At 35.6% G+C, this 129,381-nt stretch overlaps 2 protein-coding genes across 2 annotated transcripts; one reads left to right on the forward strand and one right to left on the reverse strand.

The window, feature by feature from the left end:
- Positions 1-7,701: 7,701 nt before the first annotated feature.
- PCNA (Proliferating cell nuclear antigen) lies at positions 7,702-44,178 on the reverse strand. Its single transcript, XM_089089701.1, has 7 exons — positions 44,105-44,178; positions 29,233-29,372; positions 23,796-23,902; positions 21,981-22,146; positions 19,736-19,880; positions 17,231-17,370; positions 7,702-7,932 (listed from the first exon to the last, which is right to left on the reverse strand). Exons 2-7 carry the CDS (start codon positions 29,344-29,346, stop codon positions 7,822-7,824), a joined length of 783 nt encoding a protein of 260 aa, XP_088945827.1. The 5' UTR covers positions 29,347-29,372; positions 44,105-44,178; the 3' UTR covers positions 7,702-7,821.
- Positions 44,179-44,306: 128 nt separating this feature from the next.
- Positions 44,307-112,675, forward strand: ppan (Brix domain-containing protein peter pan). Its single transcript, XM_089089700.1, has 7 exons — positions 44,307-44,455; positions 60,763-60,927; positions 68,684-68,806; positions 94,991-95,194; positions 102,595-103,062; positions 107,153-107,330; positions 112,422-112,675. The coding sequence occupies exons 1-7, from the start codon at positions 44,438-44,440 to the stop codon at positions 112,655-112,657; spliced, it is 1,392 nt and encodes a 463-aa protein (XP_088945826.1). The 5' UTR covers positions 44,307-44,437; the 3' UTR covers positions 112,658-112,675.
- The last annotated feature ends 16,706 nt before the right edge of the window (positions 112,676-129,381 follow it).

A 129,381-nucleotide genomic window follows, 5' to 3' on the forward strand; every position in this document is an offset into this window, starting at 1 on the left:
CCTCAGTTTCTCTGCAAACTTCTCTGCAAAGTATATACTGTGTAATGTGCCGCCTTTCGAATTACCCCAGCCTGCCTCGCCTAGGCTGTCATTTGGGTGACTTTGGTGTTTACTTTTGGACTTTTGCCTTTTATCATTGATATTCGATAGCCATGCTATTCGATTTCATTAGAATTTGTTTCCTTTGCGATATCAATTAAGGAAATTTTTTTCTATAATAAAAGCAGTTGCCTTAATTTTCCTCGGCTACTTCTCATTGATAAAGAGGAACTTATCAATGTTTTTTTTCTTCTTTTTTTCGTGATAGGTAGAAAAGCCCTTTTGAAAAGTGAACGAGCCTTGCTTAAATCCACAATACTTCAGTGGTTACGATTGATAGAAAAAAGATCAGCTAGTGGCACTGGCACCCCCATTAACTTCTAACAGTTCACCAATGCATTGTAACAAGCTGCCTCACGACTATTAGAAGCGTCTATTCTAAAAGCATGACACAACCCCCTATTCGTAAGACAACGTATCAACAATTTCAATAAAGTACGAAATAAAATCGACTGTCCAATTTCTCTGTTTATCGAACAGAAACAGCTCATTCAGCACCAATCAAGTCAGGAATTGAATTCATCCATCATCTTTAGCAGAAAGAATGTGGTCAGGGAACAAACACAGATGCAGATTAATCAATAGATTGAACTGTTGACAGATAAACGTTTTGAATTATAAGATAAAGCCTTGAATATCACGGAAGAAACATTAAATCTTGATTAGTAGCTAATAGTGGTGGAATTCCTAATTGTTATGTTTAAGTAAATTCTGTTGTATTTCGTTATGTAGGAAGAAAAGCCAAATCTTGATTTTCGGTATCCAGTTATGCAATCCCTAATTGTCATATTTAAGTGAATTTATATAAATACCATACCATTCACACTTTCAGGAAAATACGAGAATCGACATGTTTACAAACACCCATCAGGGCTGCAATATTAACGCATTTGTACAACCTTGCGTCAAATTATGTATAGCCTCAGTGTGTCGTACATTTTATTCTTTGCTTCAGACAAGTATTAGTAAAATTAGATCATAAACGTAATCGAAAGTCAAGAATCTTGTTTTAATTTGTTCTGCTTTTAAGTAATATTTTACCGTGAAAACATTCTTCAATATAATTCGCGGCAAGATCGTATGAATGGGGGGGGGATTAGGGGGTTTGACCCCCCTCAAAATGTTTCTCCGACTCTTAAAATACTTAGCAAAAATGCAAATAAACAAATTTTTGATACGTTTTCAAAAAAATTTACCCCGCCCCCCCGTCCGAACAAAAATCTCGTATATGGCTCTGATTCGCAGTCTGCGCTACAGTTATCCGAATATTCCATTTTAAAAGTAAAATATCTCTGTTTAAAGTTTATTACAATGACTCCAAGATACCAAAATTAGCTTTATTTTAAAATTGACATTAAGTAAAAGAAAAAAGCTCGAATTCTAATCAGAAAATCATAGAATTTCTTTTAGTTTATTACACCTTTTTCGTCGTACTACATCCTGTGTTTTATCTTTTTTTCTAATGGGGCTCCTACAGCCAAATTGGCATTATGTCTGGCGTCACTAGATCCTTTCTGTGTCTACTTGTAACTTTTTTCTCTCTGCTCTATTATTCTCACCATAATAGTCCCAGCCAAGTAAATAGTGCCTACACAGTTGTTACAGAGTACATCTTCGAGAGGTATATTATTTTAAGAAAATAAATGTAGTGTTTTTCTTTTAGTCATCATACTGAAATTTACACTTTTAAAAGTCAGAAGCAAAAAACACAGCGCCAAACCCAAATCACCTGCCATTTGACTGGGCTGATAATCATAACCCAACGCGCCTGAGTGGGCGCCACACCATAGCCGCCGGGTTTTTACATCTGCTCTCAGCTATTATGTGTAATACCAACCACTATAGTGACTATAATCATGGTAATAATAGTAATAAATCCTTGGTTTAATGCTCCTCCATGACGCGCTAATAGGAAGCCGAGACTCGTAAATTGAGCCCGTTACCACACTGCTGTGTAATCAAGTTAGAAGTGTAATAACATGGCACGCACATAGCATTTACTTTAACGACTATCAAAGCAGTGATCAATTCTGTCAGCGGCTGAAGTAACCTATAATTTAAAACCGGGTTTTGGCAATAACTCCTCAAAGAAAAACGCAGCGTTCATATTAATGAGAGACTTCCCATCCGTCCCAACGTAAATATGAAATGAAAGATGAATTACTTGACTGGCATAATGGATTGCCTATTTTTGTCTAGCTGTGTTTTTCGAAAGTGAAAATGGCTTGTAATGCTTATTGACCTAATGGATTTATAAATCAATCTCAGTTTATTAAGACAACTAGTTGTTCAGTTTATTAAGAAAACTAAGCTAGATGGGTTTTTACCCAGCCTCCTGATCCCCTTAACCAGCTGGCACCCCCTGGGGGTGGTAATTTGAAAACAAAAACACGCAGCGCTTCAGTATCGTACGAAAGTAAATCGAAGATTGGTAGAATTTGGTGTTTTAAACGGGGATGGGGGTCAGAAAAACCCCTACCCCTCCCTTCGTACGCAGCCCTGATGCCAGGCTTTTAACTTCTTCTTTATAGTTTTGACACTGATAGCAATAATATTAGATCGATACAAGGCAGGTGTTTTCTCGGATGTTTTATGAGCATGGGGCTTCATCCGGGATTTTGTTGCGAGGACGGAGAGGTCAATCCAGTTTTGGAGAAATGTTTTAGCTAAGAAAAGGCTATTTCAACTATTAATCAAAAATTCTGTATTTTTATTGGGGATCGGAAAGTCTGAGAGCTATTTAATTTGTACACTTGAGGGGGTTGTGGGTCAGGCCTACGACCCCCCCCCCCCAGACAGGTCTTGACAGATTATGAAATATATGTAGTAACAATAAGTTACTAGAAAAAAGGTTTTCTGTCCCCAAACCTATATTTTATTTCTTTAAAATGTGTAACAGCGTTTAATTTTGACATAAATACATTCTAAAACCACACTGGCTATACACGACGCATGACTAACTAGAAAAACAAATGAATAGTATAAAATGAAATTAAATAGTCAAGAAGTCTTCGGTGCTAAAAAAAAGGAGAAAGACTAAGCTTTTGAAATAAACCCGAACAAAGCAGAAGAAAATGACTTCTATTTGTCATTTTCGCTTCTTTTCTGTCCACAGGCTGATATTACCCTCGTTTTCTCGGTTATTTGAGTTGACTGTTCATTTTCTTCTTGTTTGTCATACGTTAACTTTGAAAAAAAAACAATAAGATTCTAAACATAAACACAGGGACATAACTAGGGAGAGACAAGAGGAGCCAACTACCCCAGACGCTGGTTCGTCCGGGGCAAATCAATCCGATTTTGTTTTACAGTTATCGGGGGGTAAATAAAAAAGTTTGAGGTTTTTTCTGCTCTCCTGAAAATTTACAATTATGAAGATACGACCTTTTATTAACCAACTGACGACTTGTTATTTGTAGGAATAGATACAAGTTAGGATTTGAAAAAAAGTTGACTGACCTGCAAAGGTTTGATCGCCAGAGATTGATAGTTTCAGATTGAACAATCATAAGTGCCGAAATGTGTTGGGCAAGCGATGAGAGTCAAGAAGATTTTTCCCAAGAAGTGTTAGATCTCTGACATTTGCAGTCCAGACAATAGCAGGCTTAAAGGTTTGAAATTTCGATGAAACACTGGTTTTTAAAATTTAGAAGCGTACTAGCGCGTCGACCAAGAAAAAGCCAGTGGTCTAACTTTCTAGCGGAAGTCTTCTCGACTGTAGCTATATTCCCAATACATTCCAATCACATCTGGAAACTTCCATGTAGAAAGTGGATAAGGCTCAGAAGCTGTGTATACCTCTGATAATCCCTCTACTGTGTCCGTTTGGCCCAAGCTTCCTCTCCCATAAGGTTCAAGTGGATCTGAGCACTTTCACACCCAAATCGGAGAAGACACGAATACCATTAACATTTGTATTCTCATGTCCTATCGACCCTTGGTACTTCCTAACTTTCTGCTGGGAAATTTTTAGGGGGAGTCCTTGTTTTTATGGGTACATGGGCCATGTCTCATCTCAGCGAGCTTATCCGTCAAACTCTGCTTTCTTAGTCTAGTGAATGGCACTTGCACAGCTGGTTGCAATTTCAGTCCCATGGAGCAACTCAAGCAAACAGTAGACCCCAAATGACAAATCTATTTTGCTCTTAATGATATAGTTCTTAATCTATTTTGAACAATCTATTTTGCTGTTAATGATATAGCTTTTTTCCGAAAGTTTCTAGCCATTCTTGAGCTAGTTATATACTGTGCAGCATCAATTCTTTTCGAACACAAACTTATAGGCATAGCTTCTTCCAAGACAAACTTGGGACAAATGCCTTGGGTTTACAATATTGATTGAAAAAAAAAAACAACCATAAAAAATCAAATTTATGTTAATATTAAAATTTAAGAGGGATTGAGGCTAATATTTCAGAAATCCCAGTGACCAGTCACAAACACGTATCTCTTCTTTCTTTTAAGCTGAGAAACATCATAGTAAACCTGATCTGATTATTCACTTACTAACAAAACAAGATATATCCTTAGCAGTTGAAGCAACAATCTTCAGTAAAATTACTAGCCAGCAGAAGTGCAATGTCTTTAAATACACTTTTTGGGCCCTGAAGAGCAAGTGAAGGAGTCAGTAGGCATCATTCCTTAAGAGAAAACTTCGCTTAGAACTGACATAAAATTGCTAACAAAATAAGACTAAGTTAAGTATATGCAGATGTCTGGTCGTGCAAAATCAATATGCATTCTCCATAAGCTTCAAGTTGTGAGCAATTGCCTATATGGATAATTTTGGCAAACACTATGTTGCACAAGAATAAATTCAAAACAGTTGATTCCCAGATGTCACCTACTGACAGAGCAGGACTACTGACCAGATATGTCGTAAGCAGCTCGAAACCCTATATTTGCACTAAAGGTGTCCTGATTTTGCACGGCCGATAAAGATTCAACCAAATATTCGTTACCTAGTTCGAGTTCTTTAGAAAAACCTTTTGCACTAAGCATACTCTAATTAGGTACTTTTAAATACCAAGATCTAGCTAAACTAACATGATTATGCGTCAACAAGTTTCTGCCTAGAAAAAGCCTCGCCTGTAATCTACTGTTCCTGCAAGTTTTGCATTCTTTAAACAGTAAATTTGAAGGAAAAATCACAAAATTTATATTATATACAATAACTATAAAAAAACTAATAAAAAGGCCTTTCGTTGATATCAATGTGGCATATTTTCGTTAATTTTAATACAAAAAAAAGGAAAACATATAATCACACCCTGATGTGTAGAATCGCTTGTCGATATTTTATGTGTAAACGTGAAAAGAAAACCAGTAGCTCTACTTACAAGGTGGGACAACAGAGGAAGAGAATTCACCACTAGAGATTTGCAGTTATTTATGCTTTTTTTCTGAAGAAAACGGGAAAATACATGAGCCTAGCCATGGGCGTACATAGCTTCTTCTGTAGGGGGGGGGGGCAGCTGATTCTGTGACGAAAGGTGGGGGGCTGAAACTATATTGGCAGTTCACAAAACCTTACATCGTCAGCAAGTTCTATCATACCTATGAAATCTTTATAATAAGTAATCACCAAAAATCATAAATCATCAATAAGCTTCAGCATTAATCAATCTTCAAGAGCTAAATCTTTCCAAGATATTATGGATAATTACTTCTTGTTTGACTTTTAATCTGTCATTCCAACTTTTTCAACCATCTACCTTTTACCAACTGCTTTTTTAACCATCTACCTTTTTTCAACCATATCTAGTGTAAATTCAAAGTTCTAGGGGGGCATCTTCCCCCCTTCCGTACGCCCATGAGCCTAGTCGTCTCCTAGTCGAAAGGCGTTTCACTTGACCGTAAACACAATCACATCCCTTTTTTTTGTCTCAAGTGTTTAAATAGTTGCCACCTGAACAACGGAGCCACACATATCCGGGAATGGACTTTATTCCGCTCCGAAGTGCGAATTAAGGTATTCGTTTCTAATCCGTTGTTTTTCCAATTCTTTGTTTATTAATCAAGTCTATGTGCAGCGATTTGTATGAACCAATTCTACTGTAAAGTACTTATAACAGTCACTCAAATGTAACTTGGAGGTTTTCCCCTAGTGATTAATGCTCCACTAGTTTTAACCGCTTGCCACCACTCTGTAAACCTCTGCTGTCACCACTCTGTAAACCTCTTTTTAGTTCTTTCTGTATGCCCTTTTATAATTGGCAGATGTAATGGTTTACGTAAATTCCAAAGATAGACAATAAATGTTGGTACATGGTCTTTATTAATAACGTGAGAATACACATAGAGAAAATAAGGTAGCACAAGAACAACTAGCTACGACGAAGGCGAACGATGGACTGCCTTTAGAAATGAACCAAGAATATAACTTTCCTGGAACGGAAGTTCCAGGCCTGGGAACGACGCCTTTCCCACGACTAGCTTTAGTCCCAAGAGCCCCCTCCTGGACCGCTATCGTTGACACATAACTGCCCAACTAACTAAGAAATGAGATACCCAGAAAAGCTTCTCGAATTGATGTTAAATACTTTACACTACATAAGTGCACCTTACCATGATACAGAGTAAATAAATAATCAGAAACGACAACATCACTTGAAAGCACTTGCGCTTTGTTGTTTCGAAGTACCTAGTAATTGCTAAAGGAAACACACTTCAGTTGCAACTTTGAGATTTAGTGTTGAACAAATTTTTGATCTTAACTGGACAAACTGCTTTTTATTTACGATAGTGGGTTCCGGAACAGTTTTTCGTAAGGCAGCATTTCTTTCTCTTCGATTAGTTAAAAAGAACCCTTTCCTAAATTTATCACTGAAGTTAGTGATATGCTTATTCAGCTTTTGCGGCAATTGCTTTTTTTGCTGAATATATTTTTTCTGATGCACCTTGGTATTGTTTTGACAAACATAAGCATTTCCATAAATCATACCATACACGTATGCCTAAAGTTTAACGCGAAAATGACAAAATTTTAGGAGAGACCAAACTTTGTCCATATTAATAAACCACCTGTCTAAGACATTCTTCAACTTCGAATTTTTTAAAAAGATAAATTTTAAATCTCATTAGTTTTATGTTGATGTACCCTTGCTGTAGATCTGTTTTTATATTTATATTTACATATATATATATATATATATATATATATAGTACATATACACTCAATAATCTATAGAAACTAAAAAACAATGGGAATAACAACGAACGTTTTTTTTGTTAGTAAAAATAAGGTATGCCTGTGTTACGGCAAGAAAGAAAGAAAAAAGACGGAAGATAATTCTGTTTTCTTTCCACAGTTTTTGTATCTGTTTTTTAATGTTTAATTAAATGTTTAATTTTTAACTAAAAGTTTTTTAATCCCCCTGTTCACCTTTTCTGTTTTTGCTAAAAAAGAGAAACATTGCTGACCCCTACTCACATGTGTGTCAGCCTTTAGCGGCCTTTACGCTTCGACTTGTCGGTAGTAGCATTCAGGGCAAACGGAAACAGACAATTTTATCAATTTGGTTTACCTACAACAGGTATAGTTGCCCCTCCAAAGCCAGTCGGTAGAAACATGCCTAGTAAATACATACATAGTAAACAAAATTATGATATTAGCCGATTTTACTGAAAGAATGTATAAAAATCAATTGAGATTGGCAATGAATCATCCCATTAATATTTTCTTTAAAAATAAAGGCACGTATTATGGGGAATGATTCCCATTTAACTTTCTTCGTCTTCAATCTTAGGCGCCAAGTAGTAACGAACAAAGCCCAGTTCAGGAACCTTGTACTCAACAACTAAAGGAACGTCAGGTGACATGCTCAACGAAACCTGAAAAAATAAATAGGCATTAGAAGAAAATGTAGAGTTCCGAAGTTTGTCATTTGCATAGAATAAGAAAAACACTCATTAGACCGACTGAAGACTGAACAAGACATAAGATGTGCTTTTGCTAATCAAATCGTCAACCCGTGAATCATGAACTGAAGCACAAGAATTAAAAAGCATAGACAAACATTGGCAATTTTCATGAAAGAAAATGAAGATAACAGCGTATTATTGAGCTACGCCAATTTTTGCCACAAAGGCTTTCCCAGGGAAAGCACAAGGCTTTCCATATAATAACATAAAGACTAAACATAGTAATCAGTAGTTACGACTATGAGTTCCACTGTCAACTTTAATGGCCAATTTCGAAATATTTTCAGACACCCCAAGACGGTAATTTGAAAGTTGAGCATCCTGTCTTTTTCCAACAACACACTCGAAAGCAATGCCTTACTTTATATAATTCTTTAGCGTCCGTAACACTCATCAGTTAATATCTAATCTGAAAACTATAACATAATGCTACAGAACAGTCAGCAGAGACATCTACAATCGCACCGGCGACAACTCAGTCGGTTTTGGATGTTCATAAGGGAACTTGCTTTTTTTTTGTATAAAAGTAAACGACTATATCTCTTTAACAAGGCCGTATCCAGGGGGAGGGAGGTGGGGGGTTACCAGGTTTGGACCTCCCCTCCTAAATGTTTGTTTGACTCGTAAAAACGTAACAAAGATGGACATAAACAAACTTTGTATGAGTTTTTTTTTATGTAACCCCCCCCCCCAAAAAAAAAAAAATTAGTAACCCCCCCCCCCCCGAAAAAAATCCTGGATGCGCTTCTGCTCATTAAATATAAAGATTGCTTGCAGCCAGAAGGAGGTTTTCATTGACAAGTGAGGAGCTTTATGCATAGACTGGTTAGTTTACCCTGCTTTGTCTCAGAACTCGGAGACCGAATTGAGACTTTCACAAAAATTAGTCCTTTTTTGCTGTGCATGGGAGTGGGAGGTGGTGGGTTAGTCGACTTGCTATAAAACAGAGTTCGGTAAAAAAGTTATTATTTCTTACAGGAACATTAAAAATTCAATCTAAACTTTTCATATTTAACAACCTTGGCCAAATTATTTATATAACCGACAACTATGTATGTGAAATTGGACTTGGCCAATTTTGGTGCATAGACTTGCAACTACAATGCATAGCTTTGAAGGGAATTCATAAGCTTTTGCTATTTGAGGCATCTGATAAAATACAGGACAAGGAGCCGACCTTCTACGGAAAATGGATTTTTTTTTTACCATTATTAATCTTGATTTCAGTGCGACAGCTACTTGCAGCAAAAGAAGTAGTTTCCCTTGTAGTGTAGATTCATTAGGACCCCGACTTTTTATGTTTAAAAGCAGAATAAGATACTTAGAATCTAAAATAATTTACGTCCCATTTGACACAATATTGAAATAGATATCAAGGTGGCAACACGGGGACTGAATCTAGTTCTCTATTCACAAATCCTCGCAGGATCAAACTTTTTGTATTTTCAAACATCAAGAAGCAGAATAATAATAATAATAAGCGTTTCTAGATAAAGAGCTAGATATAGATTTCAAAATTTCATTTTGAAATAAAAAGAAAAAAGAAGGAGTCACAAGGTTTCATGTACCTCCTGGCATAATAATTAATGAAATATCACATTACCCTGCTAACAAAGAGACTAAACTGAATTCCACTAGCGAATTTCACTAGAAGTACAAAGAGTTATTCCCAAAAGTGTAGAGTCCTTCAATATATTATTTTTAAATGCTAACAACCGAAACACAAAAAAAACTTTTTTGGACTAAAAAAGCCACATTTTCTCGAATTCACTACTCTGCACTTTGTATATTTTGGTCATCCAAAAGGGACAAATGTTCTATCTGACCATCCCACCCCACCCAATCTTAGTTACGGGCCCCGCGTTGTCTAAAGACCTATTTTTCATTAGGATTATCCCTGAATCCCCTCAGTAGAATTTGCATTGATTGTTACGTTTAAAAACAACACTATAAGAAACACAAATGTGGTAAACCGGGGATTAAATCCACTTCTAAAGATATAAATTGATAACACCATAAAAAAACAACAACTTAAAATCCAAAGTCGTCTACTGTTTCCCCCGTGACACTGCATTAATAGAAATATTAGCCAAACTTGATTCAATGGGCTACCACAACAGTGTTTTTGATGAGGTGTGGAATCCATTGATATGTCAGTTTTGGTTCCATTGCAACTGAACTCCCGTGCAACTGAACTACTGTACTTACATTGGGTAAAACACAAGTCAGAATCCTTTCATGTTCAAACTCGTTGGAATGGTTTGCTTTTTAAAGTCATGATATGAATGACTGTCAAGATGATTAATAAAAAAGCTTGATAAAAAGCTTGAAAAAAGATTAATAAAAAGTTTTGTTGTCACAAAAACAGAGAAAATCGGACGTCACAAACTCTTAAAGTCAGATGCATTTCTTTTTTTTATGTCTGTCAATGGGGGGGGGGGGTCTCTTTCTCCCTGTCACTGTCTAGGCATTTACCCCCCTTTTTTATCCCATGGAAAAATCCTCCCCTGGAAAATACCCCGTCGCGGAAAATATGATTTCAAAATTTGAGTATTTTATTTGAGTTCTGTTATTTTTTAGTTTAGTTGAGAAGTGCTAAGGAAAGTGGAAAAGAGGAATTTATGTGTAAGTCTTCCCCCCCTCCCTCCGTGCAATAATGTTCTTCTCATGGACAATTCTACAGACCCCCCCCCCTTTTCAAAAAACTCCCACGCAAAAAATGTCCGTATGATTGTTTTGTAGCTAGGGAGAGAGGGAGATGTCTCAAAGGGTGCATTTTAATGCCAAAACATCTCAGCTCTCATTGAATCTTCGGATAAATACAGAATTAGCTCTAATGGAGAGACGAGGAGGATGGAGGTAGAAATTGTTTTATAATCCCCAGGCAGTTCTAGTCTTTTTTTATAAGTCGAAAGTGATTGGATACTGGCCAACCACAAGAAGTATTTTTTGGGGGAATATGTTTCACGGGGAGGTATTTTCCAGGGGGGGGGGGTATTTTCCACGAGGTTGTATTTCCCGGAGGTGTTTTCCCGGGGTGGGGGACTGGTTGACCTCCAATCACTTTTGACTTTTAAAAAGAGCCTTAAAGCTTCCAATTACCAATCGGATAATAAAACGAGGTTAATAAACGTGATAAAAAAAAAAAAAAAAAAAAAAAAAAAAAAAAAAAAAAAAAAAGGCTCATTCGATTGGAAATTGAAATTCCAAGTTCAATTTTGAAGAACCGAAGGTAATCAGAATGACAATCAGCCTCTCCTTCTTAACCGCCATTTCCCCCTAAAATACATCCGATCAAAATTAAAAAAAACAAATTTTTTTAGAAATTGTTTAAGGTTAAATAACCATACCTCTGGGGTTAACAATCCCACTAGCAGCTCCCAGAGCAAGGGTTGTAAGTTTAGCTAGTTACTCAATGTTAACACATAAGGTTTTTATGGAAAAGATTTTTTTATGACCTTGGGGGGGGGGCACATTTGATTCGAAAGTTCCAGTACTCTTTTTAAGAGTTAAAAGTGATCGAAGGGCTTCCACCCCCACCATTTTTTCCCCAAATACATCCGATCAATAGTTTTGAGATGAACATTTTATTCAAAACAGTCCAAAGGTTAAATAACTATGCCTCCAGGGCTCACAACCTCTAGCCCCTGGTGCAAGGGCTGTAAGTTATGCAAGTTGCCTATTGTTAACATACAAGGTGTTTTTTATCAAGAAAAGAGGGCAACATATAAATAAAAAAAGCATGGAGCATTAAGGTCAAACCTTAGAGAAATTTCAAGAAGAATACCAAACACAATCAAAAAACTTTTTTTCTTTATTAGTTGTGAAAAGGAAATACCAGCAATTTCTACAATGGCTGATGGTATCAGCTGTCACATCGTTCGGAAAATGTTTAGGAGCATCTTCAACTAAATCAAGAGGTGCTTTGTACATCCAGTTTTACAAGACGAAGTGACTGCAATGTGTCGAGAATAGCTGAGGGTATAAAACCGGAGGGTACGAAGTTTAAACTTTCAGGACATGTTGAAAAAAAGACTGGAGTGCAATCTCCTCAGAGACATCTGATCAAAATTCGTTATCTAGATTCACAAAGGTCAAATATTTTCAACATATGTTTTTTACTTAACATCGAGAAAGGTCTAATTCATCTGAAAAAAAAGAGAAAAATAAATCACCTTAAATGGTTTTTGACATCGGATCTTTTTATACTTATTTTTTTTTTTTTTTTTTTAAATAAAGCAAAGCTTTTTTTATGAATGATCTCGACAGGCGTTTATATCACGACTTTAAGAAACAAACAATTCCAACAAGGTTGAACATGTGAAAATTCTAACTTGTATTTTACCCAATGATACTGCCTCATAATTTATAATATTGAAAAACCGAGTTCAGTGGTTCAGTTAAATGGGGTTGAGTTGCATGGGGGTTTAGTTACACGAAGGTATAGTTAAAGGGCGTTCAGTTGCCCGGTGGTTCAATTATACAGGGGTTCAGTTGCACGCATACCGTCAGTTTCAAATTCGGGCATAATTTAAATTCAAAATTTTGTAAACTTTACCCCGTAAACAGTCATTATTTATAAAGATTGAGATAGTGAAAGTTTTTCCTGGGTCGAAAATCAAGCGGCCCTACATCACCAATAATGGCGCCTTCAGAAGACTGCCGATGTAACTCAACACATTTAACTTAACTCTCGTTCAACTCAACTTCATTTAACTTAACTCACAAGCAACACAACCCCCATGAAATTCTAGTTTCATCTAATTCAACCTCTGCAACCTAGATTTAATGGGGGTTGAGTAGCACGCACAAGCTTTGGAAGCTCAAGGCTGCTCACGGTTAAGCAAGTTATTTCCGAACTTTATCTAAGTTACACAGAACTGGTAGCCTTCCATTTCAGCACTGCACTGGCTTGCAAATACGTATCTTTTTTTTAGCCAGCCCCCCCCCCCCCACACACACACTGCTACGCTTTTTCTTAGTAAAGATCTTGATCAGGTCTGTAAAAAAAAAAATAAGTTAATACTAACAAGCAGAATAATGAACTAGGAGTCCATAATATATAATGTCCTCTCTTGAAATAACAAAGCGGTAAACACGGATTAAACCTGCTTTTACATTCACAAGTTTATAGCAAAAAAAAAAAAAAAAAAAAAAAAAAAAAAAAAAAAAAAAAAACATATTTGTTTCATTGCACTGAAGGCGTAAAGTTATATACTCTTCAATGCGAAAAGGTGAAATGATAAACTAATAATCTAAATTAATATGCTTCCCTCTTGAAACAACATTGAAAAAAATAAAATACAAAAATATCAAGGTTGTAACACGGGAACAAAATTGGAGCCGATGGACAACATCCATTGGAACAACAATGTGTTTTTCGATGACGTGATGAATCCATCGTTATATCACTTTAAAATACTAACAAGCAGAATAAAGGCCATAACGTGGAATCCGCTATATTACATGTCCTTGACAAACCATTGAAAGAAATATTCACGTGGTAACGTAGGGAGTAAACGCAATGCAAAGAATAGCATTTGATAGTACAAAAAAAGTTTTTGTACAGTGTAGGATCCATTTTTAAACCTGCTTCCAAACATTGACAACAAAAATTGAAAATACAGGATTCAAGTTATTGGCGCAATGTTGGAAGAAATGTCAAGGAAGCAACAAGGGGACCAACCCTTGTCATATGTTTGGCAGATAAAATAATTTTTGGGGGGATATAATTTCATGCAATTAGTGCAGAAACCGAAAGAAAATATTCTCTAACAACTAAGAGGAGTTAAACTCCATTTTTGTACGCCCTGCTTAATATTATGTTGAAATAAACCGGTTTACAGAACAACCTAATCTGAAAGGTAATATTTGGAAATGGTAAAATCTACTATGTCGATTACAAATTGTAGCTCAAACTGTGCTCAATTCACTGAATTTTTTTCTTCTTAACTCTTATTCTGAAACAGAAATGAGGCTTTATTTACCACACGTTTTTCATTAATGATACTTCAGATTTTTTTTTGGCATTGCTTATGCTTCAGGCATTACAAGGGCGAGAACGACAATTAAATCGCCACTTCAGCTGTTTAAGGGATGCGAAAAAGTGGCAATACTAATGAGGATGCTCGAGGACGGCAACTGAAATCGCCACTTCAGCTGTTTAAGGGGTGCGAAAAAGTGGCAATACTAATGAGGATGCTCGAGGACGACACCTGAAATCGCCACTTCAGCTGTTTAAGGGGTGCGAAAAAGTGGCAATACTAATGAGGATGCTGCCAAGTCCTAAAAGTGGTCTATAAATTCTACAATTCAAATGTCAGAAATTATTATTTCAATTTTAGCTTTCCATTTTTGTACATTACTCACAGCAAAGCAGTTGTAATTAGAACGGAATACATAAACCTTTGCTATTTGAGGGATCTGATAGAATACAACACAAGGAGTACACCTCCGACGGAAAATGGATTTTTTTTTACCATTATTAATTTTGATTTCAGTGCGACAGCTACTTCCAGCAAAAGAAGTAGTTTCCCTTGTAGTGTAGGATTCATTAGGGTCCCGACTTTTTGTTAAAAAGCAGAATAAGATACTTGAGAATCCAAATTAATGTACGTCCCACTTGACACAACATTGAAATATATATCCATGCGGTAACACGGGGACAGAAATTATTTCTCTATTCACAATTCCCTAGCACTATACACGCTTTCATCATTTCAGTATACCTCGTAGAATCAAAATTTTTTGTTAATACAATAACGCAATGCACGCTATTTCAATTTGTTTACCTGAACAAAATAAATTTTATATCTACAAAAGGTGCAGCTTCAATTTTTTTTTAAGACTAAGACGCAAGAACTAACGTGTCAAATTAGAACACGAGAAGCAATGGTGATACTGTCATTGTGAATTTTCATTTCGACCAGCCGACAAACTATAGAGATGAAAGTCTTGAAACAAATTTTGCACTAGCATGCAAAAAAGTCAGGTAAAGTCAGGTCAGATGTCAATAGAATTAGAGCCCTGCACCTCCATTCACTTTTGTTAGGGGACCCTAACTGTGACTTGACAAAAAGTATAATCCACGTACGGCTCTGCTTCTTGGCCTAGTTCCAAATCAAAGTACTCTTATACCTAAGTCTGCTGATTTTACATATAAACACCCCTTAGGATCAGTGTCTAAGCCTGAACATGCCCTTGTTTCCAGTAGTGCAGTAAGTGTAACCAGAGTTAATGATTTTATTGTGTCTCATCGTCTTTGGGTATTGTGGTTCCATTTAACCCTGCGCAGTTACCTCAAGAATCTAGACGGTGTACTATAGTAGAATGGAATAAGGTTGGTATATCCCAGTACCAGTATTACATCGATAATCTTCTTGCAAAGATGAAAATACAACTTGAGTTGGCCTAGAATTCCGTTTAACCTTCAATCGACAAAATTCGTCACAAGCTAAATATATATATGTGTCACTTATTTTGCACGCCTTATTGTAAGCGGAAAAGCAGTTCGTCCCTCGCACCTAAGCACGAGTTGGCTCCCAAGTGAAGGGCTGGTCCCAGAATTCCTTTTTTTAGGCTTATAATAATGCCAAATTTTGGTTAGGTATCTGAATAGAGTGCGATCGTCCCAAAACTGGTGTTGCATATCAGATCCGCTTATCCACCAAACGCTGTTTCTCAAAAGAGCTGGAGAAACATAGAGCTACTATTTGCTCCAATTTTTCTGATGAGATATGTAATAACCCAAGACTTCTATGGAAGAAACTAACATAAACAAAGAGAAAATCACAACCAGTCATCTCACACCCCCTCCTCCTTTAATTATGGGAACAACCTTTTTTGAGTTTTCAAAATCTGACTCATTTACAGAAAAACACTTTCAAAGTCACACTTGAACAGATACCTTCGAAAGAGGCCACATCAAAGTTTACAGTATCTGCTTAAAATGTAATCCGTAAAATTAAGAAGCCTCTCTGAAGAGTTTGTGCAAAAGACCTCCTACTTGGAACCCCATCCCTTTTTTCCCACCTTGCTCCACTATTTCGAATGGTGTTCTCAACGGGAATATTTCCTTCTTCGTTTTTAACTGGCCACCTCACTCCTTTCCCTAAGCAGAAAACAACTTAAGCAAATACCGATCATTTGCAAAGTTTTTGAACAACTGATAATGCCTGATAAATTTTATATGCCTCCACACCAATTTGGGTTGCAGAAAGAAATAGGATACGCTCTGGTACTGACGGCACTGTCATCAGTCTTGGTTGATGCTGATAAGTCAGGAGTTACTTGTTCTAGGGAGCCATATCAGTTGTGCTTTTGATTCGATAATTCACGCGCATATTCCCATTGAAACTTACAAACACGGAGTCAGTACTTGAGTTATTCGTACTTCGTATGAAATGTATACTCGCCTAATCGTCATAATCAAATTGCGTGACGGAATGATTACAGAGATTCTCAATAGCTTCATCCTGGACGCACAGTTCCCTCTTGTGAGTAGAAAGTATATATGGTCTCTTATTGCGTATACGGACGATGTCTTTAAACACAGCCATGCGATACTGGCGTTTGAGAATTTTTTTCTATTTTGAGTCGAGAATATTCAAAGGTAAATCACAAGTTTAACGCACAAAAGTCCAACGTCTTGTTATTCAGCTAGGGTCTAGTTTCCGAAAGATTTAGAGGTGATCTGATGGAGTATCGGTTGCTCCTAAACCGGAAATGGAATATTTAGGCATCCCAATCGGTGACTCTTAAAGCAACTAGAAAGCTCCTTCCCCATCATTTACAGCGCCGGGTGTCCAGTGCCTACGGCAGGAAAGCATCTAATAAACTTCGGTTTAATCGCCAGATACTAACTAAACTGTATAAAGCGCATCTGCACTTCCAAGTTTTCTGTACCTTGCCCCTTTTGTGCGTACCTTCTCGGCAACGGAAACAAAACAACTCTGGCGAATATACTACAAACCTTGGAAAGTAATTCTTTGACCACTAGGAGATATGGTATTATAGACCCTAACGCTGCATCAGCTTATGCATTGAAGTTGATAATAAACAAATCAACGGACATCCGTGGTGTTATGTTTTGAATTTTGGTTTCGTTTCATTTGTGATTTTCCATCTTCTCTTTTATTTCTATATTATACTCCGTTTGTCATTGTATTTACAACAGGTCATACATAAATTCAATTCAATATAAACATACCTGACTTGAGAGAGGAGTTGCTTTAGTGAATGAATTTAAGTAGCGACAAGCAAAAGTCAGAGTCACTGGTTCGTTCATTTCGATGATAACTGCTTCTTCTTCCTTGTCAACGTTTTTGTTTTGAGCCAGCTTAATGTTACCTAAAGAAGGGAAGAAATGACCGCTTCAATTTAAATACCTGAATAGAGCAATATTTTAATGTGCAAAGGTATAAAGCTTTATTTTTCTTCTTTCTTTTTCAGATATAAAACAGAATATACTGTAGGAATAAAAACCTAAGAAATATATTGTAAATTTGAAACTCAATCATAAAAGAAAAAGATAGAACATAAGAACAAGATATCTCAAAGCTTCTCTAAACTCAAAATTCTGTAAGCGCTGTATTCATCTACCGCTTCCTATTTGAAAATATTGCAGGGATATTTTGGTAGAATACTTAAAGGCAAAACGTTCACTTATTTAGAAATATGAGACAATGAATCAAATTATATTTAATCATTATTAACAAGAAATACATTCACTCTTGGGAGTATTGAATTTATAAGAGGTGCGACCTAACGTGAGTGAATGAATAATACTTATTTGCAGTTGCTGAAATTTCAACTTATCTAGTTACTTTTGACCAAGCTAAAAATCCTTCAGACATAAGTAAACGACGAACGGGTCTTCAACGGAGAAAGGGAGGTAAAATTAAAAAGTGCATATTTAGACCGTGGGTTTTCCTGTATGGCGAAGGAGGAGAAGTAGATGTAGGTACGAGTACAAGGATAAAACATATTATGTTTTCATAAAATGAATTTTTTTATCTGACCCAAGTGATAGAGAAAACTGGCTCCAGCCATGCAAATCCACACTTGGCATTATTACTAAGGATAATAAAGCCACCAACCAAGGCGCTTTTCAATAATAGAGTTAATGATGCTGAGTCAATCATCTTCTACTTCTTCATACTTCATGGTCTCGGCCTGTCAGCATTATTAACTGCTCAACAGCTGAAACGTCGTCTTTAGTCAAGTCCTCGCCTCACTACAACTAATGTCTGAAAAACTTCATTCTGAATTTATTGCCAAAAAGTGCTAAGTCGTATTTTTCAAAATCAAGCGAAGGCCTCGGAAATAGCAGGATAATACCTACTGACAACATTGCTTAAATCCATATCCCTATTACATTCTCCGCAGAGAGCCAATAATCCAAATCTATTGCTGGCTCACACCGAACGTAAAGCTGACCTTGCCTAGATATCCGTTGTTTCGAATAGAAAAAATCCTACAACTGCCAATCATCTCCTTTTGAATCTTTTCAACTTGGTATATAAGGAGTATTGCTGATTTCATTATCTCTGTAGGAAAAAAAGTATATGTTGACAGTTGCATTGTCCTGGAAGATATTTACAAGTATGGACGAATCAATATTTTGAAATGGTTTACCATCTTACTAACAATGTACGCTATCTGGTTTATTTGCTTTTATTTATGCTTTGCTTTCTGTTTTGTATGTCAATCTTTCAAATAAATAAATTTATAAGATGGCGTTGTATACTTGCAATTAAATAGCGAAATTAACTAAACGTTGGGTTTAAAACCGGCCCACCAAATCTGATTATTTTCACGGTTTATCCTCGGCTATTTTCAACAATTCTGAATATAAACGCCTGTTATTTCCCGGTCTGATACATTACCCCCCCCCGCCCTCCGCTAAAAAAAACATTTATACGGTTTCGGCACAAAAATGAGGAAACAAACAACAAAAACTGCTTTACTGTTTTTTGCCGGAGGACAAAATATCGATTATGTCCCCACCCCCATGGACCCCTGATTCTTACCTTATAAAGGGCATTGTAGATTTCATTATCTCTGTAGAAAAACAAGCATCTGTTAACAATTGCACTGTACTCAAAGATATTTACAAGTACAGGTAAGTCAATGTTTTGCTCCAGTTTACCATATTACTGGCGATGTGAGTTGTGCGTTTTATTTGCTATACTTTGTGCTCCGTCTTTCTGTTTTGTAGGCCAATCTTTCAAATAAATAAATAAATAAACACATTATATAGCACTGCGTATTTGCAATTAAATCCTGAAATTAACTAAACGTTGGGTTTAAGCCCAGCCCACCTAAATCTGAATATTTTCCGATTTGTCCACGACGATTCTCAGCAATTTCGTATCTACGCGCCTGTTATTTTCCGATTTGATAAATTCGCCCCCCCCCTCCATACAAAAAATCAAAAACAATTATACGGTTTCGGCATAAAAATGAACAAACAACAAAAGGAATTTACCTCTTCTTTAGTAAATCTACAAAATCAATATGTGCAAAATATTTTGAATTCACATACGAAATTGTTTTTCCAACCTAAAAGGTTAAGTCAGAAAGCGAGTTAGAAACACACAGTATCTACTTGTATTCTTCTCAGTATGTACTTTCACCATCTCAATTGAAAAAAAGGAGTTATTTGCCCGTTTGTTTTTTGCTAACTGAATAAAAAAAAAGGAGAACAGCTTACCAGTTCCAATATCACCAGAGGCAGAGAATTTTACACCTTCTTTTGTGCAGCAAATAACTACTGATTCGCCAAACTGACTCAGATCACGAACAATTCTTGCGAATTCACCAGCTGGCATTTTAACTATACAGGCGTAGTCAGTTTCCTGGACACGAGAAAATGAATATTAGAGCTGCCTTTAAATTAAGCAGTTTCAAGCATTTAAATTAGATGTACACTAAACTCCCATAGAAAGTTGGATTTGATAAGAAAATTCAGGGAAAATGACTTTTACAAATATAAATAAAAATTGTGCCCAATTACAACAAAACTTCAAACAGCCAAAAGTTTTGCAGGTGTTTTGTCCTCAAGCTACATAACACGGTCATGAAGTCATAGTAGTAGTGGCATGGATGATGATCTTCAAAGGCGGTTAGCTACAAGCAATATGTTCCCCTTTCCATAACAGCCCCTAAATACATTAGAAAAGGATTAAATCAACTTTCTAAATATGAAAAAAATTAAATCCCCCCGAGAGTTTCTCGGCTTTCGTGAGCTGAAGTTGGACCTAAACTGCAATGACGTCAATTATTCACAAAATTCTAGGGGGAGAAGAGGAAATGTATTTTCTACATCAAGGGGAGGGTAAATAGTCGTTTTACAAAGAAAATATAAAAAAGACATTGTGCCCCCCTCCTAGATTTGAAGTCACTGCTAAACAGAACAAAAAATTGAACGAGAAGAAAAAAGGAATGATGATTGTTAAGGACAATGCACTTAAAGCCAAAGTTAAATTAAAGCTGGTATAAGATATTATTTTCGTTTTTAGTATTTACATAAATTCTAAATTGTGATATTGGTAAAAATGAATAGCAATTATCTGTTTTGATTCGTATAGGACTCTTTCAGAAATAGCAAAACTGCACTAGAGTTCTCCCTTTATGCTTTCTATGACAGGAAAATAAAATTGCTGATGCAATTGCAATAATTCGAGAGAGGCGATATGATACTAGATGACCTTCATGGCTCGGAGGACATTTTTTTTGTGTAAAAATTCCCATTTTCTAAGTGAACTAATTTTCAAGGAGAGAAAGAGAAACTTAAAATTTATTTGAGAAAAAAGAAAACCTTTGATACAAACTGGAACAATAAATCCTACCAGCTCAGTTTATAACGATGAAGCATGAATGTCAACCTGACAAACACATTCATCTGATATTCAACCTGACAAATGTGTTGGATTAACACATCTGAAAATTGATTCAAAATGAACTTTTTAGAGACCAATCTGATCTACTACTTTTTACGTCATAGTCCCAAAGGACTTTACTGACTTTAGATTTTTAATCCAAAAGGACTTTACTGACTTTAGATTTTTAACCACAGAGGTATTCCCTAGGAATAAAAATTGAAACAAAATAATAACAAAAAGATTTTTGCCCGTCAAACACTAAACCAAATGGGCCGAATCCAAATCTTACTTTTCAAACTTCTGCAGCTATTTGTTTTATATATTTGTTCCGTTTGGCTAAGAACTGTTCAAAAACCGTGAATCCGCTAGTTAATACACTTTAAGACAACTTCTTCTATGTTTTGTAAGTTTAGTTTGCTTATCCAGCGTACCGATACAGTATTCGATGAAAAACATACCATTTCTATAAACAATAGGAATACAAACAAGCTAAGTAAATATTCAATCAATATAAGAATAAATGAAAAAGAAAGGTGCATATAGAGCGGTTCACATAATGACCAACAAATAAAGTGAATATACCACTTTCATCCCAGGGCATCATTGGCGTTATATAATCATTTATCAAATTTTACTATTGATTCAACCCTGTTGTAAGTTCCATGTTCACATAAAATCCCTTTTTTAGGCTCTTTCGGAACATAATAATCGTATTGGCCGCAAATTCAATTTTAAGCCCTTTACGATAATACCTCACAGATGATACCCTTTTCTCTTATTTTCGATACGGCGTATATACCTCTGTTAGTGTCACTCTTGTTAGGACTGGTTTACCCGTAAATTGAATCGACGGTAACAAAATCAAGAATCAATAAACGAATGGGAAATGTATAATATAGGCTATATATTTAGGTAAGATTAGAAAGATTTAGTTAGGTTATGTTAGAATTGAATTTGCAACAGAAACGATTATTATATTCGAAAAGAGCCTAAAAAGTAGTATGTTCACTTTTGTAGATCATTTATGAGAACTGCTCAATATTTACCAAAAAGATAAAAAAAAGGAAAACTTACAGGTATACCAAGATGTTCCTGATCCAAATTCATTAGTTTCATTTCGTAGTCAGAGACTTTGTCTTGTGAAGGAGCTTCAAAGGTGAATGTTACTGTATCAGCACTATCTTGAGCTTTCATTGTGATTATATCATCGCTTGATGAGCACTTGAGGATTTTGGACATACTAAAAATAAAAAAACAAGAAGACAACACGGTGTTTCTTTATTAGTCTATTGATAGTACACAGAGACTCTAATTTCAAATTCAAATTTTATGCCCTATTGTCAATGAAAGTATTAATTTCACGATTAACATTGCTGATTGATAACCAGTGACGCTATCATATTACTGCCAAAAGTATTTTTTGGCACCATTTCAAATTTTTTTTTAAGATGATCATTTAGCAGCAATTGCTTATCTACTTTTTAAAATCTTCAGTTTTATTATTGTCTTTCATCTGTTCATTGCATAATAGAAGGTGAAAACATATTTTCAAAGTTTTGTTTTTACTGACACATATCATTTCCTTTGACATTCTGTTTTGTTAATCTCATTGTTACCAAAACTACTGAGCCAAAAACTGACAAAGTCGACTGCTTGATTCTAATCATTTGACTGAATTCGATTCCAAACTAGTAAATTTAAGTGTAAATATAAAACTAAATTTTCAACATAGTTGAAATTCAAAACCCCAATTTTATGCTGCACTAAAGAGAGAAGAAATTCTTGCGAATTAAATTTCATTTTTAGCTTCTCTTGACGACAAAATTCTATAATTGAGTTTTTTTATTCTCCTGCCATTTAAATAGGGTTACTGTATACTCAATTTTTGATGTGAGCACTTTTATTGATCCAAGACTCCTTTCATCAAATCCTTCCTGTATTTTTCAGAAGGACATTCTAAATAGAAGGTATTACCAAATTTCGCCTTTTCTATTCTAACAAAACCCACTATAACGACCGTACGTGGTAACTTATTGCAGGAGAATTGGGCCAATGTTTCCAGTAGCAAGAGGTTCATTGCACAAAAATTATTTTGCAAATATAAAAATCAAAGGTTATCTGCGAATTTGGGTAAAATCACCTTGCTTTTACTATACAGTCCCTTTTTTTTAGAGCTATCAAGTTCAGTAACGATTTAGCATTTTAGGCATTTGCCCAATGAATTGTTTTCATTGCTTCTGACAAAATCAGGCTAGCAGATTTTTTTTTGAAAATGGAAGTGGTGATGACAGTGGTGGATCCCAAGAAGTGGGGAAGGTCTCTCTTCCTGGCCTGTGTGCTGTTTTCCCTTGCATTTATAAAAATGGATTGGTAAAAAAAAAGTAATCAAGTCCCCCCCCTAATTCAATTCTTATATTCCCACTGAATTAGGAAGCAATCTCTTGAATACAGGAAACAATTCAGACATTCATTTGGGAGGAAGGGTGCAACTACGAAGCATGAAGGCCCCTAAGCATGAAAATTGTACAAATAATATAAGAAAATCCTATCAAATATCTACATTTCAGGAGGTGGGGGCATGGACCACCAATCCCCTCCCTGCATACTTGCCTGCTTTGAAGGCTTGATTGGTTAAATTTTAGATTAACATCCATAGAATTACGACACACAAGGTTTCTAAATTACAAAAGCGAAATGAGCCATTCAGATGTAGGTTTGAACAAGCCAGTAAAAAATAAAATAAAATGCAATGATGTCTATGGTTAGACTGCACCTGAAAGGTAGTATATAAATACATTGAAAAGTAAATAAGTGATACATCTGTATGTTAATCTAAGAAAAAGAACTAAACTTATAGCTGTGGGTGACTCAATTTTCATCACTATTTACCTTGTCAAGTTCATTCCAAGAGATAGATTTCTATCACATCTGTATTTGTCAAATCCTTCTGCTTTCAGGTTTAACGATACAAGACTTACATGTGAATTATCCATAGCCTGAAATTGAAACTCTTTTAGATCAAAGCAATAAACGAAAAGATTACAAAAAAAAAACAGATACTTCAGCACTTGAACAGGATTTAAATAGGAATAAAAAACTATTAACATCCCTGATATTCCAGTAGCCTAAAAATAAACAACAAGTCTAGTATTTGTGTTAAGTTTTTATAATTAAATTTGGGATTTTGGTTTGTCATTCTAGATGACATTGTTTTTTTTCTCATATCAAAGGTTCTCTCAGGCTTGATGCCTGGGCCCATAGAAATTCAAATTTTCTCAAATTGCTGGGCGCTTCTTATTCAAATTACCAATACATTTTCTTATATGATTGCCCTCCATACAGAAAAACCACATACGCGTGCCTGTGTGTATCCTCTCCTCTCCTAACTGTAATGCTCGATTTTTTTTTATGAGAATAGGCTCTAACTGCAAAAAAAAAAAAAAAACAACCACAAATTGGCTTAGAGTTAGACTCAAATAATGGGCACCGCCTTGCGGTGACTTCAACCAAACAAAGAAACAATGGCTTGCTAATACCCTGGGTATGTCACAAGTGGTCAAGATACCCACCCATGTGACCGGGATTACCCTTGACCTTATTCTTACAAACCTTGCTCCATATTACAAAGACGTGTCTTCGAACGGGCCATTGGGCAAATCGGACCATCACACTCTGCTGATGAAGGCAAAAAGTGAAATCAGGAAGCTTAAGAAAATAAAAGTACTCCGGAGACCTATCACGAAGTCTGCTATTAATACGTACGGAATGTGGGTCGGTACTCACTGCTTCAGCGAAGTATACAACGAAAGCGATGTCAACAGGAAAGCAGAAATATTTCAGTCCCTACTCTATGAGAAATACTTAGAAGTTTTCCCGGAAAAGCAATTTGTCGTGAGCGAATCTGACAAGCCCTGGATCACTCCAAAAATAAAACAGCTGATTCGCAAAAAAACCACTGTAAGGCAGTCAAGTGGTGACGCAACGTCGTTACGATTATTAAGAAACAAAATCGTTAGCCTTTGTCGCGAGGCAAGAAAGTCCTTCGGAAAATCCCTTTTGGACCCTGAAATGTAAAAGGATCCCCGTAAATGGCACCGTCTAGTGAGGCAGATTGCTGGAAAAACAGTATCATCCAGTATCCGTATTCTGAACGATGATGGGTCACTCGTGAGTGCAAATGACGTCAACAATTACTTTACTGACATTTGTACATCCTTTCCTGCCCCAACTAACACTGAAATAGAGAATCTACTGTCAATATGCCCTGACGAAGGTGAAATCGAAATAGTTGAGTATCAAGTTTTCAATGAGCTGAACAAGTTGTGTCCATCCAGTAGCTCTTTTCCTGAAGAGCTACCTATAAGGTTAATACGAGAGTTCTCTCTTTTCCTCGCCAAGCCACTTGGACACATCATCAGCGAATGTTTCGCCCAGTCAACTTTCCCGTCGTGCTGGAAACGCGCATTTGTGCGTGTTATACCGAAGACTAAAACACCCAAATCTTACAACGAGTTACGACCGATATCAATCACATCTACCTTTGCAAAAGTCACCGAGTCATTCATCCTGCGTGAATTGCTCAAGCAAACGCGGGAAAACATAGACCGTTACCAGTATGGCGGCCTCAAAGGTTGCAATACCTCGATATACCTCGTGCGCCTAGTTGACATTATCTTTAAGTGGCTTGACAAGGGCAGTACCTTCATCGACCTAGCTCTCGCCAATTTCAGGAAGGCATTTGACCTGATTTGTCATCTTACGGCAGCAAAAAATATGCGAGCAATGGGCGCACAGAAGCGGTCTCTTGCATTAGTGATGAGCTTCCTTCAGGACAGAACGCAGTGTGTATTTCCATTGTTTGAAGGTGACTTGATCTCATACTGGTCTAAACTTACCTGTGGAGCCCCTCAGGGTTCAAGACTTGCTGGTTTCATATTTATCTCCCTCATCAACTTCCTCCTTCAGAATTTCGAAGAGCGACTCAAATTCGTCAACGATTTATCATTTGTCCTCAAATACCTCGTGAGAGAAGGTGTAATCGAACGTCAGTTCAGCGAGACCCTTCTGGCATCCTTCTCTGAGGACTGTGAACGTTACAAGTTGACACTGAATGCAGATAAATCAACGATCCTCAGGTTTTGCCCCTTAAAACGTGATCTGGAATTCCCGCAAGTCCCTTTCCCTATTGTTCCATCTGCAAAAATCCTCGGAGTCACATTATCGATGGACTGCACATTCACCGAACACGTGGAGAAGGTTATTAAGGCTGGCAATGCATCACTTCAGACCCTAGTCCTGATGCGCAGGTTTGGCTGCGACACTCAAAGCCTAAAAAATGCCTATATTACGTATGTGAGACCTCTACTCGAATATGCCGTCGCTGTCTGGGGACCTTTTGTCCAGAGCATCCACTACCTTTGCGATGACCTTGAATCTTTGCAGAAACGAGCTGTTAACATAATCGTTGGTAACAGAAGTGACGACTACAACAAACTCTTGCAAGAACTGAACCTTGAATCTCTCAGCGACAGACGATTATCACTGATCATGTCTCTCGGCAAGTCACTGCTTTCTTCGCCCCATCACAGACTGATCCTCCCACCTGATGCTCCTGTTAACCAAAGAACCAGATCCCAGTCGAAGCTACAACCCCCTGTCTGCAGGACCAACCGCTACAAAAACACGTTTGTCCCCTTTTTCGTTGAAGCATACAACAAGACTTAGTGTTATTTGAATTCACGTGTTAGTGTTTTTATAGTGTTCTTTGTATTTTTTTTTTTTCTTCTCATATTGTTGTAAAGACGACATAAATTAGCCATGGCTACGCTGTTCGATCTTAATAAACCTATGTCTATGTCTATGTCATAGGGATATAAAGGGCACATAACACAGCAACTTTCTAATTTAGCAAAAAGCCACACTTCTCTGCTATCTTTATCCCTAAGCGTATGCTCCAAGGAGGAGGAGGGGATCAAACACTAGTGCAAAGCCTAAACAAAACACTAGTTTAGAACTGTAAACTACTATGTCAAATACCCTCTAAGTAAAGATAGATCTTACCACAGTGACTGATACTGACATTAGCAGAAATTACCAATTTAGCTCGAGAGTTTCTACCCAACCTAAAAATGTTGCCCTTGTATTGGCTACATTTTGCGACCAGGAAATCACGAAAATAAGTGATTTTTTGCTTCTAATATCTGACCCGCAAATGGCATGATATCCCCAAACCCAAGTTGTAAGAAATGTGGAAGTAAGTGCGTTTTGTCCTATCAAGGGTAAATTTTCGTCTGTCATAAATATGAGAACACTCCACATAGTCTGCATATTATTATTTGGCATTATCATGATAGGTTTCTGTCTTATATCTGTATCTCTTTTTCTTCTCCTTTCTTTTATAATTATGTTTTTAAGCATAAAATCCTTTGTTGATTGTTAATGTTGTTTCTACCATAAATTTAAATGAATTCAAATATCTGATATTTAGTGGACCTTTTGCATTTAGTCATTTTCCAAGAGTTGGCGTTCTGACTAGAATAAGTGATTATTTAGCAACTTTAAATGATAACATTTTCGTGGGTGGAAGCTTCATTTCTAAATGCTTCAGTGATGTTATGATGTCAAGATTAGATCTTTTCCCTCTCATTTGCTCAATTAAATCTTTGGAAAAAGACGATCTAAGAAGTCGTGAAGAAATGAAATTAAGAGAGTCTAAACATTAAAATATGAGAAAATTTTAAGAATAGGTGATTTCAAAATAAAAAGGAGAAAGTTTCAGTTACTTTTGATAAGTTCTTGAATGTCCATTCACCCCAAGAAGCTTGGGTGCCCAAGGAATAAGGTATACTCTCAACAAGAGCTTCTATGCACAATTACTATTTCAAGAAATTAAGAAAAAAAATGAGTAACATGAAATCTACTTGGAAAATTATTTATGATACATTGAAATGTCAAAGAAGAAATTGAAAGATTGATGATATTATGAGTAGAAACAAGTGGCTTAAGCAAAGCATATTGCAGGTGAATGTTGTGCTATTAAAAAATCTACTATTCTAATTATGCTCAAACTACTGTTCTAGTTATGAACAAACCTTTATTGGTTAAAGAGGATTTGCACACACAATGTAAATCAACCATGCTCGCTATCAGAAATTTAAAAAAACTGTTAGGCCAATTAGAAGTAGCTCTACCAGGATGAATCTTTGGGCTTTTAAAGCTATTGCATTTTACTAATTGCAGTACATTTTATTTGTTATTAATCACAGAAAAAGGCCAGTTTCCAGGTGCTCTGAAGGAGGAAAGAGCCATATCCCGACCAAAGAGTAGAAATTAGCAAAATGACTAATTGGAGGCCAATATGTCTAAAAGACTTTTGACATCATAGATTTTTAATTGCTGTCAAGTAAACTTAGTGTTCTGTGCAGTAAGGGTAATTGTCTTCTGTGGTTTAAATCATTATTCAGAGGAAGGATGGTTATAAAACAAAGTGCTGAATCCAAAGTAAACTGTTAAGTCCCACAGGGATGTTTCAGGACTGTGATTATCCATCTTGTTGACGCTTTAAGATTTTTTCTATCCGAGGCAAGAATTGCAATGCTAGCAGACAAACACAGCAATAACAATAGCAGAAGCAAGCCTAAATGATCTAATAACTCACGCAACTGATGCTCAGCAGGATTTGAATAGATTTACGTATTTTACATTGTGAATTCATGTATCTAATTAAACAAGCAATACTTGTATATATGTATATAAATAATTTTTTTCTTGAAAATGGCACAATAATTTTTTCTCAAAAAATTGGCATAAAACATCTAGATAGGTGTTGACTTTGAAAAAATACACCCCCCCCCCGCATGGGGGGGGGGGCTACAAAGTTACAATTGAAGAAAATATTTTGCTCCTAATACTCATTAACTGCCCCTAGAAAATAACTCTTTTGTTTTTGTTTTGATCTTTGTTATGTGTTCATAGTTTTTTCTTTTTCTTTCTTTTATTTTCATAATACTCCATTGCGTTTTGTTGTTTAACTGTATGATTGGAAATAAATATTCATTCATTCATGTATATTGTTTTAATAAATGTCCTCTCCATATTTTCTTGTCTTGTGATTCACATTCTGTTGGTATCTTGTCATATAAATTGTCTTTGTTATTTTTGTTTGTCCTGTTATATTTTTTATTTTACTTTGCTTAATTATTATGTTGTTTTACCTCTCTTTAGTGTTCATTTTCTCTCACGCATTGATTAGTAATATTGTATGGAGACGTTCCTGTAATACAAATTTTTGAAGTAATAAATAAATAACAAATAAGGGTAGCCTTACCTGCAAAGAAATGCCGGAGTCTGAGCAATCCCACACTGCTTCATTAACTAAATCTTTAATTGCATCAAGAATTTTTTTCAATAGAGCACCTTGTGTAAGTCTTGCTTCAAACATTTTTTGTTTGCACTATGTCTTCTTGACTAGAAAAAGAATGAAGAATTAGTAGGACAAAAGCATAAATATATTGGAACAGGAGTTTGAAACAGCAGCAACTCCCAAATAACTTGAATTTGTCTATTTCCTTGATATAGCATGAGTTTATGATTCTACTCTCTGTAAAGAAACAAGCTAGTAAAATAAAAGTAGTACCTTTAGGTTCCTTATTTTAAGCTCTTTTGAAACATCATGGTCACTTTTCTTTTCTAGCAATGCATGTAACCCACTGATGGTCCCAGATATAGCCCTTGGAATATACAAAAGCCAAAAGAAAATACTGAAATAATGAAATTCTTACTTAATAACATTCACAATATTCGTATTTATCAGTTTATGATGTTTCCATCTATTATTATCCGCTATTTTAATCATTTCAAATAGTATTTCAGTAAATAATGAACTTAATCAGAGAAAAAGATAAGATTCCAGACTACATAAAAACCAACTGCATTCTTTGACTCTAGACAAGCTACCCATCAGACAATGCATCAAGAGAAAAAAAAAAAAAAAAAACCAACAACAACAACAACAAAAGAAATATCTTTCACAGGCCTGCAAATACAAAAACTGAAATGAATATTTATACATTTTCTGATGTAAAAAAAAACTCAATGACAAACTTGATAAAATAAAAAAAAAACTCAAAAGATTTCATCACATCAATTGTCCAGAAAAAATTCCAGGTTTTTTCCTCCTCTGCTAACAGGGCACTGGAACATGATAGAAAGCTGTTTAATTTCTCAATTTAAGGCCTGCTCATTTAGTGCCTATCCACCTCATTTTTGTAAAAGCCACTCTTGGAAGTAACTACCAGGTGCGCAAAAAGTTCCAAAGCTTCCAGTGACGGAACTGGAAAATTCCAAAAGCTGCAATCACTTTAGCAGCACAACTTGTTTGTGTGTGTTCCTGGTTCTTCATTTCATCACAGTTGGTTTGATTTATGAGTACTCAAGTTTAAACAAGAGTGATGCTAGTAACTTAAAGTAAACATGGCAATTTTTATGAGATTTAGACATTGTCTATTCAATTAGATCATGACGAACAAATCCCTGTGGATTACATAACTTTAACAAAATGGAATGACAATTAAATAGTAAGTTTTTAACCAATATTTCAACCATTTTCTATAGCAAAAATAAAACAAAAGGGTGTCATCTTTAAAGGTCCATTTAATTTCCAAGTGAAATGACAATTATATTTAAAAACAGCATAGAACAGGACAACAAGTGATATCTTCACCTAATACATAGCTCAGTAATGAAAATAACTCCCAATTTAACATGAGATCCCCCCACCATGCATAGGTAACATTCTTTGATTTTATAACGGTCGTGTAAAATATACATTTTTTAATATAGGCCAATTTTCCTTTTTGAACTTAAATCCCTTATAATTTTTGACTTTTAAAAATAAATAGATTAGCAAATTAAAACAAAATTAAAATTCAGAATCCAGCTGTCAAAGAATCCTCTTCAATCAATGGTCAATATTCAACTGAACAAAACACATTCAAATAAAATTCTTTACCATAACTCATCTTATAGTGTTTGATGAAATGGTATGATCTTAGCTTTAACTAACATTAATAAAAAAACTTTTTCCACAAAATGAGTTTTTCAAAGAAAATTAAAGAATTCCATTAAGACAAAAATGGGCGAAATCCGAATAAAATACTGTACCAAACGTGAAACTACCACAAATCAGGGTCAAAAAATGAAAGAAACCCAAAACGAACAGGATTTACAATAAACAACCGAGTAAAACTCAAAACAAGCAGAAATTAACATGAGTAGGGTTCAAAACCGCTATGCCTTCCCAAGGCCAGAAAATAATTTGCACTTTACTGAAAAAAATATAAATATTTTACTTTTATAACTTTAGTAAATCAAATAATATTACTATTTTGATTAATAAATATCAGTACATGTATATTAAACTGACAATGCATATTCATATTTATTTATTTTTGGTAAAGTGCATATTATGTTCTGGCCTTGGGAAGGCATAGGGGTTTTGAGCCCTACTCATCTTAGTTTCTGTTTGTTTTGAGTTTGACTCTGTTATTTATTGTAATTTCTGTTCGTTTTGGGTTTCATTTAATTATTGATGCTGATTTGTGATAGTTTCACACTTGGTGCATTTTGATTTAATCTGAAGGCAACATTTAGTTTTGAAACATAATGCGCAAATGGGAGGGTGGGCGAGAGAGGGGGATTAGTTGCCCTCCAATCACTTTCAACTATTAAAAAGAGCACTAAACCTTTCTATTTTCAATCCAATGAGCCTTTTTCAAAGTTTCGACAACAACTAATTTGATACAAAGTGCCCTGGTCTAAGAAAAAATAATACATTGTACCCATATCACCTTTTACTATAAAAATGTCAAGCCTTCCAATCACTTCCAACTATTAAAAAGGGCACTAGCCCTTTCAATTTCCAAACGAATGAGCCCTTTTTGAGTTCCTATGTCAATGCTTTCTATAAACACCTTATACAGCCCTCGGGCATAAATTACAACCCTTGCCCTGTGGGGGGGGGGTGGTTGTCATCCTCTAAGGCCTAATTTCCAGAACTTTCAACTACGTTGAACAAAATGGCTATCTCAAAATTTTGTTTGGATGTGTTTGGGGAAATGGTGGGCATGAGAGGGGCATTAGTTGCTCTTCAAACACTTTCAACTATTAAAAAAGGCATTAGTCCTTTCAATTTCCCAAACACGTCCAATCAATATTTTAAGATAGCCATTTTGTTCAACATAGTTAAAAGTTTTAGAAATTAGGTCTTTGAGATGATAACCTCCTCAGAGCCCTCAGGACAAGGGTTGTAAAATATGCCCTGGGGGCATATAATGTTTTTTAGATAGCAATGTTGTAGAAACTTCAAAAAGGGCTCATTCAATTGGAAACTAGAATGGCTTGTGCCCTTTTTAATACTCAAAAGTGATTGGAGGATAACTAACACCCCTCTCACACCCACCATTTCCCCAAACACATCCAATCAATATTTTGAGATAGCTGTTTTGTTCAAAGTAGTTAAAAAGTCTGGTAATTATGTTTTTGAGGATGACACTCCCCCTACAGCCCTCAGGACAAGGGTTTTAAGTTATGCCTTGGGGGCATATAAGGTTTTTTTTTATAGAAAGTGTTGTAATAAAAACTTCAAAAAGGGCTCGTTTGATTAGAAATTGAAAGAGCTAATGCTCTTTTTAATAGTTGAAAGTGATTGGAGGGCAAGTAGCCCCATCTCACGCGCACCATTTTGTTCAACATAGTTGAAAGTTCTATAAATTAGGTCTTTGAGGATGACACTCCCCCCAGAGCCCTCAGGGCAAGGGTTGTAAGTTTTGCCCTAGAACAATGCTTTCTATAAAAACCTTATATGCAACCAGGGCATAACTTATAACCCTTGCCCTGAGGGCTGTGAGGGGTTGTCATCCTCAAAGACCTAATTTCCAGAACTTTCAACTACATTGAACAAAATTGCTATATAAAATTTTGATTGGATGTGTTTGGGGAAATGGTGGGTGTGAGAGGGGGGTTTGTTGCCCTCCAATCACTTACGACTATTAAAAAGAGCACTAGCCCTTTCAATTTCCAAACGAATCAGCCCTTTTTGAAGTTTCTATGACAACACTTTCTATCAAAAACCTTATATGCCTTCAGGGTATAATTTACAACCCTTGCCCTGTGTTTGTCCTCAAAGACATAATTTCTGGACCTTTCAACTACGTTGAACAAAATGGCTATCTCAAAACTTTGATTGGATGTGTTTGGGGAAATTATGGATGTGAAAGAGGGGTTAATTGCCCTCCAATCCCTTTTGACTATTAAAAAGGGCATAGGCCTTTCTAATTTCCAATCGAATAAGCCGTTTTTGAAGTTTCTACAACATCACTATCTACAAAAACCTTATATGCCCCCAGGGTAAAACTTACAACCCTTGCCCTGAGGCTCTGAGGAGGTTATCATCCCCAAAGACCTAATTTCTAAAACTTTAGCTGCCCTCAAATAACTTTCAACTATTAAAAAGGGCACTAGCCCTTTGAATTTCCAATCAAATGAGCCTTTTTTAAAGTTTATATGAAAAAGTTTTCAATAAAAACCTTATATGCCCCCAGGGCATAACTTACAACCCTTACCCAGAGGACTGTGGGGGAGGTGGAGGGGGAGTGTCATCCTTAAAGATATAAGTTTTGGACCTTTCAACTACTTTGAACAAAATGGTTATCTCCAAATTTTGATTGGATGTGTCTGGATAAATTGTGGGCACGGAAGGGGTGTTAGTTGCCTTCCTATCACTTTCAGCAATTAAAAAGGGCACTAGCCATTTCAATTTCCAATCAAATGAGCCCTTTTCGAAGATTCTACAACATTGCTTTCTATAAAAACCTTATATGCCCAAAGGGCATAACTTAAAACCTTTGCCCTGAGGGCTGTGGAGGGGGTGGGGGGTGGTTGTCATCCACAAAGACCTAATTTCCAGAAATTTCAACTACGCTGAACAAAATGGCTATCTCAAAATTTTGATTGGATTTGTTTGGGGAAAAGATGGGTGTGAGTGGGGAGTTATTTTCCCTCCTCCAATCCCTTTCAACTATTAAAAAGGGCAGTTCCAATCAAATGAGCCCTTTTTGAAGTTTCTACAACAAAGCTTTCTATAAAAACCTTTTATACCCCCAGGGCATAACTTACAACCCTTGCCCTGAGGGCTGTGGGAAGTGTCCTCCTCAAAAACACAATTTCTATCTGGAAATCAACTATGCTGAACAAAATGGTTATCTCAAAATTTGGATTGGATGTGTTTGGGGAAATGGTGGGCATGGAAGGGGAGTTAGTTGCCTTCCAATCACTTTTGAATACTAAAAAGGGCACTAGCCATTCCAATTTGTAGTTGAATGAGCCCTTTTCAAAGTTTCTATGGCAACTCCTTTGATACAAAGTGCCCTGGTGCAGAAAAAATGATAGTAATAATTTGATACAAAGTCTCCCAAAAATGTTTGGGGGAATGGTGGGCGTGAGAGGGAAGTTAGTTGCCTTCCAATTACTTTCAACTATTAAAAAGGGCACTAGCCTTTTGAATTTTCAATTGAATGAGCCCTTTTTCAAGTTTTTACAACAATGCTTTCTATAAAAACCTTATATATCCCCAGGGCATAACTTACAACACTTGCCCTGAAGACTGTGGAGGGATTGTCCAGGTCAAAGATATAACTTCCAGACCTTTCAACTGCAATGAAAAAAATGGCTATCTCAAAATTTTGACTAGATCTGTTCGGGGAAATAGTGGGTGTGGAAGGGGTGTTAAGGGAAACTTCGAAAAGGGCTCATTTAAATGGAAATTGGAATGGCTAGTGCCCTTTTTAGTATTTGAAAGCGATTGGAAGGCAACTAACACCACTTCCACACCCACCATTTCCCCAAACACATCCAATCAACATTTTTTGAGATAGCCATTTTGTTCAACATAGTTGATTTCCAGATCGAAATTATGTTTTTGAGAACACTCCCCCCACAGCCTTCAGGGCAAGGGTTTTAAGTTATGCCCTGGTGGCATATAAGGTTTTTTTTATAGAGAGCACTGTTGTAGAAACTTTAAAAAGGGCTCATTTGATTGGAAATTGAAATGACTAGTGCCCTTTTTAATTGTCAAAAGTGATAGGAAGGTGACTAACACCCCTTCCATGCCCACCATTTATCCAGACACATCCAATCAAAATTTGGAGATAGCCATTTTGTTCAAAGTAGTTGAAAGGTCCAGAAATTATATCTTTATGGATTACACTCCCCCCAGAGTCCTCAGGATAGGGGTTGTAAGTTATGCCCTAGGGGTATATAAGGTTTTTATTGAAAGCTTTTTGTAGAAACTTGAAAAAGGGCACATTTGATTGGAAATTCAAAGGGCTAGTGCCCATTTTAATAGTCAAAAGTGATTTGAGGGCAGCTCACCCCCGTCTCTTGCCAACCTTTTCCACAAAAACATCCAATCAAAATTTTGAGATAGCCATTTTGCTCAACTTAAAAGTTAAAAGTTTTAGAAATTAGGTCTTAGAGGATGATAACCTCCTCAAGGCAAGGGTTGTAAGTTTTGCCATGAGGACATATAAGGTTTTTATAGATAGCAATATTGTAGAAACTTCAAAAAGGGCTTATTCAATTGGAAATTAGAAGGACTTGTGCCCTTTTTAACAGTCAAAAGTGATTGGAGGGCAAGTAACCCCCCTTTTATGCCCACCATTTCCCAGAACATATCCAATCAAAGTTTTGAGATAGCCATTTTGTTCAATGTAGTTGAAAGGTCCAGAAATTAGGTCTTTGAGGATGACACTGCCCCCACAGCCCTCAGAGCAAGGGTGGTAAGTTTTGCCCTGGGGGCATATAAGATTTTTGTAGAAAGCACTGTTGTAGAAACTTTAAAAAGCACTTATTCAGTTGGAAATTGAAAGGGCTAGGGCCCTTTTTAATAGTCAAAAGTGATTTGAGGGCAAGTAACCCCTTTCTCATGCCCACAATTTCCTGAACACATCCAATCCAAAATTTTGAGAATTTTTTTTTGAATTTTAAGCCATTTAGAAAATCTAGGCTATTTGCATATTTTTAAAACCTTATAGATCAAGAATGAGGCAAGTTGTGAAGCCAAAAACAATTTTTTTGTGCTTTATTTAAGCAGAAGATCTATTTTACAAGGTTTCACTTTTATAACACACTGAATTTTAGGTAAATTAGCATGTGGCACTATAATTTAGCTAGGATGAAAGTGAAAATATCATTAGATACCTTTTTTATGCTCTTTCATAATTCAAAGATGCTTCTGTTGCAAATTGCATCTTGAGCCCTTAAAGGGGCCCCAAAAGTATTTCATTTTTGTAACCAAACAAAGAAGTTATCAAAACTATTTAAGTTACTGAAAAGTTATTAAAAACATATCACTAGTTTATAAATAGACTGTTCAAGAATAACATATTCAAAAAATACTTATTTATAACAATTCAAACCTCATTTATTGGGCAGCTCAAATATAAACCATTTTCCTAATGTTTCAAGTTTTTCAAATGCCACTGACAAAAACAGCACTGAACTTTGCAATTTGACACTTTACCAACAATAATTCAGGATATATATTTGCACATTGGGGGGGGTGGGGTGGGTAAATTTCATGATAACTTTGCAGTTGGCCATTTAATTTAGATAGGATGAAAGTGAAAAAATCATTTATTTTTTTTGCTGTTTTTTTTTGCATTTGAATTTTATTCATATAAAATTTTGCTTTAATAATACAAAGACTTTTAAAGGTTGGTGCCCTCGAGAAGGAGAGGGAGTGGAGATAGGTAGCCTACTTCAAAAATGCCTTCCTGGGACATACTTTAATCTGTAGATCTATCCCTGAAAGTTTCATTTTTCTAACCTAATGCTTTTCCAAGATAGCAAAAAGTAACTTGTCTAGAATTTCACCCTGCCACTGTAGGTAGCAGTAAATTTTTAGTAAATCATATTATTGACTTGCAACTAAAGTAAACATACCACTTGATGCCTTTTTTATGCTTTTTCCAAACATAATAATCATTTTTGTTGGAAATGAATTTTACCCCCACCCCTATATATACCAATTCAGGGTATATATTTGCATATTAAGGGGGTGGGGGTAATTTTTAAACTTACTAAACTTAAACTTTTAAACTTAATGTGCAAATATATATCCTGAACTGGTATATAGCTTATAGGGGTGGGGTAAAAATGTTTATTATATTTGGAAAGAGCATAAAAAATGGCATCAAATGGTATGTTTTTACTTTATTTGAAAGTCAGTAATATGATTTGCAAAAAATTTAGCCTAGCCTACCTAGGCAGCTAGGCTATAAATTTACCCTTTATTCTATGATTCTTGCATCATTATACAGGCTAGCCTAAATTTACCTGGGATTCCAGATAATGATAGGGTAAATATACTTAAGAGGTTTCCTTGCTCCTTACCCATCATTTGTCAAAACCATTGGATTTAGGCCTAAGTGCAGGCCGCCAATAGAGCTTCAAATTGTCATTGGATGTTCAAATGTACAACCATAACACCACTATTTTAAATCCATTTCTTTTTTGTGTCAAAAGATTACTTTATTAGTGTGAGGAGAAACAAACTAGATATTTTGGCCTCTTAAATTGCCCTAAATGCATTTGAGGTTTTGATATTAGGAATTTCAGAAACTCATATTCAACGGGTAGGATATATAAAATTAAGTGATATAGACTTTGTTTACACAGGCAGGAAGAATGGGCTACATAGCCAGGGAGTAAAACTTACGATGAGTAAAGAAGATACCGGCTCTTGCTTAGACTGGGAAGGTATTTACAATTGTATACTAATTGTTCATTTTATGACTAGAAAGTTCAGGGTATCAGTTATAGTAGTATACACCCCTGTAGAACCAATTGACAGAGATACTTGTGACTCAGATGAATTTTACTTACAGTTACAGCAGCAAATAGACAGGGTCCCAGGTAGAAATATGATGTTTTTACTGGGAGATTTTAACACCCAAGTTGGTAGAAATAGGGATAGATGTTATCCCAGCCTAGGCAAATTTGGCGTAGAAAAAGAAAACAGTAATGGATACAGACTTTTGCAATTTTGTAGGTATAGCAATCTAGTTATAACCAATACAGTGTTTGGTCATAAAATGGCTCATAAGTTAATATGGCATTCATGTGATGGTAAGACAGCAAACCATATTAATTATATTATAGTAAACCGAAGACTGGCAAGATCAATACAAGATACTAGGGTATATAGGAGTGCTGTTATTGACGTTAAAAGTAAAGACCACCATTTAGTAGTGTCTAGGGTTAATTTAACGCTGAAGTTTCGGAAGGGTAACTACCTCCCGGGAAGTTATGATGTTGGTAGACTCCAGGATGAGAATTTGAGAGAAACTTTCCATGAACAGTTGAATACTAAACTTGAGAGTTTAAAATTTGATAATGTGGAAGATGGTTGGAATAATTTTAGAAAAATAATTTGTGAAGTTGCTGAAGGTGTAGTAGAGAAGAAAGCTAGAACTTCTTCTATTTCACAGCAGGTGGGCTTTTCAGTAAAACTATTTAGCCCTTTTCCTTTTGCTTCACTCTGTGGGCTACAGAGCTATTGGCTTGATTGCCTCTTATTTATTAGATATTTTCAGATATCTTTCAGTAGATCTTTCAACTCAAGGAGTTCAAATACAAGATGATAGATGCAGATTTCTATGCTCTGTGTGCAGGTATAGTTGGCTAGGCTCTTGGCTGATAGTGAGATTTTGTGGCGTTTGAAGCATTTTAACAGTTTACAAAGCAAGGTATGTTGTGCAGACGTCAGCATATTACATTCAAATAGGCAATGGTCAATTGTTTCATTATTCATATTACAATACCTGCAAAGAGAGGACATGGGGAACTGAACCACTTGAATTAGGAAACTGGTACAAGAATGCAAGAAAGTTTAGTCCATTTGTTCCAGAACAAATTCTATGATAAATTTTAGAAAAATACTTATTGGGAAAGGGGGAAAGGATTATTCTTATTAAATGTAACATCAGATAGTCTTCATCGGTAAATATTCCTAATGGGGATTGGTCTACCACATGGCTGGTCGATATTTATTGCATTTTTTGCTATTTCATCGATCTAATGATTACCACTTATACTAGAGTGGCTAGGAATATACTGAAAATAAGTTCTTATGCCAGTTGAAGCAAGATTATCTATAATACTAAGACAATGATAAGTGTCAATGTCCAACTTATACTGAGGAACTGAGGCCAGCAACTCAAGGCTTGATAAAGAGTTGGAATAGACTATAATATTTTTTTAATTAGCAATCAAAGGTTGGTTTTCCATAAGGTGTTCTAATGCCATGATTATGGCATTTAACTCAGCAGACATTATAGATACATTATTATAATCTTACCCCCATTGAAATTTTCAGGTGAGGAAGGAAAGCACCACTTGCTACCTTCTCATTCATTTTTGACCCATCAACAAATATTTGGAAGTGGTTTTTATAAGTAATTGTATTAATTTCAGCAAATTTTTTTCTGGACAAAAGCAATGGGGGTTAAATCTTTATTCCGCTTTGAGAATTCATTATTTATTATGGGACTTGACCAATTCCATGGGGGGATTGGGGGAAAGTGGGTGCAATAGACTTTGCTGGTATGGGGAACTTCTTCTGAATATTGGCATACTCATCTGCAATGCCTCTATACATGGCTGGATTTCTTAACCAATTCTGTAATGTGTGTGAGCTATTTCATTCAATTTTTGTAAGATGTTTTAAAGCTACATCTCTGCCTTATTGTTATTAATCCACTCGCCATAACCAGAAATTTGGTGCTTGTTGGTTTCCTAAGACAAATAAGAGACTATTTTATCATTTTGTATTGTTTCAATTTTTTGCATCTGGGTCTTTGCAAATGCACCATAGACGATGAGCCCATAGTCAATATGGGTATTATATGTGATTTATAAAACTGAAGTAAGGTTTTCTCCTTAGAGCCCCAGGGTGTGGAAAGAAGTCTTTTTAGTAAACTTGTTTTTCTATAGCATTTTTTTATTGTGTTTGAAATATGGAGGTGGAAATTAAGTATTTGGTTGAGCATGAGACCTAGCTAATTAATATGATTATCTTCTGGAATAGTTGTTCCATTTAGAACTCCAGCAAAGAATATTAGTGAAAAAGCTTTGTGTTTAATAGAAAGGAGAAAGGACTTGTACAAGAATTATCTGAGGGATAGATTGTATGAAAACAAAAGGAATGTAAAGAAAGCAGAGAAAGCATTAAAATATGGACTAAGGAGGTGAGAAGTGGAGGCCATTGATAAAATTGCCAAGGATCTGGAAGATGCATCTAGACGGCATAATAGTAAAATATTGTACTGGCATGTTAACAAATTGAGAGGGAGTCGTCAATCCAGACTTGTCCCAGTTAAAGGTAGGAATGGGGCTGCAATTAGCAATAAGGAAAAAACTAAAGAGAGATGGGCCATGAGAATTTGCTTAACCAAGATAGAGTTGCAGAAAAAAATATAGAGGAAAATGAAAAAGTTTGTGATACCTTGGATGTGAAGGAAGATGTTTTGTGAGGAGGAATTATCAACAGAACTAAAAGGATTAAAGAATAATAAGGCCCCAGGTGCTGATAGGGTTGCAAATGAGTTTCTTAAATATGGTGGCTCTGAGGTTAAAATCAGTTACTGAAGATTATGAATATGATTTTTGAAAAAGGGGAAGTACCTAATGATTTTAGGAAAACCTTAATCAAGCCACTTTATAAGAAAGGTGATAAGAGTGAGTGTGGTAATTACTGAGGCAGTACTCTGGTCTCTGTAGGTAACAAATTACTAAATAACATGAAACTTTTCAGACAGAGAAATGCCGTAGACACAATTCTTAGAGAAGAACAGTGCAGTTTCAGAAAAGATAGAGGATGTGGCAACAAAATTTTCACTCTTATGTTAATAATTGAGAAGTGCCTGAGTTTTCAAACACCTTTGGTCCTCAGTTTTATAGATTATGAGCAAGCATTTGATTCTGCTGATAGAAAAATTTAGTAGAGGTTTTATCCAGGTATGGTATACCAGACAAATACATTAAAGTGATTAGTGCTATGTCAAAGAATAACACTGCTGTGGTTAAGGTAGGAAATGAGGTTAGCAGCTGGTTTTGTATTAAATCAGAAGTTAAGCAGGATTGTGTTCTATCCCCCTTTGTATGGATTATTTTGATGGACTTTGTCTTAAGGAGCACAGGAAAGGCAATGGGAGACCATGGAATCAAATGGAGAGGAAAAAGTCTCCTGCACTTGGATTACACTGATGATTTAAGCATCCTAGATGAAAGTGTGAACAAAATGAATGAAGTTTTAGAGGTTTTGTGAGTTCAGGGTGCTAGAATTGGTTTAAAAATTAATGTTAGGAAGACTAAGTTACTAAGGCTAGGAATAAGTGAAGATGGAAAGGCGACATGGGTTAATGAAAAGATTGATCAGGTGGGCAGCCTCACTTGGTAAAGTTCTACCAGATCATATTATTGAGTTAGGATAAAAGTGAATTCACCATTCAATGCCTTTTTTATGCTGATTACAAATATAATAATCATTTCTAATGGAAATGAATTTCAGCCCCCCCCCCCTATATATGCCAATTCAGGGTTAGGTATATATAGGGGGGGGGGGCTGAAATTCATTTCTGATAGAAATTATTATTATATTCGTTATAAGCATAAAAAAGGCATCGAATGGTGTATTCACTTTATTTCTAACTCAATAATATGATTTGGTAGAACTTTACCCTTCACTTACCTTGGTAGTATTATTAGTAAAGATGGTGGGAGCAGTGAAGATGTTAAATATAGAATAGCCAAGGCTCAGGGTGTTTTTTCAAAGTTAAAAAAAAGTCTGGAAGAATAGGAAGATGGGAAGGTGCCCAATGGATATTCTTAAAAAAATTACATTCTATAGAATGTAAAAATAATATCCAACTACTCTTAGTATCAAGATAAAATATCATGCTAGACAGATAATAACATTTTTAAGACTCTTACACCTTTACCTACCTAACTGAATATTTGACTGCCTATGTAATATACAGAATGTCTACCTAGTTGGATATAATGTTGCTCAGTGTTTCTGATATGTATCCAACTAGGCAGATAAGAAGATTCTTTAAACAGTTTGGGTTTAATATACAACTAGCCAGGTAAAGTGATTCTCTAAGGCAGAGAGAATAGCCTATCAACCTAGTTGGATAATAGTGTTGCTTAGTAATTCTGATATATATCCAACTAGGCAGATAAGAAGATTTTCTAAGCAGTTTGGGGTTTAAATCCAACTATTCTGAGATATTCTTTCTCGAAAGCAGAGAGAATATCTAAATAGTTGGATAATTATGTAGCTTAGTGTTTCTGATATATATCCAACTAAGTAGATAAGAAGATTCTCTAAGCAGTGTTGGGTTTATATCAAACTAGCCTGATAAATTGATTCTCTAAAGCAGAGAATATCTTCATAGTTGGATAATAATGGTTCTTAATATTTCTGATATATATCCAACTAGGTAGATAAGAAGATCTTCAAAGCAATTTGGGGTTAATATCAAACTAGTCAAATAAATTGTTTCTCGTGGGCAGAGAGAATATCTACCTAGTTGGATAACAATGTTTCTTAGTGTTTCTGATATATATTCTACTAGGCAGATAAGAAGATTCTCTAAGCAGTTTGGGGTTTATATCCAACTAGCCAGATAAATTGTTTCTCTTAAGCAGAGAATATCTACCTAGCTGGATAATAATGTTGCTTAGTGTTTCTGATATATATGCAACTAGGCAGATAAGAAAATTCTCTAAGCAGTTTTGAGTTAACATCTAACTAGCCAGATAATTCATTTCTCTTAGGTCTAGCATGAACATCTAACTAGGTGGATAATACCAAGTCTTAACACTCCTGATATATATCCAACTAGGAAGATAAGTAAATTCCATTAGGCTATGCACTTTTAGGATAATATCCAACTAGCCAGATAAATTGTTTCTCTTAGGCACAGCAAGAATATCTAACTAGGTGGATAAGGTTGAGTCTTAGATCTTCTGATATATATTTAAATAGGCAGGAAGTTACTTAGCTAGCTAGTATGATTAATATCAGAAGGGCTAGGACAAAGTGTTATCCACCAAGTTAGATGTTCATGCTATGTCTAAGAGAAAAAATTGTCTGACTAGTTGGATATTATCACTAGTTTCCATGAAGAATTTACTTATCTATCTAGTTAGCTATATGTCAGAAGTATCAAGTTAAAGTATTATCCACCTGGTTAGAGATACTCAGTTGGCTCTTATACTTTATTGTATTTGGCTAGCAATATAAAACTATTTTTCTTTTAAATTTTAATTATTTACCTAGTTGGATAATTTCTTATTTGCTTAAAAGGATTTTTCAGATAGCTAACTAGTTGGATAATTTTGGCAATAACTAAGTATGGTTGGATATTATTTTTACATTCTATAGAATAGAAATTTTTAGATATTATCCACTGGGTATACTCCCCTAGGAAGATAAGTCTGCAAACCAAGATTAGAATAGGCTATTAGAAGCTACAGTGATGACAGTGGTCAAATATGGCCCGGAAGCATGGATGCTCCTAAAAGAAGATGAAGATTTGCTAATGTTTTCCAGAGAAATTGCTTAAGGATTGTTCTGGGTAGGCTACCCAGCTGACTGACTCTATTTTAAATAGCCTAATAGGCTGTACAAAAAATGTGGTTCAATACTGCTATAGGGCTATAATGAAAGAAAGGTTGAGGTGGCTAGGGCATGTTGTGTGGATGAAGGATGACAGATTGCTGAAATTTGTTCTTTTTGGCCAACCATCTAGGGCTAAACAGAAAGCAGGTTGTCCCCATCTGAGGTGGGACAATGTCATAAATAAAGATTTAAAGGAAATGGGAACTTTGAGGGCGGGTATAAAAAGGGAGGCTTTGAATAGATTGGGGTGGAGGAAGAGGGTGCATAGCTATGTTGGCCTCAGGCGGCTTGGTGAGTTGCCAATAGGCCTAGTAGATGCATGATTAGCCAAACCCTTTATTTCCTCGTTCTTTAAACGACTAGCAAGCCTAATTTCTATAGGATACCTTATTATTTAAACTAAAACATAGTCGAGGGCCTTTGTAATCAATAAGGCTAAAAACACGATTTTTACCTTCAATAAGTAAGAGAAATTTGGCGGCACTTTTATATGTACTGATGAAAATGAGATCCGGGCTTGCCGCTTTAAATTGAATTTTAAATGTAAAATGAAAGCCTTCTTGACTGAAAATTATAACAAAGGTTTAAGTAATTTCTAAGCTAAAATGGATAAACGAAAATAGAATATACCATCTAAGGTGATTTATTAATAATACAAAAGCAAAGTAACTGATGAAGAGCACGAGGCCTTGAACAAAATTCATGAAAGTTATTCCATTTGCGTTTAATATGCCGTCCGTTTCAAAAAGAAGATCACGTGTTATTGCTACAAGACCTAGCCACCACTATGGGAAAGAAGAAAAATGTAAGTTCGTGCTATCTTATTTGGAAAAATTTTATTTTCAATTACTTAGGTAGTTAAAAGGTGAACACATCACTAGATGTATCTTTTTTTGCTCTTTCCTAATATAGCCTACACTGGCCTAGTTACTTCTATGGGCACCAGCAGGGGGGGGGGTCATGCCCCCCCCCCCTCAAAATTTGGGACAGTCAATATATACCAAATCATATTATTAAGTTTCAAATAAAGTGAATACACCATTTGATGCCTTTTTTTATGCTGATTACGAATATAATAAGCATTTCTATCGGAAATGAATTTCAGCCCCCCCCCCCTAGCCTATATAGGCTAGACCTAACCTAACCCAGAATTGGCATATATAGGGGGGGGGGGTTGAAATTCATTTCCAATAGAAATGCTTAGGGTAAGACACCCAGTAGTCGGCCACCTGCCTATTCTTGGACAGAATCTTTTATACTATTTTAATAACCAATTTACAATGAGCTGTTTGTATGTCCAAGTTTAGGCAGAATTGTCACTTGTTAGTAAATTCAAAAATAGGAGGCGCTGTACGAGTGAAACTATTTGAATTAGTAACCTACTTGTTCAGAAATTTTTTGATACAAAAATTAAGTTTCTAGGTGGTATAATACAGTAATTAGAGTAGTTTAAATGTCAAAAAGTTTTCAAAGTGATTAAAGTGTGCAACTACTGGGTGTCTTACCCTATTATATTCGTAATCAGCATAAAAATGGCAACAAATGGTGTATTCACTTTAGTCCTAACTCAATAATATGATTTGGTATATATTGACCTTTGGGACTATAAATTAATTATAAGGAAGCCAAAAGAAGAAAAGCAGAGTACCGCATGGTAAAAATGTGTGTTAACCCATTATTGACTGCCTGTCAATAGATTTTGACCCTAGGCTATAACTAAAGTGTAAGAGCCTTACTATTGATAACATTCAATCAAAGAATCAGCTTTTTATGGTGATCCTAAATATGTATTTTTTTTATTAGTAGGCTAATTAGTACTGTTATTAGCCTAGAACACAAGAAAGTTCATATAATTAAAGAAAACACAAGCAAAACAACTTAATAACACAATTGAGCCTGTCCAGGAGGAGAGTGACCTTGGCGTCATCATTGAATCCCAGTTGAAATTCAGCTCCCACTCACAGAAAATCTCAGCCAATGCTAGTAGAGCCCTAGGCATCATCAAACACAGCATCACCAGTAGGAGTAAACACGTAACCACCAAACTCTACAAAGGATTAGTAAGACCTAGACTAGAGGTGGGGACAATACTGGCCACCCCTCGATTCAAAAAGGACAAGGCAGTTCTTGAGCAAATCCAACAAAGGGCCACTAAGATGATTGCCTGCATGGAAAACAAGACATACAGTGAATGGCTGAAGGAACTCAACCTCCCCTCCTTAGTATACAGACGGAAACGTGGAGACATGATCCAGGCGCACAAACTCCTCTCAACCAATTGAGAAAATGAGATCCTGGAGATTGACACCTCCCACAAAACACAAGGACACCCTAGATAAATCCGCAAACATCACCCTACAACTGGAGCAAGATGCAATTTCTTCTCGAATCGGATCGAGAACCTCTGGAATAACCTCAAGGAGGACACTGTTGCTGCTGAATCAACAGATGCTTTCAAATGCCATCTGGATGCTGAGTGGAAAGATACACCGTGGAATTTTGACTGGGAAGCACCAGAATCTTCCACCAGAACTTAACCAACTACAACAGTCATTACAAGGAGTGATTCAACAGGATCAAAAGTCCTTATTTCACTCCAAGCCGTGATTTAAGGTAATTTAAGGTCATAAGGGCCAATTTTGGCAAAAATGTGCCATCAACATTTGCTTGCTCTGCCAGAGTACCCATGAGCTGATATATGAAGCCACTATAATCAGAAATGTTTCCCCTGAATAGAAGGCTGAGAATTTTTGTATTTTCCCCCTGAACAGACACATTTTTTGTGTTTTATTATCATTTATTTATTTTTCCAGGAGTAACTGTGTTAATCTAGTTGTTGCTTTGAAAGGATTTAATTTTTTATAGTTGAAGCATAAAGATGTCAAGTATGAAGCATAAAGAAGTGTGAATATATGAAGTATAAGTATAAAGTGTAAAGATGAAGTATAAAGATGTCAAATATATTGGTTTTTGGTATTCAAAATTAAATTCAATTTTCGTATTTTTGCATTATCTGAGCCTTTTGGCTTAATTACTATTGAGAAGGCAATGATAAAACCCGTTTTTGACATGATAACTGCTGTAGACTAGGCAATGATAATGTGGTTTGCATTGCATATAAGATATTAAACTGTGGTTTTTTGGATTTTAGATGGGAGAAAAAGGTACCTAGGTTACGTTAGGTTACATTTTTAATGTATGTAATGCTTTACCCCCACCCCTAATGTGCAAATATATAGCCCAAATTTGTTTCTAAACTATTATATATTCATCCTATTTCATTTTATTTTGTTAGCATAACCAAACTTGCTTTTTAGGGAGGCCCGGATAATGTGAAAGTATCTAAATTTTTATTTTATTTTCTTAATCTCAGTTTTAATGTTTTTTAGTTAATCTTAGTTAAAATTAATAAATTTTTTTTTTTTTTTCTTAATCTTAGTTTTAATGTTTTACTTTGAACAAACTACTTTGATAATGTGTTACTTTTTATAAACAATTGAGTCTAAAGGCATTAAATATTTTGGTGTTTGATAACCAAATTCAAAACTGTCAATATTGTTAAAAACTATCTATAAAAATATCCAAAAATTAGTTTTAATCTTGCTCCTTACTTTTAGTTGAAAAAACTTGTTTTTTTTAATAATGTCAGGATACCTGGCTCCCTCCACAGAAAAATCCCCCTTCCCCACAGTGTAAAACTCCCCACAAAATTCACCAAGTGTAAAATTTCCCCTGAAAAGATCACCCCTCCTGGAAACTTTCCTCTCTATGGAAAATTCTCTCCATTTAAAATCCTCCCAGCAGAAAATTCCTCCCCACCAAAAAAATGTATGCATATTCCCAATAACAAATATAGCAATGGGTAAATTTTATAAATTAAAAACCTTTCCCCAGGGGCTAAAGGGGTCATTTTATCTCTAAAGACATAGTTATTGGGCCTTTCAACTATGCTGAAGAAAAAAGCTATCTCAAAATTTTGATTGGACAATTTTGGAAAAAGGTGGCATGGGAGGGGGCCTAGTTGCCCTCCAATTATTTTTGTCACTTAAAAAGGGAACTAGATTTTTTTTATTTCCATTAGAATGAACCATCTCTCAACAGTCTAGGCCAAGGCTGTACCCAGAGGGGGGTTTGAACCCCTCCCCCACAAAAAATGTTTGTCTGACTTGTAAAAAAGTAACAAAATCGGATACAAACAAATTTTGTATTGGTATGTGTTTTTTGAGTTTTTTTTAAATTTAAACACCCCCCCCCCCCCCCCCCCAAAAAAAATGAAATTTTTTTTGAATAAAACCCCCTCTGCAAAAAAATCCTGGGTATGGCCTTGGTCTAGGCCCTCTGGGTCAAAACTATCACCCCTGGGAAAAAAGCAAATAAATAAACACACACCTGTGATCTTTCTTCTGGAAAAAATTTCACATTTTTGCAGATATGAGCTTGAAACCTCTACAGTAGGGTTCTTTGATATGCTGAATCTTATGGTGTGATTTTCATTAAGATTCTACGACTTCAAGAGGGTCTTTCCCCCTTTTTTGAAAATCAGACAAATTTTCCCAGGCTTGTAGCTTTTGATGGGTAACATTAAACTTAATGAAACTTAGGCTATATATTTGGAATTAACACAAAAAGCTAATTCTTTTGATATATCAATTGGTATCAAAATTTAGAGTTTTGGTTACTATTGAGCTGGGTTGCTCCATATTTACAGTTCATTATCACAAACTGTTTGATTTCTCATCAAAATCCAAACAGAGATCATTGAAATATTAATTGTTTTTTCTGTGTTACCAAAAGTACGGTATTCATAAAACTTTACAGTTTTATAAAATGTAATTAAACAAATGGAAAAGGGTTTTCAACTAAAGTAAGGAGCAAGTTTAAAACTTAAAGCAAATATAAATTGCTTTGTATATAAGGGGAACTGCCCCCTTCTCGACGCCTTGCTCATTAAACAAATGTATTTTTAGTAATTTGAAAAATCTTATCTTTCCAATTGTAAATTATCTTTAAAATTTGGGGAAAAAGCCAAACTTCACAGTAAACAGTAAGGACCTAAGGAGGAGACAGCCTGCTTTGTATAAAGAATTATCTTTTCCAGTTGGTTTCAAATCTGTTTCTTGCTTTCAGTTGAAAAGCTCTTTTTCTATTTAACTTCTGATTGTTTTCCAAATTATACCCAGGCCTAGCCAAGATATAATTTGAGGTACCTGTCCCTTAAATCCTTGGTTAATTGCTTCTAAAATGTGTAAATCAATAATTGTATGTGTATTAGTACTGTCCTATGTTTAAATTTTCAATTTCAATTTTAGATAAAATTTGAATATATGTAAAAAATTGGTGATGAATTGTAATTTTGGCAAGAAGTCCTTGTTAATATTACTACAAAATAATTTTGGTTGGAAGAACAGAAGTTTTATTGTTTGTGTGGATGGAAATTCTGTGAAAATTTTCATCTTGTACATAACTGAAGCCATCACAACCTCTAAAATAGGATTTTCTTATTGGTAAATACATTATATAGATTTATTTAAATGCATTGAAGCACTTCATAGAAATAGAAAAAGAAAATAAAACTTTAAAATTGCTGAAAACAAAGTTCCTTGAAGTATTTGCCACCCCAGAGGAATTTCCTAATGGGGCTGATGATGACCTGCCTTGGCTTTTCCACCTCTGTGCTGGTAGAAATGGGAATGTAATATTTTTGCTGTATAGCAAAACAATTTAATTAATTCCTACTCCACCTAACTCTTTCAACATTTGTCTGAAGCCTCATGAAGAGTAAGAGGTTTTTGTATTAAAATATACTTTTTTAGGAATCTACTCTACCCCCCCTAAACAATTACTCCCCCCTCATTATAGCTGATCTGCAATTACAGATCACCAAATATAGCATAATGTAATTACAAATAAAGCAAATCAACTTAGTTGAATCCAGTACTGCCACCATGCTGCATTGCTTCTTTTACAACTGGAAAGCCTAAAATATAGTTATTGATACTTTTAAATCAATTTACTTTGGACCTTTGGTTTGATACAATCATCCCTGTGAAAAAACAAAACAAATAACCATGCATCAACAATGTTTCTTCTGAAAAAAAAATGCAAACGTCCACATTTTGAAGATTGGAGCTTGAAACCCCTATGCTAGGGTTCTCTGATATGATGTATCTAAGAAAGCACTTTTAAATAAGATTGTTTGCTTCTTTTTTTTTTGTTGGGGGGGGTCCCTTTTTCAAAAATCTTCTCAGATTTTCGGTTTTGGGTGGGTAACAACAAACTGAAAGAATTTTAAATATTTAGAATTAACATAAAAAGCCAATAGTATCAGTGTAGCAATTGCCATGAGAATTAAATTTTTAGTTTTGGTGAATATTGGTCCAAGTTGCCTTTTACTTCCAGTTTGTTTGTTTTTCGCAAACTATTTAATAAGATTCTCTTGTGGCAAAAGGTATTTTAGACGTGTTCATTTTATTTAGTTGAAAGGACTATAAAAAGAAAGAGGGTTAATTTGACAGCTGGATAGTTAGTTTAAATTTGGTTTTTGTTATTCTATTATTATTTTTTTTTTCTGAATATATAATGGATTTAAGTTTGATGGGAAGAATTGTCCTGTTATGAAAGAGGCACATTTTACATGGCTGTTATAAAATCAAAAGATGGCATCTATGCAGGCAGGATGATTCCTCTACTCCTTGTGTAAACTATTCTAAGATGTAGGAAATTGCATAAAGACAAATCTACATTTGTTATAATCTGCGGAAGCAATCTTTCTGTAATTTTGGTTGGAGTTTGATTTTCTTTTAAAATCAAATGCATAATAATTAAATATATTATTGATTAAACAAATTGATCCTTTTGCCAGGAGTCCTTGCAGTTTAAAATTTACTGTATTTTGTTTCATTTTGCAGGCAATTTAATTGCTCTTTTATTTGGGAGTTCTTTCCTATAAGTATTAAAAATAAACTTAATCCTACAAAAAAAAATCTGATATATATTCCCTGTCACCCAACCTCCACTGATATTTTGGCGTTTGCCCCCCCCCCCCCCCCCTGGAAAACTCTCTGCCGGCGCCCTGTGTCACATGCAAACTGTCCTTTTGGCTTCTTGAAGAGAACTATTTTCAGTAGATCTCCCTATGTTATGTGAAGTTTTACAAGGCCCTTTCCAGGCCAATGCTTGACTTAAGAGTATGTATAGCATCACCAGGGCACATACTGCTGCTAGAAGAGGTGCAAAGGAGAGCTACTAAAGTAGTAACAAAGATTAAAGACAAGTCTAATGATGAATTGTTGAAGGTGTTGAAAGTATCTACACTACTGTAGATAGGGTGAATTTGTATTGGGTCATATAATTTAGCTAAGATTAAAGGGAAAATGTTATCTGATGCCTTTTTTATGCTCTTTCATAATTCAATAATCACTTCTTGGGCTAAAAAGAAAATCTTGAGCCCTTAAAGGGGCCCCAAAGGTATTTCATTTTTTGAAATCACACAAAGAAGTCACCACCACTAGTTAAGTTATTGAAAAGTGGTTAAAAACATAACTAGTTTATAAATAAGTTGTTCAAGATTAATATATTCCAAAAATACTTATTATAAAAATTCAAGCATCATTTATTAGGCAACTCAAATATAAACTGTTTTCCTACCATTTCAATTTAAAGGTGCATTTTTTCAAATAATGTCTAAAAAAAATAGCACTGAATTTTGCAATTTGAAACTTTGTCAAAATACACACGGGGGGGGGGGGTAGTAAGTGAAGCAGTGCTTCTGTTATTGGGATAACTAAGTATAGTAAAATTGCACTTTATCAGGTATTCTGGAGGGAACATTATCAAATTAAAAGAGTTGTAGTAGGCCACCATTAGATTCACTACAGCTGCATATCTACAATATCTCAAGAATATTTAAGGGCATTAAGTTGAAATTTACAGGGAAAGTTGGGGGGGGGGTGTAAAACTAAATAAAGTACTATGTGTATCCAGATTGTCAAAAGGGTGCCTATCCAAAATCCCAGGAATAGGTAAGGGCACTACATTTGAATTTTCAGGGCATGTTGTTGGGATGTTGAACTAAATCAGAAGACAATACGTGCATCCAAGGTTTTCAAAGTGGCATATTGTAGTATCTCTGGAATGGCCAAAGGTATTAAGTTCAAACTTTCAGAGCATTTTGAGGGGGGTATTGATTTAAATCTAAAGGAACTTTGTGTATCCAGGTTGTCAAAAGGGTGTATCTGCAACATTTCTTGAATGGCTAAGGGTATTAGGTTGAAACTTCCAGGGAATGCTGAGGGGGACTACAGGATCTTTCTGTTGCTGGCAAGTATTTAAGAAAGCTAACTTTGGAATCAGCTCCATGACAATAAATTTTGCAAGAGAAAGTGTCAGCAATTTTACAAAACCTTTTATGAACCTTGGAGTAAGCATCTTGTTTAAGGGCATTGAACTAAATCAAAACATGTTGCGTGTATGCAGATTGTCAAAAGGGTGTATCAGCAATATCTTTAGATCAGTTGAGGCAGTAGCGTATCCAGGGGGGGGGGGGCGGAGCGGCCCGCCTCCCCCCTGAAATTTCTTTTCTTATTTTTTTTAAGTGCCAATGTAGTAAGTTCCGAAATATTCACGCTTTTAAGTTATTTGCAACACCCGTTCTTTTTTTCATTTCTTGTTAAATGGCTATCCATTTCTCTAGCAAGCTTATATCATTATTTTATCATCAAACGTGCAATCGCCTCCTGTAATCAATTAAAATTTTTCTCACTATTTAACCCCTGCAGCTATAAGCACTAGCTTCTCTGCAATGAATGAATTGCAATAAGGAATCGGACTAAGAGGCGATAGTTCATTCAAAGTTTCAAACGCTGCTATAATTCCAGTGTAAGCTAAGCATTGAAACGGAAAGGTCACGTGAGAGGAAAGAAAGAAAATTACCTTAAATCGCATGTCCAGCGAGATATGGTAGTTTTGAGCCTCCTGTAGAAATCTCGCTGGTGGTGTTTCAAGGTTATGATTTGACATCCCAGTTCAGCCTCCATTCAGCATTGGCCCAGTCTTGATTAACTCCTTTCTTGAAGACATCTAGAGTTTTAGATTGGACGGTGGCTTTGGATAGGCTGTTCCAGAGTGGGACGGAATGGACTGAGAAGAACTATTGGCACTCTTGCTTGATGCAACGGGGGGCCTGCAGCTTCTTGGTGTGTCCTCTTGTGATAGTTGAGAAGGACAGGGAAAAAACATGACTTAATAGGTCATTTTCTAGCAACTTACGAGTTGCTATTACGTCTCCTCTTTTCCTACGGTTTACTAAGGTAGGGAGTTTAAGTAAGGTGAGACGTTCCTTGTAAGATTTGTCTTGGAATGCAGAGATAAGCTTAGTTGCTCTTATTTGGACACTCAAGTACTTTCACATCCATCTTATAGACGGAAAGGTTAGGGTCATGCCAAATTCCAGGTGAGGACGGACCATGACTTTGTACAGTTTTATAATCACTCCCGACTTCCTGGTGGTAAATGTTCGCTTTATGAGGCCAAGGGCTTGGTTTGCTTTTGCAACTTGAGCTTTTGTGTGGCAATGAAACTTCAGCTCATTGTCAACAACAGCCCCCAGGTCCTTCTCCTCACTGACTGCCTCAAGCTGGGTCTCTTCTATGTGATATGCAAGTTTTGGATGATTGCGTCCAAGATGTAGAACTTTACATTTTAAGGCATTGAATTGTAGACACCAATCCGATGACCATCTAGATAGTCTGTCCAGATATTCTTGCATAGTTGATAGATTTAGGTCGTTCTGGGCCAGTCCTTGGAGCTTGCAGTCATCAGCATATAGCGTCAAAGGATTCTTCAGGTTCTTTGTACAGTTATTGATATACATGCTGACAAGCTTAATTAGTTCTTGTAGTCATACTAATATGAAACTCGTGCTTTACTTGAAGAGCGGTTTCTCGGGTTTTCTGTTTGCGGAAATCTCACAGGCTCTGCAGTAGCGACATAAATCATCAGCCAATGCATTGCGTTTGGCTTAAAAATGGAGAAATTTGCGGGGGTTGGTTTTGATGGGGCCAGCAACATGTCAGGCTGCTATTCCGGTGCACAGGCAGAAATTAGGAAAACATATCCGCATGTAATCTACACCCACTGTGCATCGCACAGCTTAAATTTGGCTTAATGTAAAACTGGTAGGGTAGGACTTGTTAGGTCAACCTTTGCTACTATACAGCAGATTATATCATTTTTATCATCCTCACCAAAAAGAACGAATATGTTTATAGAAGTGGTTGCTGTCGTTTGTCCCGATAGTCCTGTGAGGAAGCTTGTGAAGTTGTGCGAAACGAGATGGGTGGAGTGTCACGATTGCATTTTAGTTTTTTATATCTTTGTATTGTGCGATTATTTCCGTACTTGAGGAAATAGTTGGTAGCATACGGTGCGATACGGAAGTTATTTCAAAAGCGAATGCGTTGGTTTTAGCAGCTACCAAATTTAGTTTTATGTTCACGATGGCTATGCTAGAGTTTGTAAGTGCCATAATGCTCTCTGTCTCTAAGGCGCTGTAAGCCGAAGATTTAGACTTAGTTGAGTGCTGTCTGCATGTTAAGCTATGTTCTGATAATTTACTGCAGTCAAAACAAAATAATTTTGAAACAATTTTTCAGAAAGCCTATGAGCTTCCACAAGAGTTAAATGTGGCTCCGGGTGTTCCAAGGTCAATTCGCCGAAGCTCCATCAACGATAATGAGTCCATCGAGGTTTTTTTATCGCGAGTCATTGTTCAAACCTTACTTTGCTTCACTTATTGAAGAATTTGATCAAAGATTTTTGCGCCATCAGGAGGCATCTTTCAAAAATCGGAAGGCTTTTGCCAGCTAACAGCGAGTCATTAAAAATTAATGAATTTGTGAACGCTGTTGCTGTTTACGAGGGTTTTCACGGGGGTAGACGTGCGCTCGAATGTGAGTTAGTCCTTTGGAAACAGAAATAGCTCGGAATGTCTGAGAAACCATCAACTGTTGCTTCGACTCTTGTGTCATGCGATGCAAAATTTTTTCCATGCATTCAAAGGCTTTTGACGATTTTTCAGACATTATCAGTGACTACCGCTTCTGCTGAGAGGAGCTTTAGCTGTCTTAAGCGATTAAAAACCTATCTGCAGAGCTCAACGGGCGAGGAGCGTCTGAATGGACTAGCTCACATGACCCTGAACCACGATACCCAGGTCAATGCTGACCAAGTTTTCGATTGATTTGCAGCCGAAAAAGACCGGCGGCTGTTACTGTCAGAGGTTAGGTCGTCTTTTGTTGCTTGTTTCTTTAAGTGCAGTTGATTCTGTTTTTTAAACTTTAATTGTGCTTCATCCTCTGTAAGCAATGTTAATATAAATACATTTCTTTCTTTCATGGCTGCTATATTAGGTAGACTGAGGCCCCCACCCCTCCAAAACCAAATTCTGGGCAATTGTCTTTGATATAATATTATTTTTATTTATTTGGTTCTCTAAAACAAGGGTCCCATTGGCAAATATAAGGAATAATGCACTTCTTTTTTTTATATTTTCTAAATTCTGCTGCTTCGTGGCAGTTCCAAAACATCTACTCGCCCAAAACAGAAACTCTCGCTGCTTCTAACTTTTTTTTTAATTCTGACTTTGTTGGCAAAATTTTGTCATCCATTCTAAAACAAAAAAAGTCTACAACTAGAAATACTCATGACAAGTGTGTACTTTTCATTTCTTTACCTCGCTACCCCCCCCCCCCATACCCCCGCCTGAAATCTTGCACTATGATAGATAATTTTCTTGCTCACATGACTGCTATAAAAAGGTAGACTGACCCCCCCCCCCCCCCCCCCCGAAACAAATCCTGGATACGCCACTGAGCTGAAGGTATTAAGTTGGAACTGGGCAGTTTTCCAGTCCAGTGGTATTCTGGAAAGATTCTATTATGAATTAAATTGTAAGGAAAGTGGTTGAGACAAGACTGGTCAATTTTTATGCAGGATACAAGGATGAATGCAGTCAGGACCAGGTCCATCTCAAGTGATGCATCATGTGCAGGAGGAAGGCAAAAACAGTACTGGAATCAGAGAGAAATAAAAACAGATGAGAATTGTTGGTTGAAAATTTCAACTTTGAGAATCAGCAACAAGTTGCATCCTTAGCAAATTTTTCCTTAAACTGTATCCTCAGCTCCTTGAATAGGTTAGTTTCCTGGTTGTGAAAGCTCTGAAAACTGGATAGTTTTCCAGGGTTTTCTTTTTTTCCATGCTCAATGTTTTCTATTAATTAGTCTACTAATTTCAATGGCGAGAAATGATAGACTTTTAGCTTGTCTACCAATTTTACCAATTTTACAAAACCTTTCATGAACCTTGGAGTAAGCATTTTGTTTAAGAAACATTGAACTAAATCAAAAAAAGTTATGTGCATGAAGATTGTCAAAAGGGTGTATCAGCAATATCTTCAGATCAGTTGAGGGTATCAAGTTGAAACTTTCATGCTACTACTACTGCTACTATTGAACCTAAATCAAAAAAGTTTAAGTGCATTCAGGTTGTCAAAGTGGCATAGATACAATATCTCAACAAAAGAATAGACTATTAAGTTGAAACTTCTGGGTAAAATTGATGGCAATATAAAACTAAAATGCTGGTTGTCAAAAAGGTATACCAGTAATATTTCTGGAACAGCAGAGGGTATAAGTTGTAACTCTCATGGCTATTACTGCTACTACCATTGAACTAAATCAAAAGAATTTAAGTGCATCCAGCTTGTCAAAATGGTATAGATGGAATATCTCAGGAACAAAATAGGGTATTAAGTTGAAACTTTCAGGGAAAGTTGAGGTGGGTGTAAAACTAAATCTAAAGACACTATGTGTATCAAGATTGTCAAAAGATTGTCTGTACATTATCTCAGGAACAACTAAGGGCATCGCTTTGGAACTTTCGTAGCATGTTGTTGGGGATGCTGAAGTAAATCAAAATAAACTATGTGCATCCAAGGTTTTCAAAGGGCTTATCTGGTATATCTCAGGAATGACTAAGGTTATTAAACTGAAAGTTTCAGGGACATTAAATTAAATCAAAAGAAACTGTGTGCATCCAGGTTGTCAAACGGACATATCTGTAATATCTCTAGAATGGTTAAGATTATTAAGGTGAAACTTTCCGGGAATTCTGAGGGGGGTGTTTAACTAAATCAAAATACAGTACGTGTGTGCAGGTTGTCAAAAGGGCATATCAGCAATATCTCAGGAAGAGCTGAGGGTATTAAGTTGAAACTTTCTGGGCTATTACTATTACCACTTCTACTACTGCTGCTGCTGCTAATAGTATTGCTACTGGTATTAGTACTACTACTGCTACTAGATCTACTACTGCACCTGCTTGCAACTGTGTTCATGACTACTTTGCAACCATGACTTAGACTGCTTGAAACTGCAATTATGTGTGGCTGCTACTGCAAATACTTGTGACTGCATCTGCAACTTTGGCTGCTTGCCACTGCAACTACTTTTGATTGTGACTGCAATTACTTGCAACTGTTGCTACATGCAACTGCTGCTACTACTACAACTGTGACTGCTGCTACTACAACTGAACTAAATCAAAAGAGTTTAATGCATCCAGGTGGTCAAAATGACATAGATGCAATATCTCAGGAACAGAAAAGGGTATTAACTCGAAATTTCAGAGAAAGTTGAGAGGGATATGAAAATAAATCAAAAGCCATTATGTGAATCCATATTTAAAAAAAAAAATCTCTGCAATATCCCAGGAAAAGCTAAGAATATTACAGTGGAACTTTTTGGGCATGTTATTAGGGATCTTGAACTAAATCAAAAGACACTGTATGTAGGCTATCCAAGATTGTCAAAAGGGTATATCTGCGATATTTCAGAAACACCTAATGGTATTTAGTTGGAACTTATAGGGCATGATGACAGGGATCTTGAGCTAAATGAAACGATATTTTGTGCATCTAAGGTCATCAAAAGGGTGTATATGTGATATCTTTAGAATGGAAAAGTGAATTAAGTTAAAAATTTTAATATATGTTCAGAAGGATGGTCAGTTAATATTTGTCTGCCTGGTCAGAATTCTTTCAGCCATATTGGAGCCTAAAAATTATGCATATTTTCAATCCATTCATTTAAATAATATTCCTCATACCTATTTATCCAAAATACTTTAGCACAACTACTATTAAAATTTGCTGAAAATTTCGTCCAGATATGAATAGCAAGCCAAACTCTTGATTCTTAAGAAGGAAAGTGCAAAGAATATTTTAAATAATCTTTTATTTACCAATAAAAAAGACAAACAATCAACTAAAAACAAACATAATAGGAATAAAAATAAACTAGATTCAAGGAACTTTTTCAACAGTAAAAGTTTTCAAAGAAACATAAAGAGCTACATTAAACCAAAGAGAAGCAGTAATTCAAGCATAAAACCCATAAGTGAACCAAAATTACAGTGCATAACCAAGTCAAACTTTTTAAACAAACAGAAATTACCACAAGCAGGAGTAGGAATAATGTCCCCCCCCATGTTTTCTAAAGGCCAAAACGTCATTTGTAATTAGAGAAAGCATAAATAGTAGGTTCAGATACTAGTAGGCTTCTATTTTGTTGTTTACCTATGAAACTTCTAAGCATGCAAACCCCTTGGCCAAAAAAGACAGTTTAAAAAATGTCCTGAGGAAGTGTGTTTGACTTCAGTTATGTGGTCATCACAGTTCAAGCAATGCAGGTTCTTTTCTTTTGAAATTAAACGAGGCTTGGATGTGGTATACTTCTAAAAATCCCTCCCCTAATCAAAGGTTCCTACCTACATTTTTCAAGCAGATTAGAGCACTTTTATGCAAATGTCATAAAGCAGACATACAAAAGTTGCAAAAATGGAACAATCCAGATGAAACTGTTGTGTAATGTGATGTAGGTTCATTAGGTTAAATAATTCTAATAAAAACAATGAAATCTCTTTATTTAAAATACTCACATATAGACTAGGTCATTACAAATAAAGTCAATTAAAATCATAATAGGTCAAAGGTTTTTTTTTTTTTTTTTTTTTAATGTAACGAGGTTTGAGCAAATGAATGGTTTTTTTTGCTGATCTGGAAAAAACACACTGACTTTCCAGAATTATAAGTAATATTCTAAAATTCATTTCATGATATTGAATTTTATTCAGTAGCTTCAAAGTTTTCTGGGGGTGATTTCCCACTGTATCCATATCTTCTTCTTTACTAAGATTATATGAGGTTCTGGCTTGTTTTTTAATTAAACCCTTGTAAGCAGGATTTAATGTATAATCTCTCTCATCTTTATTTATACTAATCCGCTTTTAGATAACCGTCTAATTCAACAATAATTTATTTTTCCTTTGATATAACATAATATTGTGGTGCAGCTGATCAAATAAATGCTATTGCTAATGCTGGAAATCTCAGGTCTTTTCTTACATTTTTACATGGAGTATACTGCAGTTTAATATTGTTGGAGCATATTCTGTTTGATGCTATATTCTGTGTTGCAAATTATGTACTAAGAAAACCAAGTGCAGTACTGTGCACTATTTGTGTAGACTCCCTCAATAATATCATCATATCATTGATGCTATATCAATTTCATGCATGGAATATGTTTGAGACCTTAGGGTTTGCTTCAACTCAAATCTCAAGTTTCATAAACAAGTTTCAGATATTACCTATTGGAGAACTACCAATTATTATGCATAAGGTACACATTCTGCAATTTTAACCTTTGTTCACTGATGTCGCTTTATATGTCTGCTGTATGTCCAATACTTGATTGTTGCTCATCAGTCTGGTATTTTCCTAATAATAGAGATGGAGCTAGAGTTGAGAAAGTTCAACAGAGGCACCAGTCTCATAACTTACCTGACATATTTACCATACCACCAGAGAATGCAGAGCCTATAATTGACATATATAACATACCTAGTCTTGAGTTTGAACATGAAAGAGCTGAATTAATATATACATTACGCATTGTTGGGAACATGGGTGATATTTTTCCGAGTCACTTCTTTACTTTTACCAAATATAATAGTACCTGTCAGCACCATTGCAAAAAATACCCACCATGTCCAAAGAAAATATTAGTTCAAAACTCTTTGTCTGGCTGTGTGTGGAAGAATTGGAATGCTTTACTGTCAGAAAGAGTTACAGCTATCACAATACAGTTTTTGAAAAGTCGATTAGGCTCTACAAAGCCCCATAATAGGTCTTATTATGGTTCATTTTGAGAAAAAATTTTTTGTTACATTAGTTGTTCTTTTGACATGCATGTTGTTATAAATTATATATCAGTATTGTTTTTTTAAATGTTGTCTTTAATGTTGCAATGTTTAGTGTGACAAGCTTTTCAAAATTTATGTAAGGTATAGTGTACCAACTGAGAGTAAATATTTTACGTATTTTACGTATAACATATATTTTACGTATAAAAATATTATCATTTGTTTGTACTAAACAACAACTATAGTTTATCAGATGTATGTTTTTTGTCTCTCTCTCTTTTTCCTGTTGATGCATAGCATTTACTCATCTTTTGTGTTTTTTAGTATATGCTGTTTAGTCTACTTTTTTTTCCTCAAATTTTTTATTAGTAAAGGGCAATAGATTCTAAGCCAAAATATTTGGAATTTCATTAGTATGTATATATTAATGTTTTTACTATCATAATTCAAAGTTTTGCCTTTATTGCATATTTTTGTTTCATTGTAATTATAATTGGAAGCCTGTGTTTTCTAAGAAATTGTATGGGTGATTTCTAAAAAAAAAGTTACTGTTGTTATTACGTCACATCGCAGACTGGAAAATTTGTATATTCACCCCTATCCTACTGTAAAATTATTAATTAACATGGTGGCATTTCTTCCTCTTGTACTTCAGCCCTGAATTTACATTGGTTGGCATTCTGTCAATATAAGTTATAAGGATAGTCAGTCTACATAATGGAAGCAGCTTATGGTCTTATACAGCATAATGGTCTTATACATTTCCTCAGCGAAGATGGTCTTAATCTTTGGATGAAATTCTTATTGAAGTAAAGAATTTTAAGTTTATTATTTTATGTTTTCTTGCAGAGGAAAACACGTGCAAAAAAAGGAAAAGCACAAGGAGAATCAGCAGAAGCAAAAAACGCTCCTCACTCAGTAATTGTCTACAGAGGCCATGTTGGCAGGTACCTACAAATGTTGATGAGAGATATTAGGAAAGTGATGGAGCCAAACACTGCTAGTAACCTGAAGGTCAGAATTTCTATTTCTTAAACTAAATATACAAAATAAAACATCACATGAATCATAAAAAAAACCTTGGAAACTATGTGAAAATGAGTAGAATTTTTAGATTCAGGTTAGGTGAGAGCACCAACAGCATAATCATAATTGCATCAATAGAATGATTTAAATAATTAAAAGTCATTTCTTTCAGTGTACTACTACTACTACTAACAAGTCACTGCAGCACAGAGCAATCTCATGTCAACTGCGCACAGTCCTCCTTCACCCCATTCTTTTCCCAATTAACTGTTTACCCTCTCCCATGCAGATCAGGAGCATAATTTGCTGTAGAACAGGAGGCAACTGCCCCCTCCAGACCCAAGTCCCCCCCCCCTCACTTGAAATTTATTTTCTGCAAAAAATCTTGTCAAAACTAAGATAAGCATGCATAATTCAAGTATCCATAGAAACAGGTCTGTTTTCTTCAGTATATCTTTGCCTCTATGGTAATATACCTATTAATCATTTTTCAGTTTTTCACTGTAATTTTCACTTGATTTGAGAAAATTGGCTCCAACTTCCCACCCCCCCCCCCAAGATTTTGACGAAATCACGCCTCTGATGCTGTTTTAACTTTCTTTAATTCTTTTCTTTTGGCTTCTTCCCACCCCGTTTAGGGACAATCTGCTTTTCGCTTGGCCCCAAAGGGGTGACTAAAAAGCACAATTTTTCTTCAATTTATAGTAGAATATTTGTTGTGGGGCAAAAAATATTTCCGGGGATTTGTTTCTATTGGCAATGATGTTTTGGTTTGTTTTAAAAGACCAGTGTTCAATTCAGTTGCTAATCTTAGGAAGAGATTCAGGGCTTTATATGAGAGGGGAGAGATGTGTATCGTAATTTATTTCAGGAGGGGGACATAATTTTGAAAAAACGTAAAAATCATGAGCAAAGTATAAACCCCTATCTCTTGTGCAAAAATTTCATGTCCACTTCTGACTGTTGAATTCTTAGCAGCTATTGATAATCTTTAATGTTTTTACGGAATAACTGTAGACTAAACTACATTTTAACCTTAGATGAACTTCTTATGGAAATTTCGTTTGTACTCTCGAAAGTCGTCTTCAGCAGACATAATCAAAAGTATTAAACTTTTAAAATGCTGAGAAATTTGAAATTAATTTATTTGTAGTTGTGAGTCTGTCTTAACTAATAAAGCTCGGGTATCAGATTACTCGAATTTGTATTTCTTTTGTTTCATATTTTGTTCCAAGCTCCCTTCTCTTCGATCCATGTCACTGCTTTTGAATGGAAGCCTCGATTAACACAAACTGTAGTTTCCAATTGAAGTTAGCTTAATATCCAAAAGTGCTTAAGATATATAACGATTTCAAAGCCCCATTGCCAAAATATATTCTTTGGACCATTAGTAGAAAAATCTACAGTCAGTGCCTAAAAATTAGAGCCACATGTTTCCCTCTCTTGTATTAGTGGTTTTTGTTCCCTAGACCACTTTATATGGAAGTGGTGGCTATAGAAACTTTTTAAGTGTCTCATTCGATTTAAAATTGAAAGTTCTAGTGCCCTTTTTGGGGCATAAGAAGTGACTGGAAGGTAACCAGCTCAACTCTTTCTACATTACCTGTTTTTACTACCCGACCTCCTGTAATCCCTTGCACCATCCCCCTTGACATGATCCTCCTGTCCCATGGGGATAAGGGCTGTGAACTATACAATTTGTCAGTTGTTTATATACAGGTTTCATAGCGGAGAAAGGGGAGGTTTTTTTTTTGTCTTGGGTGATCGATTGGCCTGGAATTTACAGGCTTCGTTCACTGGGCAATGAGTAACATATGTTTTGTTGGGAGAGGAAGGGTGTTAGGAGGCCCCACCAACATTTTAGCAGATAGATAGAAATGTTGCACCTTGTTTGAAGCAGAAACATGCAAAGATTTTCTATCTATATTGATGGAGACACAAAGTCATTCCATGCCCCTCTTGCTTTCCCTTGCAAGGGGGACAGAGAGAAAATCTTCGCCTGTTTCTGCTTCAAACAAGGTTAAACATGTCTACTTCTCTGCTAAAATATTAGTGAGAGATGAGATGGGGTTGTAGGATCGACCAAGGGGTCGACGTCCTGCCTCATATCAAACAGATTTAAAACCAATGTATGCTTCGATTTAATATGGTGTAATATGCCAACCTTTCAACTAAGAAGTTTGATGTGGGAGGGGCAGACCGTACAAAAAGGGCCTGTCTACCTAGACATTGAGAGCTACTTAAAAGTTTGAAAATCTCTGCGGGATTCTGGTTCAAAAAGGTGCAACATGCCTACGATTTTTTTCAAACCATTAAGGTAGGAGAGACGGCAGGGGGGGGTGTGTGTGCACAGGGCAAGGATCAAGCCATTTATAGTATATTCAATGCTATTGTGTCTGAGTTTGTATCTTTGCTGGTAACTTGGAAAAAGTTTCTGAATTATTTTGAGGTCTTTTTCTGTTGTTGTTCACCCTCCAAAGATAGATTTTTTGTCAAGTAGTGTATATATTACCTTCTCCAATTTTTAGAATAAGCCCTTTTCTCTGGGTATTTTCACCAGCGCCATCTTCTTTCGTGGGTAGATTGGCACGCCATCTATAGTTTCAATTCTTATAGTGCCATTTTTTGATTCCTCATTGTTAAGAAGCGTACTGGGAACTAGCAGAAGAGGGGAAGGAACCTCCCGCAAGCGAAGTAGTACCCGCCGGTATTAAGTTACCCGTAAATTGCGGGGGACAGTTGAGGGGGTCCTTACACTTCCCTTGTTCCTAGGTTCCTTCATGCTGCTTGTACTTATTCAGCGCTCGTGGATTGCGTAATAATCATTCCGTAGCAAAATGGCGAGCGGGAAGCTTGTGTTCAATACTGTACTGAACTTTGTTGAGCGGGCGATGAAAGCTGGAAACCCGATAGACAGTATTGTCAAAAGTGAGGTATCACATTTCTCCGATGCGGATATATTGGAAGCGAAAAAGGTGATTTGGGATGAAGCCGAATATGCGACGAGAGTGACTGCAAGAGACAAAAGTTCGGATAATGTCATTGACATAATGAAAGTTTTTAAGATGTGTCACGAAAAAAACATTTCGCTCCCGCGGTTCGTATTATACCAACCTGATGACGTACCGATTATTCCAGGCGAAATAAGTGCAACTTTGACGAGAAAAGTGGGAGAGCTATGCCGAAAGTTCGACAGCTTCGTCGAGTCTGAGTATCAGCTGCGCAATTCCTATCAGTCACGCGAGAATAACGGAAAGTATAAACAGACTTCCGCCGTAGTTCTCAAAAATTCGCCCCAAGGACTGACTGATCCCGAATCACGGAAAGACTATTTGAATGGACTTTGCGGACAGGCGTTCTTGTGAAAGACAAAGTGACCGCCGATTCCATTGCACAGGCTATTACCAGTACCGATAATTCCGTTGTCGCGAGAGTAAAAAGCCCCTCTTTCTTCGGAATAATTCGCCACGTCCCTGCTAGTATTTCAGAAGAGGACTTACGCAGTTTAGTGTCGAAATGTGTCGAAGCTACTGGAATAGGCAAAACCAGGTCATTCAAACTGAAGTTTGATTCGCGTGAAGACCTACAGAGTGCAATCAAGTCTCCCCCCGTGATTGGGTATGAGCGGCTGCCGATTCACGAATACAAATTTATGCCAATCCAGTGCTACAAGTGTCAATGCTTCGGCCACGCAGCAAAGGCATGTCCAAATCCGCCAAAGTGCTCCCGTTGCGCTGGGAAATACTCCAGCTCAAAGGACAATCCCTGCCAGAACCCTCTCAAATGTGCTCTATGTGGTTCGGCAAACCATCCTTGTTACAGTTTTAAATGCCCTGAAGCACAGAAAGCGTTAAAACAATGAATAATCTTGAACTCAAAGTTGTATCATGGAACATGAATGGTGGAGTTCTGGCTAAACTACCTCTGGTTGAGCAATTAGTACAAGAATATGACGTAGTATGTCTACAGGAGCACTTTCTTACAACAGAAGGACTTCAGCTTCTTGAGGTCAATGACAGTTCCAGCGTATTCAGTGTTCCTGTAAAGCGTTCTGGCAGAGGCGGACCCTCTGGTGGCATTTCAATAATGATACGTAGAAGTCTTAAACCTTTCTTGTACAAGCAGTCTGATTTCTTTGTCGGTGTCCGAATTGCTGATACAGCTCTATTCTGTGTCTATATGCCCATGGATTATCGTGACAATGAATGTGATGCAAAACTCAATGTTGCTTGTGGACAGATTTTTGGAGCAGTTGATGGATGTGTTACGCAAAACTGTCATGCATTGTAACCGGAGACATGAACTGTAACCTGTGCGACAACAGCCCGAGAACTCTGGTTCTGGTAGCTGCCTGTGAAAGTCTCCGTGTACTTGAAAATGACCTGGACTACACGTATGTACACAACTCCGGCTCTGTATCCTCCCTTGACTCAATGCTGTGCTCTGCAGATGTGAAGACAAACGGAAAATGTAGGGTAAAATTAAACATCTGTGCTTCCGACCACCTACCCATCTCGAATGTGTTCTGTGTCACTAATAAACCTACTCAGCCCGATGAATGTCACCGTAAATGGGTGGTAAAATCTGAGTGGGGAAAAGCCGACTCTGCGCTTTTCAAGTCCGTGTATGATAATATACTTGAAAAGATAAAGGTCCCATTTCAACTGCTTCAACAAGGTTTGCCTGTTCCCGATAATGAAAAGCATATACTCCTGAACAATTACTGTGCAGAAATTACACATGCCCTACGCTGTGCCGAAAAGGCTGCAGTTTCGACACGAAAAGTTCGAATCGGAAGTGAAAATCCACAGTGGTCTCAGAATGTACAGTTGTCCGAGTCTTGTAGTCGATCTAAATTCTGGTATACACTATGGAACGAGTGCGGGCGCCTTCGTCAAGGTGTCTTGAATGATATCAGGCTATATACTAAGTGAAAGTTCGCCAAGACCCTTGCTAAACACCGAACCGACTTAATGGACCAGAATTGCAAAGTGCTTGAAGGTGACCCAAATGCAGTCTGAAAGTATATTAAAAAGAAAAGGAGTCCAAAATCTCGCAAAGAAGAAATTTTGCCAAGTGAAAGTGATTGGAATAAATATTTCACCGCCGACTTCTCACCGCCGAACAAGGCTCTCGAGAAAGAGTTCGAAAAAGAGCTCGAATCCCTCCTAGCGTCAAATGAACGAAGTGTCGGGTTCGTTGTTACTGTCTCTAGTATCCGTCATATGCTATCTAAACTGAAAAAGAAGTATTCTCGAGGTGATGATAATATTTGTGGAATGCATCTGGCTATTGGGGGTGACAATGTGTTAAATCACCTTGCTCTTATGTACCAGACGATCTTTAACTGCGGTCTTGTCCCCGATGTTTTCTGTGTTGGCGTCGTTACACCAGTTCCTAAAAAAGGGAATGATCCCAGGAACTGTTCATCATACCGCCCGATAACTGTTGCGCTGATATTCTGCAAACTCATGGAAATGCTTGTTTTTGGTGATCTAAGTGAAACTTGTTATACTCCCAATTCGCAATTCGGGTTTAAGAGTGGTACTAGTCGCGAGCATGTTCATTCGTTGATAGCTAATCTTTTGCTCAGTGCTCACGAAAAAAATGATACACTTGTTATAGCAAGCCACGATGTGCGTAGAGCATTCGACTCCGGTATCCACGCACATATACTTAGTTCTGCTTGTAAACGCGGAATTGACCGTTCGGTTGTCGTTGTATGGAGGAGCATGTATAGGAGGCTGAGAGTGAAGATTAAAGTCCCCACTCATCGCGGTATGGTGGTATCCACTGTAGTTATACCTGCCCATAAAGGTATCCGGCAAGGCTCCATTACTTCCCCTTCTATATGCAACAACAGTATTATCGTCCCATAAGAATCTGCCGAATTGCGTTGCATATATCTAGGTATAGACGTGTCGATCATCACTTACGCTGATGATATACTTAACGCAAGTAGGTCTATTTCAAGGGTTGAGGATAACTACAATATATTGAGTGATGAATATGCTAAGATTGGGCTAGCTTTTAATACTGCCAAAAGTGAAGTAGTTGTTTTTCGTCACAACGTGAAAGATTCGACCCCGATTAGCGTGCTCCTAGGCGATACTGCGGTGAGCTCAAAGCCATCTCTACCTTACCTTGGACTGCCAATCGCTTCAGATCTTCGGTCTACTCGTGAGGCACTGGTTGAGCATTTATCAGAAAAGGCACGCAAAGCATACGGACTACTTCTAACCTGCAAAAGTATGTATAACCGCCGTATATTCGGAAGGCTTTCTTCCGTGTTCGTTATCCCGCATGTTCTGTCACTCTCGCCGTTTTGGTCTCTTCTCACCGAAACAGATAATCGCTCAGTCCGTCGGGTTTACTATAAGTATACAAAGTATATTTTAAGTGTTCCGCCATGGGAGAGAAAATCAAGAGTTTCGAAAAATTAAAGCGTTGTGGACCCGACTACTGCAGCTACTGAGCGAATCGTTCAGTTTCGGCGTTCGCTCAATCCTGATCATGATATGTACCGAGCTATCGTAGGCTAGTTTGAATAAGAGTTTAGTATGCTGTATATAGATTGCTATTGAAGTTTTGTTGTTTCTCTTATTGCGTTTTCTTTTTCTCTTTTTTTCCTTTTTTTTTCAATACTCCGTTGTGTAACCTTGTGTTATTTATGATGGGAAATAAAAACCATTCATTCATTCATTCATTACTTTTTACCTTCTTACAATCGAGGTCTTTGCTCGTTTTTTTGGTACAGTCATGATTCAATTTTTTCAGGGTGCACCATAACTAAGAAGTTGTTAGCCATTCGGAATTTTTAAATGGTACATGCCCGGAACAAATTTTCGTGCAAAAAAAACGAACTGACCCCTACACACGTTCATCAGTTCTTTCAAGAATAATGATCGCTGAAAAAGAGAAAATTGTATCTCTTTGACTTTAAAAGATAATTTTCTTAGTATCCGCCAACTTTCTAATATCATTACTATGAAATGAGCAAAGGCAAACCTCCAATTTCTTTAGCAATGAGAAAGCTGTTAAACTTTAGTGACACATGTGATGGCATTCAGTTGACAGGAAACGAGTTCAAGACAAAACGTTTTATTGGCCCTTTGTCGGGCCCCGTTTTGGAGGAACTAATATTTTACTGCATTTTCTTTCTGCACGCGGGTCCCCTTGCTATAAGGACCAACATAAATCAGTTTCATGCCAATCGGAAGAAAAAGTTTTTCGCCCCAAATTGTCTTGCACATTGGGATCCTCTTGGCCCAAATATTTAAGGCTGTAAGTGTAAAACTAATCTGGACAACTCATCTTTTGCCTATTTTTGGGCCTCCTTTCCCTGCCTCCCATAAAACATGCGTTTCTCTTGGCACAGGGAACGATCCCTGGAAATTCGAAGCCAATCGGACACTCAAGATAAAAAAAATCCCCCCATTTCTCCACTATAAAACCTATATATAAACAACTGACAAATTGTATAGTTCACCGCCCTTATCAAGTCTCCCTCTACTTGTTAATCCTCAAAATAGTTTGTTGAATTTTTTGATTACCTTTTTTCATTGTATTTTCCGGAAGCAAGACATGTTTGCATGTATTACCCATAAGCTCAGATGTTTTATGTTTCTGTTGTCTTTTTTAAAATTGTTGCTGTTCTTTTTTATGTGGAAAGATAGCAAGTCTCAAGAGCTTATAATGGATGATTAAGATGAAAACAATGGTTTGACTTCTATATTTATTTTAGGTGCGCCCAAAGTGCAGTCTACAGGACTATGTTTCAATTGCCGGACCTTTCCATGTGACACATCTCGGAATTATCACCAGATCAGAATTGAGTCCTTATTTAAGATTATGTAGGATGCCGCAGGTATGTAAAAAATCTACCGTTTCTGACGTAGAATACAGGTTCAATTAAAAAGGACAGAAAATAAGATACCCTTAAAACGAAGTTGTTCATCTTTGTGCTGCCTGGGTTGCTAGAAAAAAGGGTATACAGTGCATACTTCCTTTGGCTCAGGTTTTCTACCGTCTTGAGGTATGAGAATTCAAATATCTTGACAGCAAAGTTACCCAAGATGGGAACTGTGACAGAGAAGTCATGCTGCTGCATATAGCGTATGCAGGTGCAGAATTTTCTCAGCTGAGTAACGTTTAGAAATCCAGAAATTACTCCCAGAAGCTGAAACTCAGCCTAGTAGGAGTAATGTACTCTCTGTACTCATGTATGGATTTAAGTCATGAAGCCTTTGAAAGAATGCAACGAAACGATTACTTTCGAAAACAGTTGCCTACGTCAAATCCTTGCGATCCACTGGACCGATAGATTGGATAATGCTTAGATAAGGGCAGATACCGAACAGCCACTGGTAACCAGTGAGATCAGAGTAAAGGGATGGAGATACGGGGGGTAAATAATCCATATGAATGAAGGACGCCTCCCACACGATATATGGTGTTGGGCCCCACCTGGTTTTCCAAGGAGGGAAAGAGAGCGCGACACACTAGGTCGGTCCCTGGAGAAAGAGGTAATAGGTCTTGAATGACACTTTATTTACAAACCAACTTTTACGAATATTAAACTACCGAATTTGTCTTCTTTTGTCAGGTACATTATAAAAACATGTAATGATGGTCCCGACTGACCTGTCATTTAAAAACGCAAGCAATCAAACTAACACATTGTAAGATAAGAGTACAATTTTATTTATTTAGGACTTCAACAAACGCTGGCACAAAGCTCTTTCTATAACGCTCAACTCTTGCATTGATAGGATTTATAACCGTAATTTTTTGTGCTTTTGATCGAAGTAAATGGGGCTTTGGTGGGCGATAAGAGGATGGGAGCAGATTTTGAAAACGTGGGTTAAGATGCCGATTATTCCTAAATTTGGTGCAGAGTAACACGTCGGGCTGCCAAGATTGGGATGCGGAATTCCTTGAGAAGGAGAATTTAAGAAACTTTGTCCTGATCATAAATAATTCTCAGGGCCCTCTTCTGGATAATTTCTATCCTGTCGGTTTGATCCACTACAAGGTCAAAATACCATACCGGGTAAGCATACTCAAGCAGCCTTCCCAAGGCCAGAACATTTGTTCTGACATCCTTCCCAAGGCCAGAACAAAATTTGCACTTCACTGAAAAAAATATAAATGTTTTTACTTTTATAACTTTAATAAATCAAAAAATATTAACATTTTGATTGCTAAATATCAGTATATGTATATTAAACTGACAATACACATTCATTTGTATTTTTTCAGTAAAGTGCAAATTTTGTTTTGACCTTGGGAAGGCATAGGGGTTTTGCGCCCAACTTATATTAATTTCTGCTCGTTTTGAGTTTGACTCGGTTAATTATTGTAATTTCTGTTCGTGATGGGTTTATTTTATTCATCGATGCTGATTTGTGGTAGTTTCACGCTTGGTAGATTATTTTGATTTTATTTTTGCTCATTTTTTGTTTAATGGAGTTTTTTACTTTTCTTTGAAAAACTTATTTTGTGGAAGAAGTTTTTTAAATTAATTCCTGTTCGTTTTATATTGACATAGTCATAGGCAGCGCGATCGTGCTGCCTATGATTTATACAACTACTTTCTATATAAACCTTATATGCCCTGAAGGCATAACTTACAACCCTTGCACTGAGGGCTCTGAGGGGGTTATCATCCTAAAAGGCCCTCTTCTGGATAATTTCTAGCCTGTCGGTTTGATCCACCGCAAGGTCAAAATACCATACCGGGTAAGCGTACTCAAGCAGCCTTCCCAAAACCAGAACATTTGTTCTGACATTTGTTCTGTTTGGCCAGAACATGTTATGGCCTTCCCAAGGCCAGAACAAAATTTGCACTTATACTTAAAAAAATATAAATATTTTTACTTTTATAACTTTAATAAATCAAAAAATATTAACATTTTGATTACTAAATATCAGTATGTGTATATTAAACTGACAATACACATTCATTTGTATTTTTTTCAGTAAAGTCCAAATTTTGTTCTGACCCTGGGAAGGCATAGGAGTTTTGCGCCCAACTTATATTAATTTCTGTTCGTTTTGAGTTTGATTCGGTTAATTATTGTAATTTCTGTTCGTTTTGGGTTTTATTTATTTATCGATGCTGATTTGTTGTTGTTTCACGCTTGGTAGATTATTTTATTTTATTTTTGCCAATTTTGTGTTTAATTGAGTTCTTTACTTTTCTTTGAAAAACTTATTTTGTAGAAAAATTATTTTTCAATTAATTTCTGTTCGTTTTATATTGACATAGTCTTTTCAGGGAAAAAGAAAATAATGCTTTAAATTTATTCGTTTTTTAAGACTTTATAGTTTGGCCTGCTATTTGTATGCTTGACAAAAATTTTCAGCATTTTTAACATCATACACCTTTTTAAAAATCTGGACACAATCAGTAGTGTTTAATTTAGTTTCATACTTCCTCTAGTTGACCTGAAATGGAAAACTTGATACCATTCGCAAAAAAACTGTTTACTTTCTTTGATAGCTTGGATTCACTTACGCTATTTTGATTTGGTTAAATTTTCAGAGCGGAAATGGGAGGGTGGGAGTGGAAGGGGGATTAGTTGTCCTCAAATCACTTTCGACTGTTAAAAAGGGCATCAGCCCTTTCTATTTTCAATCTAATGTGCCCTTTTCGAAGTTCCCACGACGACTCCATCGATACGAAGTGCCCTGGTCTAAACAACATCAACAACAACAAATAATACATTATACCCACCTCGATCTTTACTATAAAAGTGTCAAGCCTTCCAATCACTTTCGACTATTAAAAAGGGCACTAGGCCTTTCGGTTTCCAATCAAATGAGCCCTTTTGGAAACAATAACGCTTTCTATAAACACCTTATATGCCCCCAGGGCATAAATTACAGCCCTTACCCTAAGGTCTATTAGGGTGGTTGTCATCCTCTAAGACCGAATTTCCAGAACTTTCAACTACGTTAAACAAAATGGCTATCTCTAAATTTTGATTGGATGTGTTTGGGGAAATGATGTGCGTGAGAGGGGCGGTAGTCGCTCTCCAGTCATTTTCAACTATTAAAAATGGCCCTAGCCCTTTCAATTTCCAATCAAATGAGCCCTTTTGAAGTTTCTACGACAAAACTTTCAATAAAAATCTTATATGCCTCCAGGGAATAAATTACAACCCTTGCCTTGAGTGCTGGGGGAGGGTGTCATTCTTAAAGACCTAATTTCCAGAACTTTCTACTATCTTGAACAAAATGGCTATCTGAAAATTTATATTTGATGTGTTTGGAGGAATGGTGGGCGTGAGAGCGGGGTTAGTTACCCTCCAATCACTTTCGACTATTACAAAGGGCACTAGCCCTCTCAATTTCCAATTGAATGAGCCCCTTTTGAAGTTTTACGACAACTCTATCTATAAAAACCTTATATGCCCCCAGGACAGAACTTACAACGCTTGCCCTTGGGGCTCTGGCGGGTTTGTCATCCTAAAATACGTAATTTCAAGAACTTTCAACTACGTTGAACAAAATGGCTATCTCTAAACTTTGATTAATGTTTTTGGGGAAATGGTGGGCGTAAGAGGGGGTTAATTACTCTCCATTCACTTTCGACTATTAAGAAGGGCAATTTCAATTTCCAATCAAATGAGCCCTTTTTGAATTTTCTATAACAACTTTCTATATAAACTTTATATGCCCCCAGGGCATAACTTACAACCCTTGCACTGAGGGCTCTGAGGGACCTAATTTCAAGAACTTTCAACTACGTTGAACAAAATGGATATCTCAACCTTTTGATTGGATGTGTTTGGGAAAATGGTGGGCGTGAGAGGGGCGTTAGTCGCTCTCCAATCCCTTTCAACTATTAAAAAAGGCACTAGCCCTTTCAATTTCCAGTTGAGTGAGCCCTTTTGAAGTTTCTACGCTTTCAATAAAAAACTTATACGCCCCCAGGACATAAATAAAAACCCTTGCCCTAAGGGCTGTGGGGTGGGAGGGGGAGGGGTTGTCATCCTTAAATACCTACTTTCAAAAACTGTCAACTACGTTGAATAAAATGACTATCTAAAAGAGTGATTGGATGTGTTTGGAGAAAAAAGATGGGCGTGAGAGGGGGATTAGTTGCCTTCAAATCACTTTTGACTATTAAAAAGGGCACTAGGCCTTTGAATTTCCATTAGAATAAGCCCTTTTTCAAGTTTCTACGACAAAGATTTCAATAAAAACCTTATATGCCCCCAGGGCATAACTTATAACCCTTCCCCTGAAGACTGTGGGGGGAGATTCTTGCTCAAAATTATAATTTACTGAACTTTGAACTGTGTGGAACAGAATGGGTATCTCAAAACCTTTATTGGGTGCGTTTGAGCAAATGGTGGGCGGGGAAAGGGTGTTAGTTTCTGTCCAAACCCTGTCGACAATTAAAAAGAGCATAAGCCATTTTAATTTCCAATCAAATTAGCCCTTTTTGTTGTTTCTGCGACAACGCGTTGTATAAAACCTTATATGTCCCCTGGGCATAGTTTACAACCCTTGCCCTGATGGCTGTGGGGGGGGGGGGGGTTGTCCTCCTCAAAGACCTAATTTCCAGAACTTAAAACTACGTTGAATAAAATGGCAATCTCTAAGTTTTGATTAGATGTGTTTGGGAAAAAGGTAGGCGTGAGAGGCGGGATAGTTGTCCTCCAATCACTTTCAACTATTAAAAAGGGCACTAGCCCTCTCAATTTCGAATTGAATGAGCCCCTTTTGAAGTTTTACGACAATTCTACCTATAAAAACCTTATATGCCCCCAGGGCAGAACTTACAACCTTTGTCCTTGGGGCTCTTGGGGGTTTGTCATCCTTAAATACGTAATTTCCAGAACGTTCAACTACGTTGAACAAAATGGCTATCTCTAAACTTTGATTAATGTTTTTGGGGAAATGGTGGGCGTAAGAGGGGGTTAATTACTCTCCATTCACTTTCGACTATTAAGAAGGGCAATTTCAATTTCCAATCAAATGAGCCCTTTTTGACATTTCTATAACAACTTTCTATATAAACTTTATATCCCCCCCAGGGCATAACTTACAACCCTTGCTCTGAGGGCTCTGAGGGGGCTATCATCCTAAAAGACCCAATTTCAAGAACTTTCAACTACATTGACCAAAATAGATGTCTCAAAATTTTGATTGGTTATGTTTGGGAAAATGGTGGGCGTGAGAGGGGCGTTAGTCGCTCTCCAATCACTTTCAACTATTAAAAAAGGCACTAGCCCTTTCCATTTCCAGTTGAGTGAGCCCTTTTGAAGTTTCTACGCCTTCAATAAAAACCTTATACGCCCCCAGGGCATAACTAACACCCCTTGCCCTGAGGGCTGTGTTGGGGGGGGGGTGTCATCCTTAAAGACCTAATTTCAAAAACTTTCAACTACGTTGAATAAAATGGCGATGTAAATTATTGATTGGGTGTGTTTGGAGAAAAGATGGGCGGGAGAGGGGAGTTAGTTGCCCTCAAATCACTTTTGACTATTAAAAAAAGCACTAGCCATTTGAATTCCAATCGAATGAGCCCTTTTTCAAGTTTCTACGACAAAGATTTCAATAAAAAACCTTATTTGCCCCCAGGGCATAACTTATAACCCTTCCACTGAAGACTGTGGGGGGAGTGTCCTGCTCAAAGGTATAATTTCCTGAACTTTGAACTGCGTGGAACAAAATGGCAGTAGAGATGCCCCTATTGATCCGACGAGTCACCCCTGCTGCCACCTACAACTTTTTTACATAGTTTATGTCTGTTTGTTGTCAGTGAGAATGAAAAAACAGGAACTTTGTCACATTTATGTCTGTTTTCATGGATGGTTATGTGTGTTGGTCGATTTATTTGATGTTTTTCATGGATGTTTTATGGTTTTTGTCAGTGAGAATTTGAAAAAACAGGAACTTTGTCACATTAATGGATGTTTTTATGGTTTTTGTCAGTGAGAATTTGAAAAACAGGAACTTTGTCACTTTCATGGATTATTGAGTCATTAACCAAATCGTTTCCGGGCAAAGTTAATGACACTTCCTTCCTGTTGTTGTTCGAGGCAAAGTTAATGACACTTCCTTCCCGTTGTTGTTCGAGGGAAAGTTAATGACACTTCCTTCTTGTTGTTGTTCGAGGCAGATGTTATGAGTTTCCGGGAAACAGTTAGATCGCGTGTATCCAGTATTTGTTGTTGTTGATCGAGCCAAATGTTATGAGTTTCCGGGAAACAGTTAGATCGCGTGTTTCCAATATTTGTTGTTGTTGCTCGAGGCAAATGTTATGAGTTTCCGGGAAACAGTTAGATCGCGTGTTTCCGGTATTTGTTGTTGTTGTTCGAGGCAAATGTTATGAGTTTCCGGTAAACAGTTAGATCGCGTGTTTCCAGTATTTGTTGTTGTTGTTCGAGGCAAATGTTATGAGTTTCCGGGAAACAGTTAGATCGCGTGTTTCCAGTATTTGTTGTTGTTTCCGAGGCAAATGTCAAGGTCAATGTTGTTGTTGTTTTGGGCAAGCTCCCAGCGAATGTCAAGGGGAACCACGTGGTTAATGGGGTCAATGGTCTCTTTCTCCAGGTGTGTTTTTGGCACGCTCTCAGCGAATGTTATGATCCGAGTATTTGTTGTTGTTGTTTTTGGCACGCTCTCAGTGAATGTTATGATCCAAAAATAGGAAATAGATTGTTTCCGGGCAAAGTTAATTAATGTCTGACAGATGACGTCAAGTTAATTAATGTGATTTCAACCAGAATTGTTTCCGAGGCAAAGTTTAGATCACACATGACAGATGATGTCATGATTGATTGAATTGTCTCCGGCGGGAAGTTTATTAATGTCTGGATTTCTTCAAAAAGAACTGTCTCTGAGCGAATGTTTAGATCTTAGCGCAGGAATCAGGTTTCCAAATAATTTGAAATGCGCCAGCACAGAGATGCCAAGCATGAGGAACTCACTGAAATTCCATTTAGGGATAATGTTGGCAAAACTGTTTTAGCCATTTTATGGAATTATTTCGGCGAAACAGATAGAGGCATTATAAAAGATGATTTTAGAAAAGGTTTTAGAAAAGAATTTAATGGTAAAACTCTGTGGTCGTTATAATACACAAGTTCCATTTAAACAGTGTTGTGAGGTCCTCTACCCCAACCCCAAGGGGTTCTAATACCCCCCCCCTCAACCCCCACAAATCCCCCGGTCCTCAAAGGTTCTCTGGGCTTCCAAAGGGCCCCACGCGCCCCCAAAGGCCCTCCCCAGACCCTCCAAGGCCCTCCCGGGGACTCCCAAAGGCCCATCGAGCTCCCAAAAGACCACCGGGGTCCCAAAGACCATCACCCAGTCCCCAAATGTCCCCCAGGCTCCCAACTGGCCCCCCGGACGCCCAAAGGCCCTCCCCCCGTCCCCAAAGGTCCACCAGGCTCCCAAAGGGCCCCGGACCCCCAAAGGCCCCCCCCCGGTCCCCAAAGGTCCCCCAGGCTCCCAAAGGACCAATCGGTCCTCAAGGGCCTCCAGACCAACAAAGGCTCTCCCCGGGCTCCCAAAGGACCACCCAGCCCTTGGTTTAGTTTTAGTTAAAAGTATAGAGTATTTTAGCTTAGAGTCATAACTTAGAATTTTTCTTGAAGTTCTAGTTTAGTTTAACTTTGGTTAAGAGTTTGATATTTTACCTTTCAGTTTCAGTTAGAGTTATAGTTTGGTTTAGTTTTAGTTAAGAGTTTGTAGTTTTAGCTTAGAGTCTTAGCTTAGAGTTTAAATTAGAGTTGTTGTGTAGTTTAGTTTTAGTTAAAAGTTTAGAGTTTTATCTTAGAGTCTTAGCTTAGAGTTTTAGTTAGAGTGGAAGTTTAGTTTAGTTACAGTTAAGAATTTAGAGTTTTAGCTTAGAGTCATAGCCTAGAGTTTTACTTAAAGTTATAGTTTGACTAAGTTTTAGTTAAGAGTTTTGAGTTTTAGCTTAGAGTCTTAGCTTAGAGTTTTTTTGTTAGAGTTCTAGTCTATTTTAATTTTAGTTAAGAGTTTTATGTTTTACCTTTGAGTTTCAGTTAGAGTTCTAGTTTAGTTTAGTTAATAGTTTAGAGTTTTAGCTTAGAGTCTTAGCTTAGAGTTTTTGTTAGGGTTCTAGTTTAGTTTAATTTTAGTTAAGAATTTGATGTTTTACCTTTGAGTTTCAGTTAGAGTTCTAGTTTATTTTAGTTTTAGTTAAGAGTTTAGAGTTTTTGGCTTAGAGTCGTAGCTTAGAGTTTTTGTTGAAGTTCTAGTTTAGTTTAGTTTTAGTTAATAGTTTGTAGTTTTATCTTAGAGTCTTAGCTTAGAGTTTTTGTTATAGTTCTAGCTTAGTTTAATTTTATTTTAGAGTTTAGAGTTTTAGCTTAGTCTTAGCTTAGAGTTTTTTTGTTAGAGTTCTAGTTTATTTTAATTTTAGTTAAGAGTTTGATTTTTTTACCTTTGAGTTTCAGTTAGAGTTTTAGTTTAGTTTTAGTTAAGAGTTTGGTGTTTTACCTTAGAGTCTTAGCTTAGAGTTTTAATTTGAGTTCTAGTTTAGTTTAGTTTTAGGTAAGATTTTATAATTTTAGATTAGAGTTTCTTTGTTAGATTTCGAGTTTAGTTTAATTTTAGCTAAGAGTCTGATTTTTTACCTCTGATTTTCATTTAGAGTTTTAGTTTAGTTTTAGTTAAGAGTTTGGTGTTTTACCTTAATGTCTTAGTTTAGAGTTTTTAGTTAGAGTTCTAGTTTATTTTAGTTTTGGTTAAGAGTCTAGAAATTTAGCTCAGAGTGTTAGCTTTGAATTTTTTTTTATAATTCTATTTTATTTTAGTTTTTGTTACGAGTTTATATTTTTTGTTTAATTTTTAGTTTATTTTAGTTTTAGTTAATAGTTTATAGTTTTAGCTTATAGTTTTTGGTAGAGTTGAAGTTTATTTTATTAATAGTTAAGAGTTATCAATGTTAGCATAAAGCCTTAGCTTAGAGTTTTTGTTAGAGTTCTAGTTTATTTTAAATTTAGTTAATAGTTTATAGGTTTAGTTTATAGACATAGCTTAGAGTTTTATTTTAGTTTAGTTTTAGTTAAGATTTTAGAGTTTTAGCTTAGAGTCTTAGCAGAGAGTTTTTGTTAGAGTTCTAGTTTAGTTTAGTTTTAGTTAAAAGTTTTGAGTTTTAGCCTAGATTCTTATCTCAGAGTTTTTGTTAGAGTTCTAGTTTAGTTTTAGTTAAGAGTTTAGAATTTTAGCTTAGAGTCTTAGCTTAGAGTTTTATGTTAGAGTTCTAGTTTATTTTAGTTTTAGTTAAGAGCTTAGAGTTTTTAGCTGAGAGTCATAGCTTAGAGTTTTAGTTGAAGTTTTAGTTTAGTTTAGTTTTAGTTAATAGTTTAGAGTTTTTAGCTTAGAGTCTTAGCTTATTGTTTTTGTTACACTTGAAGTTTAGTTTAGTAATAGTTAAGAGTGTAGAGACTAATCCTAGAGTCTTATTTATAAGTTTTTGTTAGAGTTATAATTTAGTCTAGACATAGTTAAGAGTTTTGTGTTCTAAATCAGAGACATATATTATAGTTTTATTTTATTTTATTTATAGTTAATAGTTTAGAATTTTTTAGCTTAGAGTCTTAGTTTAGAGTTTTTGTTAGAGTTCTAGTTTAGTTTAGTTTTATTTAAGAGTTTGATGTTTTACCTTAGAGTTTTTGTTGAAGTTCTAGTTTAGTTTAGTTTTAGATAAGAGTTTAGAATTTTAGCTTAGAGTTTTTTGTTAGAGTTCTAGTTTATTTTAGTTTTAGTTAAGAGTTTAGAGTTTTTAGCTGAGAGTCATAGCCTAGAGTTTTTGTCGAAGTTCTAGTTTAGTTCAGTTTTAGTTAAGAGTTTAGAGTTTTAGCTTAGAGTCTTAGCTTAGAGTTTTTGTTAGAGTTGAAGTTTATTTTATTAATAGTTAAGAGTTTTGAGTTTTAGCATAAAGTCTTAGCTTAGAGTTTTTGTTAGAGTTCTAGTTTACTTTAGATATAGTTAAGACTATGGAGTTTTACCCTAGGGACTTAGCTTAGAGTTTTTGTTAGAGTTGAAGTTTAGTTTAGTAATAGTTAAGAGTTTAGAGTTTTAGCATAGAGTCTTAGCTTAGAGTTTTTGTTAGAGTTCTTGTTTAGTTTACATATAGTTAAGAGTTTGGAGTTTTACCTTAGAGACCTAGCTTAGAATTTTAGTTTAGTTTAGTAATAGTTAAGAGTTTAGAATTTTAGCTTTGAGTCTTAGCTTAGAGTTTTTGTTAGAGTTCTAGTTTAGTTTAGTTATAGTTAAGAGTTTGGTGTTTTACCATAGAGAATTAGCTTAGAGTTTTAGTTTAGTTTAGTTTTAGTTAATATTTTAGAGTGTTAGCTTAGAGTTTTAGCAGAGAGTTTTTTTTATAGTTCTATTTTAGTTTAGTTTTAGTTGCGAGTTTAGAATTTTAGCTTAGAGTCTTAGCTTGGAGTTTTTGTTAGAGTTCTAGCTTAGTCTAGTTTTAGTTAAGAGTTTAGTTTTTTAAGCTTATAGTCTTAGTTTAAAGTTTTCTGTTGGATTTCCAGTTTAGTTTAGAGTTTTAGCTTAGACTTATAGTTTTAATTAAAGTTCTAGTTTAGTCAAGTTTTAGTTAAGAGTTTAGAGTTTTGGCTTATAGTCTTAGCTTAGTATTTTTGTTAGAGTTATAGTTTAGTTTAGTTTTAGTTAAGAATTTATAGTTTTAGCTTAGATTCTTAGATTATAGTGTTTGTTTTTGTTCTAGTTTAGTTTAGTTATAGTTAAGAGTTTGGTGTTTTAACCTAGAGACTTAGATTAGAGTTTTAGTCTATTTTAGCTTTACTTAAGAGTTTAGAGTTTTAGGTTAGGGTCTCAGCTTATGGTTTTTGCTAGAGTTCTAGTTTAGTTTAGTTTTAGTTGAGAGTATAGTGTTTTTAGCTTAGAGTCTTAGTTTACAGTTTTTGTTAAAGTTTAGTTTAGTTTTTGTTTAGAGTTTTTTCTTAGAATTAGAGTTTTAATTAGAGTTCTAGTTTAGTGTAGTTATATGAGAGTTTAGAGTTTTATCTTAGAGTCTTAGATTAGAGTTTTTGTTAGAGTTGAAGTTTAGTTTAGTTTTAGTTAAGAGTTTAGAGTTTTACCATAGAGTCTTAGCTTAGAGTTTTAGTTAGAGTTGATGTTTAGTTTAGTTACTTTTAAGAATTTAGAGTTTTAGCTTAGAGTCGTAGCTTAGAGTTTTACTTTAAGTTATAGTTTGGTTAAGTTTTAGTTAAGAGTTTCGAGTTTTAGCTGACTCTTAGCTTAGAGTTTTTGCTAGAGTTCTAGTTTAGTTTTAGTTAAGAGTTTAGAGTTTTACCTTAGAGTCCTAGCTTAAAGTTTTTGTTAGAGTTCGAGTTTAGTTTAATTTTAGTAAAGAATTTGATATTTTACCTTTGAGTTTCAGGTAGAGATTTAGCTTATTTTACTTATAGTTAAGAAATTAGAATTTTAACTTGGAGTCTTTTATGAGAGTTGTAGTTAGAGTTCGATGTTAGTTTATTTTTAGTTAGTAGTTTAGAAATTTATAATATAGTATTATATCAGAGTTTTGTTAGAGTCCTAGTTTATTTTAGTTTTAGTTAATAGTTTAGAGTTTTACATTTGAGTTTCAGTTAGAGTTCTAGTTTAGTTTAGTTTTAGTTAAGAGTTTAGAGTTTTTAGCTTAGAGTCTTAGCTTAGAGTTTTTGTTGAAGTTCTAGTTTACTTTAGTTTTAGTTAATATCTTAGAGTTTTTGTTAGAGTTATAGTTTAGTTTAATTTTAGTTAAGAGTTTAGAGTTTTAACTTTGAGTTTTTTTGTTAGAGTTATAGTTTAGTTTAATTTTAGTTAATAGTTTAATTTTTTTTAAATTTGAGTTTCAATTATAGTTATAGTTTAGTTTTAGTTAAGAGTTTGGTTTTTTAAATTAGAGTTTCAGTTAGAGTTCTAGTTTTGTTTTAGTTAAGAGTTTGGTGTTTCACCTTAGAGTCTTAGCTTAGAGTTTTTTGTTAGGGTTCTAGTATAGTTTAATTTTAATTAAGAGTTTGATTTTGTACCTATGAGTTTCAGTTAGAGTTCTAGTTTAGTTAAGAGTTTGGTGTTTTTCCATAGGGTCTTAGCTTTAAGTTTTTAGTTAGAGTCGTATTTTAGTTTAGTTTTGGTAAGGAATTTAGAATTTAAGCTTAGATTCTCAGATTAGAGTTTTCTTAGAGTTATATCTTATTTTAGTTTTATTTAAGAGTTTAGTTTTTACCATAGAGTCTTAGCTTAGAGTTTTTTTTGAAGTTTTAGTTTAGTTTAGTTTTAGTTAATAGTTTGGAGTTTTAGATTAGAGTCTTAGCTTAGAGTTTTTGTTAGAGTTGAAATTTAGTTTAGTAATAGTTAAGAGTTTGGTGTTTTAACGTAGACTCATAGCTTGGAGTTTTAGTTAGAGTTCTAGTTTAGTTTAGTTTTAGGTGAGAGTTTAGAGTTTTATCTTAGAGTATTAGCTCAAAGTTTTTGTTAGATTTCTAGTTTATTTTAGTTTTAGTCAAGAGTTTATAGTTTTTAGCTTAGATTCATAGCTTAGAGTTTTTGTTGAAGATATAGTTTAGTTTAGTTTCAGTTAAGAGTTTATAGTTTTAGATTCGATTCTTAGCTTACAGCTTTTGTTAGAGTTTTAGTTTATTTTATTTTTAGTTAAGAGTTTAGATTCTTAGCTTAGAGTATTAGCTTAGAGTTCTAGTTAGAGTTGAAGTTTAGTTTAGTTATAGTTAAGAATTTAGAGTTTTTAGCTTAGAGTCGTAGTTTAGAGTTTTTGTTATAGTTATAGTTTATTTTAGTTAAGAGTTTATAGTTTTATCATAGAGTCATAGTTTAGAGTTTTTGTTGAAGTTGATTTTTAGTTTAGTTAATTGTTTAGAGTTTTATCATAGAGTCATAGCTTAGAGATTTTGAACTTATAGTTTTGTTTAGGTAATAGTTCCACCTTAGAGTCTTAGCTTAGAGTTTTAATTAGAGTTGAAGTTTAGTTTAATTATAGTTAAGGGTTTAGAGTTTTAGCTTGGAGTCTTAGCTTAGAGTTCTAGCTTAGTTTAGTTTTAGTTAAGAGTTTAGAGTTTTACCTTAAAGTCTTAGCTTATAGTTTTATTTAGAGTTAGTTTATTTTAGTTCTAGCTAAGAGTTTTGAGTTTTACCTTAAAGTATTAGATTAGAGTTTTAATTGGGGTTGAAGTTTCGTTTAGTTTAGTTATAGTTAAGAGTTTATAGTTTTAGATTATAGTCTTAGCTAAGAGTTTTAGCTAGAGTTATTGTTTATTTTAGTTTTAGTTAAGAGTTATAGCTTTAGCATAGAATCTTAGCTTAGAGATTTAGTTAGAGTTGAAGTTTAGTCCAAACTAGCATAACCACAAAATTACACAATAGTGCATAGAAATACCAAAACTATAGGTTAGTTTAGGTCAGGTTAGAAGTTTGGTTTCTCCACGTTTAAGTTAGGTTAGATTAGGTTAGCTTATCATGAGCGCACTAAACTTCAACTCTAACTATAACTCTAAGCTAATACTCTAAGCTAAAACTCTAAACTCTTAACTAAAACTAAACTAAACTAAAACTCTAACAAAAACTGTAAGCTAAAAATCGAAGCTAAAACTATAAACTCTTAACTAAAACTAAACTAAACTATAGCTTCAACAAGAACTCTAAGCAATGAATCTAAGCTAAAAACTCTAAACTCTTGACTAAAACTAAACTAAACTAGAAATCTAACAAAACTCTAAGATAAGAGTCTAAGCTAAAATTCTAAACTCTCAACTAAAACTAAACTAAACTAGAACTCTAACTAAAACTCTAAGCTATGACTCTACGGTAAAACACCAAACTCTTAACTATAACTAAACTAAACTACAAATATAACAAAAACTCTAATCTAAGACTATAATATAAAACTCTAAACTATTAACTAAAACTAAAATAAACTAAAACTTCAACAAAAACTCTAAGCTAAGACTCTATGGTAAAAACTAAACTCTTAACTAAAACTAAACTAAACTAGAACTCTAACTAAAAACTCTAAGCTAAGACTCTAAGCTGAAATTCTAAATTCTTAACCAAAACTAAACTAAACTAGAACTCTAACTAAAAACTCAAAGCTAAGACCCTAAGGTAAAACACCAAACTCTTAACTAAACTAGAACTCTAACTGAAACTCAGAGGTACAAAATCAAACTCTTAATAAATATTAAACTATAATATAACCCTAAAAAAAAACTCTAATCTAAGACTATAAGGTGAAACACCAAACTTCTAACTAAAACAAAACTAGAACTCTAACTTAAACTATAAGGTAAAACAACAAACTCTTAACTAAAACTAAACTAGAACTCTAATTGAAACTCAAAGGTAAAAAAAATAAAACTCTTAACTAAAACTAAACTAAAATATAACTCTAACAAAAACTCTAAGATAAAACTCTAAACTCTTAACTAATACTAAAATAAAATAGAACTATAACAAACACTATAAACTTTTAACTAAAACTAAACTAAACTATAACTTCAACAAAACCTCTGAGCTAATATTCTAAGCTAAAAACTCTAAACTCTTAACTAAAACTAAACTAAACTAGAACTCTAACTTAAACTCAAATGTAAAACTCTAAACTATTAACTAAAACTAAAATAAACTAGGACTCTAACAAAAACTCTGAGCTAAGACTCTAAGCTAAAATTCTAAACTCTTAACTAAAACTAAACTAAACTAGAACTCTAACTGAAACTCAAATGTAAAACTCTAAACTATTAACTAAAACTAAAATAAACTAGGACTCTAACAAAAACTCTGACCTAAGACTCTAAGCTAAAATTCTAAACTCTTAACTAAAACTAAACAAAACTAGAACTCTAACTACAACTCTAAGCTAAGACTCCAAGTTAAAACGCTAAACTCTTAACTAAAAGTAAACTAAACTAGAACTCTAACTGAAACTCAAAGGTAAAATATCAAATTCTTAACTAAAATTAAACTAAACTAGAACTCTAACAAAAACTCTAAGCTAGGACTCTAAGGTAAAACTATAAACTCTTAACTAAAAATAAAATAAACTAGAACTCTATCAAAAACTCTGAGCTAAAACTCAGATAAAACTCGAAACTCTTAACTAAAACTTAACCAAACTATAACTTAAAGTAAAACTCTAAGCTATGACTCTAATATAAAACTCTAAATTATTAAAATTAACTAAACTAAACTTTAACTCTAATTAAAACTCCAAGCTAAGACTCTAAGGTAAAGCTTTAAACTCTTAACCAAAACTAACCTAAACTTGAACTCTAACAAAAACTCTAAGCTATGACTAAGCTAAAACTCTAAACTCTTAGCTAACTAAACTAAACTAGAACTCTAATTAAAACTCTAAGTCTAAGCTAAAACTCTAAACCAAAACTAAACTAAACTTCAACAAAAGCTCTAAACTAATACTCTAATCTAATAACACTAAACTATTATATAAAAAAACTCTAAAATTGAAGTATAGAAAAAAACCTAAGCTACTAAAAATATATAGGAGTATATAATCGACATTAATGATAATCTATACTACAACAAAAAGGTAAGCCTATTTTTTGGAAAACCACATGATTAACTATAAGAGAACTCGAGATCTGGCAACCACACTAAGCTATGACTCCGTGCTAAAACTCTTAGCTAACTAAACTCAACTAAAACTCTAATAAAAACTCTAAGTCTAAGCTAAAACTCTAAATTGAACTAGAAATCCAACAGAAAAATTTAAACTAAGGCTCTAAGCTTAAAACACTAAACTCTTAACTAAAACTAGACTAAACTAGAACTCTAACAAAAACTCTGAGATAAGACTCTAGGCTAAAACTCTAAACTCTTAACTAAAACTAAAATAAACTATAACTCTAACAAAAAATTTCTGCTAAGACTCTAAGCTAAAACTCTAAAATCTTAACTAAAAATAAACTAAAATAAACCTCTAAGCTAATTCTCTATGTTAAAAAACAAAACTATTAACTATAACTAAACTAAACTAGAACTCTAACAAAAACTCTAGGCTAAGACTCTAAGCTAAAATTCTAAACTCTTAAGTATTACTAAGCTAAACTAAATTTCTAAGCAATGTCTCTAATGTAAAACTCCAAACTATTAAATATATTTAAACTAAACAAGAACTCTAACAAAAACTATAATCTAAGACTCTATGCTAAAACTCTAAACTCTTAACTATTACTAAACTAAACTTTGGCTCTAAAAAAAACTCTAAGCTGAGTCCCTAGGGTAAAACTCCATAGTCTTAACTCTATCTAAAGTAAACTAGAACTCTAACAAAAACTCTAATCTAACACTTTATGCTAAAACTCAAAACTCTTAACTAATACTAAACTAAACTTCAACTCTAACAAAAAATCTAAGCTAAGACTCTAAGCTAAAACTCTAAACTCTTAACTAAAACTGAACTAAACTAGAACTTCGACAAAAACTCTATGCTATGACTCTCAGTTAAAAACTCTAAACTCTTAACTAAAACTAAAATAAACTATAACTCTAACAAAAAACTCTAAGCTAAGACTCTAAGCTAAAATTCTAAACTCTTATCTAAAACTAAACTAAACTAGAACTTCAACAAAAACTCTAAGGTAAAACACCAATCTCTTAACTAAAACTAAACTAGAACTCTAACAAAAACTCTAAACTAAGACTCTAAGCTAAAAAACTCTAGAATCTTAACTAAAAATAAACTAAACTGAAACTATAAGATAGGTCTCTAAGGTAAAACTTCAAACTCTTAACTAAGTGTAAACTAAACTATACCTCTAACAAAAACTCTAAGCTAATACTCTATGCTGAAACTCTAAACTATTAACTATTACTAAACTAAACTTCAACTCTAACAAAACCTCTAAGCTAATGCTCTAATCTAAAACTATAAATTATTAACTAAAACTAAACTAAACTAGAACTTTAAAAAAAACTCTAAGCTATGACTCTCATCTAAAAACTATAAGCTATTAACTAAAACTAAAACAAACTATAACTCTAACATAAAACTCCAATATAATACTATAATATAAAATTCTAAAATCTTAACTAAAAATAAACTATAACTCTAACAAAAACTCTGAGATAAGACTATATGCTAAAACTATAAACTCGTAACTAAAACTAAACTAAACTAGAACTCTAACAAAAACTCTCTGCTAAAACTCTAAGCTAAAACTCTGAAATCTTAACTAAAACTAAACTAAACTAAAACTCTAAGCTAGGTCTCTAAGCTAAAACTCTAAAATATTAACTAAATGTAAACTAAACTAAAGGTCTAACTAAAACTCTAAAATAAGGATTTATTATAAAATTCTAAACGCTTAAATTTTAATAAACTAAACTTCAACTCTACCAAAAACTCCAAGCTAAGACTCTAAGCTAAAAATCGAAAATATTAAATAAAACTAAAATAAACTAAAACTTCAACAAAAACTCTAAACTCTTAACTAAAACTAAACTAAACTAGAACTCTAAAAAAAACTCTAAGCTAAGACATTAAGGTAAAACACCAAACTCTTAACTAAAACTAAACTAGAACTCTAACTGAAACTCAGAGGTAAAAAATCAGACTCTTAGCTAAAATTAAACTAAACTAGAACTCTAACAAAAAAACTCTAAGCTAAAATTCTAAAATCTTAACTAAAACTAAACTAAACTAGAACTCAAATTAAAACTCTAAGCTAAGACTCTAAGGTAAAACACCAAACTCTTAACTAAAACTAAACTAAAACTAACTGAAACTCAAAGGTAAAAAAATCAAAATATTAAATAAAATTAAACTAAACAATAAATATAACAAAAAAAACTCTAATCTAAGACTAATATAAAACCATAAACTATTAAATAAAATTAAACTAAACTAGAACTCTAACAAAAACTCTAAGCTAATACTAATTTAAAACTGTAAACTATTAACTAAAACTAAACTAAACTAGAACTTCAACAAAAACTCTAAGCTACGACTCTAATCTAAAAACTCTAAATTCTTAAATAAAACTAAACTAAACTAGAACTCTAACTGAAACTCAAAGGTAAAACATCAAACTCTTAACTAAAATTAAACTAAAGTAGAACTCTAACAAAAACTCTCAGCTAAGACTCTAATCTAAAACTCTAAACTATTAACTAAAACTAAACTAAACTAGAACTTCAACAAAAACTCTAAGCTAAAAACTCTAAACTCTTAACTAAACTAAAATACAACTCTAACTGAAACTCAAAGGTAAAACATAAAACTCTTAAATAAAATTAAACTAGACTAGAACTCTAGCAAAAAAAACTCTAAGCTAAGACTCTAAGCTAAAACTCAAAACTCTTAACTAAAACTTAGCCAAACTATAACTTTAAGTAAAACTCTAGGCTATGACTCAAAGCTAAAACTCAAAATTCTTAAATCTAACTAAACTAAGCTTCCACTCTAACTAAAACTCTAAGCTAAGACTCTAAGGTAAAACTCTAAACTCTTAACTAAAACTAAACTACACAACAACTCTAACTTAAACTCTAAGCTAAGACTATAATCTAAAACTACAAACTCTTAACTAAAACTACACCAAACTAAAACTCTAACTTAAACTCAAAGGTAAAACATCAAACTCTTAACTAAAATTAAACTAAACTAGAACTTCAAGAAAAACTCTAAGTTATGACTCTAAGCTAAAACACTATACTTTTAACTAAAACTACACCCCGGGCTGGTGGGTCCTTTGGGAGCCCGGGGAGGGCCTTTGTTGGTCTAGAGGCCCTTGAAGACCGTTTGGTCCATTGGGAGCCCGGTGGGCCTTTGGGAATTGGGGGGAGGGCTTTGGGGGGTCCGGGGGCCCTGGGGGTGCCGAGGGACCCTTGGGGGAACGAGGGAGGGCCGTGGGAGGGCCTGGGGGACAGTGGGGGGCCGGGGGGACATTTGGGGACCGGGTGATGGCCTTTGGGACCCCGGTGGTCTTTGGGGAGCTCGATGGGCCTTTTGGGGCCCGGGGAGGGCCTTTGGGGGTCTGGGGAGGGCCTTTTGGGGTGCGGGTGGCCCTGGGGACGCCCTGAGAAACTGGGATTCGCGGGTGATTTGTTCGGGTTGGTTGGGGGGGTATTGGAGCCCTTTCTGGTTGGGTTCGAGGACCTCACAGCACTGCTCAAATGGAAAGTGTGTATTATAACGACCAAAGAGTTTTACCATTAAATTCTCTTCTAAAACCTTTTCTAAAATCATCTTTTATAATGTCTCTAACTGTTTCGCCGAAATAATTCCATAAAATGGCTAAAACGGTTTTGCCAACATTATCCCTAAATGTAATTTCAGTGAGATCCTCATGCTTGGCATCTCTGTGCTGACGCATGTCAAATTATTTGGAAACCTGCTTCCTGCGCTAAGATCTAAACATTCGCTCAGAGACAGTTCTTTTGGAAGAACTCCAGACATTAATAAACTTCGCGCCGGAGACAATTCAATCAATCATGACATCATCTGCCATGTGTGATCTAAACTTTGCCTCGGAAACAATTCTGGTTGAAATCCATAGACATTAATTAACTTGACGTCATCTGTCAGACATTAATTAACTTTGCCCGGAAACAATCTATTTCCTATTTCTGGATCATAACATTCGCTGAGAGCGTGCCAAAAACAACAACAACAACAAATACTCGGATCATAACATTAGCTGAGAGCGTGCCAAAAACACACCTGGAGAAAGAGACCATTGACCCCATTAACCACGTGGTTCCCCTTGACATTTGCTGGGAGCTTGCCCAAAACAACAACAACATTGACCTTGACATTTGCCTCGGAAACAACAACAAATACTGTTTCCCGGAAACTCATAACATCTGCCTCGAACAACAACAACAAATACTGGAAACAAGCAATCTAACTGTTTCCCGGAAACTCATAACATTTGGCTCGAGCAACAACAACAAATACTGGAAACACGCGATCTAACTGTTTCCCGGAAACTCATAACATCTGCCTCGAACAACAACAAGAAGGAAGTGTCATTAACTTTGCCTCGAACAACAACAGGAAGGAAGTGTCATTAACTTTGCCCGGAAACGATTTGGTTAATGACTCTATAATCCATGAAAGTGACAAAATTCCTGTTTTTCAAATTATCACTGACAAAATCCATAAAAACATCCATAAATGTGACAAAGTTCCTGTTTTTCAAATTCTCACTGACAAAAACCATAAAACATCCATGAAAAACATCAAATAAATCGACCAACACACATAACCATCCATGAAAACAGACATAAATGTGACAAAGTTCCTTTTTTTCATTCTCACTGACAACAAACAGACATAAACTATGTAAAAAAGTTGTAGGTGGCAGCAGGGGTAACTCGTCGGATCAATAGGGGCATCTCTACTAATGGCTATCTCAAAATCTTTATTGGATGTGTTTGGGGAAATGGTGGGCGTGGAAGGGGTGTTAGTTACTTTCCAATTACTTTCGACTATTAAAAAGGGCATTAGCCATTTCAATTTCCAATCGAATGAGCCCTTTTTGAAGTTTCTGCGACAACGCGTTATATAAAACCTTATATGCCCCCTGGGTATAGTTTACAACCCTTGCCCTGAGGGCTGGGGGGGGGTTGTCCTCCTCAAAGACCGAATTTCCAGAACTTAAAACTACGTCGAATAAAACGGCAATCTCAAAGTTTTGATTAGATGTGTTTGGGGAAAAGGTGGGCGTGAGAGGCGGGATAGTTGCCCTCCAATCACTTTCGACTATTAAAAAGGGCACTAGTCCTTTGAATTTCCAAATCAGATGAGCCTTTTTTGAAGTTTCTTCGACAACGCCTTCTATAAAAAAAACCTTAAATGCCCCCAGGGCATAACTTACAACCCTAGCCCTAAGGGGGACTGTCCTCATAAACATAATTCCTATCTGGAAATCAACTCCGCTGAACAAAATGGCTACCTCAAAGTATTGATTGGATGTGTTACGGGAAATACTGGGCTTGGAAGGGGTGTTAGTCGCCTTCCAATCACTTTCGACCATTAAAAAGGGCACAATCCACTCCAATTTCCAATTGAATGAACCCTCTTCGAAGTTTCTACGACAACTTCTTCGATACGAAGTACCCTGCTCTAAAGGAAAAAATTAATAAATATTACATTGTGCCAACATCGTTTTTATATGCCCCAATGGCATAACTTAAAACCCTTGCCCTGAGGGTTGTGGGGGAGTGTCCTCCTCTTTATTTAGTCCCCGTTTCTTGTCTTTTTGTTCTCGAGTTTCCCCGTTCTTTACTTAGGCAGCGCGATCGTGCTGCCTATGATTAATACAACAACTTTCTATATAAACCTTATATGCCCCCAGGGCATAACTTACAACCCTTGAACTGAAGTCTCTGAGGAAGTTATCATACTAAAAGACCTAATTTCCAGAACGTTCAACTACGTTGAACAAAATGGATATCTCAAAATTTTTATTGGATGTGTTTTGGAAATAGTGGGCGTGAGAGGGGCGTTAGTCGCTCTCCAATCACTGTCAACTATTAAAAAAGGCACTAGCCCTTTCAATTTCCAGTTGAAGGAGCCCTTTTGAAGTTTCTACGCTTTCAATAAAAACCTTATACGCCCCCAGGGCATAACTTACAACCTTGCCCTGAGGGCTGTTGGGGGGGTGGTGGTCATCCTTAGAGACATAATTTCCAAAACTTTCAACTACGTTGAATAAAATGAATATCTAAAATATTGATTGGATATGTTTGGAGAAAAGATAGGCGTGAGAGGAGGGGGGGGGGGTTAGTTGCCTTCAAATCACTTTTGACTATTAAAAAGGGCACTAGCCCTTTGAATTTCCAATCGAATGACCTTTTTTTCAAGTTTGTACAACAAAGATTTCAATAAAAACCTTATATGCCCTCGGGGCATAACTTAAAACTTTTGCCCTGAAGACTGTGGGGGGAGTGTCCTGCTCAAAGGTATAATTTCCTGAAGTTTAAACTGCGTGGAACAAAATGGCTATCTCAAAATCTTTATTGGATGTGTTTGGGGAAATGGTAGGTGTGGAAGGGGTGTTAGTTACTTTTCAATTACTTTCGACTATTAAAAAGGGCACTAGCCATTTCAATTTCCAATCGAATGAGCCCTTTTTGAAGTTTCTATGACAATGCGTTCATCAGAATTGAGTCCTTATTTAAGATTATGTAGGATGCCGCAGGTATGTAAAAAATCTACCGTTTCTGACGTAGAATACAGGTTCAATTAAAAAGGACAGAAAATAAGATACCCTTAAAACGAAGTTGTTCATCTTTGTGCTTCCTGGGTTGCTAGAAAAAAGGGTATACAGTGCATACTTACTTTGGCTCAGGTTTTCTACCGTCTTGAGGTATGAGAATTCAAATATCTTGACAGCAGAGTTACCCAAGATGGGAACTGCGACAGAGAAGTCATGCTGCATATAGCGTATGCAGGTGCAGCATTTTCTAAGCTGAGTAACGTTTAGAAATCCAGAAATTACTCCCAGAAGCTGAAACTCAGCCTAGTAGGAGTAATATACTCTCTGTACTCATGTATGGATTTAAGTCATGAAGCCTTTGAAAGAATGCAACGAAACGATTACCTTCGAAAACAGTTGCCTACGTCAAATCCTTGCGATCCACTGGACCGATAGATTGGATAATGCTTAGATAAGGGCAGATACCGAACAGCCACTGGTAACCAGCGAGATCAGAGTAAAGGGATGGAGATACAGGGGGTACTTAATCCATATGAATGAAGGACGCTTCCTACACGTTATATGGTGTTGGGCCCCACCTGGTTTTCCAAGGAGGGAAAGAGAGCGCAACACACTAGGTCGGTCCCTGGAGAAAGAGGTGATAGGTCTTGAATGACACTTTATTTACAAGCGAACTTTCACGAATATTCAACTACCGAATTTGTCTTCTTTTGTCAGGTACATTATAAAAACATGTAATGATGGTCCCGACTGACCTGTCATTTAAAAACGCAAGCAATCAAACTGTCACATTGTAAGATAAGAGTACAATTTTTATTTATTTAGGATTTCAACAAACGCAGGCACAAAGCTCTTTCTATAACACTCAATTCTTGCAATGATATGATTTAGAACCGTAATTTTTTGTGCTTTTGATCGAAGTAAATGGGGCTTTGGTGGGCGATAAGAGGATGGGAGCAGATTTTGAAAACGTGGGTTAAGATGCCGATTATTCCTAAATTTGGTGCAGAGTAACACGTCGGGCTGCCAAGGTTGGGATACGAAATTCCTTGAGAAGGAGAATTTAAGAAACTTTGTCTCGATCATAAATAATTCTCAGGGCCCTCTTTTGGATAATATCTAGCCTGTCGGTTTGATCCACCGCAAGGTCAAAATACCATACCGGGTAAGCATACTCAAGCAGTGGACAGATGAAAGATATGTAAAGGCGGAGGATATGTGCTTTTGGGCAAGAAAATTTAGCAAATAGCTTAAGCAGAGACAGAGATGCACCAGCCTGTTTAATAGTAGAACAAACGTGGCCCTCCCATTTCAAATTGCTCGTGTAACCCCTAAAAATTTAGTTTTTGTTGTAATTATTTCATTAAGTATTGAAGTTGTAAACGATGGCTTTGATTTAAGAAAACTGAGGGTCATAAATATTAGATTTTTCATAATTCATTTTTGACTGGGCTGCTTCTCTTGCAAGTTGCAACGTCTTCGAGAATGTCCATTGCACTGCTGTTAATATTTCTTTTGCACCTTTCGAACAATGACATATCATCCACAAACTTTTATCGATCGGCTGATTCATTAGCAAGCCTTGATCATTACCAAAAGTAGTAAAGGACCTAAAAGTGTACCCTGCAGAACTCCACAAGAAATAGGGATTGAATCAGTATAAACATTTTTATACTTAATAACTTCACTTCTAATGGTCTTGAAGCTACCCTGAATGAGCTCTAGTCCCAGGTACAGAATCGGTTAAGTCTACCGTTGCTGTTTTATGCGCCTCTAAGTGTGGAAAAACCTGTGTCTAAGCTACTAAGATACAGGAATGATTGGCCCCCACTTTGAACGATCCCGTGCCATGTCCAGTGTTGATAAGTGTTTTTCATTAAATGTTGATCCGTATTCTAAAACCCTAGATAAACCCAGCACTAAGCGTGATAAAGGGAATTATCCTTGTTTTACTTGATTCATGTGTTAACAATATCGCTATTTCCGTAGTTGGATTTCGCTACTTCTACATACAAGCCCGGTCAGGATCTTGGCCTGAAAGTTTGGCACTGTATCACCCCAACTACTGGTCACTATTCTTTGGGGACAGGGATTTCGAAGTCAAATAGTCTTTTCCGGCAACTTTGAAAAAACTCTATGATTTGCACCTTTGCTAAAAACTCCATGATTTGCACCTACAGACTAATTTGGAAAGAACATTTTTATAGTTCAGTTGCAGTTTATGCTTTTGGGAGAACTTCCTGCTTCTCCCTAAATTTTGATATTTATAGGATCCTACGCCTGTTTATGCAGTATAAAGGATGATCTCTCTGCTTTCTGCCTTAACTCCCACCTCAAGTTAGATTGCTGCCTAGGTACTTGAATCCACCCGCTTCTTCAGTCCCAATGTCTCAAATTTAATACCTGTTGCTACCATGGCTATTACATTATTAGACGCAGATTTAATTTCGCTAGCGTTTACCTGTCAACCCCGTGTAAAGGCTCTTGCCGCTTCCTTGGTCTTACGCTCATCATATTCTTTAGATGAGTGATTATAGCTATGTCATCAGTGAGTTTGTATTCATTAAGCTATTTTTCAAGATGCAGTTGTACAGGGAACCAATTTGTAAAATAAGGTGTAAAAATCTATGTGACCGAAGCTAGAAAAACAATGCTAGTAGTTCTGTATATTAGTTTAGCTTCTAATCTCTAGAGACCAGCCTTGGGATCAACATATTCAGGTTTATTTCCCCTCCTGCTTCCCTTATTCATGGATGTTTTTGTGAAGATGGTTTTACTGGAGCAGAATGCAATCATACTATATATTTTTTTACTTACTAAATGTGCAGCTAGAACCTTTGAAATGGTTAAACACAATCTTAGCAGCAATTGGCTTCAAAGTTTAACGAATCGTAATGAGATTATCTCTTGCTCAGGTGCGTTGAGTGGTTTAGTCCTTTCCCTAGTGATTGGATGTCGTTAAAAGGCTATTTAAGATAGAGAATGTAACTTGGATTTCATTCTTGGTTGTCTATAACGGAGACTTACTCTACGAAGAATATTTTCTGCGGCCGCTGTATATCAAATTATTTTAATTGTGGGAGCATACCAAGATTGTTGACAAAATGCAACTTAATACATGATATGTTTGGGCATTAATATACCATAAAGGGAATCATTCAAAAGAGCTTCGAGTTGCCAACATGTGAGTTGGCATCAGATTTCGGTAGGAACTTTGAAGGGAGTTATGCAATATGTATATAGAGTATATATATATATATATATATATATATATATATATATATATATATATATATATATATATATAGTTATGTATATATATACCTGAGCGCTGTCAGGAAATTTTCGGGGAGGGGGGCAAATCCTACCAGAAGCTTTGAAGTGCCTCAGAAATCCCAAGTTGCGCTTTTTAAGGAGTTATTATAAGGAATTGATGAGATAGAGGTATTCGCGTAATATTCAGATTTCGCTTGAAAACTGCTAAAATTAAAGAAACGTTTCGAATCCTATTCGAATCAATATGTATTCTGTTAGTTATATTCCTATGATATGGTACTTTTGAGCTACCCTATGAACAAGGCCGTACCCAGGATTTTTTTCGGATGGGGGTTTTATTCAAAGATTTTTTTTCGGATGGGGGTTTCATTCAAAGATTTTTTTCGGAGGGAGGGAGTTTACACAAAAAAAACGCATACAAAATTTTTTTATATCCATTTTCGATACGTTTTTGCCAGTCAAAAAAACATTTCGGGAGGGGTTCAACCCCCTCCCCCTCTGGGTACGGCCTTGCCTATTGACTAAATTATTTTCAACAACCTTTCTTTAATGTATTTTTCGTTTGATAGGGCCCTACTCTGACATTCAGACTTCTCGGATATTCTTTGGCTAAGGACATAACATCCCTGCAGAGAAGGCAGAATACGTATGATTTACAGTTTAAGACTCATCCTTTGGTGATTCTCAACAACTTTGGAGGGTCAGAAGAGATGCATGTCAAAGTCATGTCTTCCATGTTTCAAAACATGTTCCCTTCTATTAATGTCGTGAAGGTATGTTTACAGCACTAGAATAATCTAAGTTACGGAGGTCATAGTTAAAGATGTTGTGGTCGTCATGCGCGCACTGTGTATGTGGTAATTTTGCGAAATTTTGCCAAAAAAAAGAATCGCTTTGAAGGTGCGTTGAATGACGCAAAAAATATCTCCTAGTATGATCTTCAAAGAATATTAATGTATAAATGTGATAGATTTTTAAACGTGCTAGGCGTAGAAAGTGTATATTCGACAAAGAACAAAAAAATAAAACACAAAGACGTATATTGTAAATGTTAGGGACAAAAGACACAAATTTTAACAAATTTAAATTTGTTAAAGCAAATATACCCCCCCCCCTCACTCCAAAAAAATTACCAATCCTGAAAATAAGTTTTTTAATTGGATTAGAGTTAAGACGACTTTGATCGGACACTTCCGTGGTGGAGTGTGGACCATAAGTTTTTGGTGATACCTTCCATATTTTTCCGATGATTTTCTTATAATACACTGCTTGTTTACTAGTTTTAACGAGCTTGCCACGTCCCACGTGCCCGTGACAGATTCCGTGGGTGTGCCTAATCTGTTCAGTAAAAAGCATGATCTTGTAGTTATAAGAACGACAACTGGCTGCAGAATAATTTGAGCCAGGGAGGCTAATCATAGTAACAAAGGAAATGTTAAGATTTTCTATAAAAAATATGTAGGCTATCTCTAAAATAAGGATAAAACAAAGAAATCATTGAAGTTGTGGCATATTTGATATCTTCTTGTAATAAAAGGTGGCTCAAAAGAAAATTTTTGGTGAGAGGAGTAAATGAATTTAATGGCCTTTTAGAGCGTCTGAATGGCAGTAACTATTAGAACCAGAAAGTTTAATTAGTTCAGGATAATAATTTACCTTGGACAAAAACAGACCTCTCGAAATCAGATACGGATACTTGAAACCAAATAATAATCCACATTATGAGAAATTTGATGGTTTGAGTGTTTGTATGTTGTTTTGAAGAAAGTTCTCCGTTCAATGTAACAATTTGATACCTAAAAGACTTATTCCAGGTCGATTAAAGCTTGGCAAGTACTAGAGAGCCTTCGTCAGAATCAATCCCAACTTGGAAAGTAACGAATTGTAGCATTGAAAATATTCAATTAGAATATTTATATCAAAATATTGAAATTAGAATATCACTCTTTTTATAACAGGTTTTGCAGCAACAAGCTTATAATAAATTCTCGCTAGTCCTGAACTATCATTTGATGGAATTGACAAGTAACTTCAGTGGGATAATCCCCCCCCCCCTTGAAGGTCATCCCAAATTGACGTACAGCTCCAGACAATTGACGTACAGCTCCAGACAAGTAATTGCTCTTATATCTTTTCTTTTGAGGATGATCAGATAGAGTCCTATGCCTACGTGTCTGTCATGTGGTCTTGAAACAAAGAGAGGAATTTGACCAAAACGATATGAGCTGATGTTTTAGTGGAAAAAAGTTTTCACATCAATTTCTTCCTTGAAAGGAAGCAGTTGGGCTGTGTCTGTGATACATCCCGGCCTGCTGAATAGTCTTCTCTGGATAACCTGGGGTCCCAAAATTTTTAGTGTCCCGTCGTAAAGCGATTAAGGGCCATATTAACCATGTTAGTTATATTAACCATGTCTTATATTAATCATATTGACCATGTGGTTAATAAAGAACTGGCTGATGCGAAGTTTCCTTCTATTAAAGAAAAAGTAATTCAGACAGCTGAAACTGACAGGAGAGATCCCTCAATACCAAGATGCCTTTATCGGTCACTGCCTCCTTCAGGAACTTGTAATTTTTTTTTTTTTTCGAATAGACTTTTTCTTGTCCCCGATCTAGAGAAGATGTGTGATAAGCTCAATATGAGGTTTTGGTACCTCATTTTATTGTTTATAGTGTTACAAAATTGTAATAACTATATTAACCATTTCTAATTATGTTAGTAATATTATTGCTAATTGAACTGTCATGTTTGGAGAAGCTTCAGTTTTGAGTAGGATTGATCGTCCTGAAACAAAAGGACTCACTTCCTGTTTTCTTGATTTCACACTATAGAAAAATTAGTGTTTTACGTTTTACTTGGGAATAGTTTTTGCCCCAGGATTTAAATAGGTAGAATCTGGAAATTACATTCTGTAGCTGACTAGTAGAAAACTCACTCTATCCAATTGGTAAGTGTCCGTAACAGTTAGCCCATCACGTGAGGTTATGCAGCAGGTAACTAAAGCCAGTATTTCTCCAGGTTACTGTTAAAATCATAGGCTTTTTGGTTTCTGATTATCATAAGAGAGTATATCTGTTTTGTGTCACGACCTAGGGATTTAGCTGAAAATCTCTGGATCCAGCTGAAATTCGATTCCAAGTTGAAATTAAATGATCTCATATACAATCAAAAGTAAATGTATAGATGAAAAAAAATTTCTTTTGCACAAAAACAGACTTATAAACTTTATAGGAACGATGAAATTTCCCTACAGACGTTCAAATTACTTTGCAACGCAGTCAGCTCATCAAGGAGATTAGCCTCAAAGAAACAAAACTGGTTTTAGGTTTGCAATTTTCTAACAGTATCAACAATAAAACGAGGTATCAGAATTTGACTTTGAAATGCTGTTGCTTGGGAATTAGGAAACCTCATATTGAGCTTATCACACAGCTTCTCTAGATAGGAGACAAGACGAAGTCTTTTCAAAAAAATACAAGTTCCTGAAGGAGGCAGTGACCGCCAACGGCATCTTGATATTGAGGGATCTGTCCTGATACTCTCAACTGTCTGAATCACTTTTTTGTTAATAGAAGGAAGCTCCGCATCAGCTAGTTCTTTTAATGCTGACTTCCATAGATTAATATGTTCGCAGCAGGCAAGTAGGTCAAATTTTGTTTCTTTAGAGAAACAGAAGTTGAAAACAAAATTCAATTGACTTTCTCAAATAGAATCAAAGAGGAAATGAAGCTGAACTTGGTCATGGCTCCTACAAAGACGTTTGCTTTTACCATTAAACATGGATTGTTCTGGTCGATGGCAGATAGTTTGGAAGAAGTGGAAGAAAAGAAAATTATTCTGCTATGTACAAGTAATGTTTTTCCAATAGACCTTATGAACGACTTTGTAGAGCTTGGTTATGTATTGATACAGTTCGCTAAAGCTGAGTTTTCTTTAGATATTGATGTATGCATAGTCATTAAAGATCCTTAGTTACTTGGGAAACCCAGGAAAAAAATTGTGAAACTGGTGCAATGAAGAGAGACAGAAGCCTCGAGCATATAGTGACTGGGTGAATGACAACTCCTGGCTAATTGTGTGAGGTAGATCTTAAAAATGTAGAACCTAAATAGATGCACAAAAGGAAACACAAATTTATAAATATAAGGTTTTTAGTGATGTGTGTTCCTATAAATTATCAAAGCATTCGACGAAAAATCAAGCAACTGCTGCAAGCAAGACATTATCCTACGAACAATTTTCGGGGGTGGGAAACCTCCTGGGTCTTCCCTTCAATGCGCCAATAGGCGATAATAATTCGAGGTGGATTCAAGAAAAAGGGTATGCAAACGTCATGAATTTATTATTCTTTATTTTCCCACGTGGTATGCAACAGAAAGAAAAACCTTCACAGAGGGTACATGATAGAAAAAAGCTGGTTACTGTTGCCTTAGGAGAAGAAATTTTCATTGAAACGAACTACTCTTGTCCAGTTGATTCAAACCAAAGAGTATGGGAAACTGATACGAGAGGAAAGTCAAGGCCATCTCTTGAGAGAAAAAAAACAACAAATCCCATCTCATCTAGCGCTACCCAACTAAATGGTACAATTTGATTGTAAAAACCTCAATAAAAACCTTGTTTTTTTCTTGTTTTGCGCTTGTCACATAGAGTTGTTAAATTTATGAACCATCTTTCGACCAATTCCGGATGTTCAGTTACTTCCAAATTTTATCAGTATATGCGCTTCCGATGACAATACAATAATACAAGACCAAAATTCCCCTCTATGCTCCACCTCATATAAATAAAACAACGGGTGGTTGGGCACAGCAACAAAGGATAAAACAGACACTATTATACAAGACTTCATAGCGCAGTGATTAAAACCACTTGTCTTTGACCGTGGTAACCTAGGTTTGAATCATAGATAAGACCATGTTTTTTTAAATGGACAAGCTTACAGCAAAAATACCTGACAACGAGGTTGCAATAAAGGGAATGGAAAGGAAGTGGAATTACCAGGTTCGAAATTAAAGATCATCGGTAATAATTTCTGTTTATTCTCTCTCGTTCAGACTCTATTTTTCTTCAATTGTGTGTCTGTATTTGCGTTCGTTTATATGTTTGTACTTGTCTTTGTTGGGTCTGCCTACTTCCCACGCAGGATAGACGTGGAACTCAAAATCGATTTTGAAATCGAACCGTTTCTGATTGGAATCCGATAGGGCATAGTAGTTAGAAAATTGTTGGTACGAATAAATATAATTTAGCAATAATAAAATTGGAAGACTAGGAAGTCTAAAATAATAGGTTCTAGGTGTTTACCCCCCCCCCCTGGAAAATACCCCCGGGGAAAATAAGGTTTTCCAAATTTGAGAGTTTTACTCGAGTTTTATTTTTTTTTTTATTTCCTTAGGGGGAATGAATTTTGGTACTTGTATATTATTCGCCACTCATTCAAGTTTTACGCTGTGTAAAATTTGAGAACAAACCAGTTATTTCGTTAGGTTCTTCGTTACTTTAGATATAAATTTGGGCTATAAATTTGCATATTAGAGGGGGGGAGGGTAAAGTATAGCGGGTCTGCATACAAAATGTGTTTGGTATAATTATTCTGCACATTAGATAGATAGATAGAGAAGTGTATTTTAAAGCCAAACTATACGGCCATGAACATAGTAAAATAACATGAATGAAAGGCACAAATAACATAAATTTTGATCAGTGATCATCATATAACACTCAAATGAAACAATACTTTAACCTAATAATAGTACTTAATACTTGGAAAATCGGTCATTGAAAAAAAAAAGAAAAAAACACATAACACTTGGAAAAAACACTTAAATGAAACATTATATTTACTTTATGCTTTTTTTTTTTTTTTTTTTTTTTTTTTTTTTTTTTTTTTTTTAGTTAAAAAAATTTACAGATACTTCGCTATTCTTCTGTAATTTGTTAGTGGCCATACCTAGAAAGAATTGTTTTCTGACTTCAAACTGTCCAAATACTTTACCCCCCCCCCACTCTTATGTGCAAATATATAGCCCAAATTATATATTTCCCATATATTCTGTCACTTGTCTTGCGCTAAGCTGAAAAAAATAACGAAGAAACTGGTTTGTTCTCGAGTTTTACACAGCGTAAACTTTAGTGAGTTGCCCATAATACACAAGTACCAAAACTCCTTTCTCCTACGGAAATTAAAAAAATAAAACTCAAATAAAAATATCAAATTTGGAAAGCCTTCTTTTCCATGGGGGGGGGAGGGGTACTTTCCGGGGGGATTTACCGGGGGAGTAAAGTATTTGGACAGTTTGAAGTTAGAAAATAATTCTTAAATTCTTTCTAGGTATATGGCCACTAAAAATTACAGAAGAATAGCGAGGTATCTGGAAATTTCGTTAACTAAAAAAAAAAAAAAATCCCAGTATAAAGTAAATATAATGTTTCATTGAAGTTGTTTTTTGCAAGTGTTATGTGTTTTTTGTTTCAATGAACGTTTCTCCAACTATTAAGTACTATTATCAGGTTAAAGTAGTGTTTCATTTAAGTGTTTTATGATGATCACTGATCAAAGTTTATGTTATTTGTGCCTTTCATTTATGCTATTTTACTATGTTCATGGCCGTATATTTGGCTTTAAAATACACTCCTCTGTCTATCTATTTAATATGCAGAATACTTGTACCAAACACATTTGCATGTAGACCCTCTATACTTTAACCCCCCCCCCCTAATATGCAAATCTATAGCCCAAATTTATTTCTAAAGTAATGAAGAAACTAACGAAAAAACTGGTGAGTTCTTAAATTTTACACAGCGTAAACTTGAGTGAGTTATTTTCCACGGGGAGGGGGGGGGGGAGAGGGTAAACGCCGGCCACCAAAATAATAATGAAAAAAAAATCCCGACTTGTATTCAACATAGACCTGGAAATTTTTGCTTTCTCGAGGATCTATGAATATAGGTGACAACAAGGGGCACAAAACGGCTTAGGCTTTCTATAACTTGATCTTTTGGACTCGTTTTCCTCAACTCAACGACTTTTTTCATTTATGCATTTTTAACTTAGATCAATTTGATATCTATGTTATGTAAAGCCCAATCCGTCTTGTGCCCCTTGTTTTCACTTATATTCATAGATTTTCAAGAAAAAACTTATTTTCTACTTTCTATTCTTTTTTTTTTTGAAAACCAGTTAATTTTTTTAAATGAAAATACAAAAAAAATGTATTTTTCAATGTCTATAGGGGGGGGGGCAATTTATTTTTTCAGTAAAAAAAACACCAAAAATATACTTGTCTAAATTGATCCCCTCCCCTCGCCAGTTGGTGCCCCTCGTAACACTGTGCTGTCAGTGGTTGCGTATGTACCTATCTTTGAAGTAATATTTTGTAGAAGCACAATGCTAGCAAAATGTAGGTATTCTCATAGGAATTCCTAGTATCTTGTCTAGCTTCCTTTTTTGTGCTTCTTTTGGGTCTGTAGCTTTTCTATCCTTTTATATATTATATTGTATGCATCTTTTGTAAAATTTGCCTATTTATCCATGTTCCCTTGTGATAACCAAAGCTGAAATGGGGTCTTCCTAGAATTTTAGCATTTTTGCACCGAATCCATTTTGTTTAACTTTTGATTGAATGACTCCGTCTCTGACTACTTTGGTTTTTATATATGTGGCTCGTCGTTCCTAAAAATCTAAGTCTAATTTAAGTCCTGAAAAAAAAAAAATGTTTTAACCGGAACAATTCGAGGCGATTGGGCAACATGGGCTTATATAAGCTGAATTCCAGGGGGGGGGGGCAAACCTGATCTAATTGGCAATTTTAATGCTATATAATAGAAATCTCAGAACAAAAATATAAAACTAAGGCAGCATCATTCAGCCAGGGGGGGCACCTCCCCCCCCCGTTAGGGGTGCCCATGTTGGGCAACCTCGAAGTATTAGATATCAATGAATGTGACAACCCTAAACATTTGAGTCAAGGAGTTGAGGTTTGTTGTATTTCCACTGAAGCAAACTTCAAACGCTTAGATTTTAACGACTCTACTTCCGGCTTAATTTCTACTGACTCAGGCTTCTTTAGCAGTAAATTAGGACAGACTCCATACCCCTACTGATAATAACTTTAGCTTTAGAAAGGTCCTTTTTGTCTGATAATATTGTATTCACTTTTATTTTTAGCTGAAACTCGTGAATATTCGCCGATGTGTCTTATTCAGCTATGACGAAGAGACAGGGACCATTGAGTTTCGACATTATTCCATAAAAATTGCCCCGGCTGGTGTTTCGAAAGCGATCAAAAAAATTGTAAAGAGCAAAATTCCGGACTTATCCTGCTTGGATGATATTTCTGAATTTCTTACAAAAGAAACACTGTCCGAGAGTGAGGGTGAAGATGAACCAGGGAATCAAACAATATTGCCGCAAACACTTTCCTCCAGAGGGGGTAAGTTAGGACAACAATCTGCTGTCCGGATGGTAGAACTGGGTCCAAGAATGACAATGAAACTAGTTAAAGTTGAAGAAGGTGTGATGGATGGTGAGGTGCTGTATCATAGTATTGTTAAGAAAACAGAAGAAGAGAAGAAATTGATTAGACAGCGTCGAGAGCAAAGAAAGAAACTGAAAGAAAAGCGAAGAAAGATTCAGGTAAGCTGGAACTTTCTCAGCTTTAATTCCAGACTTTTTTTTACGTTAGTGTTTGTTTTACAGTCTATACAACAGAGTTTCAATTTTTGATCGCACAAATATTTTTGTAAGACATGGGAAGAGGAGTGATTAAGTTTAATTTTTCAACCCGTCATCAAAAGTGACTGTCTTTTAATAGCCAAAAGCCTTTTGGCTATTATTAGAATGAATATATTTACATATATCTGCTATGTTTGATTTATGTTTGATTTTAGGGAGGAATGAAAGGAAGCAAGTTAGGAATATCAGAGAGAAAGCTTTAAGCTGCGTAGAAGAGGGGCGTGTTTGTATAAGAAATTTCTGAGTCGTGGATCTTAAGAGAATAAGAGGGAAGTAGAAAAGGAATTAGAATGTAAATTAAGGAGATGTGAAATAGACTCTGCTGGTAAAATTGTCATGGATCTGGAAAGTGCCAACCATAAGATATTGTATATTAAGAAATTGAGAGGGAGTAGTCAGTCCAGACGTGTGTCAGGTTAAGTTAGGTTAGGGCTCTCAATTATTGCTAAATAAAGTGAGAAGGAGAGGTGAGCAGAACATTCTGAGAATTATATTAAACTGTGATAATTTTGAAAAAAATACTATAGAAAATAATGGGAGACTTTGCGTTAATTTGGAAGTGAAGGACGAAAATGATTATCAGTAAGGAGGAGTTAGATACGAGACTAAAAGGATTAAAAGATAGTACAGATTCAAATGCTAATAGTAAGGTGAACGGATTTTTCAAACTTTAGGGCTGTGAAGTTAGAGATAAGATAATGAATTTATAAATATGATATGTGCTAAAGGTGAAGGACTTAGTGATCTTGGGAAAACATGGTTAAACCCCTTATAAAGAAATGTGATAAGATTGAGTGTAACAATTCTAGGGGCAATAGCTTAATTTCTGTAGAAACGAAATTACTTAACGCAACGGTACTTTTTAGACTAAGAGATGATATAGATAGCTTTTAAGGAAGAACGTTGTGGTTCTATAAAGGGTAGAAGATGTTTTATCTCAATAAATAGAGTAAAGGCTACGAGAGAAAGTTGTATCAAATGGGAAGGTAAAACTCTTCGACACTTAGACTATCCAGATGGTTCGAGTGCCCTAGATAAAAATGCGAGCGAAATGAACGGATTTAGGGAGATTTTGAGATTTAATGGTGCAAGAGATGATATGAAGATTAATGTTGAGAAGACTAAGTCGTTTAAAATAAGAATAAATGAAGAGGAAGAGGTGATGTTAGCTGAGGAGAAGATTGACCGACTGGTCAGTGGTACTTTCCTAGATAACAGCATTACTGAGCATGGTTGATGCATTGAAGATCTAATAATTAGAATAGCCAAGGTGCAGGGTGTATTCCCGCAGCTGAAAAGCATTTTGAATAATAGAAAGGTACTAAGATTAGAATTCTGGAAGACACACAGTGACAGTGGTTGCATGTGGTTCTGAAACGTTGGCACTTTTAAAGGTTGCAGAGGAACTGCAACTTTTTATTTTGCAGAGAGACATTTGCTAAATGATTTACAGAGGAACAGCTTTAGGTACTCTTTTGGATGGCCGCATATCAAACAATAAGCTGCAAGAAAAATGTGTTGGTCAAACTACTAGGTCCATTTAGAAGAAAGGTTAAGATCGTTATGTATTGCTTGACGGATGAAAGATAGTGGGTTTCCAAAGTCGGGCTTTTTGGTGATCCATTTGGGACCAAGCTAAAAGTAGGACTAGAAATGGCTAAGGAGAGTTCTTGAGAAACGTGACAAAGATTTTACTCAGCAGCGTCGCCAGCGTAGAGGGAACTAAACGTCAGTATTTTTTTCGCCTTCAAAGTGGAAAACGATTGAAAGGAAATAAGAACCTCATAGGAAGGAGCAAAGACTGGAGATTTGAACAGATAGGTGAGGAGTCTACGCAGCTATGTTTATCTCAGGTGGCTTGGTGCTGCGATGACTTTTCAATGGTGTTTTTATAGTGGCTACCTAAAAAATTAAAAGCGTTAAAGAAAGAATATGTACTATAAGCACAGATGTTAAAATTGTCCATATCGTAAATATTCCTCTAAATTTGTCTTGATTGACCGTTCGGTTTTTTAAATTATTTTGTCTGTACGTTGTTATTAAAATAGATATTGCAGCATATTGGTGAAAATTGTCTGATGTCCAGGCATTTGTAATGTGCTGAATCTCTTTTGTTTAGCCGTTCCCCTTAGAACTCATTCAGTGTTGTGTCAAAAGAAGCATGTACTTTTCAGCTTTTATTAGTTTTATATTCATTGGAAAACAGATTCGTATATTTCTTATCTGCAAATCATTTTGTCATTTCTAACTCTCAGAAAGTGCTTTGTAAATTCTGCCTTTCTGGTAAATTTACTTTTTTTGAGAAAAAGTGTGTGGTTAGTGAGAACAGAATTTGGTAAAATTGTGCAAATATATGGATATAGTCGAACATCCATAAAAATAAATTCAACGCTAATTACTGGCTTTGCATAAGAAAGGCAGTGAAAACACAATAAACGTTTGAAGTTCAAGGGCTATCTAGAAAGTAACTTGCATTCTAGAATTAAAGAGTAAGTGACAAAAAAAAACTTATAATATACAATGATAATCCATAATGAATTTATAGATATGATATGTGCTAAAGGTGAAGGACTTAGTGATCTTGGGAAAACATGATTAAACCCCTCTAAAGAAATGTGACGCTGCGATATGCTGCGATTTCTCAGCATAGTTTTCGTTCCAGTTGAAATACATATAAATTAATCCATCAGTCCACGAATTTCATATCGCAAATGTTTTTACTTAAAAGCTTTAACTTCCAATACAGTTCAACTTGTAGTCCCATTTCCACATCCTTTCGAAGCGCTGTTAGTCAAGTGTGTCAGCGAATTCTAGTTGCTCTTGGCAAATCTTTCAAGTTTAATCTGAAACGAGCCAGAAGTTCTCAAGCTTGGGCATGTGCTGGTGAAGAAAAGGCGTATATTTGGTGCTCATACAGCCATTGAAGGATGGGTGGTGGGGAGGGGGGCCTAAAATAGATCGAATTTTATGTGACAATCTTCCCGAAAGGGAGGGTTTGCCTTCCTTGCACTATTATTTTAGATTAAGGTCTGGGAAGGATATTCTCTTTATCCTCACTTTGTGTGGGTAGGTAATATCTAAGTAGTTATTGTATGAACAAAGCCCTAGTGAATCCACCAAAAGCCTTTCTGTCTTTAGAAATAAAAAAAACGTCATCACGATGTTCTCATGGAACTTTCGATTCAACTTGTAGTCTATTTTATAATTCAAAGCTTCCAAACCAGAAATAAAACAAACGTTTCGCTGCCATAGCTGGGTTCATAAGGAGTGGGGGCTACACTTGGATGCAAAGAAGGCTGTGAATATCCTCATCCGTGACTATTCAAAATTAAACAGAAGTTTTTTTTTGGTAGTCTTCGTAGAATGTCCAAATAATAAAGTATACAAAGGTTGAACAGCTCCGGTTAGTGCTGAGTGAGGTTTTTCTTTTTTTTCTCAATAGACGAAAGAATTACGGAGATGGAAAAAATTTATAAGAGCAGAACATAGTTTAATGTGTGATCTTCTTCATGGATCAAATCTGTATTCACAGTATAAACAATAATCCAGGATGTGTGTAGAAACGTGTGTCCTTCGAGCCTATCCCCTAAAGGCCAGATTTTCACGGTTATCTTCACATTTTCTCTGCTATGTGCTTGTTTTCGGGTTCCATCCTCCGCATTTCACCTTCAAATGATTTCCTTTTTACATGCCAGATAGAAAGCGTTTTTAGCTATCCAGATTTGTTTCAAAAATTTAAATGTCGTCTAATTTGTCAAGATTCCTGTTGTTTTTGAGTGAAAAGTTGATAGTTCGCATGAGATCTCGTTTTAGTTCTAACGTGACTGCGTTTTAATCCTTTGTAAATTTCATTTACATATTTGACTTTCTTTTTTTTGCAGAATTCCACGTTTTCTTAAGTCTCAATTTTGTCATATGTAGGCAGGGTTTGTAGTTCTATTTGACTCCAGTGATGAAGCTATGTTTATATGTATATAATTTTCATTTCAAGGAGGCAAACGTGCGAAAGAAGGAAGAAGAAAAGTCGGTACTCGATGAAAAGGCAATGGAAGGCATTAAGAGAAAGAAGGAAGAATGGAAGGCTGAAAAAGAACGGAATTTAGAAGAAGAGGAAGAAGATAATGACGAAGAATGGTTCAAGAAAGAAATTGGTATAGCTCCTGACAAAGGTAATCTAAGCTAGAAACGAAATTTTCAATTTTCGGTTTTTCTTTTGTGTATCTTAAGATTGAATAACCTGGAATGAACTGGTTGTGCAAACTAGGTAACCCATCTTATTTCAGAAAGTCAAATTTTAGTCAAGATTTTTTTTTCAAGAACGTATGCTTCAGGTCAAAAACTTATAGGCAAAGTGTGAATAACGTGTGCTATTGTCATTTGCATATTGCATACCTGATATAGCTGAGCTTTTCTATTTGTGGGTTTGATCTCCATTACTGTTTAAGGTTTTAAATATGGGATACTTAATGTGACGACTTAAAATGTAATTCGTGACACTTAATTTGAAGTCCATTCAATATGCTCCTCCATGAGCTAGAGGACATGACGCAGATCCTTACGTCATTTAAGGCCTTTTCTGGTGGACAAATCATTGATCAATAATCGCGAGAACAGTTTCGTTTATCAACAATTGTGGAGCAGCAATAATTTTCGCGAGAATACAAATTGTTATTAGAGTTGGAAATGCTTTGGAATATACTGTTTATACACCTTTTCACTGTCTGGTCAGATTCTGAAAGTTTCAATTAAACACAACAAAATTTCTTCAGTTCCCTTTGGAGGGAAAAGGGGGTAGGTGATTCAAAAGCAAGCACCTTCTTATCTCTTATTTTACGTAAGATATGAAGTAAGCAATAAATATAACAACCTTTTTGGTAAATTAACTGGTTTTTTTTTTCTCTCTTCTAAAATTATGAGAATAAAAACAATTTTCCCACGTGATACTCATCTATGACATTTCTTGCTTAAATTTTGTAAAAATAAATCGACGAACAACAATTTCAATTGTGACTCATTTTCATCCACAATGGTGATCAGCAAAAGTTTTGTTGGTCGCTAGAACAATATTATTGATCGAAATGTCTCGCCAGAACAGATTGTTGATCAACAATGTCGCCAGAAAAGGCGTTTAGCTACCCATAGGAACAGTGCGAGTCACTGCATTGTTGTTTTTAAAATAACTACTAAAAACTTTTTAATTGAACCACTTTCTGCTACGACTTGAAACGAGAAGGGTCATGAACATGAACAGCATTAAGTGGCTTTGGTAGAGGTGAAACAAAATTCACAATTATCATTAAAAAAAAAAAAAATACAAAGTTGGTTTTAAAACTGGATTGTCGAATTGCAGACTTTGAAACAGTTAAAAATTTATAAATTCGCAATCGAAAACCGACGAACCTGCGAAATCCACAATCCGAAGCCATAATTAGGTTTGTAATTTTTTGTACTTAATTACATGCCAAAGTTGAAACACATGTTTAAGTAAGGAAAGGAGGTTCATTCTGTTCAAGTGTAATTTGTCTGTTCTTTTGAAAACTTGTATTCTTACCTTTAGTTGTCTATATTAACAGAGGATCGTTTTGTGCAGTTTGCTGCTGCAATTTGAACTTGATGCTCCCGTCCTTCTTTCTTTCTGGCTTTGCTTTTTCTCCTCTTCCTTTTTAATAATAGTATAATAAGAAGGAAAATTGCAGAAGAGGATAAATTGAGAGAAATTTCATTGTAAATAATTGAAAATTATCTTTCTTATATGTGAGAATAAAGTCGTCAGTCCGGAATTAAAAGTGGCGGTATTCGTGTGGTAAGGTACGGGTGTCACCGCTTATTGGTGCTAAAATTGTGCTTCATCACTTATTGGTGGAAAAATTGTGCAATACCACTTACTGGAGGGAAAAGCCTCGGGCGACGCCAAATGTTATAATGGGATGCCTGCGCTTACCGCAACAGTTCTGTAGATATAGGGTTTGTTAATACCCAATTTACAATATACCCTGCCCCAGGGTATGATAACGTGATCGAACGGTCAAACGGCCAAATTCTAAGGCCAAGGGTGCACTCAACTCGGGTCACCACTAAAATCTCTAGCTATCTCCTTGGAAGGTAACGAACCCCCCTGTCGATATAATAATGACGGTATCTCGTAACTCTGTTCCTACCCTGTAACTCTGTTCCTACCCTGAGTAAAATGTGGTTTTATCTGACGGTGTTTTTCTTAGGGTATTTCCAGCAGGAGACACATACAATCGTGGGTCTGAATGCAATTTTTAGTTTACCGTGGTAGTTTTTTTTTCGAATTCATATCCAATTCTTTCAACTTTTGTCCCTTCTCTGACCTTGTGTGAATCTTCCGTTTTTCGGCCATTATTTCAAGGTTTACTTAACGTCAAAATACTTCTTCAGTCTAAATGAAAATTCTTTTACCAATGTCTCTTCTTATCTTTTCGTGAAAATTTGTTGCGCTTTAATTTGCCGATTTTACGTGGGGGTGCAGCCTCCCTTTTCTCACAAGTTAAGTAGTCGCGTGATATATTGATTCCTAAATTTTATTTCTTATTATTGTCTAACTAGGTACAGCCCTGATAATTTTTTTTTTCCTCTTCGCAATTTTTTTTATATGTAACCATAATAGGCTACTGTGTAGGCTAACTCAACTTGTCTCTTCGAAAACGCGGAATTCTTTTACTATCAGATTTACCGATAGGACCTTTCTTGCTGTTACCAGTGTTGGTGTGGTAACGTATGGTTTTTATCACTTATTGGTGCAAAAATTGTGCTACACCACTTATTGGAGGGGAAAGCCCCTGGCTGCGCCAAATATTATAATGGGATACCCACGCTTACCACCATGGTTCTGTAAATATAGGGTTTGTTAATACCCAATTTACAATACACCCTGCCCCAGGGTATGATAACGTGATCGAATGGTCAGACGGCCAAAATCTAAGGCCAAGGGTGCAGCCAACCCGGTTCACCACTAAAATCTCTAGCTATCTCCTCGGAAGGTAACCGGACCACTCTGTCGATATAATAATGACGGTATCTCGTAACTCTGTTCCTACCCTGTCTGGGTTCCTGGAAAAATAGTATACACAGCAGTAGAAAATAGCTTACCTGTAATCTTCCAAAAAGTCATACACATATATTCACTTTGAAAGGAATAGACTTCCTCAAACGGGGTCTCAATCTAGACTAACTCAAAAATAATATTCTTTCTGTACACAAACTTTGCATAGGGGTGGACCTTCGCTTGGCCCTGGCCAATCCTCTAAATCACCATCCAGAATCCATTCTACTTTTGCGTAATTTTGTCTTTCAATGGCCCACGCCCGGAAGACCAAAATAGTATTTAACTTCAAAGCTTACTTACTGCAAAAGCATCTAGCTTAGCAACGATAATTCAAATTATGATTAAAATTATCGTATAGGCCAATGTAATTGCAGAAAAGAAAATAGATCATTTATCTGAAGAAAAGAAACAAGGGGTGGAACCCCTACAGGCGGGATTCAACAAAGCTTGGCTATGTAGTCCCTCTAGGAACATGCGAAAAATATTACCTTAAAAAAGCAGCATGAAATACCCCCCGCCCCTCTTCAGCCTCCCACCACTGCTTTACGTAAATGTTTTGACGGTGGTCGACCGGTTAGTGATGATGATAAATGAGCGTCAATTCCAAGATTTTACTGCAAATATGACGATTTTATGTACTATAAAATGAGGTGAACAAGTTGAGTCTTTATTAAAAAATTAAAACCAACTTGTTATATTAAAACCCGCTCCAGAAATTATTTATTTTGTTGGGGTTTTTTAGAAGAAGATAGTAATCTTGGAACACAAAAAAAAACATTCCTGTGAAACTCATTCACTATATTTTTTTACATTAATCTTGAAAATAATATGGTCGTGAGGAATATATTGCAGCATGATAACTGACAAAAAGGTGATATTTTAACGAAAATAGAAATACATAAATAAGCTGCCTATGCTTAAACCAAATACAGCATATTCATTGTTCGTATATCCATTTTTCTTCTGAATATTATTTAAATAGTCTGTCTATCCAACTGTTTTTCCCTTTCTTTATCTTAAGATGCGCCCTTCGTCGTATGTCAGTTCAACTTTTCTTTACTTAAAATATTTTATGTCAATAAGCTATTTACTTCAAGCAGCTCTCATGCATTAGAGGCTTGGTCGGAATGTTCTTAATTACGTTACTCATCATTCCATGGATGTTATACTTTTAAAGGCTCGCTGAAGTTATTTTGGGTCTTACTACAGTAAAATAATTTCCTCGTACAACAGCTTACTGCAGTTGATTCCAACTAATTACCCTAACTTGTTGAAATTACTTATTGACTGTAGTCTACTGAAAGCAGTTTGAAGATCAACATGAACTTCTTCAAAAAAAAAAAAAAAAAAAAAAAAAAAAAAAAAAATCTGGCAAACCCATTGAACCTTTGAAATGAACTAAAAGTATTGCTATCTTATACTAATAGATGAATATTCCAAGAATTTTTTATTTTTAAAAAGACGAATTACAGCTTATTGAGCCTTTTGAGCTTATTATGGTTAATTGCAACAAGTTTTGATAAGTGCTTTAGAACGTAAATTGAATAATTGCAGTTACCTATTGAAAGCCAAAAATCAGTTGCAATGAGCTAATTGAACGCGGGAAATATATTTATGAAGTATGAATATATCATTTAAAAATATGGCATCGAAAGTAACAAAGTTGCTAAGCTTTTGGGTGGAAATTGTCTACGTTGGCATCACCATTCTGGAAGTGACCTCAAACCGGTATAATAAGATAATACAAAAGCTGAAAAAACGGCATGATTTCCAACTATAAACAGTTTTTAGTGATAATATCTAATATTTAAAATGTAATAAAGAAGTTTAAACTATTTTTCTAAATTCTTAATAATTTTTTTTTACTATCCAATAATTCGCTCTAATGGTTCCAGTTTACATAAGTATTTAAATATAGGGCATAGTACGCGATAACATAGTTGACATTAACTAGTTACTAGCAACCCAACCTAAAATATATTAGTGGTAATTTCTGAGGAATCATAACTTCAACTATGCGTCGGAAAACAACTTTCGCTGCTTATAGTTTTTCACTATATAGAGAAAGGGTCCGGTGAAAATCCTTCACCGGACCCTTTAACCCCTAGTTAATTTAATTCTCCTGGAACGATTCTGAGGTGCTCAAACGCAGCTGACGTTTTTGTAATATATGTACTTCGTTCTATTTTAGACCTATTTCCGTCAACTGGAAAGAAGCGCAAGTCTGATGGCGGCGTTGGAAGCATAGCTGCAAAGCGGCTTAAAAAATTCTCTGAAAAGAAACAAGACAAGCCAAAAGTGAAGAAGACTGCACAAGACCAGGAAGATCTGCTTAAGCATAAGAGAAACTTGAAAAGGCTGAAAACTGGGAATATAAAGCAAAAGTCTTTCAGACCTGCCAATATTAAGAGAAAAAATAGAAAATAAATCATTTTTCTGCCTTTATCGCTTCTGTTTTATGTTATACAAACCGTTAGTTGTGTTTTTTTTTATGTTTTTGTTACCAATCAAAGTCAGGAGGCTGCTGAATCTTGGGCTTTTTATCATTATTTTTTTTTTTCTACATACAGTTGGCTAGCCTATCAACTCCTAGTTGCAATAGATGTTAATTTTTTTCCCTTGAGCATATATACAAGCCGTGTTAGTCCGTTTTGGGGCGTTAAATATTTTCTTCTTGTAGGATCCCCTTCCTCTTCCACAAGTTATAGAGCGTTTTACAGATTGTTTTATACAAAAATATAAAACAATAAATAAAAAGAGATAATTTGAAAATTATAACAAATATTACATTTTTATTGGTAAAATTTTATTCATAAAGAATAAATTTTACTTTCCTAGAAATGCTGGAACAGTTTGTTTATTGATAAGAATGCATTGATATATGTTTTATTGAATGTCTTATAAAAGTAATTGTATGCATGTGAATAAAATCCATTGAAACTTTAGCTTCTAATCTTTTAACTGTGCAAAATTATCAATAATTCTATAATAGTTAATATTTTACAGATTATTTTTTCGGCACATAAAGCAGCTAGTTACTGAAAGCTCAACCAAGTGACGGCGATTTTTTCAACCATTCCTGTTAATTGTAGCTGAAGAACTTGATTTTGATTAACTTGGTGGGGATCGCAAATTTATTTTTTCTTGTTTCAATGCTGAGAATGGCCCTTTTCTTGATGGCCAATAAAATATCTATATATTTGGAAATTTTGGTGCTGTCTTTGCGATCTTCATAAAGTGCATCATATCAGATGGGAATGTCCAAATTTGCCTTTTACAGATTACATTTATATCCAGCAATTCCTTTTTCTATTCCACTTGTTTTTAGGCTGTGCCGTAAAACTTTTTTGCGATACGTCCTCGTCGTTGATATCTGCCATGCTATATAAAAAAAAAAGAAAATAACTTTTCCTGACTAAATCTATTTTTCTTGAATCCTGGCCTTTCAACATTATTTTATGGTCAACTTAGCAACGTTTCTTTGAAAGCTATGCTATTTTTTTTTTTTTTTTAATTTACTTGAAAGCTATCAAAGCACCTCCATCTTAAAGTCTGTTACAGTCCTTTGTCTCGTATTGATGAAAATCTCTTTATTGTTGAATCTTTGGAAAAAGAAATGATGGAGAATATTCAAAATTATACTTAACTATTTCTAATGATTAATTCAAAAAAAAAATTCCACAAGACAAGTTTTTCAAGAAAAGTAAAGAATCCATTAAGCTAAGAATGAGCAAAAATAAAGTCAAATAATCTTCCAAGCGTAAAATTACCACAAATCACTATCAATAAATAAATGAAACTCAAAACGAACAGAAATTACAGTAAATAGCCGAGTCAAACTCAAAACCAGCAGAAATTAACATGAATATGGCTGATTACCCCCATGCCTTCTGAAGACCAGAACACAGTTTGCACTTTACTGAAAAAAAAACAAATGACAGTGGATTATCAGTTTGATTTACATATACTGACATTTCTTCCTAAAGGTTTTGATAATTTTTCATTCATGAAAAAAAGAAAGGTGAAAACATTTCAAACGTATTTTGTTTTCAGTAAAGTTCAGATCACTTTCGACTATTAAAAAGAGCACTGGCCTTTTCAATTTCCAATCGAAAGAGCCCTTTTCGAAATTTCTACGACAACTCCTTCGATACGAGGTGCTCTGGTCTAAACAAAAAATAAATATATAATACATTGTGCCCACATCGCTCTTTTCATAGGCAGCGCTATTGCGCGGCCTATGATTAATATAACCTGTTGCAAACTTTCTAAGAGACTTGTGTTTCCCCAGCAGTTTTTAGTCCGACCAGCCTCTAATGAAGTTGAATGTTGGTTGGTAATCCTGGGGGAGGGGTAGAAAACAAGAAAAAGGTAAGTTTATAGGGTGCTATTTCTCTTTTTTAGAGAGAGGGGGTAGCATATTTGTCTATTTTGAAATTAGAAAGAAATATAATACTAAGAACTAGGAAAACGAGTCGAAAGCCAGTAAAGATTCACTCTTCTTCGAGAGGATAAATTAGAAACTGTTCAGCAATTGGTTGAAGTACGCGCAGTTTGTTCTCGGTTTGTGTTGCAAGAAGCAGTGTTTCTTCTTTGAGGATTTTGTCCCTTTTTGCGGGATTATCAGCCCTTCCGTGAACCATTTTTCTGAGGTTCTAACGGGTTTTTAAGGAATACTTGATGTTTCTAGGGATGTCTCATCTAATCAATTGGAGGCTACATGGAATAGTTAGGTAAAATTTTTCAAATATGGATATTCTAATGATCAATCTAATTAAATTTTGAGCTGATCCACAAACTCAAGGATTTTATCCCTTTTTGTGAGATTATCATTCCTTCCGCGAATTTTTTTTTTTGTCTAAGGAGCTACCAAATTCTAAGGGATGATTAATATTTACAATGTTTAACACAATCGATCGTGTAAAAATGAATATACGGGTCATATGAGATGGTTAGGTAAGATTTACCGAGTACGGATGTTCCAATGAATAATCTAATTAAATTTTGTCCTGATGCGCAAACTCGATGATACAGCTATGTTTCATAAATAATTTTCCTGGGTAGTTGTTTTGAAATGCGTTGTTTACAGAGAATGTATTGCTTTATTGGGCAAGAAAAGAAGCAAAATATCTAGTAACTTTCTGAATAGTCTTATGAACTTTTGCAAGACGAAGACCATTTTGAGCGTTAAGAAAAAAAAACTGTATCACTTCGTCACGTGTGTCTAGGATTAGAAGGATATGGCAACCCCACTTTGTTACTTTATGACCCAACGGTTACGCAAACAGAAGTATATCTGGTGCGTAAAGATAAAGATTTTTTTTTCATATATGTCATAACCCAGGCAGCGATTCGAAATTGAAAGATTTTCTTAGTTTTGGCGCCGATTTACAAAAATGACAACGAATTTCATCATTATCATCAAAAAAGAATGCTGGCTGTGCTGAGTAGAACCTTGTTTGTGGGTCAACAACTCTGCAGACTTCCTATATATAGCCAAGACTGACTTACCATCCAAGATAGCCTGACCCATGCTCTTTTCTTTGGTGGATGATCTTCCTGAGCTGGTTCGATCCTCTATCGTTTCCTTCTCTTCAGCAGGCAAATCAAATGAACTATGTTGAAATCAATCATGCAATTATTGATAAACTGCAGTTGATTATTGGTGTCCATGGTGCTTAGTTTTAAAATCTCACACAAAGGGCACTGGTTTTGTAACGGTATCGTTTGCCCACTAAGTTGCTGAAATCGGCGCTGAAAAAAGTTACGTATTTCCGACCCTTAAATGAATGTTGATCGGCGAAATCCTTTGGTGTTAGAAACGATGAAATCGTGTTTGATGAATTATTTGGCCCTCCGTGTTTATATGATATTTTTATTATGTAGAAAATAAAGGAATATTTACAGAACTGGGAAACAGAAAGAAAAGATAACAATCTATATGAAAAGGCTATTTTGATTTACAATAGAAGAGGCTATTGCCAGTGGCAGATTAGTTCCTCGCCATCATCAATAATTTCAAAGTTGTGTGAATAAATCCCAAATAAAAAATCTTAAATCGGGTCAGCTACCCCGGGTGCCGTAGAGAAGGGAGGGGGGGGGGGAATTGCCCACTTTGCTTACATTTTTCACTTTGATTCGGCTTTTATGCTTATATGTGAGTCGGGAGGGGGCGCTGTAATTAATTTTTCCCCGGTCACAACCAGCCCTAGGAACGGCTCTGTTCTTTGTAGTTGAGGGCGTCGAACTTAAAAGAAAATAAATATGGGGTGAAAAATCAGCAAAACAAGGTAAAAACAAATGACACCAAATTGGTTAAAGAGGATATAGGAAGCAAAAAATGACTAGTTTTTGAATATTTACGGAAGAGAAGCGTTGCCAAATTAGTTTTATTATATTTATTTTCACCGTTTAACGGGACAACACTGAATATGAGGTATTATCCTAAAGGTTCCTTAATTTTGAAAAAAAGGAGAAACGTTTTAGATATTTTCAGGTATAAACAGACATAATATGCGTCCAAGGAGGAAATGTTTTGTTTCGATGTTCTTGATACTTCAATAAAAAAATACTTTGATGTTCTTTTTGTTGAGGTCATAATGAGGTTAAAAAAACATTGCTATTCTTTTCCTCGAAGCTCAAAGCTATAATTGCAAGGAAATGTAGTAATATATTAGAAAGCAGTATATTACATGGTATTTAAAAGTATTCTGCTTCTTCCTTTTTCTAACTTAATAATTGAGGGAGTTGAGACAAATTTACTTCATAAATCTATTCTCAACTCCAAATCCGCTAAAACGTGCTGTAGTTGACTACTTAGATTAACAGAGTATTAGCTGCGAAGGCTGAGGGATGTTAGTCAAGCTTGAGTAATATTAAATAGTCAAAATTTACTAATATTATTAGATGTGTATACCCGGATGGGTAATCTAGTAAGATGGCACTGCAGTTCACATAACTTCAAAGATTTTCGTAATTTCACAAGATGAGGATTTCAACCGGCGTTCGAAGTTGCTTACTAGTCTCGTTACTCTCCAAAAAAATATACTGATAGGAAATGTCCTATCAGTATATTTTTTTGGAGAGTCAACTGAATACTAATAAAGCGAAAGCATTATGGATTTCAGAGCAATATTTAAATTATAGTCGGTAAAATAACTATGAATTAGTCTGGTTATTCAAAATGCGTTTGATTTTTACCAGAGATTGGCATTTAAGGGTTTTTGAAGACACTAATTTTTAATATGAGGCTGAAAGCCGAGTTGAGCCTCTTTAAACAAAACATAGCCTGTACTATACTTGTTTTATAGGTGACTCCCAATTTCCACAGCATATTGTCGATAAATAAAAGTTCAAATAGGGATAAAATCCTTTTAATAGACAGTGATGATGATAACAGTGATAGAAAATCACAAAAAATACCAGATATTTCGGTCACATATAAAAAAAAACTATCGCTATCACTGTTATCATCAACACTGTCTATTAAAAGGATTTTATCCCTATTCGAACTTTTATTTATTGTCATGGAAAGGCAGTGTGGTCTCTGAAATTATCTACAACATATTGTATTAAAGGACTCCCAAGTTCGTTAATTTTAAATTTGAAACTAATTTTGAACTAAAGTCCAAAAACAAAATAAATTCAACACACATTTCACAAATGGTGTTGGTGTTGGACACCAGATTGATGACATTGAAAGCCATTTGTGAAATATCTAGTCTGCACACTGTGTTTTGCTCTAAGACACTCTTCTTGCAAATTAAGCCTCGCGTTTGTAATTCATGACTTGAAAACTTTTAAAAATCGATTCGTTAAAAACAAAAACGGAATTTGTAAAATAAACAATCACTGTGTAGCCTCCTTTTATAATCAGCGAACCCGAAAACCTTCAATTTCGACTTTTTTCAAAATGATTCTTTCAATATTTACTGTAATTTCACAGTGTGCTCACCATGGGTGCCCTTAACGGGGGGGGGGGCTCTATCCCCCTCCCCCCTCTGGCTGAACGACGCTGCCTTATATTTGTATTATTTAAAAAAAAAACGTTTTCCACAAAATTGATTTTTCAAAGAGAGGTAAAGAGCTCCATTAAGCCAAAAGTGGGCCTAAATAAAGTCAAATAATCTTCCAAGCGTAAAACTGCCACACATCACAACCAACAAATAAATGAAACTTAAAACGAACATAAATTACAATAAATAGCCGATTCAAACTCAAAACAAGCAAAAATTAACATTACTAGGGCTGACAACCCCCATGCCTTTGTCGAATGTGACCTTATACTTTGCGTACAGCCCTAGGAACCACTGAAGCGTATCAAGTTGAATGAAGCTCTACACCTTTTCAAAGAGAGTAAGTAGTCCCTCAAATATAGGTAACATTTCTATAGCAGCTCTACACCTTTTCAAAGAGCACGAGTACATGCCTTACCACGGGCTATTACTAGGACCGGTATATGCCTTAGCAGACGGGTTTCTGAGGCAACGCCCATTTTTGGGGGCCAATCAGAGAGAGCGGAGGCTACTCCGTATACAATAAGTTGATTAGTAATTGGATTCATATAAAAGGAGTGATTTTCATTATAGTTCATATTAGTAAGAGAATTGAATTCAGAGAGAATAGTTTATTTGAAACGATATTAGTAAAGAAAATGAGTGGTACATTTACACTATGGGAGCTTGATGGTGGAGGAGGTAGCAGCAATGATACAAGGGTGAGACTACCAAACGTGGCTGTGGAAATAACACGAGGATGTAGACTAAGCCTTGAATGGGAAAATATGTATGCTAGATACGTGATATCATTGAGCACATTTCAATTGTAGGAGCAATTATACTTTGCTGCAAAACTGTGTACATTAATAGACTTCGAGCTGCATTAGATATACTGGTGGAATAAATCGAGGAAAATAAATTGAATAAGTAATTATTATTGTTTTACTTATACTCAATAAAAATGTTTCTAAATCGAATATTTTTTTTTCTTTCTATAGTAGGTTGGCGTATATTTTTTAGAGTAGTGAAAGAATCCTGATTAGTGTAATGCTGGTTGTGAGAGTGTTAGGACTCTAAAAAATGGATAGATTTGAGAAGGAGCAAATCATGGAGAATCTTGTGTTTATGGAAAAACCTTTGATTCTAGGTGATGATTTTCCAGAGTTATCCATTCAAAGGAAGATATTTCCTCGGGGAATGCTTATGGATATAATGAAAACTGATTCTCCGTCATTAGACTATTGCATGAAGCTTTTTCGTCGTAGACCAAAGGCATTTACACAATTCATTGACATATTAATCACGACAAAGAAAAATCATTTTGTGGATTTGCTTTTAAACACGGACACTACCTTAAAAATTTAAGACTTTTTTCAGGAGAAGGATGATGTTCAATGAGGATTTACTCCACTATCTCTCTATCCCACTCAATTTGTTGATCGTAGCTGTGTCTCATTTTGGCGGTGAAAGTGTCAACACATGAAAAAATGTTCTATACATGTCCACTATGCATGTATACACTGGGCAGCTGGTTATCATGTGTGAATTGTACAATGATTTATGAGTCTCATGAAAAGTGCAGATTATGCAACCCGTGTAAATTGCATAGAGGATATGCCGTACAAATTAAAGGTTGTAATTACTGTCTTGAAGGGGTATGTGACTCTTTTCCTAGAGGGCACCTATGCTCTAATTGCCACTGTGATAAATGTAATCAGTGGGAGAATACATATCCTGGTATGATTGGAAAGAATCCTAAGCGTGATTTTAGTTTATTGCTAAGAGATTGGTATCGTCGTGGCTTTAGATTGTTCTAGGAAGGGGAGCCAGGTCTACGATTCAACTGTTGGAGCAACAAAATAATTTGGTTTCCATGTCATGGTGTGAGGGCAACAGCTACACAGATTATAAGCCTACTGATATTTGTTTGGATGTGACGGAATTTGATTCGTTACTTGGGTGCACAATATATGATATTGGTTCAAATAAGAAAATTGAAACATGCGAATTTTACAAAATGAATGAGAATAGTATCATTGACTATACAAAGAGATATGACAAGAGTGAAGTCACACTGTACTGTAGAAAACGTGACCCTGACATTGCTGCACATCAGGATCAGTATACTGTGAATTCATATAATCTACCTGCATTAGTCGTTCTCGACAAATACCCAAACGTAGTAGAAGATGAAATCTAAAGAGTAGAAAAGTTGTTTTTATCATGTATATACATCATTTTTATTAATACACAATTTTGCATAAATTTTTAGAACATTTTATTCGTAGGGCGCTAAAATCAATATTAAACACACTTGAAAGTATATTTTCCACTAGAAAGTCATTCAATCGAGGAAAGTACGTAAATGTTGAGAAACTGCTTGTAAGTATAACCACGACATCTGAACATGAAAAAGAGTAGTACATGAAAAAGTGTAAATCTTGTACTCTCCTTTGATTTTGAATAATGGTTTTAACACTGCTCTCAATAAATTTGTTGACGTGTGGAGTGTAAAATTTATATGATAGGCCAAGAGGATCAAAAAATTCGACATTCTTCTCTCTTTGAAAAATGCATAGCCAATGGCCCGTCGTCAAAGTCGATGGACTGGTATTAACAATGATTTGAGTATTGTTAACACATGGAATGTTTCCAATGAAGTTCGATGGTATGCAATAGGACTTGTACTGGGACATGTATGGATTCATATTAAATACGCTGATTATTTGGTTTGTTCTAATTGTGCTAAGTCTAGTAAAACACTGACGTCGGGTGTGATTTCCCAATAGGCTTCAAATTGACTCAATGATCTTTGCGTAATACTCTGATTCAAAGCATTGGGAAATGTGCACTCTAAACGTACATTCCTCGTTCGTACTATGCTCATATCCTGGGTACCAGACAGGTCCAAAACAGTTACACCATGATTTTTTGAAAACATTGGATCGTTTATTCCATTTTCAAATAGTTGGGAGTCATTATCTAGGGTATGCATGGTCAACTCATAAAGAGTTCTATAGGATTTTTTGCCAAATGATAGAGTGTACAGTGGGATTCCGTTCACTTTGCACACAAGACTAGATAGACCCAAAAACTTAAAATCATGGGAGGAAGCAGTCCAGGATCCAATAGTACTGGCACTCTTCATAAAGGCCAAAGCAAGTTTTGATGGGATTTCTCCATTGATAAATGATGAATCGGTATAACTGCGAGAGCCAGTGGCAATGTGACGTTGATTGGTGACCGTATGGGGGACAAGGAGTTTAATTTTGTTGCCATTGGCTCTTAGCTTTTCCACTGCCAATGCAACAGAACTCATAATCTGTTGTTTTCAAACATGAAGAATTGCCGAAGTGATAATGACATTTGCATCGGGTGCTGCAGCAAGCGTTTTTCTCAAAATTAAATTCGATGGAGCTAGTTGCAACTTTATATCAATCTTGACATTGGGGGGTAACCATTGCGATAATAATGATTTAATTTTCCAACTAAATGATACTCCTGGGTCACTGCAGCAGTTAACTCACTGTCAGTATCAACACCTGATCGATATTCATAGCCCAATGACTGTCCTCAACTCCTTATATGCCTTTGGTGTCATCATCATAAATTGTATGTAGCTTGCAAAGTTGGATAAATTATTGCTAGTGCTCACCAATGTTCCATTAATGAATACATTAATTTGTTTGAATAGATTGTGTAGAATACGGTCTTCACAGGACAGGCAATCGGCAGCAGTTGGGGTTGTATTGTCTGAATTTTTATTCACCACAACATTAAAATTAATAAATGTTGATGACAAATTAATGATATAGTCTTCATTGGAAAACACCTTAAAGTATGTATTTACCGACAGGAGTTACTGAGGATGAAAGGCTTCTTGGTAGCTATACTTGACACTGACAGCAAAATATTCAGAATTGAATAAATTCAAGGAGGAGCTAATTGATGGATGCGACGCTTTGTAGGGGAGATAGGTCATCTTAAGAGAAGAAATCCTTCTTTGATCTAACAATCTTTTTCTTCTTCCAATTACTGTCTTCTTCCTTTTATTCCTCATAGTCGTTGTTGGTGTCTTTCGCTTCGCTCCTGGGTAGAGACTGATGAGTGAATGATTCCCACGCATCCTTTTTAATCCCTTCTCATTTTGCTGGGATTTTAATTGCTCACCAACGGCTCTTGCTGAAGATTCATTATTTTCTTTAACACTCTCCTTGAAATTTTTACCCGACCCCCAGTCTTGTAGTGTTGAGGCAGCAAAATTTGATGAGGCAGGTACAAGATATTTTCTGGCAAGGGGTAGTGCAGAACGAAATAGCCTAGCAAACCAGCTACCAACACAACAACCAGACATTGTATGACGCCCCTTGTAATAGTCCAATCCATGACCTATTTTATGTGGACTCAGAGCACCAACATAGCAGTTGATATCACGACAGACAAATGGAATTCTTCTATTGTTCCTTTTAGGCAGTGACGACGAAGATGGGTCGAAAATGACATATAATCACAGCTAAACCTTTTGTTATTGCTAGAGGATCACCCAATTGACCTCTTAGTGTTAACTGACAGAGTTCCAAATACGAAGTGTTTACAGGAACATTCTGAAGATGCTTTATATTATAGTGATGAACAAGTTCATGGGTTGTTTTTCGTTCAAGAGCACGTAGGAGGGGGACATTTGAATTACCAACTCTCGATGTTTCCACAAAGGTGGATAATCAGCAAAAATAACATGATCCAACACGCTAACTGTGCCAGCATTTTTACCACTGATCATATTCTGTTTAAAACCAAGAATATCCCTCAGGTTATCATTGAAATGAATCATTTCAGTGTCAACAGGTGAGGTAATGTAAATCCTATCGTGTTCCATTGAATAATTAAAATGGAATGTACCATTCCTACGATATGAGATTTTTCTATTGATTTTATGACACAAATCCGTCATAGTATCATATTCTTTATATTTCAGTGTGACATGTGGATATTCACTAGATTTAAGTGCTTCAGCCCATTCATACTCGACAAAGAGTGACCAATCGAATGGTATAACTTTTATATCATACACACGATCTTTTCTCAGGATATCATAGGTATTTTTGAGAATGCAATCGAGAAGAGCCACTTCATACTTTCCGTCATCGAATTTAATGGCTGGTTGAGTTTCGTCCAAAAATCACTTGTTTTATTCAAGTCATTGTAGAGGGGGTCGGAGACTTTGGACATAAATGTTACATAAAAATCATTGGGCATTGTCAATATCTTTAACACCGATCCCAGAATCAAAATCGAAGTTGTATCCTAGCCACCGCACAAGTAACTGTTTCTTACCCCTGAGAGTACGATTCTTTAATATCTTTTCAATTTGACATATTTCACTATTATTTTTAACTTTTTGTAGTTCATAGTCATAAAAACCGCCGAGAATCTCTTCATCTTTGGTATCTCGCAAACGATAAGCTATGGGTTTGGTGTCTAGGATTTTTGCCACTTTAAAAAGTTCAGTGGACCACAAGTAATTGTCCTTATCAAAAACATTAGTTGTTTTATTAATTCGAACAGTATCACCAACATTAAATTTTTCTTCACAATCCTTTCATTGGAATATTGTTTAAAAAAAGTATCAATTGTATCATGATCAGAATGATGAACTTCTGTTGGGGTTGCGTTGGACAATGATCGATGAGGTCTTGATTATAAATCAACATGATTTCATCTAAATCATGAATAAAAGCAGGTGTATTTTTCAATATACAATATCTTGAAATTAAAATTCGAATAGTTCTTATCAATCGTTCGGCCAATGCAGCCTTTATAGGACTATGAATATGATAGAGCAGTGTATTATATTTCATTAGTACTTTTTCAACATGGAGATTAACAAATTCACTACCGCGATCCGTTTGAATTTTTTTATATGAATCCTGTTCGAGAATACTTTCTATAACCTGAGCAACTTCAACACCTCTCTTTGACCGCAATGGAATAGTATATACATAACGACTATAAAAACTAATTGCAATGAGAATATATTTGTAGGGTGTATTGTAACGGATTTCACTCTCATCTTGAGTAAAAAGATCTGCTTGCATTACATGCATTGGGAAAAAGGCTTTAGTTTTTCGATAATGATTACCACGAAGCCTATGATTTCTATGCAGAGTGTAATTTGTTTTATTTTGTAGATAGTCTTGTGCACTTTTAGTGGGAAAACCAGTGACTTTGGAAAGAGTGGTGGGGGAACTTAAACTTCCCACTTCCCCAATATTTTCATAAACACGTTTAAGAACTTCAACCATTTTGAACGTAAACACGTAGTGTAACGTCCACTACCCTTTTGTATACTAGTGGGTTGTGGTGACGTTGAGTTAATACGTCTTCACTTTTGTCTAGCTATCAGTGATGTGCTCCTCATCCTCCTACTCATTGTCAAATCAATGTTTCCACTAGGTGTGCTAGTATTTTCCAAGATTGATTTAAAATCTTCTTCTTCTTCATGTTTTAATGTCGATGATGGAGCATGTTCATTTAAATTTATTTGGAATTTGGCTATTGCTAATAAGGCTTTTGGGAAAGTTTAATGTATTTAGAAAGTTGTATAGATGAGTGTCAAATGATAAGTCCTTTACGATTTGTAACCATATCATAGATTAAATCAAGTAGATTATAGCTCTTGCCCTGAATTATAATCCCTTTCCCATTGCTATCAACTTGATTATGATCTTGACCACTTTCCATGAGATATGCTATGAGTCGTTTACTTTGTTAACGATATGAGTGGAGCATTAGATTTTCAATGCACTATTGAATCCAATTCCTCCTTTTTGAATTGTGTTCCAGCAGTGATAGCAGAAGAATCCTGTGGAGATGGTTCTTTTTTGTGATAAATGACGCTGGCTCTTGCACGATAGAGCTTATGTTTGTCCACTCGGCAAGGTGCATCTTGAAGTAAAAGCAGTTTTTTATCATCCTCAATATTCTCATTGACAATGCATTTATTCAGATTATCCCCAAACCGTTCCATGGGGGAAAGAGCAAGTTCTATTTGGGTCAATTAATATGGTCTAGTCATCTAGAGAAAACTGTTTACAAGTCCTGTCATTATTGGCAGTAAAAGTGTGAAAAAGCTACCGCCCGCTTTAAGAAGACGTTTCCTTTTAAAACTCTTTCCTTTCTTTTTACAGGCCAATGCACGTACAATGGAACAATGTTGCTTTACTACTGCCTGATGCTTAAATACTTCTGGCAGTTGAACATTGTCCTGGGTTAAATTTAAACAAATTTCATATATTAGATTGATGAAATCGTAGTCATTACCAAGTTTGAGTTTGGCTTTCTTAAATGGGAGTTTTGAAGTTTTTACAACGGAAGATAAATATCTATTTTCATGTGGTTTCTGCAATTTTATGATGGTCACTAATAGCCTTTTTTACTGATTATAAGGAGATATACTGTACTTTCATTGTTAAGAAATATATGATTATGAATAAAACATCAGATACATTTTGATTAGAATCCAATAGGATGCAGCCGTAGAGTTTATTAGTTGCCTGATTGTACGCTGATAGCAGAAATTTGGGGGCACCGGGTCATATTTGTTTGTTGACAGTTATTAGTGAGCTAGAATCACAAACAACTCTGTAGATGATATAGTAGGTGTAGTTCAATGTAAGTGTTCGCATACATTTGCTCTGTTGAAAGAGATTGTGTAAAACCAGTAAAGCAGAAATCTGTTCATGACAAGAGTAAACAGTATACAATTTTAGTATTTCCTTGGACCACTGTGCAATAGATTCAGCTAAATCGTCAATAATCAAACAAAAGTTTGGTTCAGTAATGTCGAAAACATAAGTTCCCTGTATGAATTATATCTTCACTGATGTAGCATTAGCTTGTATTTTATCATATGACTCCTGTGAAACACTGTAACACTACTAAATTTTTTTGGCTTTTCTATAATTATTTTATAAAAATTTTTAATTATTTTAGTTAAAAGTGTTTTTTTACCCGACATTGATGGACCACACAGAAACGATCTGAATGGTGTTTTAAATTGATACATGTTACTGTTCCCTTCAACAGTTCACCTACAACTAACTGTGGACTATAGATGTCTAATGACTAAATAATTTCCCTACTACTACTACTCCGTTCAGAAATAATGAGAAGTTCAGAATAATGATAAAGAATCATATTTTCTTTTATTATTAACATAAAAGCAGCACTTTACAAATAATACATTACAGAAAAAAGCACATTAAACAAGAAAAATACACTTAACATTAAAAAAAATTTATTTATTTATAGTAAAAACATAAACATTTATTTTGAAAATGCACTAGAAAAAAAATCTCGTCCAGGCTTTTACCAAGGACATTAAATCCCGTCCAGACTTTTACCAAGGACATTAAATCTCGTCCAGGCTTTTACCAACGACATTAAATCTCGTCCAGTCTTTTACCAAGGACATTAAATCTCGTCCAGGTTTTTTTGCCAAGGACATTAAATCTCGCCCAGGCTTTAACAAGGACACTAAATCTCAACCAGACTTTTACCAAGGACATTAAATCTCTTCAAGGCTTTTACCAAGGACATTAAATCGCGTCCAGGCTTTTAACAAGGACATTAAATCTCGTCATTAGATAATAATATTATAGATATAATATTAAATAATATTAACATTTTGATTACTAAATATCAGTAAATGTATATTAAACTGACAATGCACATTCATTTGTATTTTTTTCAGTAAAGTGCAAATTATGTTCTGGCCCTGGGAAGGCATAGGGGTTTGAGCCCAACTTATGTTGATTTCTGCTCACTTTGAGTTTGACTCGTTTATTTATTCTAAATTCTGTTCGTTTTGGGTTTCATTTATTTATCGATGCTGATTTGCGGTAGTTTCACGCTTGGTATATTATTTGATTTTATTTTTGCTCATTTTTTGTTTAATGGAGTTCTTTACTTTTCTTTGAAAAACTTATTCTGAGGGAAAAGTTTTTTTTATTAATTTCTGTTTGTTTTATATTGACATAGTCTTTCCAGAAAAAAAGCAAATAGTACTTTAAATCTTTTCGTTTTTTTTAAGAATTTATAGTTTGGCCTGCTATTTGTATGCTGGAGAAAAATTTTTCAGCAATTTTTAAAAACATACACCCTCTTAAAAATCTGGAAACAAATAGTAGTGTTTAATTTAGTTTCATACCTCCTCTAGTTGACCTGAAATGGATAACTTGATACAATTCGCAAAAAAATCTGTTTACTTTCTTTGATAGCTTGGATACACTTACGCTATTTTGATTTTGTTAAATTTTAAGAGCAGAAGCAGCCCCGAAAGATTGAACATAATACCCTCAGTCGTTCTTGGGATACTGCTGAGATGCCTTATTGGGAATTAGCATTAACACAGTGCATTTTGATTTAATATTATGGCAACATTTAGTTTTTAAACATAAAGTCGAATGGGAGGATGGGCGTGGTAGGGGGATTAGTTTCCTTCAAATAACTTTCGACTATTGAAAAGGGCATCAGCCCTTTCTATTATCAATTGAAATCGAATGAGCCCTTTTCGAAGCTCCTATGACAACTCCTTCGATACAAAGTGCCCTGGTCTGAGCAACAACAACAACAACAAAAATAATACATTATACCAACATCGAGCTTTACTATAAAAATGCCAAGCCTTCCAATCACTTTCGACTATTAAAAAGGGCCCTAGGCCTTTCGATTTCCAATCGAATCAATCCTTTTTGAGTTTCTACGACAACACTTCCTATATACACCTTACATGCCCTCAGGGAATAAATTACAACTCTTACCCTAAGGGCTGTGAGGGTGGTTGTCAAACTCTAAGACCTAATTTCCAAATCTATCAACTACGTTAAACAAAATGGCTATCTCAAAATTTTGATTGGATGTGTCTGGGAAAATGGTGGGCGTGAGAGGGGCATTAGCCTTTTTCCAATCACTTTCAACTGTTAAAAAAGGAACTAGCCCTTTCAATTTCCAATAAAATGAGCCCTTTTGAAGTTTCTACGACAACACTTTCCATAAAAACCTTATATACCCCCCGGGTATAGCTTAAAACCCTCGTCCTACGGGATGGGGGGGGGGGGTTGTCATCCTCACAGACCTATTTTCCAGAAGTTTCTACTACGTTGAACAAAATGGCTATCTGAAAATTTTGATTGGATGTGTTTGGGGGAATGTTGGGCTTGAGAGGGGGGTTAGTTACCGTCCAATCCCTTTCAACTATTAAAAAGAGAACTAGCCCTCTCAATTTCCAATTGAATGAGTCCCTTTTGAAGTTTTTACGACAACCCTATCATTAAAAACCTCATATGCCCCCAGGGCATAACTTACAACCTTTGCCCTGGGGACTCTGGGGGGATTGTCATCCTTAAATACATAATTTCCAGAACTATCAACTACGTTGAACAAAATGGCAATTTCAATTTCCAATCAAATGAGCCCCTTTTGAAATTTCTACAACAACTTTCTATATAAACCTTATGGGCCCCCAGGGCATAACTTACAACCCTTGCACTGAGGGCTCTGAGGGGGTTATCATCAAAAAAGACCTAATTTCCAGAACGTTCGACTACGTTGAACAGAATGGATATCTCAAAATTTTCATTGGATGTGTTTGGGAAAATGGTGGGCGTGAGAGGGGGTTTAATTGCCCTTCAATCACTTTCGACTATTAAAATTGCACCAGCCCTTTCAATTTTCAAGTTAATGAGCCTTTTTTGATGTTTTTACAACATCGCGTTCTATAAAAACCTTACATGCTCCCAGGGCATAACTTAAAACCCTTGCCCTGAGGGTTGTGGGGGGATGGGTTGTCATCTTGAAATCACTAATTTTCAAAGTTTTCAAATACCGCGAACGAAGGTGCCAACTAACAATTTTGAATGTATATGCTTTGGAAATTGGAGGGCATGAGACAGAGGCTAGTTACTCCCCAATCACTTTCGGCTATTAAAAAGGGCACTAACCCTCTGACTTCCTAATCTAATGAGCCCTCTTTCAAGTTTTTACAGCAAAGCTTTCAATAAAAACCTTATATGCGTCCAAGGCATAACTTATAACTCTTGCCCCGAAGACTGTGGAGGGAGTGTCCTGCTCAAAGGTATAATTTCCTTTTAAACT

This window comes from Artemia sp. Qi Xiang Cuo, chromosome 5, assembly GCF_049724085.1.
Source record: "Artemia sp. Qi Xiang Cuo chromosome 5, ASM4972408v1, whole genome shotgun sequence".
Lineage (NCBI taxonomy): Eukaryota > Metazoa > Arthropoda > Branchiopoda > Anostraca > Artemiidae > Artemia > Artemia sp. Qi Xiang Cuo.

Excerpts from the sequence above, each read along its gene's own strand:
- ppan (XM_089089700.1), top strand. Across the intron at positions 95,195-102,594 it reads CTTCTATTAATGTCGTGAAG|CTGAAACTCGTGAATATTCG; the intron begins GTATGTTTACAG and ends TTTTATTTTTAG. Across the intron at positions 107,331-112,421 it reads TGGTATAGCTCCTGACAAAG|ACCTATTTCCGTCAACTGGA; the intron begins GTAATCTAAGCT and ends GTTCTATTTTAG.
- PCNA (XM_089089701.1), bottom strand. The coding sequence starts at position 29,346 with ATGTTTGAAGCAAGACTTACACAAGGTGCTCTATTGAAAAAAATTCTT. Across the intron at positions 22,147-23,795 it reads CTTGGAATGAACTTGACAAG|TATGTCCAAAATCCTCAAGT; the intron begins GTAAATAGTGAT and ends TTTTATTTTTAG. Across the intron at positions 7,933-17,230 it reads CAACTCCTCTCTCAAGTCAG|GTTTCGTTGAGCATGTCACC; the intron begins GTATGTTTATAT and ends TTATTTTTTCAG.